Source organism: Siphateles boraxobius, unplaced genomic scaffold, assembly GCF_051911475.1.
Source record: "Siphateles boraxobius isolate OS27281-9 unplaced genomic scaffold, OSU_SipBor_1 25, whole genome shotgun sequence".
Lineage (NCBI taxonomy): Eukaryota > Metazoa > Chordata > Actinopteri > Cypriniformes > Leuciscidae > Siphateles > Siphateles boraxobius.
The window spans coordinates 26,022,593-26,166,771 of record NW_027508866.1 but is presented as its reverse complement, the minus strand read 5'-3'; the positions used below and the strand labels follow the sequence as shown (position 1 = coordinate 26,166,771).

Sequence of the window (144,179 nt, the reverse complement as noted above, 5' to 3'; positions counted from 1 at the left end):
TGCTTTTGACGTGATGCTCACATTTAGTGTAGGCAAATGTCAGCCGTTAAGCAACTGAATGCCAGTGTGATGTAAAACTGTTGGTCGATGTCTGTCTTGCTCTGGAGGCAAATGGTATATTCAAATGGAGTCGTATTTTTGAGCTTGATTATATAAATGCTTTGTTTATAATGACATTTTAAGCTCTGAAACTTGCAGGATGTTTTAATGGTACAAAGACCTCCTATATGTCAAAAGATCAAGGCAAATTTGATTTCTCATGTCATGACCCCTTTAAAAAAGAATCAGCACAAAAACCAAGCATGTCATTCATATGGTCAAAGACAGTATGCAAAATGGTCAGATAATACCAAATTTCTATTTTTGGTGGATAAAACTTACAGGTTTTTATTTATTTATCTATCTCTCTTTGGGGTCAAATTATAATGTATGTCATGACCCCTTTAATGTATTAATATTTGACTGTTAATCGTTCTCTTTTGGGGTGAATTGTAAGTGAAGTTGATTTTTCTTCTTTGCACAGATATTCCAGGGGAGTCATGTCTCCAGAACGCCATGTGCGGACCAGACTTTACTTCACCAGTGAGAGTCACGTACACTCACTGCTGTCTATCTTGCGTTACGGAGCCCTCTGTGATGTATGTCTTTAGTTATATCATCTTTCATATAAATATGTAATGTAAATATTCTGGCTATTTTTTTGCAATGCAATGCAAAATGTATTTCTGCTCAAAGGAATTGTTTTCGCTGTGTTCTCAGGAGGCCAAAGATGACCAGTGGAGGAGAGCCATGGATTACCTTAAAATAGTCAGTGAGCTGAACTACATGACACAGATAGTCATCATGCTCTATGAAGACCCAAACAAGGTACGAGAATGTCAGCGCACATGCAATACTTTCAAATGGTAGAAATCAGAAGTAAAATACTTAGAGACAGCTTTTGTTTTTCTGTGTTTTGATAACCAAGAAATGTATAGACTGATTTTTGTCATAATTCTGCACACGCAAGATCATATTTTGAGCACACAAAACTTATGTTACGCAAGACTTTTGACCAGATTTACAGCTTAAACCTTTTTTTAGCATTAAAAAAACTACTGTCGGGATTTACTAAAGACACGCAGTGAAAAATTTGCGCTGAAAAGGAGTGGACAGGGTTATTTTTGTGGCTGACCTTATTACATATGCATTTGTATGAGTTTCCCTTTCAGACGCAAAATATATGGGAGGAGAGTATTTAAATGAATCATGCTAGGTGATTTACTAAGGTTTGCGCTCGTCAATTTACTGGTGGTTGCTCTTGGTAGATTGTGTTGGGCATTATGGAAATGATCTGACTGCGTCTGTGTTTTTAATTTGCGAGTCGTTAGTAGATCACAAGCAGAATTTCCATTCCGTTCCCATCTGCGCTTGGGATTGAGCTCTCATGTAAATTTGCCCTATTTAGTAAACCCCCCCCCCTTATAACGTTTTATATATATCATTCTAACATATATATATCATTCTAATATATATATATATATAGACTCACCTAAAGGATTATTAGGAACACCTGTTCAGTTTATCATTAATGCAATTATCTAATCAACCAATCACATGGCAGTTGCTTCAATGCATTTAGGGGTGTGGTCCTGGTCAAGACAATCTCCTGAACTCCAAACTGAATGTCAGAATGGGAAAGAAAGGTGATTTAAGCAATTTTGAGCGTGGCATGGTTGTTGGTGCCAGACGGGCCGGTCTGAGTATTTCACAATCTGCTCAGTTACTGGGATTTTCACACACAACCATTTCTAGGGTTTACAAAGAATGGTGTGAAAAGGGAAAAACATCCAGTATGCGGCAGTCCTGTGGGCGAAAATGTTGATGCTAGAGGTCAGAGGAGAATGGGCCGACTGATTCAAGCTGATAGAAGAGCAACTTCAGAAATAACCACTCGTTACAACCGAGGTATGCAGCAAAGCATTTGTGAAGCCACAACACGCACAACCTTGAGGCGGATGGGCTACAACAGCAGTAGACCCCACCGGGTACCACTCATTTCCACCACAAATGGGAAAAAGAGAATACAATTTGCAAGAGCTCACCAAAATTGGACAGTTGAAGACTGGAAAAACGTTGCCTAGTCTGATGAGTCTCGATTTCTGTTGAGACATTCAGATGGTAGAGTCAGAATTTAGCGTAAACAGAATGAGAATGTGGATCTATCATGCCTTGCTACCACTGTGCAGACTGGTGGTGGTGGTGTAATGGTGTGGGGGATGTTTTCTTGGCACACTTTAGGCCCCTTAGTGCCAATTGGGCATCGTTTAAATGCCACAGCCTACCTGAGCATTGTTTCTGACCATGTCCATCCTCTGATGGCTACTTCCAGCAGGATAATGCACCATGTCACAAAGCTTGAATCATTTCAAATTGGTTTCTTGAACATGACAATGAGTTCACTGTACTAAAATGGCCCCCACAGTCACCAGATCTCAACCCAATAGAGCATCTTTGGGATGTGATGGAACGGGAGCTTCGTGCCCTGGATGTGCATCCCACAAATCTCCATCAACTGCAAGATGCTATCCTATCAATATGGGCCAAAGGACATTTCTAAAGAATGCTTTCAGCACCTTGTTGAATCAATGCCACGTAGAATTAAGGCAGTTCTGAAGGCGAAAGGGGGTCAAACACAGTATTAGTATGGTGTTCCTAATAATCCTTTAGGTGAGTGTATATATATTTAGGCATGTATGATCTACAAGGACCGACATGTGACCCTGTGTAATACTGTGTTAATGTGGGGTTTGGATTTGTAGGATCCTTCGTCAGAGGACCGTTTCCATGTGGAACTTCATTTCAGTCCAGGAGCTAAAGGCTGTGAAGAAGATAAAAACCTGCCATCTGGATTTGGATATAGACCAGCATCCAGAGAGGTTAGCTGAAACTGATGACTATTGTCTTGAGTGTTAGAAATCTTTTATTTTATTTCTATTCTGCGTATTTCCTCTTGCTGAGGTTGGAGAAAAATTGGTGATAAAAGAAACATTCCATCTCAATTGAGAGTTGCTATTGATGTACTGTTAAATGTGTTTATTTCTCAGTCTCTGTCCTCTGAGCTTGAATGCATTTAAATGTTTGATGTCTCTTTAGAATGAGGGCTCCAAGAAGAAATCCCATAATGACAGTGACGAGGAGGCCAGTGGTGCCAGACGGGACGAGCCGGATCGAGCCCTGATGATGTTCCGGCCCATGGTGTCAGATCCCATTTACATCCACCGCAAGTCCCCTCTTCCCCGCTCCAAAAAGATTGGCTCTGTGGAAGTAAGTTATTATATGTTGTCATTATAAAGAGTCTCTAAAAACTTTTCTTCTAGTAATCAAATCAAGTCATTTCCAATTTATCACTATTCTTCCATACATATGTATATTGTACATATATAGAAGCTTAGCTTTGACAGAGACAATTATTAATGCATGAGTTAAGGCTTATCTACACAGAGCTCGAACTTTTACTGCAAATTTAAGTGAAACAATCCATCTGAATGTAGTGCGACAAAGCACTTTGTTGTTTTTGTTTATATTTAGCATATTTAGCATATAAATACAGACAGAGTCTTGTCAAGGCCACGATTCATTCATAATTATGCATCATCAATGTACTATAGCACTGTAAAATGTCACATCCTGATGTTAAGGTAATGTAGATTTTAAACCCAGAAGAAAATTAACCATCATTCTCCTAAATTTGAAGTTAACAGATGCTAACATTTGTCTTCTATGATGTGCAACACAAAAATCTCTGTTATCTCAGAAAATGTCGTTAGCATTTTATGACCCTTTAATCAACGTTCTAAATTAATACACTGCCTTCATTGCAGCAAAGGCCTCACACACATACAGTCACTCAAACACCCAGAAAAATTCAGGAGCACAGAAACTTGTCAACACTTCCCTGCATCCTTTATCAGTAAATTAACTTATAGTAAAATAGCAACAGAAAAGCTACATTTTATTTCTCAGGAACTAGGTGGTGGTGTTGCTGTTTTCGAATTCAACTCATAGCTTCACTAGTGACTCAATTACCAAGTATGCTGGACTCAGCTATTTTAAAGTGCCCCTATTATGCTATTTTCTCCTACAATAGGTTTACAATGCATCTAAGGTAAAAAAACACTATCATTATCGATATGGTTCGATAAAGGATTCGGTCTCTCTAAACCCCTCCATTCCGAGAGCCTTGTCTGCTCTGATTGGTCACATGGCCCAGTCTGTTGTGATTCGTCGACCACTTACAACACGTGACAGAAACCAAAGTCCAGCTCTTCCTCAGCACTTGATACTCAGTGACGGTTTTACCGTATCAATCTCAAGTGCATCAAAGTGGGTTTGCTTTGGCAGCAGAAAACAGCATCTTCTCGACAACACAAACCAAACTCTTCCAGTCTCAGCTGCACATACAGTGTGTGAGGGTCAATGTAGATGCTGTTCGCCGGAAGCCATAGACTGGCATTATGCAAATGTGTTACAAACCTATGTAGCTCAAGCAGGAAGACTGGAATTACTGACGCAGACAGTTCAGAATCGCTTCTTTCTTTTAGGAGATCTTTACATTCACAAACAGCTATACATACACTAAATGGCAGGTAATATTTGAAAAAGCATAATAGGGGCACTTAAAATTACAATACCACTTAAAATGATTTTCTTTTACATTTGTTAACATTTTACAGTAATGTTTCATTTGTTACTATTAGTTAATGCATTAGCATTACATGAACTTACAATGAACAGTATATTCAGTAGTCAACATTTGAAGTGGAACAAAACCTTTCATCAAAGTTATACATGAATTTTGAACAATACCCGTTCTTGTCTTTGGACAACTCTAATGAACTTTTTTGATCCACTTCTAATGTTGACTACTGTATTTTACAGCAATATACAATATATCTTTCTTAATGTTAATTAAAAAATAAAGGGGTTTATTAACTAATGTAATAGATGGAACATTTGATTTTAAATATATATAATTATTGGAATTAATATTAATTGCATTCTGTTGATTTAGAAGAACTAACAGTTCTAACTGTAAGTTCATGTACACTAATATATTTAACTTTGGTTAACAAATGAGAAATTACTGATTGTAAACAGAAATGTTTATGCTTGTATTGTATACAAATTCAAACATTAAAAAGCATAAGCTTTTATATTTAGGTTTTTAAGATCGCAAGAAACAAACTCATTGTTTCCAAACTTTTGCCTTGTAGTGTATGTACTGTGCATATGGAATTATATTTATCTTACTTTTTTTCACATCGCTGTGAATTTCACATCATGCATTGATTTGGAAAAAGTGTGTGTGATTTTCATCAATTTCAACTACATCTCTCTTCACGTCAATGCACCTTTACATGTCCTTAATTTTAACGACTGTGCCAAAGTCTCCTTTTCATTTTCAGTTTCTTTCCATTGAATTTGGTTTTTATGAAACAGGTTGATGTTTTTGTATTTTGTTTTCATCAGTTCAGTTTATGTCATTTTAAAGCATATAAGCTGGCTCAAAATGAAAGTGAAGACTGTTGATATTCTAGAAATGGACTACAGCTTCATGTTAAAGGTACACTATGTAACGTTTTTTTGTTCAAAATGAGTTAATGCATCATCAAACCTTCTTCCAAAACGTGTTTTTGTCTTACCCTGATTCACTATGGTAAGCCTTTTATAATATTTATATTTTAGACTTGACAGGATGGTTTTCGCAGGATATTGTGCCTGTGCGTGTCTCATCATATCCGTAAATAGAGTAAAATTGTTCCGGCTGCTCATAATCATATTCATCCGCAGTCACAGGCATGCAGTTTTGTTATTTAACCGGTAGATGGCCAAAAGTTACAATAGTGTACCTTTAAGTATTGCATTATAGTCTAATATATAATTTCATGATATTTGTTATATGTCTAAGTTAGTCAGTGAGCTGCACTATGCAAATCAAAAGAATGGTGGTTGTTTTCTTTTTTTTAGCTCCACTATTTTAGCCCAAATGAAATTCCATCTGTATGTTTCTAAAACTAAATTTTTCCTTCTAATGTCCATCTCTTGCCACATTAATACACTAAATAACAAAATAATTTACAGCCCTTGCTTCTGTAAAAATATGATTTATTGCTATCATTATATCATGGTCCGTCTGAATAATCAATTATTTATTGCTATCATCATATCATGGTCTGTCTGAATACTCATGATTGTCTTGAAGTTGTTTAAACCGTTTTATGCACAGGTAGTTCCAGTCAGTTTAATCACCGTTCTATAAAGGTGCCACACACACACACACACACACACACACACACACACACAAAAATAAGTATTAAATACAGAAATGATCTAAATAGCCATTTTCTTGTTACATCGATTATTTCAGAGTAAGAGTCGTTTACATGAAAAAAAAATTAGACAAAAAGACATGACATATAGTTGAATCGCACATTCCCTTGTCTACAGAAAATAAACTTTTAAAGGACCATGTTGCAACTCTCAACCTCGTGTCATTGCAAACCCTATAAATTGTTTCTGTGGAACACGAAAGAGTATACATTGAAAATTGACACTTATTTTGTCCAAAAAAGGAAATTAAATCAAGAAAAGGAAAAATCCACCTAAAAGTGAAAATAGCCAATCTCTCTACCTCGTGTCGCTCTCATGCTGTTGCTTGTTGGATTTTTTGTGCAATGTGATGCAAATTATCCCATCTTGCCATACTGTCACACAATACTGTTTCAAGCATTCAGTTTTCAGTGAATAAAAACCAACTAGCAGCCTTGTTAGTGTGTATATAATACCATTGGTGGAAAAGCGTGTCCATGAATCTTTCATATTTCAATTCCAAGCTTTTCTCACCCACAAAATGTCTTTTTTGTTTTCTTTTTTAGTCCCCAATGCAGACAGACTTTTTCAAGACGCCTGCTGGCAAAGTATGAGCGCACATATAGCTGTTTGTCTGCTCTTGAGTAAAAAGCCTTCCTGTAGTGAATGTTGGTGGACACGTAGCCGGACTGTTGTTAACGTTGCATGACTGTGCTGTTTCTGCCCCCTGTCTCACTTTCAGGAAGAGAGCCCCCTGAGTGTGTCTAGCCCTGACTCTATAGGTACCTGGATTCATTACACCTGTGGTGTTGGTACTGGGCGTCGAAGACGCAGATCAGGGGACCAAATAACTTCCTCCCCAGTCTCCCCCAAATCACTGGCTTTCACATCCAGTATTTTTGGCTCATGGCAACAGGTTTTTACCAATTTAATTCATTCTTCACACCAACCACTAACATTCACACTCAAGATCTTGGTGGCGGTAAGCAAGGACACCTAATGAGCAGATGAATTAAAAGAGAGCACTTTTACCTCATTCGTCATGTGTTTTGTTGATTTTTATTGCACTGGTTTGTGTTCTGGAATATCAGCTTTTAACTTTTCAATTTGTATCAAGTATCTTTGTCTTGACAGTTTTAGTCTTCATCTTTGTCTTAAAGTGAAAGTTCACCCAAAAATGAAAATCCTGTCATCGATTACTCGCCCTCAAGTTGGTCCAAACTTGTATGAGTTTCTCTCTTCTGTTGAAAACAAAAGAACATATTTTGAAGAATGTTGACGATAGTCATTAACTTTCATAGTATTTATTTTCCTAATATGGAAGTCAATGGCTACCGTAAACATTCTTCAAAGTATCTTTTGTGTTCAACAGAAGACAGAAACTCATACAGGTTTGGAGCAACTTGAGGGTGAGTAAATGATGACAGGATTTTCATTTTTGGGTGAACTATCTCTTTAACAATGTTTTTTAAACATCGTATCTCAATTAATGTTTTCTTCAAATACACATAAACCATGTATTTGTTCTAATCGTATGAAAACTAACTTGTTTAATATTTCTCCATTGACCGTAATTGGTACTAAATTCTGTGATTCTTGATTTAGACGGCAAATCCATTCGTGATAAGACACCGATAACCCAGTCTTTGTTTTTTACAGCGTTGGTTTAAAGTCAACATGAAATCAAAATTGGCTAAAATTTTTATTTTCTTAAAATGTTCCTGATTTCATTGTTTATGAATCATCTGTGCATGTTATTCCGGGAAGAAAAAAAAATCACATATGCCACGCAGTCAAATAGTTTAGTCATTGTTTTTTGGTATTTTTATAGGTAGATCACAGGGGATTTTTGCCAATAGTTAATTGTTAATAAATAGTTAATGTAGTTTAGTGTTAGTGTAACTAAAGGTTATGGCAGTAATAGCAAAAAAAAGATGAAATATTACCGTTTTTCTTTGTCGAGATGCTCTCAGAGACAAACTTTTTTGGTACTTTATTGGCATCTCTGCCTTTTCTGCATGTGTTTTTCAGAGGTTCAGTAGTCCTACTGCAAACCCTCTTCAGATTTAAAGAGCCATGTTTCAACTTCCAGTCAATTCCTGATGCGTACACTCAAGTCTTTTTACTTGTTGAATATCCTCAAAAATGCATAATTTTAAGGATATAAAATGCCATTTCTGGTTGACTTTAAATGCTGTTTTAAATGTTTTTTTTGTTGTTTTTTTGTCAATTAGTTATGTATACTATCGTTGTATTTATTTATTTATTTATTTTGTTTGTGTGTGTGTGCGTGACTTGGATACTGATTGAATCAAACCGGAATATCATACCATGTAGAGGAAAAAAAAAATTGATTCATAGACTTTTTTGCTATGAAAAAAAAGTCTCTTTTGCTGCTGCTTCAAACCATAAACTAAAAATCTCATTCCAACCCTTCATTGATTAATTTTTCTCTCTGCACCAATCTACTCTCTTTATCCATGTTTAGCCCATAGTCAATCTCTTTTCGTTCATCTGCTCTGCTATTAGCTGTCCTTTGCACCCTGCTCCATCAGTGTCCAGTGAAAAGTTGACCTCTGGGCTGCTGCGGGATATGTGTCACTGATGTCATACATGCATAGGGTGGATTACGCCTGTCTCTCACCTCTTCCGGGACAGATTTTGCCTCTGCTTTGGCACCTTTCAATATTCATTGGTCACTGTTCTCACCCAGATCAACATTTCTCATTTCTTGTCCTTACAGTTCAGTAGGAAGCTTTATCAACATAATCAATTATATTTGTTTATGGTGGTTAACCATTTAGTGAACATCACAATTTTTATTATGTTTTACAAAAATAATTATAACCCATGTGTTATAATTATGCTTGTGTCTTTGTTTTATAAAATATAATGCTTTGTTTTGTCAGTTTTCCTGTCATTTTTACGCAACATTATAACAAAGTGGGAACCTCGGTCAAGTTTCTTAACACAGTAAAATGTTTTGAGGATAGTGGCACAGATTAACCCAAGTCTTCAACCAAATACAGTGACCCCAAAAAAAGAATCTGGACACACATAATATTTAGTCGCACATGTCACACTTAAAAATGTCTGAATGATATTATGTTAAATGAGAGAATGTCAAAGCAATTTGCAATCCATTGAAATTTTGTGAATGTGATTTTTAGTAGATACATCAATAGCAGAATTTGTTTTGCTGAAGAGTGTTATATTGTAACCAAAATCTTTCAGGTAAATTGAAATTGGTTTGATGTATGATATAAATACACAGATTTTATGTGTGCCTTAAGTGTATTTTTGGGGCCATTGAAAATCCTTTTAGTTGAGGACTGGCTTGATCTAGGCCTCATGTAAAGATAACTGCTGTTTTAGTGTCCAATAACCCTCTTCCTATTCCCCGGATAACCCTCTTTTACCCCAAAGTAGATTTCAAAGATTTGAAGTTTCCTTTGGTTTTGCATGAAATTGAAATGAACATTTTTAACAGAGAAAAATAACTGGGCTGTGACCGTCTTGTTCCCTGCTCTGTTGGGTTTTACATGGATGCAAATGCATATTTGTTTGAAATTGTGGTTTGTTCAGTTATACTCTACAAACTGTTGCCATGTTCGTCCTCATACCCTTCTGCATTCCTGATCTCATTTCCCGTTTCTGATATGGAATAGAGTCTGTGTGGCAATGCTTAACGCATGATCCATTTATTTTTCTTCATGCTGGGTCTTTTTTTTTTGTTCGGTATAGACCTGTGAACTCACATATTTACAGTGCTGCTTATTAATGTCTATCTGTAAATCGCCTTCATGAAGAAAGGATGAAGGTTGACTGTTGAGCAGTTATTGTTGACTGCTTGTGCTCTTTCAGGTTCTGTCGGAGAACAACAGCCACAGCAGACCGGCCAGACTTCACCCCGATCACAAGCTCACTCCTGGAATCGGTAAGATCACACTCAACACACTCCTAATCTTGATCTTATAAAGACAACAGACATGTCTTGTAATATCCTGAATGTTGTTGGATGTTCATTATGGAGGAACTCTGACACACTGTCCTGGTTTTCGATGTCCAAATAATATTTTGCCGTTCCATTTCTAATCTCTGTTGTGTGTGATGTTGATGTGGCTGCTCTCTCTTGATTCTTTAAACTTAACGACCAATTAATTTGGGTCTGAATTGGAAGTGAATGTGTAATACTCATAAAGATGTATGACCGCGCTCATAAAGATAATAAATGATATTCGCTTAAATACTGATACAGGCAAATTATCAGTGCTGGTACTACTCGACCTCAGTGCTGCATTTGACACTGTCGATCACAAAATACTTCTTGACAGGCTGGAAAACTGGGTCGGGCTTTCTGGGATAGTCCTAAAATGGTTCAGGTCATACTTAGGAGGCAGAGGTTATTATGTGAGTATAGGAGACCATAAGTCTGAGTGGACATCCATGACATGCGGAGTCCCTCAAGGCTCAATTCTTGCGCCACTCCTATTCAACCTGTACATGCTCCCAATGAGCCAAATAATGAGAAAGAACCAAATCGCTTACCATAGCTATGCAGACGACACACAGCTCTACTTATCCCTATCGCCTAACGATTACAGCCCCATTGACTCCCTTTGCCAATGCATTGATGAAGTAAACAATTGGATGTGCCAAAACTTTCTTCAGTTAAACAAAGACAAAACTGAAGTCATTGCGTATGGAAACAAAGATGAAGTTCTCAAGGTGAACGCATACCTTCAGTCTAGGGGTCAAACAACTAAAAATCAAGTCAGGAATCTGGGTGTGTCTCTGGAGTCAGACCTTAGTTTCAGTAGTCATGTCAAAGCAATAACTAAATCAGCATATTATCACCTGAAAAATATTGCAAGAATTAGATGCTTTGTTTCCAGTCAAGACTTAGAAAAACTTGTGCATGCTTTCGTCACCAGCAGGGTGGATTATTGTAATGGACTTCTCACTGGCCTTCCCAAAAAGACCATAAGACAGTTGCAGCTCATACAGAACGCTGCTGCTAGGATTCTGAGCAGAACCAGAAAATATGAACACATCACACCAGTCCTCAGGTCTTTACACTGGCTGCCAGTTACATTTAGGATTGATTTTAAAGTATTATTACTGGTATATAAATCATTCAATGGCCTAGGACCTCAATACATTGCAGATATGCTCAGTGAATATAAACCCAACAGATCACTCAGATCATTAGGATCACATCGGCTAGAAATACCAAGGGTTCACTCTAAGCATGGCGAGTCTGCTTTTAGCTACTATGCCAGCCGCAGCTGGAACCAGCTTCCAGAAGAGATCAGATGTGCTCCTACAGTAGTCACATTCAAATCCAGACTCAAAACACATCTGTTTAGCTGTGCATTTACTGAATGAGCACTGTGCCACTGTTCGTCCGACTGTTTGCACTGTATTTTATTTTATGTTTTAATTATTCTGATTTCTGTATTTTATCTTTTATTCTAAACTGTTTTAATTATTCTGATTTCTTTTGATTATTTTAATTTCTTCTATGTAAAGCACTTTGAATTACCATTGTGTATGAAATGTGCTATATAAATAAACTTGCCTTGCCTTGCCTTGCCTTGCCTAATACTGACAGTGAGCTTTACTCTGAAAAGATTTTTGCCACACAGCTGACTAATACAGTGCTGACTCTCATATATGCTTGTAATGTCCTTTGTGTGTTTGTAGGCCGTATATACACAAACCTCCATGCTTTGTATGGAAGCATATACTTTTGCCTTACTGGGTAATTATACTTCTTTAGTAAGGGTATGTAGATGTGTAGGTGACATGAAATAGTTTTGGATGTCCTACAGTGTGATATCACTCTTAGAAGAAAGGTTCTAAATAGAACCCTAGGGTTCTTGAATTTTATAGAACGCTTTATGCAAAAAAAAAAGGTTCTATATAAGGAGAAAATCTTAAATGATTGCATAATACTTTCATGTTTAACTTCTTGTGGTGTGGATGTGTTTATGAGTTGTTAAATTATTAAAATGTAATTAAATTGAAAAATGATTTTAAAAGAAGAACCTGACAGAACCCTTTTAGGTTCTATATACTGTAGAACCTTTTCTTCGATGAGTGATTTTTTTAAGAGTGGCTGGTTGCAACTGCTTAGACTAGTCTTACAAGTTGGTCATCTCATTTTTTCTTTCAAGATTTGTCATAACTTTAAGTCAGTAACATAAAAACTTAGATTAGTCTAATTTGAATCCGAAAAGTAAGACTAATTAGCCCTAACTAATTGCTAGTTGGTCAGACTAGTTTTTAACAGACAGTTTTACATACAATAACACAACTGGCCCCAGTATTGTAATACGTTTTTATTTATTTATTTTTAGATTTACATGCAGCTTTTTGAAACCATAATAGAGATGAATTGAATTTTGTATTAATTTCAGTTAATTCTTTTGTTACACTGCAGGACAGTTTATAACTATAGGGAAGACAAAAGTTTACAGGGCCTACGATGTGCACTTCGATTTATACTTTCATAGACATTTTAAACAAAAATTTTGATGTTGGCTTGGAGGAAAAATTAGCACTTGGACATTTTACCAAGAAAGAATGTGTTCTTCGTGTCAGCCCTCAAAATTTAGTGTAAATTCAACTGATTTTTTGAACAACTAAGAGCTTGTGTGATTTAGTTTGGTACTTTGCGATGTGACATCAATAGTTTTTTTGACTACTGTAAAAATGTGTGCACCCAAACAAAAGCAAAATGCATTCTGGTCATTCACAGCAAATTGTGTTCCATTAATACAGATTTGCCATAATGCAAAAAAAAACTATGAATAGTTAAAATGTAACTGATATAATCTTACACTCCTGGGGCCGCATTCACAAAGCATTTATATTCTGTATTCTCAAAAAATTTAAGAATGTTCTTGTCTTTTTTTTTCTTAAGATTTTTCTAGCTTTGAATTTCTTTCTTCTGCTGAACACAGAAGAAGATATTTTGTATAATGGCGGTAATCAAACAGTTATTGGACCCCATTGACTTCCATAGTCATTTTTCCCCACAACACTTTGGTTACCGACATTCTTCAAAATATTTTCTTTTGTGTTCAACAGAAGAAAGAAATTCATACAGGTTTAGAACAACATGAGGGCGAGTAAATGATCGAGTCTTCTACAAGGACTGCCACACCATCAGATAACACCAAGTCACAAGTCTGCTATTTTCTTCTTAACAAAATGTTTGATAATTGAAGATTTTTTCAAGAATCACTCGTAGAACCATTCTTACAAACTTCTTAGGGATTTCTTAACTACTTTAAGAAGATCTTTGTGAATCCAGCCCCTGAATTGGAGTGATGGAATGAATATATTAAGGATTATCATAGTGGTCTACAGTGGGTAATAATACTGTAATAGTTACAGCAGTTGTAGTAAAGACGGTGTAAGTCTATTACACATTTCATTTAGTCTTTTTCATTTAGTTATTGCTTGATATGTCACTTCATGTGACCCTAAAGCTAATGTCTTATTGTTCGGAAGAATGTTTTTATTATTTTTTCTCCCTAAAGTGGGGTTCTCTGAAGATAGTTTTACCTAACTTGGTTACAATTACAAAAGACATTACTGTCATTATGGGATGGTTTCAGTGAGGCTGCACTACTCATTCTGTGGCAAGAATCTGTTATAAATGCTGCATGCTGCATGCACTGCCAGGTGTCTCTGGGAACACCCGATTGCTGTATGTATCTTCTCTAACTCCATCAGGGTCACATTGTGCTGGCTTGTTTAGCACCATGGTGCTGGGCGGCTCCTCCAGCGCTCCTAACCTACAAGATTACGCTCACGCACACCGTAAAAAGCTGACCTCCTCTGGCTTCTTAGATGGTATGTGCAAACACGCACACACACCTTCTAATGGTGAATCCCCGTCCCTACTTTTAAGGAATCCAGGAGTCTTATCTGTGTTTTCAGTGGGAAACTACCGGATTTTATGTTGTTCTCATTGGAATAAGTCGTCCTTTTGTTGCTGTGTTGTGGTACAGATGCCCGTCTGCCCCGATTAGATTCATTTATGATGAGAAACCTACATTACAACAAACTCAGGATCTTTTGGGGAATCCTGCAACTCAAATGCTTTTGCAAGAAATGTATGCTATGAACTGTCCATAGCGTATGTTTCATTAAAAATCAGGTATAATAAGTTTATCGATAATATCGATAATCCTTGTAAAAAAACAGTTTCTTTTGTAAATCCTATGTGTCGCATATGTCTCGTCCTTGTTAACGCAAAGCTGTATGTTGAATTCATCTTGAGAGTCCGTCTCACCAGAATCTCTGCACTGTTAGCAAATAATGTTATTTATTAATTTACCTTAATGTAACTCATACTACTGTAACACACTGTAAACCCATCTGTTTTTCTGTAGTCGGTCCATACGACTTAATGTACGTACATCAAGAAAGTAATCTGCTTTCTTAGCTTTCCCTACAGTAGCTGCGCCACAGATTTACATGTAACTTAGATGATCATTATTTCTACTGCAAACAAGAATAGCAATAACACACATTTCATTAAACCCTTGTGCGTCACTATTAAAAGTTACTCTAAGGTCCTTAGAGGACAAAAATATCTGTCCAAAAAACTCATAAAAATGTGAAGCTTTGGAGCACAGACTTAAGTTTGGTCTCATTTTAAAGAAGTCAAGTCACCTTCATTTATACAGCGCTTTTAACAATATAGATTGTTTCAAAGCAGCTTTACAGTGATAATAGGAAATTAAAGTAACAGGCTTTACAGCACTTCTAGAATAAAGTTATTGTCCAGCTAAAGTTAGCTTTGATTGATTCACTTCCGTTACAAAGATCATTAGTTGTTAATGATCGGAGATCACTAATAGATCGTGTTAGGGCCGCTTACACGACACCGTTCTAACAGAAAACCGTTAATGCGCTCTGCCCCGCTCACTCGCACAACATCAGTGCCTGGTGGCTCGAGAACGCAAACCTTGAAATGGGTTCCAAGGTGCAAAAGCCTTGAAAATTTTTGAAAAAACTTCTCTGCGCAAACTTAAAAAACGCGATCCTGTGGAAACGCTGACGCGTGCACATGCGTATTATGTGTTTAGTCTATAGGTATGCGCGTTTGAATATATATGTGTACAGACGTTTATTCTTTCTTTACAAATTGACCTCAACAAGTTACTTGTCTGGCATTGAAAAATGTATAATACAGAATTTTTTATCACTTCCGTGTAGCCATGTGAACTGGAACTATTTTGACAACGTTTTATCTGTACAGAGGTAAAGGGAAGGGAAAGATGACCATTTGGAGATTGTTGAAGTAAAAAAAAAAGTAATTGAGTTTTTATTTATTTTGTGTACAATAGTGTGAAATAGATTTATGAAAGGAAATCAGGGTGAAAAATTAGAGATGCACCGATCAACCGGAATCAGCCGATTTTCCGCATGTTCGGCCCAGGGCGGTGACCGGCCGCTCAGTCTCATGTCTTTCCTGTTGAAAGCGGCACAGACAATAACATCAGTTACATGTTCTCGTTCTCTTCTTTCCGACGGTCAAGTGACACACACCCGCCTCCACTCATTCGCTCCGATTAAACACTGCTTGTATTTTCCATAATTTTACTAATTCCCGTAGGTTTCGCGTTCACACCAAAAGCGCACGCATTACTGATCAATATAAGTGGAGCGCACAAGCCGCCACTTAAACAGCTTGTAAGTCGCAAGTACCAAAATGAGTGGCTTATTGCACTTAAACGGTCAAATGCATACAAAGTTATGTCAAACAGCACGTTTTGCTGAGTATTCAGTTAAACACCGTCAGTTTTGGGACGTAGACAGATGAGAGAAAATGCAGGTAATGTAACAGTATATTGGATCTGTGCATAAACTCTTAAAGTGACAGCAGCCTAATAAGCCTGCTTCTGTCTGCCATGTTAATCAAAGAACAAAAGACAGAAAATCACTCTCTGCTCTCGACTGAATAACTTTTGTAACTTTAATTGTAAGCATTAATCTTAAATTAAATAATTATGTCATATCTCTCTTTATTCTATTGCATTTATTTGTGCTGTTGTTTGCAATTTGTTCTTATTTTATTATTGACTTGTCTTTTTTAATGAAAATAAAATTTTGCATTGAATAAAAGTAGATTTTTGTTTGTATATGCTGTCAATTATAGTTCTTTGAGAAAAAAAATCTGAATCTGCAAAACATTGGTTTCAGCAGGTCACGCTGACTAAAAATTTGGAAATTGGTATTGGCCAAGAAAATTGCAATCGGTGCATTTCTAATTAAAATGGCAATGAAAATACCGAAAATAAATTTCTGCAGAAATGTATGCACTTGGCATTAACTTGGGGGAAAAAAACTATTTAGAGAAAGACAAAAACGTCCTTAAGGATGCACAAGGTTTAGGTTTACAAAAAACCTACATATCTTAATATTACATAACTTAAGGTCTGTTCAAATACACCCTGTAGCTAAAATTTAACTGAATTAAGTAAACCCATTAAAATGAAAAAGGCTTGTAAGTAAACAGCCACTGTTATGATTTGCTAATGCTTCATCATTTTTCACTTTTAATGCTGAATGCTCATCTGTATACTGTATCAGTTTAGACAGCATCAGGCTTTATAATGGCTTCTTTCTGCTTTTGACGTGATGCTCACATTCAGTGTAGGCAAATGTCAGCTGTTAAGCGACTGAATGCCAGTGGGCGGGGCTTGTGGTGCGATGATGTAAACTATTGGTCGATATCTTGCTCTGGAGGCAGTCGTATGCAAAAGTATTTGCCTGTGTGACGTCACAGATCACCGATATCCAAAAGAGTCGTATTTTGAGCTTGATTAAATAAATGCTTTATTTATAATGTTGAGAACGATTTTAGCTCTGAAACTTGCAGGGTGTTTTAATGGTCAAAGACCTCTTACGTCAAAAAATCTTTGAAATTTGATTTCTCATGTCATGATCCCTTTAAATACACTGTGGTATTCTGGGTTTTGAGTATTTCCCCTTATCCTGCACACACACCTGCACCATAGTAGCCAAACCTTTTTTCTTTGTATACAGACATGACTAAAAAAAATCCTAGGAAATGTTGGAAGCTAGAAATTTCCCAGCAAACTGAACCCCACAGCTCTGAATTAAAATAATTCTTGCAGATTTACCATAGCGAGTTTGAGTAATGCAATAATGTGCTTTTCAACACAGATTTATATACAGATATTGTGTTAACTTCTAAAGAAATATTGAGCAAACAAATCCTGTATACCTTTTAGTTAGTTAACCTATTTTGGTAAAATGATTGATTCCTCATACAATTATATAGGATTATGGAATCTTGGTAATGGTTCTGTTAACATATCCAGCCTACTTGTAGTGTCTGTGCTGGAATAATAATAATATAACTGCTCAACCCAAGTTTTTAAGACCATCTATCATGCAACAAGTGACTTTTGACTTTGTAGCTATTATTTGAGGAGAAATATAACTCAACATATGTTTTGATGTCCTATTATGTTGTTTGTTTTCATATTTGATTCCCAAAAATGATTTTTAAATTTAAGATTCCATGGCTAATTTGTGTTGTGAAGCAAGAGCGTTTATAGATCATGAAGTTCATGTAGTAGCAGTGCTAAAGAAAGTGTAGCGTCCATCATAGAATTAACCCTAGAATGCATGACCCGTACAAAGAGATGGCATCCTGTTTTTATCTTTCAGTGCAATTAAATCATTGAAGAATTGGATTATGCACCAGTTTAAATGTTTCAGCAATGTTCAGTTGTCCTATATACCATAACCAAATTCAGTTCAATATAATTGCTTGTGACGAATGTGTATTTATGTGAAATTTTAATTTACCAGCAACATTTGCCAATTATTTTGCTGATCCTTGCAGACATGCAAGTAGACTGTTGTTTTTCTGAAACTAATAAGTTGAAGAACAGGTAAATGTGTGTAAATCTGAATAAGTGTAGTGGTTGTGTTGTAGTCTTGTGTCCATTTACTATAAGAAGGTTTGTGGAGATTTGTTTTATGGCCAGTAAACGACCGTGCTGAACCTTGAGAGTAAAGACGGGTGAAAAGAAGGTAGTTCATATAAAGAAATAAGCTTTGGACCAATGAGAAGTCCCGATACTGGGGTCGTCATGTTGCAGCCGTATCCAATGCCACTGGGTGTTTTTGTGTGCTAGTCCAAGATCCAATCGAAGAGTAATACTGAGCAGAAAATATATACTGAGTCACAATTCCATATGAAAAGCCTACGGGTATTTTTGAGACCCTTTACAAAGGCTTGGGGTAGTGATAGAAAAAAGCTATTTTATTTGAACAAAATATTCCCAAAAAGTGGCGTGTCTCTTGGAACAGCACTGCACATTTTTGAAATTCTCTCTTATCTGACACAGTCTATCTTCTGACTAGTTGATCATCTGAATGTCCAGTGCTGTGGCAATTCAACGACTGCTCTATCGTGTCCATGTAACCCCCTTTATGCATTCTAGGGTTAATATGGTGTGTTTGCTTGGACAGAAAGGAAACGAAGGTTTCATTTTGAAAGTGGAACGTTTTGTTGTTGTTGTTTTTTAATCACTATCCCTATGGCTTTCCAAACACTAAACACAAGCACGCCTCTGCTTTTCTTCTGCGTCTTTCCTGCATGACTCTTGCCTTCTTCAGCCTTTCTTTAACCCTCTTTCTGTTAGCTCTTATACATTTCAAGTACCTGTTTTTCTCTTTCTCAGAGGCTACACGTGGTTCTGCTGTTAAAAGATTTTCTATCTCATTTGCGCGACACCCAACCAATGGTATGTTTGCTTTTGTTAATTCCTAGTCACGTTTTCCCCTCACATTCAGTTTTTGATTTATTATTTATTCCTCTGGATATAGTTCCTCCTTCAAACCCCATGATAAGGGCACAGGGAATGTGACATTTTAAAGGACTAAAGATACTCATTCAACACCAGGCATCATGTATATATTTGATCAACAGCTTAGTCTCTGGACGGTGATCTCATTACATGGATTTAAAAAAAAAACGCTGTCATTTTGTTACATCATTTACATAAAGTACAATAAGATTAATGTATGGAATTGGGAATATTGTGCTGTAACCTATTTTTAATTATTTGCTTGTTTGTTTGTGGTTGAATGAACTAGTTCTTAGAAACTGATGAAATGCGTTGAGTTTTCAAGTGAAAAGGATTTGCTGCTCTTTGGCCTATATGAAGAATATTTATTTAATATAACACTTTATTTTAACCTGTTTAAATGTCTCTGCTTATTTTAGCTTGACTAAACATGTTTTCTGTGTTTTTTTCCAATTCCAAATTCTATAGCATAAATGAAACTATCATCCAAAAAGTGACATACACACACAAAAAAAATTCAACGATTGGCTCAGATGTAAAGGATTATTTAAAAAACATTGTGCATAATGCTGCATTGAAGTGTTTTATAAGTTGATAACATCCAAGATGATGCTTTTGGAAGTTTCGAGAATTGCCCATTTTTAGCATATCATTTTTATTGTTTGTTTTTTTCTTTTAATCTGCTTTTCTAAATGGGTCAGTGTTTTCCAGTATGTTCAGTGGTAAGTGTTAATCATACTTAATATACACATTCTATTCTGTCTAATTAGTGTTTGTTGTTTATTTTGGCTCTAGTTCCCACTCTTGTGTAGTAAGTACTCAGATCTAGTCTATAGACGTTTGTTTTTTACCCTTAGCACTTAGACCTGTCCTATAACTCAGAATTCTATTGTATTTTTATCTTTCTTTATGTACCCACAAGAAAATTAGCTTTTGGTTTAATCATTGCATTCGCAGAAGGAAAAGTAACACATATCGCATATGCTCCTCTGTATTTTTTTTAATAATTGACAAGACATACTCTCATCTTGCATTCTACCTATTCTAAGTAAATCACCTAATAACCTAATAATTTGAACATTGCCTAATAATAGTTTCCTTATATTGTTGTGTGATTGGCTCCTTCACTCATTCACTTCTTAAGATGCCTTTTTTTATTGTTAAAAGTTATTGATACTTTTTTTGTTTTTAAAAAAAGCAGTAAATCAATCTGTGTTAAGTGGGGACAGCACTTGTACTCTACATCTAATCAGTTCTATCATTAAATTCTAAAAAATTTAGTCCCATTTGAAGCCAATGTAAAATGCCAATGAAGGCACACTTGTCGCACATTCTATATGAATATATAAATGTTATGGTGCTTGGCAACCGTAAACAGTCTAATAAACTTGATTTCTTGACAGAAGAATTGGTTATTCTGAATTTTTTAATTTTGATAAATGTTACTATTTATAGAACATGTGTCTTCTAGAACCGTTTCTGCCATTGGATAAAAGCAATAAACCATGAGAGGCTGTGTGTTACAGTGGTTTTACCGTGGTTAATAACACCACCTATCTGTGGTATAACAACTGTAATGCATGGCCTCTGTTGCTTAATGCTTTTATTAAAAGACACCTGAAGTTTATATTCAGGCATCTTGTGCCAAATTGCATGACTTGAATAAATCAAATCATAATCATGTTGTTCCACTAGTTTAATTTGAGAAAAATAAATATTTGGACAAGGTAGGTCGATTTTCATTTCCGCTTCATAAAACCATGTGATGTTTTGGTAGATTGCAGGTATTGTGAGCTGTTCTTTGTGTGACCCATCCGCCTCCATCTTGCCCACCTCAAACTCACGTTTGACGGTGTTGTTGCTTGTCTTTTTTTTTTTTTTTTAGAGGAAATGGAACACCATATCTCTGCCATCTCTCCAAGATCTTAAGTTAGAGTTCATGCTATATGATTATTCTAGCTGACGATGTTTTCTAGCCTTTTTTTTTCAGATTCTAACGTTGTATACATTTCATTGAAGGTTTTGAGTTGTATTCCATGGTTCCTTCAATCTGTCCCTTGGAGACCCTCCATAATTCCCTGTCTCTGAAACAAGTGGATGACTTCCTCGCCTCCATAGCCATATCCAATGATCCAGTCCTGGAAATGTCGCCATCCTCGCCAGGTACGGTCGAAACAACATGGGCTGACTGCCACCGTGTCATGTTTACTGTACATTTGTTTGAACCAGTTTTTATTTGTGTTACCCTCAGCTCTGCCCACAAAGAAGGCTCCTTTGAACACTTACACTCCAGCAAAAGTTTTGCCCTGTCCATTCACACAATTCCTTGGCAAGAAGACATGCTCATCGGAGAAGAGTCCATCAGGCATGTTGGATTTACTGTATAGAAGCACTAATAAAAAATAACTACACAAAACCAGTAGAACTTAGCTTTGTATTTACAAAAGCTTCATATATAGTCAGGGCTCCAGACTAACACTAGCACCGGTGAGACTAAGTTCTACAGATGGAGGCAGCAGCACCTCATTTAGTAGCGCTGGAGGGTTTTTTTAAATCAAAGGTTATTTAATCATAAAACTACTTGTTTTGATATTAATAAGTGCAGTTACTAATAATATAGCATGTTTGTTTATTGGAAATTTGACAGTAAAGCACTGAACTGAATTAATATGCAGATAAAATCAACTTTTATTAACAACTGTAATGTGCAAAAATCTCCTTTTTATTGGGAAAATTTAAATATTCTACTATATTCTTATTAAAATGTCCCATTGTTCTTCTATAGTATCTTACTGAACTGACCGACAGCTTCAGTGGTTATAAAAGAAGCGCTCTTTACTTGCTCGTTTTCTGTGTAGTTCAGTCACAAATGGAAGAAAAGGGTTTTTTTTCATAAGAATATGTGTCTTCCTACGTTTTTCCATTTATTATTAGGGAGTGGAAATGACTAATAAGTCAAATAAGTGCTCCTCTGCCGCCATCTACTGGTTATTGTGAATTTCATGTCTTTAAAAAAAGTTTGTTTGCTAGGACGTCTTAGTTTACTTTTAATCAACTTTTAATTTTGCAAATCATCACATTAAAAATAAAACAAAAAATGGATAATATTTAGAGCTTTGAAGTGCTGGAAAAAGTTTAAAGTGCTTGAAAGTCCTTAAAGAGTGCTTGAAATTCACTCTTAAAAGGTTGTTTACAGTTCCTACATTAAAATCCATGTTAAATGTTGGTGATTTGTGGATTGAAAAGCCTTCTTTAACTTGTTCATTCATGGCACAATGTTACTCCTGGTTTCCACGTCAACACTGTTTGATCTGATATCTGTGGTTAATTAAAACAAAGAATTATGTGCTGAATTTGAATGCTTGCTACCTGATCTCGCAGTGCTGTTATTAATACTGCAGTGAGCGCTGTGTTGTAACACCCCCTTTTCTTTTTAGGTGTTAACCTGAGGGGGTTCAACAGGAATTCGACTGGTACTGAAAGATACACTTCACTCAACAAATATTCTTTTTTCTCTATTTTATTCCACACGTGCATATATATATATGATTGCCCCAACAAAAAACAATATACGGAAACAAGCAGTCTTTGTCTCAGTGTGAATGTGACAATATAATGAATGAAACTTATCGTCAATGTCCAGTCTTTAGATGAGTTTCACTGATGATGGAAGTTTACTGAGTGAACGTTCTCCCCATATTAGACATTCTCTGGTAGAACCATGCGGTTTCCCGCTACCAAACTGAACTGTCTTGTTCGTGGGATATCAGGTTTATATCTCGTAGCCACTGTGCCCTAGTGCTCCAAGCGGTATTGCACGTAACCCAGACCTCTTTTTAGGCAATAGCCAGAAAAGAATACAACAATAAAACCCAGGTAACGTTTAGACCGTTACAGTGTAGTGATGGTGTCGTGTGATGGAGATCTGTGATGGCCCTGATCTGAGCTGGACTGTTCTCTCTATTATTGCTCCGAGCTGATAAACGGTCCACGCTACGTACAGAAATGCGAGCTTTTATCACTTGGACAAGTGGTGTGGCACCAGTGCGACCTCTAACGAAATGAAATATAGTGAATAAATCTGAAAGATAATAAATCTTATGCAGTAAACTTAAACAAATAGAAAGTTCATAGAGAAGTCACTAAATTCACTGTTGAAAAAGTGTGAATCAGATTTGGAAAAACTCTCTCAAGACACTCCATTGTGCCCTGTTCCTTCTGTTTTTCACCTCTGTATATATTTATTTTCCTACAGATCAGGATGACTTTCCCGCCAGAAAACCCAGAGCAATTTCAGCAATTGTTCCAGAGCACAGTGCAAGTTGTGGCAAAACCTCCCAGCCAAGCTCAGAGAGCAAGCAGCTCAACCCTGCTCCACGCATCTCCATCACTCTGCCAACTGAATCTCAGGATTCCTCCTTTAAAACCCAACAACTGTCCGGTGTCCCATCCAGTGGCACACCAGCACATGAAGTCCCTGCTCTAGAAAATAAGAGTTCTACCAAAACCATGCCAGGCTTTTACACATGACATCAATCTGCAAACCACCACCTGGGAAATGTACATTACATCACAGTACACTCGCAAACCAGGACACAACTAAAGCAGATGACCACATGCCATGGACCTAGCGAACCAAAACAGGATTTTTGTTCAGACAGTTTAGATCAATTCTTAGAGCATGTTACAAGCCTGACTGTTACTTTTAGTGACAAGAATTAGTCATAATTAGCCGTACCTTCTTTTTATTTAAGGGAACATCTTACTGAATGTTTGCTACCAAAACAGTCCACTAAATGATATCACGTTGCAATTACAATCATATCGTAGGCTTATTTAGCTCTTCCATTCATCTTGAATGGTTTGGTAATGTGTTACATTTATCTTGTATATCTGAATGTCGAAATGTAAAAGCTTGCATAGAATTTACTTGTCATAGTATGACATGTTACTGCAGCTGGTTTTAATTCTTTTGGAATATTTAATGAATACAGAACATTCTGGGGCCTCATCAAATAAGGTTCTAAGTGATATTTCATGTTTAGAAACATTTTTAATGCATATATTTCATTACAATCAGAATGTGCAATTATTTCCCTCCACTATAATGGAAATCTGCCTTATGTTAATTACTTTTACATCAAATTGAAAGTAAACTAAATGTTGTGAATATTGGGAATAAACTTTGGCTGATGGTATTTTTAAGTTCATTGTGAAATCAGAACTACATTGCACATTTAAATCCTAGCAATGGTAGCCACCACCTAATTCTCTGGTTTTTACTTCGGGAAGGGGACGCATTTGTCAGAGTGTTCCAAACGAACGTGAATAACTTAACCCATTCACGAAGGGCCATTCCAAAGGTCTGTTAGCACAGGGAACATGCAATGGTCACTTCAAGGAAGTTACTTAATAATTTATGTTCATGTCCTGCCCTTCGGAGTGATTGGGCATAGGGATGCCCACTTTCAAAAGGAATTTGCCAAATTTACCAAAAGCAGCACAAAATTAATGTAACGTTGCAAACAAGCAGAGCCAATGATAATCAGGTGCAGGTAATCCACTAACATTGTAGGTGCAGCAAAATATAGAGTAAAAATAAAGTGGATTGGCAAACGAAATGTTCGGATAACATCTCACTCTGGCATTTCAAATAATGTATCATAAGGGAAGGAATATCTTTCCCTTCTATCACGCGCTCTCGGTTCTCTGCAGTTCCTCCTCCTGGCAGTGACTAGGGCAGCATGTCAAGTGCTAAATGGTTTATGCTTTTTTGGTGCGTTAAATAATGGTACAAATACCACTACATTGACTACTACCACAAACTTTTGTAAACCATGTTGCATGATTCGTTTAAATGCACTCCTCCCATAAATTTTGTGTCTGAAAGGGAAACACCTACAAATGCATATGCAATAAGGTCAGCCACAAAAATGACCCCGTACATGCCTTTTTAAAGCTAAATTTTCTCCCTGTGTCTTTAGTAAATCCTGACAGTATTTTTTAATGCCAAAAGAGGGTTTGCACTGGCACAAGCTGTTAGTAAATCTGGCCCTTGTATGTCTCCCTAATCAAACACACCTGATTCCAATCATAAGCTCAATAGTAAAGACTCCAAGGCCTGAAATGGGTGTCAAAGACATTCAAAATGTGCATTGTAAGGGGACTCCAGGAACAGGTTTGAGAAACACCGAAATAAATATTTTTCAACACCAAAATGTGTAGGACTTTTATTTCTGTATGTCTTATATTGGATTATGGAAGGTGGTTGTTGCATAGGCTACCCGAATGAAGTCTGACAATTGCAGAAAGGTTGAAAAGTAAGAGGGATTGGTGATGTTAGACAAAAAGGTGAAGCGGTTTCAGTTTACTTGTGTGGCGCCATAAAGTGAGATAAAACCTACTTTGGGGATTTAGGGATTTTGAAGATGTGTGGATTAAACGGACACTCTGACTTTAGCCTAGAGCTGGGCAACTCTGGCTCTGTTTAGCTTCAACCCAGATCAAACTCATCTGCTCGTAGCTTTCTAGTATTTAGCTTGTTTGAGTTTGATCAGGGTTGGAATTAAACACTACAGGAAGTGGATCTCGAGGGCCAGATTTTCCCACCCCTGTGTTAGTGAAAGTCCTAGAAAATGTAAACGCTTGCACGGATATCATATTTCTAGTTCGTTTACTTGACAAGGATGAATCAATAACAACGATACCAGCGTACTTAGTATGTACTTGAAGTATACTAGGGTGGGATTCATATGGTTACAATCTTTCAAAATAAACACAAAAAATATGTTTTTCTCATTATTCACACTTAGCATCACATATGCTTCTATTCAAGAAAAAATGTATTATTCAACAAAAGTTACAACATCCTCCCACCCGATGAACTAGGTTCATCTATAGGCTACCCAAGAAGTTGCACAGGTCTTATTAACACACCACCTGATGAAGTACAGACACTGCATGAATGTACCATACTATGGAAGTAAAATAATGGCTAATGTTTTTTAAACAGAAAAGCCTGTTGAATTGTACTACTTGGAAAAAAAATAGACAATGCATTAACCATGCTTGCATTTTTTTGGGAAGAAATTCAACATGGTTGAATATTTAAGCTGTGACTATTTCAATTCAAAATATTTCAAACATTTTCATTAAAAATTCAATTGTATTTTTAAACAGTTTGAATATTTTGGAAGTGAAATATGAAAAGTCCTTTCATATTTCACTTCCAAAATATTCAAACTGTTTAAAAATACAACCTATAATATTCAACAGGCAATTTTCGGTCCATTTTATTTCGCTTTGCAAATTCACTTCCACAAATACAGTGGTTCAAATTCGACAGTAAATTCAACGTTGACATCCAGGAAAAGCAGTAGATTACCGAGCATGCTCTCCATCTGCTGTTAGTCGACGTCACCAGCAGGGGGTGTAAGCGCGTGTTGTTGACGAAGACCGAGCAACACTTAGAGCAAGCCATTCATTCATAAAACTCATTTACATCAATTGAGGATGCATTAAGTTTTTGTGATGATTATCTGGGCCAGTATATATGTGGATAAGATGATAAAGACACAAAAGCTGTGTCTATGTTTAATTCAATAACTTTCCTTGTTACTTTCCCTGTGTAGCCTTAGCCTACATGTTATCAGCTTTCTCTACCATGAATGGGATTATTATCGGTTTCCGTCAATACCTCATCATACTCAAAGATTCCCCTTCCATCGGGACAAAACGCTTAACGTAGCTTAATGGACTAATACAGTGATAAAAGACCAAACTCGCACCTTATTGGGGATGTAGGCTGTACTATAGGCTACATGCAAGCAGATGGACTCAGAATATGAATTTGATTCGCAAAGTTTCATGCTGAGTGTTTCCCAGTGATATACTGACATATCAACTATTGATCAATTAATACTAACACTTTCTCTTCTCTTCTCTTCTCTTCTCTTCTCTTCTCTTCTCTTCTCTTCTCTTCTCTTCTCTTCTCTTCTCTTCTCTTCTCTTCTCCATAAGTAGGATATGCCTAGATGTACTGCATCAGACTAAACTGGGAAGGGTCATAGCACTTGCATATTGTTGTTCTATTGTTAGTTTAACTGTTAGTCCCTTTGGATAAAAGCATCTGCTAAATGACTTAATGTAAATGTAAATTTGGCTCGACATTGGCACATATTGGGACCGTCTCTAAAGTTGCATTCATCATTATAGCAAACGTTTCTAACTTCAATGGAGGGTTTTCACTACACGTCATCAATCCGGAAATCGGTCATTTTGGAGGCACTGAACGTAAACAATGCCACTGAACTGAACGGACATGCATATTTGGCTGATTATTGCTGCCAAAAAATGGTCGTGTTTTGGTCTGTATTAATTGGTCGCACCGGGAAAAAATATTTTGAGTTCTATAGACTGCAAAAAAAGTTAAAGAGAAGAGTGCAAAAAATGGATGAAAGAAGGCGTTTGTGGTTGAGAGAGGCACAGCATTAGCCACATGTGTAAATGAAGCGTTTTTCCACGCTCTTATCTGCGCCGGTTTTAAATTATGTTTCAAAAATAATCATTTTCTGCTTGTCCGACACTTTGCAACAACACAGCCTTATTTCGGCAGCGACTTTCAGCATGTTCCCTATAACAACGTATGACGTTTACATTTTACGTGGGGTGAGAAAGTCACATACCACGCGAAATCCGATCAGAGCGTTCAGACTAAATCGGATTTACTGATTTGTGATTTGAATAGGATTTCAAATCACATATGGATGTAGCTAGAAATGGATTTCATGTGCTTTTTATGGACTGACAATCTGAATGTAGCCTATGTTGGGATAATAAATAGAAGGACGAAACGCGGTAAGGGCTAAGCTAGCTCGTTCAGATCTTTACCACAAATTAACTTTAGTTCGTCAAAATTCCGTGTTCTTTCCTGCGTACTAAGTCCTTCTCTATATGATTTTGCTGCTTCCATGTGTTTTTTTCCGTAGTTTAGACTTCATAAATTAATGTAACAATGTGTTCAGTAGTACACATCCGAGTATCTCCAATATGGCCACACATCCGGGTAACTGACCAAATCGTGACATAGGTGCAAACCCTCTATAGCAAACTTCAATTTATTTGAATAAATATCAAAAATCTAAAAGGTGCGCATTATGCCTGACACCTACATGAACACTTTACAGTTGGCTTTATGACAAATTCATTCTCTTCAAATGCCATTGAAGTTAGAAACGTGCATTCCAAACTTTAGAGACTAAATGTGCGAATGTCCAATGTCAAGCCAACTTTATGCCAGTATATCACTGGGAAACGCTCAGCATTAAACTTTGCGCGTGAAGTTCATATTCTGAGTCCATCTGCTTGCCTGCGAGTTTGGTCTTTTAAATCACGTATTAGTCCATTAGACTACGTTAAGCGTTTTATACACTGAACAAAATCATAAACTCAACTCTTTTGTTTTTGCCCCCATTTTTTCATGAGCTGAACTCAAAGATCTAAGACTTTTCTATGTACACAAAAGGACTATTTCTCTCAAATATTGTACACAAATCTGTCTAAATCTGTGTTAGTGAGCACTTCTCCTTTGCCGAGATAATCCATCCACCTCACAGGTGTGGCATATCAAGATGCTGATTAGACAGCATGATTATTGCACAGGTGTGCCTTAGGCTGGCCAAAATAAAAGGCCACTCGAAAATCTACCACAGTGACTTTATATGGTGGTGCTTCAGTATATCACGTATTAGTCCATTAGGCTACGTTAAGCGTTTTATACACTGAACAAAATTATAAACTCAACACTTTTTTTTTTGCCCCCATTTTTTCATGAGCTGAACTCAAAGATCTAAGACTTTTTCTATGTACACAAAAGGACTATTTCTCTCAAATATTGTACACAAATCTGTCTAAATCTGTGTTAGTGAGCACTTCTCCTTTGCCGAGATAATCCATCCACCTCACAGGTGTGGCATATCAAGATGCTGATTAGACAGAATGATTATTGCACAGGTGTGCCTTAGGCTTGCCAAAATAAAAGGCCACTCTAAAATCTACCCCAGTGACTTTAAAGGGTGGTGCTTCAGTAACTCTGTCCCTTGGCAGAGGTTCAGTAGTTTGCTGAGCTGGTTTTGTAGTCAATCTTTTACAAACATGTCATTCTCCTACATTTTGTTCCACAAGCTGTTGGCCATGCAAAATCCAATATTTCTCTATAACCTTAAACAGTGTATCCCTTACAACTGAATGCATCATTCTATCATGATAACCTTGAACTAGATATTCTGAGTATCTTTGCTTTGTTCTCTGAAACTGAACTCGGACTGTTGTAATCATCCACAAACATTAATGAGTCAATTTTCATCTTAGAACGGTTTCAAATCCTTGATTTTAGAGTCTTTGTCAATCATTGGACCTATTTTGAGCAAATGTATTTCCTTATGAAACTCTTTTCCTGAGTTGCCTTTGCCCAATACATTTCAGCTGCAAGTAGTTCTTCTGAGTTCGCCAAGGATTTTAAATCTGGATCGGGCATTGCATTGGTTATGAACCTATTTATCCATGCAGTTATTCGCAACACAGTCTTCAACTGCTATATTTCGCTAAATCCAAAAGAGGTTCTGTTGGTGCAACACCACCAAACTGCACGGTGACCTGAAACTCAGACCTCAGTTCAGTGTTCATTTTAGCAACACAGTTTTCCTCGGGCTCTTCCGAGCGAGCTGAAACTGAAGAAGCCGGGCCAAACCACCAAAGTTTACTCATATCAGATCATCTGCACACTTTCCTCGAGCAGCTGAATCAGCTGGATTGTCTTTACCATTACAATGTGACCACGATTCAGGGTTTGTGAGATTCTGTATCACAGCCACTCTATCCACTTGCAAATTTGATTTTTCTACATCTTCAAGGGATAAAGCAGATTATGGCCTATGTCGTATGAAACGCAAGTATCAAACGCAAAACGCAAGTAACTTTGTGGGCGGATCTCATTGCTATTATACCGGCGGGGTAAATTACTCTTGCGCCCGACACAAATCAAAATCAAATGCTACATTACTCATAGGTGTGGTTTGGGCATAACGTGATATAAACCAATTAGAGCGCCATCACACATTCCCTTTAAAAGCAGGCGCGCTTGTTCCATGGTGGATTGCTATTATGATGGCGGATTTGCCAGACGCACGGCAGGAGCGGTTCACAGCCGAGGAGACCGACGTTCTCATCAGGGCCGTAAAAGACAGAGAAGTGACATTGTATGGGGATGGGAGAAACTCAAATTAGTTTCGGTTAAACAAGCTTATAATAATCGGGGTAAATGTGTAAGCTAGATTTATGCCTATTTTTTCACATCTTCATGGAAACCACAATGATTTCCCTTGTGTGGTAATATTTTTCCTTGTATTTATGTATGGTTTGCAAAAATGGTAACTGCTGCGTCTGTGTAAATGAGAGAAGCAAAGTGTATACGCGTTGTGCACACGCTACATTATGTCCAAGCATGCGCCCTTAAAATAGCATCTGAATAACGCGCCTCTGACTTTAGACTAGGTTTTTCCTGGTCTGTGGCGGAATTGTTTTCTGAAACTCCAAAAATAGCACCAGGGAACGTTTGTGCAGGAACACGCCGCCTCTTTTTGCTGAACCCCCCCCGGGAGCGCAAGTTCATTCCCTAATTTAGCGACGTGCGTCTGTGGAGGGAAAACTCCGCTGTGCGTCAGATGCAAAATAGGAATGATACATGCTTCGGTGTACAAAGTCAATTGCGCTGGGTGCAAGATAGGGCTTTATGTCCTGTTCTAGCTCTGATTAGAGCTCCCATTAACTCTAAACATGGTCAACTAAGCTTCTTCACTGGAGCAACTCTTGCCTTTGATCCTACAAAACTGAAACAAGGTACACTGACAAGAGAGCGCACGGCTCAAGCTCGCTTGAAACCACACGCTCACACAAAGACAAGACAATACAGGAGCGCCAGGACTCACAAAACCAATAATAAACTAGACCAATGTGACAAAACCCTGACAATTACAGTACCGTGCCTCTTTCTTTCTAGTATTTCCCAGTGCCAGAAGTTTAGAGATGGTAGCAATATGACAAGCACCCTGATAACAATGACAGTGTTGAAGATTGTAACAAACCTGTCTCCATACCGCGTGATGACCCTGATCTTCAACCAGATGGATAACTATTGTAAATGTTCCGATCCAATCTGATCTCTGACCTGTAATACTGCCTGAATCATAATCATACACTGTTCGTCCGTTGTCCAGAGTGGAACTGGCCCCCAACTGAGCCTGGGTTCTGCTCCGAAGCAGTAGTGTCATTGGTGTTAAGCACTGTGAAGCCAAAGGCTAAAGGAAAAACAACTGTGCTGCTTCAAACAGTTAAGGCATGGATAGAGGGTCCGGCAGGAAGGAAATTAGTACGTTGTTTTTTGGATTTTTGGATGGAGGCATTTAAAGAAGCTTTGTGCAAGAGAGGCTAGAGAAAACACTAGAATTACCAGTGCTGAAAAAAGAGAAGCTCCACAGTTTCGGAGCTGAGTGTCCTGTTACTACAGAACGCAACATCATGAAATTGACAGTTAAAAAGTGTATGAGAAGAATAGAAATTGCAGCAATAGGGACTCAAGTCTGTACTGCTGTTATGAAAGTTACTGGAGAACATGTGCAAACGAAGTTTGAAGGATTTGCAACTTGTGGATTTTTTTCTCTGAGGACACTAATGATTCTAAGTTTTCAGCATTAATAGGAGCATACTACTGGTGAGTGGTATCAGGTAGAGTCAAGAGATTAACCGAATCTCTTGTGCCCCTGTAAAATATGTTTGGATAGACTGTACAAGCACCAATTTCCACGTGAGAGTAACAGACACAACCAGCATGCAAATTTGTATGGAAGAAGATACACAGATTCCAAAACTCTTTGGGAAAACTGAACAAGACGGCTGAGAGTCCAGAAGAAATAAAGCCTTACATCATTTTAACCGGACAGTAACTTTTAAGGATGGTCGTTTTCAGGTTGATTTACCCTGGAAACCAAAAAAACCAGAACTACCAAACAACTTCAAGGTGGAGAAGCTGCAGAGAAACCTAAAAGCTGACATAACCTTTTACATGAAATACAGAGACGTAATACAAGACTACAGCAAGACATTTGTGAAGATGTTCCAGCCAAAAACTCACAAGCAGAGAAAAAACTCACGCGCAGAGAAAACAGATGCTGTTAAATACTATTTACCACATCATGTTGTGCTTAGAGATCGGATCTCAAGTGGACAGTGGTAATACAGGTGTAAACGGGGTCTAAAACGCTTTGAGCTTGTCCAGTTTTGACCACTTCCAGAGGTAGATGAAAACGCATTCGAAAGGATTGCTTGTGTTCTCTCACTCATGTGTTCGAATGTGTTCAGACAGCCACAAAAGACTGTCTAGTTTCCGACTACTGATCTAACGCATAAACATTATGGGAAGCGCTCTAGCTAGATGGGATTTAAACTTTGATGGCTGGAGACACAAGTTTGGTTTGAAGATGAAAAAACGTACCAAGCACAATGTTCTCTCACCATTCCTGATTTCTAACACACACTCACTGTGTCCGGCTGGTCTTCAGCTGTCAGAGCAGAAACTATCTGATCCTCTCTGTGTGTTTTTCCATCATCTCCGGGCGCATTCATATATGTAAATAGCACAAGATTATATTGTTTCCATTAGATTGAAAAATCTGAAAAAGCCCATACATTTACCCAACCATAGACCCTCCCCTCTAAGAATTCAGGACAGAAGTGGTTTAAAGTGGACTAAGGAGACGGATTAAAACACCAGGTGTAAACGGATGTGCAAGCAAAAGGGGTGCAATCTTGATAAGAATAAGAGCCTTCAGTGATGGAAAGTTGAAAGGAGATGGTTGTAAACTGTGGTCATGTCTCGTAAAGCAGCACCAGCCTGGTGTTTGTGCATCAGAAAAGATCAGTGTTGTTGAGACGTGGCAGCTCTGCTGAATGAGGTTAAATTAAATGTCGGACTATGTGCTTCATTACTCTGAAACAATTTTGGATTTACAGCTCAAAAATGGTGCAGTAATTATACATAATTTATAAATAATTATAATTAAATGGCTTTTAAATATAACACTTAAAATTTTCTAATTTTAGTTCCAGGTTTTCCTGATTCTTCTAAGAAAAATACTATTTAGTCTTTTCTTTGCAGTTTTAGTTAATTTTAAAAGCCAGTTGTATCTCATTTTGAATAACTTGAAGCCTTTTCAAAGCCGCTGAGTCCCCCTTCTGGGCCCGGGTCCCTGTTTGAGAACCACAGCTTTATATAAGAGCGTCCAAGCCTCAACACATCACGTGACTGGATTCTGAGCCCCAGTGGCTCGCCTCACGTGACTGGTGTCGTCACCACTCCTCTGACAGGGATCTCGCCTATGGTTCGCTCAAGCACAGGTGTGCAGTCTTTCTGAACAGGTTTGATTTTACACCATTTCCTTCATTACATTTCTTCACTGCTATGAATAGAGTGTTGTGTGTGAGCCGCGCTTAAGCCGCGGTTGTACACCGTTAAATCCCAGTGTTGCTGTTGTAAATCGCGAAATGGTGGCAGTGACACAGCCCAGAATAAAGATAGCGTATGGAGGACGGGTTTCTGCTGTACTGGATTTAGATATCACTCGATTTTCGGCGATAAAGGCGTTTTATGGTACATATGATGGCGTTTTTTTTTTGGTACATATGGAGTTCAGCGCAGTATTTGAGTCTCAGATAGATGTCGAGCATCATCATCTTCATCAGGAGAAACAGGATGATTCTGGCTGACTCCTCTACTAAACCCTCAACATTATCCTTTATCATCATAATTATTCCTTCTTTTACATCAACATTAGTCTACAGTGTTTTAAACTGGGCATATGATTTTTACCGAAATGTTTATATTTGATTACTATTTTTACAGTAAAGCGTTGGACTGGGTTTATTCATGATAATGTCTGGCATTAAAACAAACAAATTTTCCATTTTTTGTACTATACAAACCACTTCTGTTCTGTTTGAGCTCAGTGGAAGTGCAGGGCCTTTTGTTTAATGACTGAATAGTGGATATACTATTCACTATTTTAACACAGATTTCCTGTAAGATTTAGGAATGTCACAGTGAATAAACTAAACCTAGTTGCGTGGACTGAAGGCTAGGACTGATATTTTATATGTATGCTTAATATAGGCCTATATACATTCCCGAACTGGCATTTCAAAACTCTCTTTGTTTTTGATGGGACCTTCTGTCCTTATTTTATTCTAATGAACTGGGTTTGGCAATAAGATAATGTAGCCTAAATGTTAACTACAATTCAATGATGGCATTATCATTTCATATAATGTTTTGATGATTAGTAAGTGCGTAAATATGATCTTAAATCTTCTTTTATTAGCCTAAATTTTTCAGCTCACACTTTAGATTAGGGTACAAATATTCACTTTTAACTAGTTTTACTGCATATTGACAGTAAAATAAGGTAGTTGGGTAAGGGGAAGGGTTAAGTGATGTAGAATATGGTCATGCAGAATAAGGCATTAATATGTGCTTTATATGTACTAATAAATAGACAATATGCTATTAATATGCATGCTCCTCTTTTCATTCATTTATTTATAAAGAATATCTTAATACAACAGCATTTTGCCCAAAGTGCTGTACAAAGATAGAAATAAATAAAGCAGGTGATAAAGAAATAACACCAATTCAAAGTAAACAGAATTCAGTGTAGAATATGCCTCAGTACCCTGTAGAGTTAAAAGCCTGAGATAATGGATGAGTTTTTAACATTTTAATACTAGATATATTTGGAGCCTCTCTAACATGTAGGGGTAAAAGATAAGTTTTAATCTAGATTTAGGAACAGTTATAGCAGCTGAGAAGAGCACCTAACAGACCTCGTAGATGTGTGCTGTTTTTAAGGACTGCTAGAGAAGGTGGTGCCAACCCATTTAATGATTTTAAAACAAACAGGACAAGATTCAATTCGGAAACGTACTGGCAAGTTGCAACCAATAAAGATAGAATCGTTGTGTTTTTGCGTACCTACCTGTCGGCATCCTAGCGGCGGCATTTTGGACTACCTGCAAATGAGACAACAATGACTCTGACTCCTATATACAGATAATACAGATATATAGAATTACAATAATCAGGCCTTGAAAAAATAAAGGCATGAATGACCTTATCAGGGTCCTTAAAAGAGATAAATGTCTTGACTTTAAAATTATCATTTGGTCCAAATTTAATAATGTCTGTCTGTTTTGTTTTTGTTGAGTTTAAAAAAAGAAAAAGTTAAAGAAATACAGCCTTTAAAATAATTTAGACAGATTAAAAGTGAAGTTAGGGCATTCTTGTTATTCTGTTGCAATGGTAGATACATCTGTCTATCATGCTAATAAGCAGTTAGTCAATAATAAATATATATCTAATCTAAAGTGTTACCGATTTTTGTAAAATGTAAAAAAAAAGAAGAAAAGTATTCATCTCAAGTGAAAATAGGATGTTACACTATTCAGCCCAACCAAATGTAAAGTTTTTCTTATCTAAATAGCCTAAATCTCTTATCTAAACACTCATGAAGCTTAGTGGGCCCACTTGACAAAAAATAAGTAATATTAATAAACGCATCATTCATGCAGTCTTCTTGGTTAGATGCAATACAAAATACTGCTTTACAATACCAAGAATCAAAGAATACAAAAAACCCATATCAGGTTTTATTTTAATTTGAGTAATTAATCTCTTATAATAATAATAATAATAATAATAATAATAATAACAATTATTGTTGTTATTGTCATCATTATTATTTAATAAATACTTCTGAATAATACTGTACAAAGCAAATGAAGTTTCATCAGCATACCTTGCAAGGCATGAATCTGTATTTAGAACGAGCACTTTGATATTTGCATTATAAATGTCACATCCTCCGGTTGGATTGCCCTTGAGCTCTACCAAAGGGCACTCCTCCTACAAATACATTTCCCATAACCCATTTCCTGGACTCACTGTGGTTTGATTACTTCCACCTGCATGTCATTTGCTTGTTAACGTTGGCCTATATAAGCACTGTGTTTCCACACGCTTTTTGCGAAGTCTTGTTTGTGTTACACTGCATTTCTGAGTGCTTTCTCTAGTTTCTGATCTTCTTTCAATGGCCCAGTCAATGGCCCAGGCCCAGTCCCAAATGAGTGTTCCAGATGTAGCCCAAATAAACTGCACAGACCATAGGTAAAGTACCTCGGACGCTAACTTATCTGAGGCGATTTAATGCTAACTGTTGCAGTGCCACTGCCCACAAACATTGATGCTAAATAGTGCTAACTATGTGAAATAGTAGTGGAATGTCACTTACCGGAAAAAATGGAGCGAAGTACTCCTACAGTGTCGGTTAGTGCATTTTATAGAAGAGCAACCCATTTTATGTAAGATATTTCAATTCAAAGGTTCAGAAATGATACAGAGGTGGTATGATGTGTTGTATCAGACGTCAAAGTTCAGAAATTCCACTCGGCGGAGCCCGTTATCAGCTGTCAATCAAAGTTAACCACGCCCTTATTTGTCATACAATTTATATCTAAATATGGTCTAAAGTAACGAGTTAGAAAAAAATTCAACCCCCTCACAGTTGTCAGGCACTCGGAACCTATCGAAAAATACAATAAAAGTTCATGGGACTAACCTGTAAAAACATGAATTTATGCTGTGAAAACGGACATTTTAACATGGGGTCTATGGACATTTGCTCCCTTTTGGGACCTGCCCCTAGCGGATTTTCGATGTATTGCAGTTTTTCGCTCTTTCGGGTAGGCTTCATTTTTCAGATTAGAATGTTGGTTTAAACCTGTAAAATAAGCACTTTGCACTATTCACGCGTATTTTTACTGACTGTGTTCTGAGTCATATTTGAGGTGATATGTTACAGAGTGCATTATGTTCATGTTTAAACTGAGTGATATGGAATTGAATTCGAGTTACATTGATTTTGAATGCGTTAGTGATAGTCATATACAGCTTCTAATTAGATATTTTGCATTTGCTGTATGCAGATTGTTTTTTTTTTGTTGTGCATATTTTGCCACTGTTGAGAGAGAGAGATCCTACGGCGAGCCAGTAACCAGCGATTCAGTGACTCAGCGATCCTGGAGTGTGACTGTAACCAGTGGCCATCAACTCGCCAAGCTGGTGGACTGCATGTTTTTGGAAACATAATACAGATAAGATTTATGAGATCTCCAACGCTATCACACACTGCCCAGGTAGTGATTTAAAACAAGGCCCTTTATTCAACATACTACACAGGAACTGAATTGAAACTCAACTGAGTCGAACATTGAACTAATTGACTGGACTGATTTTTTCTTTTAACTGACTGACTATTTTGGGGAAATTTGTTATTGTTGTTTTCTATGTGTGTTTCACAATCCTTGTGGAATGTTAAAATAAACAGGACGCGTTGGACGAGGATTCGGTTAGAACTACAAACACGGAGGACGCGCGAGTCCGGCGGTTATGTAGAGAGGTTTAGATAAAGGGGTTAGAGTGATTCATTATCAGTATCTAACCTGACGAAAATGTATTTATTCAACGTTGTCTACATTATATTGCATCTGCAGCAGCATTGTGAACTTTTGTAAAGATATATTTAGCCATTATCTAAAATGCATCATTATATTCAAATTGCAAACACATGAGGAGAGTCTCCGCTTGAAAGACCCACGACTGGCAGATGAACTCTCTGAAACGGTAGGAAATCAAATTAGATTGAATGGAGGATTTTAACCGTGACAAGATGATTGACAGGACAGTTTAACGGTGACAGGATGCTGCACGCAACAGATCTGTCCGTAAAAGATGACGTGATAGTATGTCCCAAAGCTTGCCTACTCTTTTGCTACACATAGAAAGAAAAAACTCTTTTGCTACACACATTTGCTACATACATTTGTATGTATGTACTCTTAATGTAAGTATGTACTTTTTCTTCACAAAAAGAGTACATGCTTTTAGGTCGTTGTATAAGAAGGCGAATTGGGACTGAGCCCATGGTTCTGATCTTCTGCCTGGTTTCCTAGATTTCCCTGTTTGCCCTGTGTTTTGACCATTTTCCTCATATGTGGATTACGATTGTAGATCTAACCGTGTGTCAGAGCAGTATGCAACGATAAATACACTAGTAATGGGAAGTTCAGATCAATTTTCTGACTCTCTCGTTCGATCTGTTTATCGAGTCATTTCGTTTTTTAAGTGTCTTTAAATGTTCCCAAATTCCCGAACACGTTCCCAAATTCCCGAACACATCCACCAATTCAATCTTGGATGGTATTCTGAATTAAGAAATCATCATAATACAGCCAAAGATAATTTACAGGGAAAATAAATATTTACCTTCCAAATCTTTCATTCATTTGTCATGTGACAGATGCAATGAACGAATGATTTTAGTTCATCACTAAAATACACAAGTGCAGTTACTAATAATATATTACATATTTTGTTATGAAAATGCACATTCGGCAGTAAATCACTGAGCCTGAATTGGGATGTCGATGTTAATTTACTTATAATATAATTTTAATATATTAACATAGGAAAAAATTTAAATGCTCTGACAGTGTGATTTAATTGAGACTCGACCTTGATTCTACTATATTTGCTCATAATTTACTATTATTCTTCAATCACACTATTCATTTAAAGATAAAAACACAAACATAATAGTTGCTGCAATTAGATTTAGGTTCATTTGGCATAATATTTATTAAAATAATTCGAAAAAAATTATTTGAATATAAATCAATTTGAGGGGAAAAAATAACTTTATAAATAAACAGATTTGTACTTCAGACGACTGCAGAATTGTAGAAGCTTGTATTTAAAATTAAGAAGCTGTTGAACATCATAGAATGACAACTGTCCTGGCATAAACCCAGTTCATAAGCCTGTCATTTAGTTCAGTAAAGTCACAATTATTTCTGTAGCACTTTATACAGTACAATACAGATTATTTCAAAGCAGCTTCACAGTAATAAACTGGAAAACCAGTGTAGGAAAACAACAGTGATGTCATTGTCCAGCTCAGTTCAGTTCTCATACAACAGTGTAAGTCCAGTCAAATCAACAATATTGCCGAATATTAAGTGTCCTTAATAAGAAAGCCAGAGGTGACAATGGCAAGAACCCAAACTCTATCAGTGACAGAAATGGGAACCTTGGGAGAAACCAGGAACAGTTCTCATCTGGCCAAATGAACGAACGCAGTGAAATACAAATACAAATCACACTTTGTGTCTATTTTTATATTTTGTAGATTATAGTATCTGGTATAAAACATATGCCGAATAAATCTGCATGTCCTGCAGTCATGTCTGTCAGACTTTCGATCTGTAAGGACTTGATTGGTCCGGCTTGTGTTTCTGACCCACCGCAGCCTCCATCGTTCCCACAGAGACACAAAGTCCTCTTCAAATGTGTTTAAAATCTCGTTAGATATCTTTTGCCACGTCACTGGCGCATCATCATCATCATCGCCAGTAGAAATGCTGCATCATCTCAAACCAGTGGCTGAGGCCCAAAACCTTTCTTTTACAGCTTTTGGAGGCATTATTTCACGTCAGAGTGAGATCCATGTGCTGGATTCAAGTTCAGTTTCATTCTTCCTGATCCTATATTGTTTTCTTTTTTGTTAAAATTACAGTCAGCATTTGTAATTATTCTTCAATGTTTTAATATGAAGACCCAATCTCTGTGAGTCCTGTAGACTTCATAATATCTCTGCGTGTTCTGCCGCTACTGGATCACGGAACAGATGCAATTGCTTCTAATTTAATACTGGTAGAAGAGTAAAATTTTGTATTTGTTGATCAACATCTACATATGACTGTCACAATTGGTTTTTAGAGTACATTCACGTGGACACTGAACTCAATTTGAGCTCCATTTGCACATGGTTTGTCTTAAAGCATATTAAAAACACCACATAGACATATAAACAACATTAAAAGCTTGATTTTCATCACGGGGGACTTTAATACTGCACTAATATACGTGCTAGACAACATTACAAATATATAATTTTTTTCTTATATGTATACATGCATGTGTGTGTATTTATATATACAAAATAATTATACACATTGCACACACATATATTATGTAAACACAAACTTTTATTTTGGATGCGATTAATCGCGATTAATCTTTTGAATATATCTAGATCTAAATAGTTACAGAGGATCACTCATCTCGTATCATTTTACGATGTTATAAATCGTCATATTGTCTATCCCTAAAACTTGCTCTTTGTACAAAAGAGTAAAATGTTTTGTAAAACTGCTTTGAAACGTTATGACTAAAGGGTCGTTAACTCCAAGAACGATAACTATAACGATAACTATACGCCCACACCAACGAACGATAACGGTCTGTTTATTCTAAGCTCGCGCTGTAGTTTCAAAGTGTGTACAACATCATTAAACATGTCTTGCTGTTCTTGTTGCATTTAACCAGCAGATGTTTTGAGTGAAGCTAGTGTAATCAATCTAATAATCTAACAGTGAATTTAGCTGACGTAGTCAATATAGTGGAATAAAAACAACACCTAGTTTTTTTTACGGCAACTTCAAAGGAAGCAAGATAATGTTGTCGAAACGAGCGCTGGATACCTGAGGTAAAACTTCTCACCAGTTACTCAGAGGGTATGATTTTTTTTTGTTTTTTTGAAAAGGTGCTTGACTTGTCAAACAGTGCTGGATTTTTCTGGACTTCTGTGATTAGCTTCTCCACAATGTTTTCTGCCATTTTAAATGTGTGAGCCCTTAAATTAGAATGGATTCCGAATTAGAATGGATTGGCTGTCAGTGTTTTATCGTTCAACAACTGAAGAAAAAAAAAAATCGTTCCGAAAGTGATCCCAACGATATTGTTTCTCTATATCGTTATCGTTATAGCTGTGGTGTGAACTCTGCTATTTTTTAATATTGAGAGCAATTTATAGAACTATCTTTATCGTTATCTTTATGATTTACGTCCTTGGTGTGAACGGGCCTTAAAAGTACTAATTTTATTTGTAACAATATATATTAGGGCTGGGACAATAAATCGAGGCATCGCGAATAATGGATTGATTCCAATTTTTTCCGAATGCATCACGAATCGATTCTGTGCTTAGTTTTTAACAGCAGATGGCGCTCTAGGCTAGTTTTTAATAGCAGATGGCGCTCTAGGGCTAGGCTAGTTTTGCTCACGAAGGCTGATTCTGAGAATGTACTACTTGCACCTCAGAATACTTTTATGACATTAGATTAATGTCAAGCCCACTGCAAACACCCTTGTAATGTGCTTCAACCTTTTCCAACTTTATGAATGATTATATCATAGAAGGCTCAAGTGGTGTGTCTAAGGCAGTGGTTTTCAAACCGTGGGTCGCGAGAATAAAAAAATGGGTCGCCAGTGATTTTAAATTTAAAAAAAAATTTAATTCAGTTTTCTAATAATATTAATATTAATACTAATAGCTTTGATTAGAAGTACACTAAAAACCATTCAAATTCATGCAAAATAAATAATCCAGTGCTTATAAATATAGTGCTTATAAGCCCTAGGCAACACAAAACAAAAAACCTTGACGAAGCAACGAAACAAACTGAACTGAATGCTTCTCCTGACATGCGTGTTGCCCTCTCGTCCTGCGAACCGGCTTGGGACCAGATTATGCAGAATAAGCAGGCCCACCCTTCTCATTAATATTTATATTCACAAAACACGCACTCGTTCGCTCCATCCGCAAAACACACACACGTTTGCTCCATCGGCAGCAACACACAAACACTCGTCGTTTCTTCCGCAACACACTCTCGTTCGCTCCATTGGCAGCAACACACATTTCAGATCAATATATTTGTTTTCCTTAAAATTGTAATTAACACAAATTTTATTCTCATTTGAATTAGAAATATGTTTGCTTTTAAACTGTGTGTGATTTTGGTTGGGTGACAGTTGTAGGTTAAGTTTGACAAGAGTTTACAGTTTGTCAAAAGCACAATGTTGTGTTTTATTGCGAGTGTACACAAATATAAATAAACACTTTGCAGTTTGAATGATGTCCTGTATGAACAAAGTGACGGAATATGCTTTTGTTTCCAGTGCGCGCCTCACACACACAAATACAACATTCCAGGCTTGACATCGCAGCCTGTTCATTATAGCCAAAATAAAATATGATAATAAAATAGTCAACCTAATATAAAAATCACACTGCTCTATTTAAATAGTCAGTAGTACAATTCGTACCATTCAGCGTAAGCACCGCTCAACTGTGATGTTTCCAAGCACATTTTTGCGCATGTGAAAAGGATGATTTTTTTTTCCTGTCGATATTGCAACGTGAGTGAAGTTGCTACAAAGCCTATTATAAAGAATAGTTTACCATCAAATACATCGCGAATGTTGAAACTTTTAATTCTAATGAGAGTTACGTGAGCATAATGCCCCTTACTTTTACTTTCACTTTAAATTATTTTGTTTTGGCTTGTTTATAGTTATTTTTTTTTAAATTCTTGTTCTGTTCTGAATATTACTTTTAAAGAGTTTGTTGTGGAATATGTTTTGTGTATTTTTTAAGCATGCAGCAAACGATAGGCTATTAATTGTTTAAAATTCCTGTATGTAGGCCTATAGCTTGATCAAATTATTTCAGAATCGCCTTTTGCGTTGCAATCGCGTCAAGGATCAGCAAGTGCACGTGCATCATCAAAAGTGGTTAAAAAAAGTGCTGAGCTGATTTTTTTCTGCGCACAAGCCAATGGGTTGCGTCTAAAAAAAATAAAAAGGGTCACTCTTGAAAAAGTTTGAAAACCACTGGTCTAAGGCATTGGAAGCCAGCAGAGTACAGATGTTTCTAGAGCACACAGTGCCCTCTGCTGTTAAAAACTAAGCTCAGAATCGATTCGAGAGAGAATCGCGATGCATTCGGAAAATCTCAGAATCAATCTAGAATCATTTCTTAATTCACAATGCATCAATTTATTGTCCCAGCCCTTATATATATTATTTATTCCTCTCTGTTTCAGCCAGGTCATGTCACTGAAGATGGAAATGGATGCCAGTGGATCGTCCAGGGCACCCATATCCGTTCTGTCAGCCGCTGAGGTCAAAAGCACCCTGAAGCCCGAGCCCGACAAACCCCGCTGCTCCAGCACCCCCTGCTCCCCCATCAAAAGTACTGTCTCAGGATACCAAATCCTTCACATGAACTCCAACTATCTAGTGGGCTTTACCACTGGCGAGGAGCTTCTTAAATTAGCCCACAAGTGGTCTAGTCCTGATAGCAGCAACACAGAGGCCTTGCCCAGCCCCATCAAAAAGCCTGTGGATGTAAGTCTGCACCGAGCCTCGCGGATCTGCAAAGCCAAAAGCCGATACTACCAACCGTACGACATCCCAGCCATCAACGGGCGCCGGCGCCGGCGCATGCCCAGCTCAGGAGACGGCTGTCTGAAGTCTCTCGCCAGCGGGGAGCCCGGCAAGACCCCACACGGCCCGCTGCCCCTGTGTCTGCTGAAGGGCAAACGCGTTCACTCCAAGTCCCTGGACTACCTCAACCTGGACAAGATGAGCCTCAGGGAGCCGGCGGACACCGAGGTGCTGCAGTACCAGCTCCAGCACCTCAATCTGCGGGGCGAGCGCGTGTTCACACGCAACAAGACATGAGTCCTCAGACGCCCAGCACTAACACACTCAGTGTAGGGCTTGATTTTTACCACTCTCCCCCACTACGCCATCCATACACCACTGATCTTCTGTGTGTGAGGAAACTTTAAAGGAGTAGTTCATCCGAAAAGACTAGTCCTGTCATTATGTGCTCACCCTCATGCTCTTCCACACTGTTAGTTTCTGTTTTAATGGAACAAAAAAAGCTAATTTTATACAAGGATGGTTCTTGGTGACCATCCATTTGGATCGTGTGCTATATTCAAAGTGTGCTAAAGCCATATCGTAGATTTGTGCAGGGGAACAGGCACAAAATTTGTTACTGAAGCTCTGAAATTTCATCTGCATCCAGAAAAGAAAGACTTTGATTTCAGTCTGTCACACAAAACTATCAAGAGAGTTTGGTAGACTTGGAATATAGCAAAGTTATTGCATAGATTTGTAGCATAGATACTTATATGGTAGGACTGCACAACATTTGAAATAAAACCAAAATCACCATATGGTTTAGTGCGATTGTCAAACGCAAAGGCTGCAATTGAATCAAATAAATACTTGTGTTTCAGAGTGAAGCGTGGCACTGTGTTGCTTTACACGTGAGCAGCTCATGATCTGGTGTTTTCTGCATCTGCTCTGAGTTTGAGTCGCTTTCACGTGCGTTTGGGAAGCCAACCATCTTCACAAACCTGTAATGTGAAGCTGTTGACAACAAAAGAGAAGCTCCCAGCAGGTTTCTGCGGTTTTGCCAGAAAAAGCTTTTGAAGAAGACTTGAGACAGCCATAAATATTAATATTGGAATTTATGGCTAAAATGTGCAGTCCTACAAAAAAGTTCAGCAAACATGGAGATGTTTTTATAAATCACATTTTAAATCGCAATCTCTGTTGTTATCAGAAAAAACGCAATTACATATTTCATGAATTGAGCAGCCCTATTATCTGTGTTTTTATAGAACTAGTGTCACAGTGACAAAGTCATTGTGAACTGACTTCGTATGAAAATGAACTGCATTAACCCTTTCCCCCCTTTTTTCTTATCTCCTTTTTTTCAGTTTGGAAAGACATGAGGGTGAGTAAATAATGACATGAGAATGAATCCTTTATCCCCACAACGAATTATTGTAAAAGTGTGTTACAGGGCCATACATTCATTGCCATGGTGAGGTTTTTTAAGATTAGCAATAAATGGTGTGTCTTAATTCCTACTGTGTGTGTGTGTGTGTGTGTGTGTGTGTGTGTGTGTGTGTGTGTGTGTGTGTGTGTGTGTGTGTGTGTGTGTGTGTGTGTGTGTGTGTGTGTGTGTGTGTGTGTGTCTTTGGCAGGTCCTCACTTTCTGAGAGCCCTTTAAAGGCGGTTTGAGGATCAAGATCTGGTTTTAGTGATGATGTTATAATTAAGTTTAGGGTCAGGGTTCAGGTCAATTAATGTCCTCATAAACATAGATGTACGTGTGTGTGTGTCTGTGTGTGAGAGAAAGAGAAAAATTATACCTTTGTAAATTAAGTGTGAAAATGGCTGTACTGCAAAAATGCATTTAGTCATTTGTTCCCCCTCAACATCCAGTTGCACGTGTGTGTTATTCTGCTAACATTAGTAACTCATGTCAGGTGAGGATCTTGACTGTTACGCAATCCGGATGTTCTTTAAAACACACTCCGATAGGCTTAGTGCAGGAGAGGCTTTTCCTTGGAGAAGCCAAGCTAAAATTAGCATATAGAAACCATTAATGGCCTTTTCATTTCTTTAATCAATATTTTACAGGAGACTCACTGGATCATCTTACACTGAATACTATGTTATTTTCTGGAAGAAATGTTTGTTAATGAAGGTTGATAGTGCACATGGTAGATAACATTGCTATAAAACCAAAGTCCAGGGGGAACTTGATTAATAATTTTTGGTCAACAGACAATCTTTCACCGTTTCACGCGATAAGCACTGGTAACAGTTTATGGGATCTTATTTCTCCATTTTCACAACAATGATTAATGTGTATCCATTTGCTCTTTTGAGTTTTTTTTAAAAATCTTTATCATGACGAATGAAGATATATTAGTTCCAGACATCGGGATCATGTTTCTTTAGGATGTTTATTAGTTGTTTGATATTTTTCCTCCTTTATCTTTTTTCTTCTATATCTTTCTCCTGTGATTTTAATTAATGCATTGAACTGAATTGCTATAGATTTCACCCTTTTCAATATTACAGACTGTATTCTATAGTTTAGTTTAGTCTTTTAGGTCATCTATCTAATCCAGTTGAACTATCCTATTGTTTCACTGTTACATTCAGCTAACTGTCTGTGGAATATGCTCTAAAAAGCACCTTAGATTAATTCATTATATTATTATTAATTGTGATGTGTTGGTGATATTTTACTACAGTATTTCCAAAGGTTTTTTTATTTTCATAATGGTTTTAATTGAAGCCTAATTAATAGTTTTGTTGTATAGTTTTCATGTTAATGTGCTATGAATTCCTTGGACTACTGTTAAAAATTGATTTAGTGACATTACACTATTGGGACAGTGTAATTATTTATCTGCACAGCAACACATGTAGGCTACAATAATTAACATAATATGAAAAAGATCTATTTACAATATTGAAAAAAATATTAGGCTTCTTATAAGGTGAACTTTCAAGGAAATCGCTTTTAAAAACACCAATGATTCAGTTTTCCAGTTTTGTATTTGCATTTCTTTTGGGCAGCAGTCAGCCAGCTGTCAATCATCCCGTCTGAAGTGTTTTCTGCCTGACCCAGTCATGTCCAAAGTACCAAAAAGTGAGCGGTTTGTGTTTCTGCAGGCAGGCTCGTGACTGGCCGTCCTGCTGAGGCCTTTATCACGGACGATTGATAAGGTGTGTGTTCATACACTCCGTGATATATCAGAGCCAATGAGGGTAAACACTTCAGCTTGAAAACCTGTCATGAAAAAGTTAAAGGGTTGTATTCTCCTATTTTTTCAGATATGTAGGCTAATACTAATAATAATTTAAAGAAAGGCTCCTGCCTAGAGGGATACATCATAATTGATTTCAGCACTTGTAGATTTTAACCTGTTGATGAATAAAATGTGTCACTACTGGCTGCAGTGCCTTCAGTAAGAAAGTACATGATTTATCCAGAAGGCATGTCTTAGTTTATCTTAGAATACTTGAATGCACATGTAATATTGTTACGTTATCTTCTATTCTGAACATGTTCAATGCTTAAAATGTTCTTTTACCCTCTGCAATGTTTTTGTCTAAAGTTTGAGTTTTGTTTGATATTAATAAAACACCGTTCTTTGCATTATTTATTTCTTACATCGTGTTACCAGGGAAAGCATGATTGAAACATTTATACTTTGAATGCAATGCAAGTCACTTTGGATAAAAGTTTCCTGCCAAATGCATTCAAGCTACAATATGTAATTTTTGTCGCCGCTAGGGGTTAGATAACCTCTTACAATAACAAAGGCGTTGGTTGATGAAGCATTTATGTGTTTAGGCTTATATGCAGAATTATGGAACTTGTCGTCATGCTTAAAGGAGTGGTAAAATGCCCTTTTCACAAGATGTAAAATAAATCTCTGATGTCCCCAGAGAGTGTGTTTGTGTGTGTGTGTGAAGTTTTAGCACAAAATACCCCAAAGATATTTTTATATAGCTAAAGTTGTCACTTTTTGAGGGTTAGCAAAAACGCACCGTTTTTTGCTTGGCCCTTTAAATGCAAATGAGTTGCCTCAGAGGGCGGTGTTTCAAGAGCACTTCTGCGTTAGCAGATGCGATTACCTAACGCAGACACACTAATATGACAGAAACTGTTCTGCCTTTAATGTTAAAACAGAGTCAGACAAAGATGGAGAGACTCAAGAAGAAGTGACAACGTAGAATGCAACAGGACGTCTCTGAATGGTTAGTTGATGTATTTGTTGCTGATGTGGAGTTAACTATCTTCAATTAGCATATTCTGTCATGATAATCTATAAATCGCTCGTATAGGAACTGTTGTGAGATGCACACAGAGTGACTTTTTATTGTAAGTGAAAAGAAGGATTCTAAAGTTTGAGCTGACTCACAAATGTACTCTTATACAACAACTTTTCCTCTTCTCAACATGGACTGCGTGTTCCCGGGGGCGGGGTTTATGTACATTTTAGGGTTGCTGATGTCACTAACCCAGGAGGAATGTCCTGTAGTCTTTTTCTTTAAAAGCAAATATCTCCCTTTGCTTTGAACTTTGAGCATTGTAACTTTGCAGATGTTGTTTATGCTCAAACAGCAACATTTCACACTAGCTAAAGTTAGAAAAGTGAAATCGTGTTTTACCACCCCTTTAACTTAAGGATCTAATAATGTTTATGGATGAGTGAATACATTATTTTTTTTAATGTGGTGTGAAGCAGGGCGTGATTGCCAATGAGAGACAGGTATCAGCACCACACGCGAGTCCCGTGGATATAAAGGAATAAGGACATTCTACCGAACTAACGTTACCCGCAAGTGCTGAATTACTACTCACACAGGTCAGTTTATTAGACAAATGAAACTTGTGAGGAAACGCAGCGATGTTTCACTTGGTCTAACGTTACACTATCACACTAACTGCATTTGAGTGTGTTGAAAGTTATCATGTTATTCTTTCTATGTGTTAGTTTGTCTGAATGAGACTAGCAGTAGGTCAACATTGGAATAACATACTGATCATATTCTAACATTTCATCATGTTGAGCTATATAACATTGATTATTTTTATGTACATTTGCTCACCTGTCTAATAAAGTAGCAATAAAGAGGTTTGTCACGTACGTGGAGCTCTCATCATCTCGTAAAAGCCATGCTGATATTGATCCTCGTTTTAGTTCTCCTTTTATCCCAAAGTCTGCTTCCCATAATGTTTGAACGAACAACAACAGTGTGAGCTTGCCGCTAGATGTAATGCAGTTCTCTTTCGCCATGGTTACTATGGCAGTACAAGCAGAAATCGGGGATAACGTGGATATTACGTCATTGACAGGCGACAAGTGATGGAGGACCCATTATTTAAAATTGGAGTTTCTCTGAAATTAAAAATCTTTGGTAACTTTTGGGATATTTTAAGTACACAGCTGCAGGAAATATCACATGATTTTTGGATATTTTATAACAAAAAACTTACATATTGTAGCTTTAATAAGTGAGAACAGTGAAGCAGTGTTCTCTGAAATATTTTTTTCTTTTTTCCTTTTTTTTACATTTGGCCTTTTCGTATAATCCAGTCGTAGTCCAAGTGTAAATGTCCTTCAAGACAGACTTGACTCGAAAAAGTGTGCTTTATTTAGGCCAGTGGTTCTTGGGGCCCTCAGCATACTTCAAAGGGGTCTGCAGGATGACAGAAATGTAAAATGAATCATTATATTAGTATATTAACTGTTCTCAAAACATCTGGAAGGCTCCGTTCCAACACACCTGTATCTCTGTCATATTCCAGTAGCCCTTCACACCTCGGCTTGCTGGTTCCGGTGTATTTGGTTAGGGTACGCCTGTAGGAACACGCATGGCTACTGGTTTAGCAAAACTAAATGTATTTAGGCTAATGAAAAAGATGAACAAAAAAGGTTTTATCATCCTCAGCTGGAGGGTCAAGAAATCAAACTGAATTATATTGCAGTGATCAGAGAAAGTACTTGGAGGTTCATTAACTTCATTCATTATTGCATCGAGTTTATTAACATGGACACCTGTTTGTCTGAAGTCCTTGCCTCACACACTTGAGTGGCCATAGTTATTGAAAAGCCTCAGAAATAGTGAAAAATTAAGAAATTTTATGATCAGTGTTAGTTAAATTCATTCATTCGCATTTTCAGCCTACTGAAAATATATAATTAAATATATAGACAGGGTGTATTCCTCTAGTTATGGCTAACATGTTTTCAGACATACTGCCTGTATTGGATGTTGCATTTGGATATATAGGACATTATTACGGAGCCTCTAAACGTGGTGGTGGAAAAAATTTAGGATGGGAGAATTTATTTTTTTTATCTTTTGCGTTCCCTCACAAAGATATTTGCATTTCCAAAACCTGATGTGAGCTGGGACAGACACTTCCTGTTTAATGTCCCGCTGGCAGTACGTCAGAGATCCGTAAGTTAATGGAGTGTTTCAAAGAAATGCAGTCAGTGCTTAACTCAAGGAGTTCAGTGAAGTTGGCAATATATTCACATGGGCTATTCGAAGTTCCCGGATATCCGTGAGCTAAACGTTGTTAAAACACTAACAACACCTATTTATAATCAAAGTAACCACCAATGAGCTACAAACCAATTCGAAACTACAAACCCTCAAAACGAGCTTTATAATATAAATTTGTCTCTAAACAGCTGATTGAGCCGATTGTCCGAATAAGGTGCCATCTGCAAAGTGTAAATCCCAAAACAATAGGTTACTGGCGTAACCCCGGTTCTCTGAAACATTGAGTGGAGAGATCCACCTATGGGAAGGGCATCTGTACCTGACCTCTGCAGAAGATCCAATTGCACCAAGTCTGGCTAGACAAACAGAAGTGCGGAGCCAATGCCAGGTAAGGCCCCACCCCCTTACCTGAGGGCATATAACGCCTGCAAGCGCTGCTGTTCTCCAGTAAGTGTATTCGCTTCTCATGCGGCAAGCGGGTGTAACGACAGAGACAAATCAGACACAATTATTTGTTTTAGTTAACAAATAATATTTAAAACTCAATCTGGGATCTGTGGTTCCATCCCCCAACAAGGGCAAGAAGGATCTTTGGTTACCATGACTACGATCAGATAAGTTGGTTTTATTGGTGTTAAAAATGTGATCACGTGGTCCAGACAGAGAGGACAGAAACAGACTTTAAAACAAACTTTGCTGCATTAATCATAGACGAACAGATCTATAAATGAACATGCACCCCAGAAAATTGTGTGAATGATTTATTGTTTTGTGTAGTGTCTTTTAATTCTATTCATTTTTATTTTTGATACCGTGTATTTTATGATAGAACCAACGGTCAATGTAACCTCACCTATACCATGTTTGGTCTCTATAACTTGGTACTTTGAAGATTGAAATGACTGTGTACATGATACATCTATAACAACAACATTAGTATTACAAGAATCTTTTATAGTTTCTTCATCAGCAACCAATCCAGCTTCACATGCAAATAAGCACGCTTGAAACAAAGAGCCATAATCAAATTCTCCCGTTTGAAAACTCCACCTTTCTTATTGGTCGAGCCAACCCTGAGAGGTGGGACATTTCTCAGGCTTTAAATTGCCCCTCCACAAGCCCTTCCCTCTCTTAGTCCTCTCTTCCTCTGGCCTTCACTGCTGCTTCTTCGGGTTGATGTCTGTGGGGACCCCCCCACCAGGGCCCAGGCTGTAACCACAGCCTGCTATGACCCAACAGACTGAGACTGAATTGTCTTTAATCCAACTCAGAAGAAAACTGGAACTTTATCATCACTGAATGGGCAACCAACTCTTCCGACTTCTTTTTGGCCTTCTCTCGTACGTTCAGTTTGCTGTCCTGCGGGGCCGCAGCAGGCCCCAGACCCCTGGGCAGCAGGCCTTGACTCACAACCAGCCATGTGCTCATTCAGGAGAGAGTGGACTCTCTCAACCACAACAGAATCAAGGACAATCTCAGGAGTTTGGCACAATGTCTTCATTCAACGCAGAAGAAGTCCATCGCAACTCCCACCATTTGCTCTGCGTGTCCTCTCAGGGCCAGGGCCGGCAGGCCACAGTCTGCACTCCAGCCATGAGAACAGAGTCAAACTAACCATGCAAGTTTATCATACCTTCTTCATCCAACGGAGAAGAAAACGATTGTTTTCTTGATATGATCTTGATCCTGTTACATGCTCTAAGCGCTGTACATGCTAAGAAATAATTATTTTTCTGTGGCCATGAAAGATACCCTTTTCTTAGAATAAATGAATAATCAAAAGAGTTTGTTGGACAAACTGATTGATTGTTATATTAATTTAGCTACATCAAGTTAATCCAGTTAACTGACCCAAATATTAGTAATTATCATAACAAGTTATGAGTTATTATGAATATTTCACCTTTGAGCTAACTCGTTATATGGGGAAAAGCTGGTGGATCTCTCCACTCTATGTTTCAGAGAACCGGGGTTACACCAGTAACCTATTGTTACAAAACAGAATGTGCTACTGAGGTACTGGTGACATCCAGCCGATAGTAACGTACAAACGTATTTAGCTACATCAAGTTAATCCAGTTAACTGACCCAAATATTAGTAATTAATCAAAACAAGTTATGAGTTATTATTAATATTTCGCCTTTGAGCTAACTCGTTATATGGGGAAAAGCTGGTGGATCTCTCCACTCTATGTTTCAGAGAACCGGGGTTGACCCAGTAACCTATTGTTACAAAACAGAATGTGCTACTGAGGTACTGGTGAAATCCAGCCGATAGTAACGTACAAACGTATGGGGAGAAGCCCAGCTGACAGCAGAGCAAATATCATGCAGCGATACTCCCCTGAACAGCACCCAAGAGGCGGCTAAGCCCCTCGTGGAATGAGCTCTGATGTCCCCTGGGGGCTGCACTCCCTTCGATTCATATGCCAAAATGATAGCGTCCTCAAGCCAATGTGAGAGGCGTTGCTTAGACCCTTTATTTCACGTACCCATGAAATAAAGAGCTGGTCACTCTTCCGAAAAGAACTGGTCCTAGCCAAATATGTCTGTCAGGCTTGAACAGGACACAGGGCATTCAGCCTTTGATCTTCCCCAGAAGAAAATGGTGGAGGGTGAAAAGCAGACAGCTCTAACACCTCCGATGTGAACGCAGGGAAGCATTTTGGCATGAAGGTCGGATTAGGCTTAAGGAAAACCTTATCTCCACCAAGAGAGAATTTAGTGCACGAGGAATGGACTGAGAGTGCATGTAGCTCACTGACACATTTAGATGATGCCAAGGCCACAAGCAAAAGGCGTTCTTTATAGTATCAACCACCCGAGGGGGAAGCCCTAGTGCGTTTAGGTTCATCCTCTCATGGGCCAGGCCCAGAGAGCAACCCTGTCCAGGTGTGGGTGATAAATCTCCCTGTTCACTTGAGAGAGACACGCTCGCAGACTGAGTTCAACTCCAAGCCCAGGAAAATCACAGTCTGACTGGGTGTAAAATTGCTCTTGTTCACATTCACCCTGAACCCGAGAGATGTGATGTGTGTGAGGACACGGCAGGTGTCCTGCAACACTTTCTCCTTCGATTCGGCTATAATGAGCCAACCATCTATGTATGTCAAAATCCTCAGACCTTACATTCTCATGGGTGCTAAATCCACCTCCGCACACAGACAGAAACTCCTTGGGTTTAACGAGAGCCCAAATGGGAGAACTGTGAATTCGTAACATGTGCCTTGGTAGGCTAAACGAAGAAACTTCCTGTGTGGCGGATAAATGCTTATGTGGAAGAAAGCATCTTTCAGATCGACCGATGTGAACCAGTCGTTCCATTTTATGGCGTGGGCGAGTCATGAGTTAACATTCTGAAATTGTATTTTCTCAAATGTTTGTTCAAAACACGGAGGTCCAAGATAGGGCGGAGAGAGCCGTCCGTCTTTGGGACCAGAAAATCGTCGTCGGCAGCCGTCCGTCTCGGGAGACGATGGGGTAGCTCGGTGTGTCTATCTGCACCGCCGGGAATGGCTGTGCAGACCAATTCTAGAGTGGCAGTCCTTGCCGCACTGGGCGCAGGAGAAGGGGGATGGCTGGTCAGGCTGCTGTTGCCGCTGCTTCCGCCTAGCTCTCTTTGCCACGGCAGTGTCGTTTCGTGCCGCTTCTGCTTTGATTGTTGCCTGCCGGACTGCTTGTCGCCAAGCGGAGCGATCATCAGCCAGGCTCTCCCATGCGCTGGGGGCAATGCCGCATTGCTCCAAGTCCTTTTTGCAGACGTCTTTGAAGCGCAATTTGGGGCGCCCTGTGGTTCTGGTGCCTTCAGCCAGCTCGCCGTAGAGGAGGTCTTTGGGGATTCGGCCTGCGTCCATCCTCCTGACATGCCCAAGCCAACGCAGCCGTCTTTCGCTGAGCGTTGCATGCATACTGCTCATGTTGGCTCGTTCCAGCACCTCGGTTTTGGGGATCTTGTCCTGCCACTTGATATGCAGTATGCGACGCAGGAGTGTACTGAGCACGCAGGCTTGGTACACGCGCAGTCTGGTCGTCTCAGTGAGGCTGGAGTTGTTCCACACTCGCTGATTCAACTTGGCCATGACTGCGGCTGCCTTGGCGATTCTGCTGTTGATCTCAGAGTCGATGGATAGCGAGCTGGAGATCGTGGACCCAAGGTACGTGAAGTTCTCAACAACGTCCAGGCTGTACCCGTCGATGGCGGTGTTTGGAGGGGTCTCTGCTCCCTGTATCATGACGTTGGTCTTCTTCAGGCTGATGGTCAATCCAAACTCCTTGCAGGCGTGTGAGAGGAGGTTGACAAGCTGCTGAAGTCCGTCTGCCGTGTCTGAGGTCAAGGCTGCGTCATCAGCGAAGAGCATCTCACGGATGAGTACCCCTGTGACTTTGGTCTTGGCACGGAGACGGGCTATGTTGTAGAGCTTGCCGTCCGACCTGGTGCGGATGTAGACACCCTCGCTGCAGTCTTTGAAGGCGTATTGGAGGACCATGGAGAAGAAGATACCAAATAGTGTGGGCGCGAGGACGCAGCCTTGTTTCACTCCGCTGCTAACTGGGAAGGCTTCGGATGTTGCGCCGTTGTAGCATACTGTGCTGTGCATATTCTCGTGGAAGGACGTGACCACTGCAAGCAGGTGTGGGGGGCAACCAATCTTCTGCAGCAACCTGAAGAGTCCGCTTCTTCCCGGGAAGACGCGGGAGGCGAGGGTCTGCAGGCGGGGCAGAGCGACGCGGGCGAACACTTTGCCTACAATGCTGAGGAGGGAGATGCCCCGGTAGTTGTTGCAGTCACTACGGTCTCCCTTGTTCTTGTACAGGGTGACAATGTTAGCGTCTCGCATGTCCTGGGGGATGTAGCCCTGTTCCCAGCAGAGACAGAGGAGGTCGTGGAGTGGTTGTAGCAGGGCTGGTTTCCCGCTCTTTAGAACCTCTGGAGGGATTCCATCGCTCCCTGGCGCCTTCCTGCAGGCAAGGCAGTCGATAGCTTTGCTGAGCTCGTCCATGGTTGGTGGGGTATCTAGCTCCTCCATGTCTGGTAGGTCTGGGATGGCGTTGAGAGCCGTGTCAGTCACCACGTTCAGCGTCGCGTATAGCTCGAGGTAGTGCTCCGTCCATCGCTTCATCTGCTTTTCCTGGTCGGTGATGACCTCGCCCGTCTTGGACTTGAGGGGGGCGGTCTTGGAGGGGGTTGGGCCTGTTGCCTTCTTGATGCCCTCGTACATCCCTCTTGCGTTTCCTGTCTCGGCAGCTTTCTGTATGCTGCTGCAGAGGTTTAGCCAGTAGGTGTTGGCGCAGTGGCGGGCGGTCTGCTGGGCTTTATTCCTGGCAGTCCGGAGGGATTGTTGGGTACTAGGGCTTGGATTGGCCTTGTAGGCCAGAAGGGCTTTCCTCTTTGCCTCAGTCACGGGCTCCATTTCTTCCCAGTGGGCCTCGTACCAGTCGGCATTTTTCCGCTCCTTCTTCCCGTAGGCGGTGATGGCGGCGTTGTAAACCGCGTCGCGGAGGCGGGGCCACTTGGAGTCGATGGTGTCATCTGCTGACACTCCCTAGCTGAGGGCGTGTTCCAGCCTGCTGATGAACTGCTGGGTTTTCTCAGGATTGCTGGCGCAGCAGGCATTTATACGTGGGCGACCCTTCTTCTTGGAGTGGTGCAACCTTTTGGGTGTAGTGCGCACCTTGCTTGCTATGAGGGCGTGGTCCGTATCGCAGTCTGCACTGTGGTAACTGCGGGTGAGGAGGACGCAACCAATGTCCGCTCTTCTGGTGATGACTAGGTCAAGCTGGTGCCAGTGGCGGGATCGGGGGTGCCTCCATGACACCTGGTGGATCTCTTTACACTTGAAGAAGGTGTTGGTCACGCACAGGCCGTGGTGGCACAAGAGCTCGAGCAGTCTCTGGCCATTCTCGTTTATCTTCCCCCTCCCAAAGCTTCCGAGGCAGGTGGGCCAAGCCTTGTGGTCAGCTCCTACTCTTGCATTGAAGTCTCCTAAGAGGTAAAGGCCTTCAGTGCTGGGCCACCTGGATATCGCTTCATCTAGGGCCTGGTAGAACTCATCTTTTTCCTCGGCGGTGGAGCAGAGGGTTGGGGCGTACACGCTGAGAATGTTGACTGGGCCAGAAGACGTTGACAGCCGGAGGGTGAGTATCCTCTCTGTGCCTGCTGTGGGGAGCTCGGTGAAACTGACAAGTGTGTTCTTCACAGCGAAGCCAACACCATGTTGCCTGGGTTGGTCTGGGGACTTCCCCTGCCAGTAGAAAGTGTAGTTTGTTTCCCTGATGGTGCCGTTGTCAGCCAGCCGGGTCTCCTGTAGGGCGGCAATGTCGACGTTCAGTCGTGACAGTTCCCTGTCAATGACGGCCGTCTTCCTTGCGTCGTCGATCTGCAGAAGGTCTGCGGTTAGTCCTGGACACATGATCCTGACGTTCCAGCTAGCGAAACGAAGAGCTGGAGGCTTCTTTCTTGGTTCTTCCTTTGACTTGCCTGGTGCGAGTGTTTAGTGGCCCACTTTTCGAGAGATGCCTCTCTAATCCCCACGCACCCAGTGGGGCAGGTGAGCCATGGCGGGACGGCACCTTACTGGCTGGGGGCTGCCCAGCTTGAGGCGGCCGGTAGCTGTCCAATGAGGCGCGATGACATCTCCCACCGTCGAAGGGGACCCCTGGCGCTCGCTTCCTAAATAACAGGAATAAAATCCCTGGTTTATCAGATTGGGGGGCACCACCTGAATTGCACAACCTATTTTCTCTTTCAGAATTTGTGTGGCGCTCTCCTCCGTGTGTGAAGAGAGAACGCCATTGAAATGCAGGGGTTTCATAGCAAACTGCAGTCTGTAGCCCTGCATTATGGCTCGTGAACGCGGACTCGATGCCCCATCGGCCGAACATCAGGCAGTGTTCGAGGGTTTTCCCGCCGCGGAAGGAGTCGTTTTCCCCCTGGGCTTAGCAGAGGGTGGGTTGCTCTGTCGTGGCTGGGGTTTGTTACAGGGCCTTTCCTTACCCTGATGGAAATTATGTCCAGAGACAGGGGGGGTTAGGTAAACGCGCAGGGGTCGCCTGGCGTTTTGTAAGACCGGCTTAGGGGGAGCGAGCAGGCCGCTCTGGACTGCGTTGAGGTGCCTGGCGATGGATGGCTCGAAAGCAGGGGGATCACCAATGCCGATAGCCACCATATCCCTCACCTATAGACCCGCAAGAGCGTGTTTGAGATCGAGCGGGTCGCTCCAGTAATGCCTCATGTGCTTTGCTCACGCTGGGAGGACGGGGAAGAGCTGTTTCCTCGGACTGGGAGGGGGTCCCAGCACTAAATGTCCTAGAAATGTCCCATTATAATTGAGGTATTGCATATGATATTTGACTGAAATGCTTGTATTGTAATATTTTATGTTCTAATGATAAAACTTTATCACTGTATAATAAAGTGGTTTTCAGTTGTATAGCCTAACAATAAATGTAAATATGTTATTGGATTGTCATATTTTGAGTTTTGATATTTGGGATATGATCTTTTGGCTACTTTTGGGCTATTTTTGATGTTCCATCATTGGGCTAATTTTGTTGCACAGACCTGGCAACTATGCCACCCTTGACCGTGTTGATGGTGGAAAAATTAGTTGATTAGTGTCCATTCAAGTCAAAGCTAGTGACGGTATTGTAAAGGTGTCAAAATGTTATTTAGAATATTAATAGCTTTAGACAGATTTTTTGCGTTTTACCACCATTGGCAATGAGCACACCAAAGTAAACCTTTTCTAGTGGAAATTTCTTTCATCGAAACCTGGAATCTTTTCTCATCGTTTCAGAAAAGTGAATGAATTTCGATCGCTAACATTGATCAGTGTCTTTATTTCACTAGTGTTTGTTCAAAGCTTTTAAATAATTAGGGCTATGGTCTATACGGCCCCTCCTAAACCAAAGGATGATGGACACTCATAAGTGCACTTCTCCTGTTTCGCTACCACTATTATGAGGCAGAGAGATCGTATTTTATTATGTCTTAAGCTCAAATGGATAGCCTACCGGACAACTTTAAATCTGGTTTCCGACTTCATCTCAGATAATGAATGATAAAAACAAATAAGGCTAGAGGTCATAGATCTCATTGCTGCGTGCTGTTAGCCAAAATTATATTCTAAATTTTCATATAACTGAGCTCCCCCCCTCTCTCTCTGTCCCTCTCTCCTTCTCCTATTTATGGGTCATTGACAAATAAAGCTTCAAAATGTGTTTTTTTTTTCTTTTCAAAACTGATGTAATGCATGAGTCATGAACAATGTGTTTAAGTTTCAGTTGTTAAATAACATTTTTGACTGTTTTTTTATGTCAGGCGGTACATGGAATTAACTCACATCCTCAAAAATTTGAGTGTAACATGCAAAACTGTCCTATGAGCTGAACTCTGCAGGACAGCTGCCCTCCAGGACCGATCCCTGATCTATAAGACATATTTTTAGTGTTTCTATAATATACTGTAATTTGAAAATCTAATATCCATGTGTAAAAAATCTGTTTTTCATAAAAAGTACAATATTTGTGTAACAGGGTGGTTCAGATGTAATGGAAAGAATGAGGTGGGAACCAGCGAACATTCAACACTTTAATAATAAAATAAAACAAATACAAAAACAAAAGGATCCGCCAGCAGCCCCTCACGGACAACTGCTGGCTACACAAAAGAGAAATAAAACAACATAAAATCAGGCCTGTTCCTCTCTCGATCTTCAGGGTCGCCGCTTCTCTGTGAGAGATGCGAGACCAGTGCGTCTCACAGGTGTTATTTATTATCACTCACGCCACCGGCCTCGCGCCGTTCTCTCACGTCCCTCGGCCTCGTCCTGCTTGCCACATACCCCATCGCCCCTGGCAGGTCGGGGTGTCCACCCGAGACTGCGCACTACTCATTTTCTTTGATTTGTATCATTAGATACATCTGATTATTCTATTAAATTGAAGCCGAATACTTACATTTAAAAGTGTAATCTGGCAATTTCATCTCCGGCCTGCAATGAATTCTGGGGTTGGCAAGGCTGCGAAGGATCCTTCTGATGTATCCTGCATTCACGAGAAAAGAAGGATGCATTTGCAGGCTGCATATTGAAGGAGCCTTTGAAGGACCTTTGAACTGGGATGGCCTCTGTTGCGCTGCAGTGACGCAATCAACTATACTTTCTGCTTTAAACAGGTCTCGGTGCGTCCTTCAAAGGCTGCGTCGGCCGAGCACTTTGGAGGATGCGGCCTTCAAAGGATGCAGCCCCTGAATTATGCAGATATAGATGATGGAGGTGGAGAACCAGGCGGAGCTGAAGAGCCAATGAGACCGATGGATCAGGATACCAAGGCGGAGCTGGAGGGACGAGGGAGCAAGGTGGAGCCGTAAGGACGATGGTCCCAAGTGGAGCTGAGAGAGGGAGACAAGTCGACTACCTGAGGTGGAGTGATGGGCTCGGCAGCTGGAGGTGTAACCAGGGAATCTTCATGAAACGGCTTCTTCATGACAATGCAGACATTCAGGAGACACAAACTCCACCTGATCTTGTCAGACATTCAGGAGACACAAACTCCACCTGATCTTGTCAGACATTCAGGAGACACAAACTCCACCTGGTCTAGTCAGTCATTCAGGAGACACAAACTCCACCTGATCTCGTCTGACGTTCAGGAGAACATTCTTGCACAACATTCCTGTCCAAAAATTTAGTCCTTACCCAATGCATACCCCAAAACATAACCCTACCCATAACTTTTCCCTAAAATCAGAGGGAAATAATAAGTGAATAACACTGATGTTGAAGCACCTTACCCTGGTTCTAAGCCTAAACTTGACATAAACTGTAAACTTGTCCCTCAAATCTGATTGGTTGATCTGAAAGTTGTTCCAGGATCAACAAAGATGTTGATCCAGGAACATGTGGTACTTGGTGAAATCACGTTCACTGTAGGGGTAGCTAGTGTGCTTATCGTGCTTTGATATTCGTAACTAGCTGCCTCATTATGACAGGCTTATAAAACCCTTAGTAAAGGAAAGAAAACCTGTTCCGTCGTGATAAGGCACCTTGCCTCTAATTAATATCTGTTTCCTCATTCTGTTTTGGCCATTCATTGCAAAGATAATTCAGTGAGCATTAAGGTTTAAAAGGTAGGCTACTTTCAGTGAAAAAAATGCAAGGCTTTAGTTGCCTTTACTTCCTGAACCAATGAGAGCTAAATTGTTACATCAGTTACATTGAGTTATTTAGTAACATCACACATGCTGTCGCCTTTCTTTCGTTTCATTGCTTTGAACACGGTACAGGAACAACTCAAGCACATAATATAGTGCATTACAAAGTTAAAGATATTTATACCATAATTACAAAATAATAATGAAGGGCAAAGGCAGGGTAAACAAACAAGCAAACAAATAAAAAAAGAAAATACGAAGAGGGTACAATCATTTAAACAACAAATAATTAATAAATTACGTGGAGAAGAAATCTCACTGTTTTTTTTGTTATCAGTGATTCTGTTGTTCATATTTTTAATTTCTTACTTCTTTTTTGATTCTGCCGTTTTATTAATATTGAATACTAGATACACAGCAAGAGAGTTTAAAATAACTAAATAATTAAATAATATATAGACAGTATTTTCAAAGTTTCAATTTTCAGTTACCTTTAACTCTTTATCAAAAACAGTTGTATATATAGATTTTTTGTTATCAATACATTTAAAAGAGTAAATAAACAAAGAATTCGATCTTAAACTCCCCATGAAATCAAAATTGAATTGAAGTTTTTGGGCTTTTAGTATGAATATGTTAGTGTTATGTTAGTGCTCAAAAACAAAGACAAAATTCGCATTTAAAAGATATTAGCATCCAAAACTTGCAGTCTCTCAATATGGATCAATGATTTTGATGACATCACTCTGCTTCAGCTTCTCATCAGATTTTCTGTCCAATCAAATGCTCTCTAGAATCTGAAGCTCCGCCCCCAAATAGAAGCTGCGGCTGAAGTCGGTCACTTGTTCACACATTTACTATTTTCTACATAGTGAATGGCACATCAGGGGTGCCGCTAAGGGGGGGAAAGTTAGGACGATTCTAAGGGCCCACACACTTTTGGGGCCCCCAGAGATCGATTTTATTAATGGAATGGGTGGGGTAGGGGGCCCAACCTCATATTCTTTCATAGGACCCAACATTTCTAGCCGCGCCCCTGTGGCACATAGTGGGGTATAGTGAACCATTCAGACAGTGTAAATATGCTTTCTATCGGGGCGAAGGAAGTCTGGTTTCACGTTAGTGTCACGCGAACCGGCGCAGGTCCAGTCCAGAGACACGATACACAGAGCGGATCATGTGACCGAATCCCGCAGACCAGAAAACGTATTGGACCCATTTGAATTCTGCACATAATGTTGTATATTAAAGCGATATGGAGGACATTAGGAGGAGAGGAAACTGCGGCTTTACCGAGCTCAATGGCTCTGTCTGAGCTGTGATATAAACGCTATTAACGCTATTGGCTGTTCGATATGCCCCGCCCTGTCTTCTTGTTTCAGTCGAAATTACGTCAACACATTGAATAATGCTGTATGTTTCAAGGCACTTCTGTGGGTTTTTAAAACATCTGCTGCATCCAAGATCACATACTTCCCTATAGCAGGTTTAAAACAGTATGTGACAAAAGAAGTATATCTGAATTCCCAGTAGGCTACTCATAAAAGAGTAGGCAAAAACAAAAAGTCCCTGGATGACCTTCTTCCAGCGAGAGGACACTTTACTATCCCATGAGGCCACAGGAGAGGATTGTGAATGACCCTGAAGCATGTAAATCACTAGTAGATCACATGATAATGACCACATGGTGAATGTAGTACTGTGTTTATTCCAGATTAGATTCATAGCCTATAGCCTACAACATACTTTTTTAGCGGTCATGGATTAATTACATATTCAAAATAAGTATCTACTCAAGAGAGTATGCGATTTCAGATGCAGCCAAGGTTTAGAATTGCATATTTTGCTTTTATGTAGGCCTATATGGAATTTACTAAATACAATCATTAGATTCACCATTAGTGATGCATTTTTACTCAAAATAAATAAAAACATCTTTGCAAGTTATATCGACATGATGTCCAGATTTATGTTGAAAAATAATTAATCCTTCTAAAAGTTTTTTTTTTTTTTAAAGATGCAGCATTAGGCTATATTTTATCACATCTATAGCCTAGCCTACAAAATGAGCGACTTTCATTGATATCGGAAAATGTTGATGAAATGTAGGCTATTATACAGACAAATATGTGTATGAAGAATTTTTAAATGTAATTCTCGAATTTTGTTAGATACACAAAAACGTAAACTTTCCCCCATGTAATCTGAGAGAAACAAGCATCCATACGGATCTTTCATTATATAACACACGGTTCCGCGGGAGCTCGCCGCGGCCGGTGACGTCACAGACCGGGGTTTCTCTCTCTCTCTCTGTGCTCGAGAGCGCGTCATGGCGGAGAGAGACCGGCTTGTGTAGGATTTACAGCTGAAATATGCCTGCTATCCCGTCTGTTTCCCGGCTTATGGAATACACTAAAACTATTTAGCAGTTGATCCCAAGGCACTCTTGGCCGTGGAGGGGAAACCCAGAAACTCATCTCTCAGAGTAAAGTGTGTAAGAGTGTTTTTGTGGAGTTCTCAAGCGACAGCGGCAATCATCAGAAAGAGTCCGCGAGCAGCGCGCACACAGGCGGGCAGGTAACGCATCAAAACACCTTCAATATGACCTCACTTGTGTGCAGAACGTAATGGACGTAGACGAGAAACCGGTCGTGGTCCGGTATTCACCGGTAAATGCCCGTTTACTGCTCGGGATGCTGTGTTTGGGTGTTTTAAAGGCTAATGAAAACAAACCGAGCGGCGGATCAACAGAAACGCAGTGCGGGAATCAACAACAGCATGATGATCAGACAATATTACGCTGAAAACACCTCTATTTCAGTGCGAAGATCTGATCGTGAGACAAAACCCACGAGTTCAGTATCGCAACTGCTTGTTTTAAGGGCTAAAGACAAGCCAGCTGATTTTCTGAGCAGAATGTCCCATAAAATCAAACTCAAGTTGAACGAGGCTGCTCGTTTAGCTTAGCACGCGTAAGAATAGCTGGCTAAACAAACAAATAATGTTTAACTGAGAAAGATACGCTCTAAACGTGTTCTGGAGATTGTTATATTATTGTTCTTATTAATATTAGGTGTACACTGTATTCCAATAGCTTGCCTGGGTTAGCGACCGGTAGCTAAACCGCTAACACGCGCTTCTCGTTTAGCTTTAGCATGCTAAGCTAAGTTAGCTTTGCTACAACAGAAAGAGACTGATGAAAGATTTGAAATGTAGCGCCAATCCATGGCGACAAGTGGGGCAAACGACCAAAACATAGTCCCAAAATATGGATTTGTGATGTGAAACTTCTTATTAAGACTGTATAAACTTCATGACAACTGATATTTGTAAATGGCCTTGAACATAAAGGTGACCCAACAGTAATGCGCGACTGTGCCCGAGCATGGGGCTGCTTCAGGGGGCCGTATAGCGCAGGATAGTCCGCGGCTTTTTAGGCCTGAACCTTGGAGGCCTCTGCGGTCAACATCACACTCAGCACTTTCATTCATTAGGCAGTTCTTAGGATGTTGCTTTACTTAAAATAGAAACTTCTGTACGAGTCGTCTGTGGATTTTGCGTGTGGTTTATCACTAAAGTACGCATATTAACGATAAAAACAAAGTTCAGTGTTTTGAAGAGAGGAAGTAGAGAGGTAACCCTCTCTAAGAAGCAGTTGGTGTTATTGTTTGTTCCAGCAATATCATGACTACAATACCGAGGAATAAATAAATGCTGCACATTATATGCAAACAAATGTTGGGAGTTTTCTACATTCCTGCTACAGTGGTTATACTAGCAAGACTAATATTATACTAAGACGTTTCTATTTGTTACACTGTTTAACGTTTCTGAAAACTAGCTGTTAAATAGTTTCACCAGCAGAATTTTGTCCATCTCAGATTCTCAGACTGCTTCAGACTTGTCAGTAATGTTTACAGTCAAACATAAGTTAAGTCACTTTGACATGAACCTGTCATTTGTTTGAGCTTCTGTTGTAACTACAACTTTACTTTGTTCAGGTGAGCTGCTCTGAAGTGGCGCACGCACTGTACGGATCTCATCAGGGATTCATCTTTAATATTTGATTGAGATGGATGCACGCAGTGAGGATGAAAGTGTCAGCAACAGCAGCGGAGAGTCCAGGTAATCACAATACACGCCCTGTAAATGAAAATTGTCATTTGCTCGCATTCCCATTTTATTTTCTACAGTTAAAGAGTTTATTCATAATGTCCAGCTTCAGAAAAGACAGACTCTTGCAGTGAAGACCGCTTTATTGATTATTTGAGCCATTTACGTTTGATGTACAGCAGCAGCTAATCATCTGTTGTAGACGCTGTGTTTGACTGCAGACTTTCACATCAGAGCATTTCAACATCCTACTTGCTCAAACTGTTCATTCACACATAGCATCAAAATGAACCATTACATGTAACTGATTCCAAAAAGTACCATGGGTTGATTGGCATGCCAGACTACTTCAGTTATCAGTTATGCTTATGTTCCTCCACTCTTTCTCAATTAATAAACAACACCTGGTTCTCCAGACTTGTGCTTGTCAGTCATCCATGATTTCAGTTCTTTTAATCTGGAGTCAATGTTTTTCCTACTTCTGAAATTTGATAAAGGCTTAAATTATTACTGAATAACGAAGCTGCTCGTCTTATGAGATGACAATTTCCTGCCTGCATGATAAAAGTGCTGTTACTGTAAATAACATTTTAAAAGTAACATCAACATGACAGAAATTTCAGCATAGCTTTTGTAAAAAATATTTAGCAAAGTATTTACAAAAGTACCTAGTCCTCATTTCACCAGTAAACTACTTAAACCTGTTTTATTTTGCTGGATAATTAAAAATATTAATACTATTTACTAATGTAGATATTATTGACGTGCCGATATGTTTAATTGTACAAAAACCATAAAAGTTTGGAACGTGAGGAGGAATAAATTAGACATTTCTAATTTTGGGTGAAATTATGAATCCTAGTAATATTTTTCATGCCATGCATTTTTTATGATTAGACAATATGATATCACTTAATCTGCTCACACTTATTTATAGATAATAGTAATTAATTTAATAGTTAATAATCATGCAAAGCATAATGTGTATTGGAGGAATGAACTCATGTACACGTGTGTTTGTGTCTCAGTAATTCAGACGATGAGTCTGGGTCAGGATCGGGTTCTGGCTCGGGCTCGAGTTCAAGCAGTAGCAGTTCTAGCAGTAGCCAATCAGGGAGCAGTGACTCAGGAAGTGGCTCAGATTCTGCAAGCCAATCAGACTCGGACTCCGAGAAATCCAAGGAAAAGAACGATCAAGGCAACAAAATCAGCGGTGGAGCAGCGGTAAGCGTCATAAATCTTGTGTGAAGTTGTCAATGCTGATCAGATGCCTTAAAGTCCATGCAAAATCAAAATACTTGGGCGGATTAAAAATATACAGATTTCTTGATTTTATTCAATTCTCATTTTGTAGAGCTGATATCGATTCTTAAGGTGATGATACACAGGGCAACTTTTTGAGCAATGTTGCTGGGCAATCTTGCCGAGCGAATGTTGCTTGGGCACTTTCCCATTTAAAATGGGCAATACATTTATATCTGGATTATTTAGATTGGTCGTGGGCCCTGTGTCTCACCTGGTTGCCTGTTGATGGCAACATTGCCTAGCAATATTCCTCAAAAAGTTGACCTGTGTATCATCACCTTTAAATCCCAATAATCCATAATTTCATTGTATATTGTTTTCAGTTGATAAATAAACGGCTTTGTAGCGCACCTTTTATCCAAGTTCAGTTCAAGCGAAGCACACATGAACTGATCGGCGCTTTCATTTAACTACTAGTTACAACACAAAATAAAGATGAAAGAACATCAAAGGCATTTTGCTAAATATATACACTATATTGCATATTCATTATATATTTAATTAACCTGTTCTGCAATATTTTATGTATGAATAGCCTAAATCCATGTTTTTATGACAGCCACCATTTAAATGTTTATATTTCAAAATACGAGTAGAAACCTAATTATGGCATTAAAAATGTATAATAGCACTATTATTATAAAAACTTCCATGTTTAATTTAATTGTGAGTAGCTTAAAAATCTAATTTAACCTTTAATATTACTGTGATGTACCAACTGTGATTCCCCATATAGTTTACAGCATTAGTTGAGTTTTTTTTCCTCAAGAAAGTTTGCCATGTACTGTACCTGATGGGCCCCAATCAGCTGATATCGAATTCAATCAAATTTAAATCTAAGTATCTGTCAAAGTATCTGAATAATGTTTGGTCCCAAATGTTAATCAATTTCACTGGTAGTCCACTGTATGACGAATTTTGGGGTATAATATGTCAAAGTTTACTTTATTTTCCTATCCTCACTTATATAAATTAACTATAGTATCCTGCACCCAATAGAAAAAAAAATTATTCTGGTGTCTGAATAATTTTCGGTTTGACTACATTTTTGCAATCTACTTAAGTGTACTTTAAAATGAACATTCTCAATATTGCCCTATCATTCACAGCATTTGCATTTAGAGCATGTGTGATTCTTTAAAATGTTGCCACTGTACAGGGTTTTGGAACAGAACCTTACACACGTTTGACACTATCCCTGTTGTTTCACCTTGCTGTAGTTTTGGAAGTCCAACCCCAGCATCCTGACAGTGCAACGGTCCGCCATGATCCGGAAGCAGCAGCTCCAGCAACAGCAGCAGAACCAGCAGCAGAGCTCCTCAAACACCGGCTCAGACGAGGTACTGCATACTGACCTCCTCAAAATCATCACGCTTCTCCAAATCCCTCTCGTTTCTCACTTTTTCTTCTCTCATTACTGCAGGACTCTTCCAGTAGTGATGATTCAGATGATGACTCCAAGAGCAGGAGTAAAGGGTGAGTCGATGGAAGCCGTCTGTGTTAGTAAACATGAGGTTACAGTAGGGCTGGACGAATTTGGCTAAAATCATAATTGCGATTAATCGAACAAGTTACCTCGATTACGATTATTGAACGATTATTCAAAAGAAATTCTTTCTCATGTGTCACTGGCAAGGCTTATACTGTAAATATGTTCACGGTTATTTTTTTTAAATGAAAAAATGCATAATCCTATCTTTGATTCTAAAATAAGGAAACGCACAGATAGCTTTTAATGCTTACTTATTAAATTACTTACTTATGTTTCTTTGGTACAAGCGGCTCCTGTTGCTGAGTTGACTCAGTGTTTGACTGAGTTCCCTTTCACACAGAGATTCCGGAAAATACACGGATAAAGTGGCCCGGGATTTGACCTGGGTTCGTTTGACTTTGGTTCATTCACACTGCCAGTGATTTTCCGGAATCAAGAGAGTGCGTTCACACAGACACACATAACTCGCAAAGACACATGACATGTCCCAGCGGCATCTATAGTTTGCTTATGAGCTGCGATTTCTCTCGAGAAACCACGCTTGTGCATTTTTTTCACTGATTCGATCATAAACTAGCGCATTACGAACCGTTTCACGCTGGCAAACGATCCCGGCTTAGCGCCATCATTACGACACGGCATTCATTATGGCTTTTGTTCACACAGCGCGCGTTCCGGGACTGAACACGGCAATGTTAAATATGTCCCCAACCTGGCATCAATCCCGGGTCGTGTTTGCGTTCACACAGAAGGTGTTTGTTCTGGCAATTTCCCGGGATCAACGCGCTGTGTGAAAGGGGCTCATGTTGCTTCAATGTCGCAGACTGGACGGGGCGGAGTTACGTGACTACACACGCGCTAATATGTTTTAAGGGGAAAGTACATTAACACACAGTGGGCGGAAATATTAATAGGATTAAAAAACCGAAATAACCGACATGGTAAAATTACGTCGGTTATAGGCTCTGAATTTCGGTTTCGATTATTTTTCGATTAATCATCCAGCCCTAGGTTACCGCCTCACTCTGCATTTGGCTAACATTTACACTAGGGATGGGCATGATTAATCGACGATCGATTATTGATCATTAAGAATTTCGTCGATCACGTTAATTTGTTATCGATTATCATTAAACTAATGCTGCTGCGTTGCGTAGTGTGAGTGGAAAGTGAACGTGTTCCCCGGGCTGGTTGGTCAAGTTAGCGCGGAGGTACCTGTGCATCCCGGCAACGTCAGTCCCCTCAGAGCGGGTGTTTTCAGCGGCTGGACTGAAGCCTTGTTTACACTCGACGCGTCCGCACGAGCGCGAAGGTGAGCGCGGCAAAAATGACGTCATTGCGGTATTCGGTGTTTCACAGGCGAGCGCGTCGAGTATAAACGCCTCGTCTGTTTGGTGAGGCGCGCGCGCAGTCTGTGGAGACTCGCGCTGCAGAGCCAGGTGAAAGTGTAAACGAGGCTTGACGGTCAGGTTGCGGTCGCGTCTGACCTCAGATCATGTCATCAACATGCTTATCTTTCTCAACAAAAATCAGTAGACTGGTGTAGAAGTTGTATGTGAGTTACTAGTTATTTTTTATGAGGCTTTAAGTAGCCTAGCCGAATTTATTGTTACAGTAGGTAGGCTAATCTCTCTCACCCTCTTTCTCGACTCCGTTCTTGGATAGTTTTGAGTTACATTTTGACAAAACCTGTCAGATCTAAGTATTATTATGTTTTTGGTTAAGTTATTGTTTAACATGATTTTTTTATTATTTATTATGTTGGAACAAACGAAGGTCTCTGTTTAAGAACGCCAACTCGCAGCTGCAGGTTCCGTTGCTTCCGAGCACCGCAGCGCATATATATCTTCAAGTCTAGCCTAACCGAACGTCCAGTTTTACTGCCACAAGTTGATCATCTTGTAATAAAGATCCAATCGAGGAAAAACGCGCTGTATTTTTGTATTTTCATTGCATTTTTAATTTATTAAAAGTATATAATATAAAAATAAATAATGAATTTGAATATAAAAATATTAATGATTAATCGCTAGTCGATCGTTAATTCTCCCGACGATCGACTAAGAAAATTTAATCGAATGCCCATCCCTAATTTACACGGGTGTTGTGTGTGTGTAGGTCTGGATCGGACTCGGGATCGGGTTCAGGAAGTGGCTCATCAGACTCTTCAGCAGAGGAGGAAAGGCACAGTGACGAGTCGGTGTCTGACTATGAGCCCAGTCATAAAGTCAAGAGCAGAAAACCTTCAAACAAGTACAGTTTTCACCTTGATCTTGGTTTACTTTTGCTGTTTTATGTAGTGAGAAATCCTGTTTTCTGTGGATGCTTTAACAAAACTTCAACATTTGTTGCGTGCCTGCCATCCAATAATTAAGTTTTGTTATTTTGAAATGAAATGATGAGAGCATTTTTATTTTGAGGAATATAGTGACGTATAACAAACGCAATAAAGAAGCATTTGATTCGATCTTTACAACAAGGTAAATTCACCTTACTTTAACAACATAAAGCAATCAATTGCTCTAAACAGAGTAGGAAGAAGTCAGACTTACTTAGTCCCACCCCGGCCTGTTACAATTAAAAAGAAAAACAAAGGCTTCCTTAGTTGTTAACGTTGTCATAACTCTCAATTACATATTTCTATATATACATGAAAAAACACAAACATATCTTAATTACACACCATATATTACCGGAGGTAACAATTATAATAATACCAACAATGGTAATCAGAATACCTTCAAGGTAAGATAACACAGCCTATGAATACATCACCAGACGGTTAAGCCCCGCCCTCCTTGTACTGTGACAAGACCTTCTGTTTATAGAGTGCTTTAAACTGGTGAATGCTTTGACGTTGTTTGTGTATGAGCCCCAAACTATTCCATAGTTTAACCCCGCATACAGACACACAGAAATTCCTCCTGTTGGTTTTGACTGTTGGTATTGAAAAGTTCCCATAACTTCTCAAACTGTACAACTGCTCTCTCTGTGTGAATAACTTTTGTATGTTAGCAGGTAATAGGTTGTGAAATGCTTTAAATAAGAACTGTGGCATGTTGAATTTAACAAGGTCCTGTATTTTTAATTACTTTGATTTGAGAAAAGGTGGATTTGTTTGTTCAAGATATTCAGCCTTGTGTATGTTACGTATAGCCCTTTTTTGTAAGAAAAGGAGTTGACTATTGAGTTATTATAATTATTTCCCCATACTTCAACACATCAAGTTAAGTACGAAAGAATCAGGAAACAATACAGGGTATGGATTGTCTGGTAATCAAGGACATGTTTGGCTTTATTTATTATTGCAAGGCTTTTGGAGACTTTGGTTTTTATGTGTTTGATGTGAGGTTTCCAAATTTTCCAAGTCAAATTTTTATTTTAGAGACCTTTTCAATTTGTTCAAAATAACATCTATCTCAATCGTCTTTTTCCGGTTTTGTTTTATAATTACCAAATAATATGGCTTTAGTTTTGTTTATTTAGTTTTAAGTTTAAAGATAATTTATTGCTATACATCCATTTTTTTATATTCCTTAGTCGAATGTTCCTTCCTTGAAAATTGAGGAAGCAATGAAATTGGTCTATAATTGGTAAAATTATGTTTATTTCCATTTTTTGAATGGAAATTTTTGAATTTTAAAAAATTTAAATTGAAAAATTAAATTTTTTGAATTTCATTTTCATATTAAACAGTCTCTTCTTTCAAATTCTGTTGCCGATGTACAGTAATACGATGTCACAAATAATGAACATGCACAGTATTGTTATCAGGGGCACTTCAAATTAAAATAAAAAATGGAAGTGAGAAATTCATTTTAGCGCAACACTAAAATTCATTAAATGAACTCTAATATTAATAAAGTTATACAAAAAAACCCCCAGGTGCATCCTGAATTCTTGGTTTCGGCCCAGAATTTTCATTTTGTTGCTGCACTAATTTTATCTGTGGTATTTTTTTAAGTCATCCACTGTTTGGTGTCTTTTAAAGTGAAAATGAACCCTTTCTGTTAATACCTTCTGTAATATAACAACACCTTTGTGCTGATTCTCACAAAAATTTGTCTCAGCCTCATTTTGACACTGCACCATGTATAATAAGATTCATAATTCCAGTTACTACCTGCTGAATTTTGATTGGTTATCTCTCTCACCAAAGAGCATGGATGTCAAATTTCATGAATGACTGTTATAGTTTTAGAGTCATAATGGCTTGGTTTTATTCATTGGAAAAAAATCTCTGAACAGATGTATTTTTTTATTTGGTCAACATATAAAGCCTTGTGACTTGTGGCATGTCAAAATAATTTTGATTTTTGATTTTTCAAAGGTATAAGCCAATTAAATTTTTGGACGAGGCCCATAAGTAATTTATTTTAACACCAACCGAACCCACTTTAATTTAGTGTCTTTAGGCATATTGAGGGTGTTATTTGAAAGATATGAGCAAATATATTTTTGTGAGTTCACTTACACATTTCTTTAAAAAATAATTTTAGGCCAAATTTAATTTTGTTGAATGATGCAAGAGGGCACTATAACAAATGTTGACCTCAAAATACATGTATCCACAACTTCCACGGGATCCATGCTTCCAACCTTCGTTATTTTGTTCATGCTCTTTCACATATGCCTGGATCCTAATGATTGGTGCTTATGGCTATTTTATTGTTGAATTCTCTTTCAAGCAAACACTCTTTAACTGAACAGATCTCTGTTCATCTCTCAGGGCCACTGCCAGGAATGGGAGAAATAACAAAGCTCCGAAGAAGAAGCCCTCGCGCTCCTCCTCAGATGAAGACGACGATTATAAGAAAGCCCTGGCGGGGCCTCGGCGGCAGGCCACGGTCAACGTGAGCTACAAAGAAGATGAGGAACTGAAGACTGATTCTGATGACCTGGTGGAGGTGTGTGGAGAGGACGTGCCGCCACCAGAGGAGGACGAGTTTGAGACACTGGAGAGAGTCATGGAAATGAGGATAGGTCGGAAAGGAGGTAAGAACAATGGTCCCGAGAATTGAAATGATGTACTAGGGCTGTGCGATATAGCAAAAAAGGTCACAATATAATATTTCATATTGTTAAGTATCGATAATTATTGACCTTTTATATAACCTTTTTTTTAAAACACATTATTAAGGCAAACAACAAATTATATTAGTTTTAGCAGTCAAAAATAAAATGTAAACAAAAATTTCTTTGTCTCATTAAGATAAAGTGTTAAAGAAACTCTTGAACTTAAATAAAATGTTTATTTAATGTTGATGATCTGTGGACTTAAAGCCTATAACTAGTTCATTCATGGCACAAAGTTTCTCCTGGTTTCCACGTCAGCGCTGCTTGATCCTTTAATACCGGAGAAATTTGAATGCTTCTCACTAGATCTCGCAGTGATGTTATTACTTCAGTGGCGAATTCAAAAGCTTTCTTTACTGGATCTCTTGGCGTTGTGTAGAAACAGTGTCGCTTGATCAAGATCAGCTTGCGCTGCACTGACATTGATGGTCCAAACTGATAAACGGTCCGTGAAGCACAAAATGAGTAGTGCAGTGTCGTATTACGTTTGCCATTTGATGTTGGGCAATGCTGTGGTGGTCGCGCCAGTGCACGTATTTTAATGAAAATATTGAGCGCTATATCGAACATTATTTATATCATTACCGACAATGGTTTACCGTCAATAAATACCGATACTGTTTTATTGCCTAGCCCTATTCTGTACAAAAGTGTTCAGTTTGTTTGTGTATCCGCACAGGTTTCAGTGGGCAGGAATAGTTAGTCATCGCAGGTTCAGTGTTTCTCTCGGCACAAGTGAAAACATGACAACTAGAGGTGTAACAATATATCGTGTCACAATATATCGCAATACAAAAATGCAACAATATGTATCGTGGATGGTGACTATGTATATATTGTGTGGCCTGATAATGCCAAATGTCTGTTACCAATAAAAAATGGCCTATATTTTATGGCCTATATTTTAAATACAGTGGTCAACATTTGAAGTGGATCTAAACATTTCATCAAAGTTATACATGATATTTGAACAATACTGTTCCTGTCTTAGAACAACTTTTTTTGATCCCCTTTAAATGTTGACTACTGTATATCTAGTCAGTGACGGAGTCCAAGCATATTCGTCTGAAATAATGTTGTATTTTCAGCTTCAGAATCATCAATATTGTTATTCTGGTGTCTCTATTGTCCTGTGCTTTGGGTTTCCGGCACCAAGTCCAAGCCTATTCATTTACGCAAACAATGTAATACCAAATTTAGCATTTTAATCAACAGAAAAATTATTTTTTGTTAACCTTTTACCGTAGATCTTGCAGTATCACAATAATATTGTGTTGGGAGTTCAGTATCGTGATATGTATCGAATCGTGACATATTGTATCGTTACACCCCTAATGATAACACAATCAGCTCAGGAGGAAAGTTTAGAAGGAACTTTTTATAGTGACAACAATACTTTTGTTGAATGTTGTCTTGTTCCTTAACAGCAACGGGTGCCGTAACCACAGTGTATGCCGTAGAGGCAGATGGAGACCCCAACGCCAACTTCGACCCAAACAGACAGCCAGGAGAGGTGCAATACTTGATGAAATGGAAGAACTGGTCCCACATTCACAACACCTGGGAGACAGAGGAGACGCTCAAACAACAGAATGTCAAGGGCATGAAGAAACTGGACAACTTCAAGAAAAAAGAACAGGAGAAGAAGAAATGGTATGAATGCTTACCGAAACCTCTTTTCCTGTAGAGTAACGTGGCTTTAGATGTTCATTTTGTTCTCTTGCACTGCCGTCCACAGGCTCAAAGCGGCCTCGCCTGAAGATGTGGAGTACTTAAACTGCCAGCAGGAACTCATGGATGACTTGCATTCTCAGTATCAAATCGTGGAAAGAATCATTGGTAAGAGGACGCTGTCCCCATTTTCATTATTTTGATTAATTGTTCTGACTCACGAGTCAAGTCACCTTTATTTATATAGCGCTTTTTAAAATACAGATTGTTTCAAAGCAGCTTTACCATAATAAATGGAAAATAATGCAACAAAGTTTGTTTCTAGATGAAAATAGCGTCATAGTCCAGCTTAAGTAAGTTCTGTGATGGTTCATTTCTGTTGTATATAGCCACTCTGGAGAACACAGTGATGTCATCATCCAGTTCAGTTCTCATATACAGGTGAAACTCGAAAAATTTGAATATCGTGCAACAGTTCATGTATTTCAGTAGTTCAAATTAAAAGGTGAAACTAGGGCTGGGCGATAAAACGATAATTATCGCGATATAATTTTTCTCGATAAATGTTCGATAATGTTTATGCGCCAAAAGTGGAACGAAACTCATTTGAGCCACGCGGACCATTTATCCGCTTGTCTCAAAGTCCAAACGGCAGCGCAGCGCGAGCTCACTAGAGCAGACGCGTTTACTCTGATCGGCCTCGATTAGAGCTGCACGATTATGACAAAAAAATTATAATTGCCGATTATTCCCTTGAAATTGTAATTGCGATTATTAATTACGATTATTACAATTTACATTGAATATATATAGGCATATTATAATACATGTTTACACAAAAATTGTTAACATACACAAGTACTTTTCCCCTTTACTTAACATACACATAAATTGTAAGAATGACTCATATTAAAGACTAGAAAAACATTAGGACTATTCTAAAGCAATTAAATAGCAGTCCCAAACTAGTTTTTGTTAATACAATGTTGATATGAGCCACCACAGTCATTTAATAATATAAAAAATAACACAAAATGAAAATAAAGTGGCATTTTTGAAAGGACAGTTACCATGGTATATACACAATACTAACAAGAACTGTTAATGAAACAGCTCCTGGTGAATAGAATGAAAATCATACCTGCATGCAAATCCTCCTCAGCTAACACGTGATTTATTGGTATTTTACTTTTATTCCGTGACTTAATAATTTGCATTGTATCGACGTTCCATGCACGTAGTTTCTTTTGCACTTTATACAGTGAAGCGATACACAGCGCGCGCCGCCGCATTTGCGAGTGCAATTGAAGAGTGCGCGCTTCGAGCACAGTATAACGGCTGACAGGACAGTGAAGTCCGTTTTTCTGAGGTGAAAGACTTTTTATTTCAGCGTACACTTACGTCACTGCCTGGTATGTCATATTGTGCTGGGTTTTCTGAAGTAGTCGTGATTCGCCTCTCATAACATAATTGTGCTCTAAACACACACACGCAGAGTGGACTTTCTTTTGTAATCGCAGCTTTGAACGATTACGTAATCGTGGCATCCGTAATCGCAATTAGAAATTCGATTAATTGTGCAGCCCTAGCCTCGATCCCGAGATCCAGCGAGAAGCGCTTGAATTCAGCGAAGAACACAAATGTCTCAGTGATTTAAATCAGTTTAAAGGCAGATGAAACAGCGCTGACAAACAGGAGAAACACTGTGCGCAACGATACAGTCAGAATATGAAGTGATACTGAATCAATTTACCATGGGTTTTCTGTAATCTTAGCCTAGTAATATTAACTGCACCATGGAATTGTATTATATTATTAATGTAGACAATGTATTAAAGGGCTAATGTATTAATGTATTTAGGCTACTGTTTTTAATAAATACCATAGAAACCATAAAGTTACATTTTGCCATGATAGTGAGGTTCTATAGGCTATGCCTGGTTTTATCTGTGGTTATCGTGATCTAAATGCATGATACTGGATGACCAATGGTTAATTTTAATAAAACTCAAACAGTCAGAATATTTTTATATTTTTTTTAACAGATGTTACTGTTTGTTTTAATGAACATAAATTTAACATGGTAGTATTAGCTTGAGTTAGGATGCAGATTTACTGTCAACTCACTGTCAAATATGCATTTTGAGACAAAACATGTAATATTAATAGTGCAGCCTGCACTGCAAACTGTGCTGAAGATACGTGCCATCAAGTCAGGCAACACAAACCCGTTTCAAGACTTGAAACAATATCCCCTATTAGCACATGCAGAAACTAAGAAATATATTTTTCTATTCAGATATTTATTTTAAGGAAAAATGACAAATGTTTGAATGTTCTACCTCACATTTGTGAAATGTTCACCTGTTGGGCAAGTGTTTGTCATATGTTCTGACAATAAAGAGTAGTTTAAAACCACAATTAACGCTCTGTTTTCTACAACTTTCACTTAGGAGCAAATGTCTGCCTTTAAACTTGAAAGAAATAAAGATTTGACATTTATCGTGATAATTATCGATATCGACTAATATAAAAAAATTATCGTGATAATTTATTTTGCCCATATCGCCCAGCCCTAGGTGAAACTAATATATGTAGTATGTATATAGTATATATACTAAGTGACAATAAAGACTACTACTACTACTACTAACTATATACATATGCATGATTATACTTTTCAGAGGGCCGACATTTCGAGTTTCACCTGTAATGGTGTCAATGCAGGCAGATCAATAATATTGTTGAATATTAAGTGTCCCCAACAAAGAAAGCCAATGTCGACAGTCAAAACTCCATCAGGTGACAGAATGGAGAAAAGTAACGAGTGTTTATTTACTTTCATTGTTGCTTGAATCTTGCAGGACACTCGAATCAAAAGTCTGCTGCAGGTTATCCCGATTACCTTTGTAAATGGCAGGGGCTGCCGTACTCGGAGTGCAGTTGGGAAGACGGTGCTCTTATTTCTAGAAAGTTTCAAAAGTGCATAGATGAATACATGTGCCGAAACCAGAGCAAAACCATCCCCTTCAGAGACTGCAAGGTAACCGCAGTCAACACTGTGAACGCTCATCTGAGAAAGTCAATGAAACCGGGAGCTCTCCAACCAGTTGCCTGTTTGGTTTCTTTCAGGTTTTAAAACAGAGACCACGGTTTGTGCCCATGAAGAAGCAGCCTCTCTACATCGGTGGAGATGGCCTAGAGCTGCGGGACTATCAGCTGGACAGTCTAAACTGGATGGCCCATTCTTGGTGCAAGTATGCTAGTTTTGTTCATTCCTAGTAGACATAACCCCGGATTCAATTACTTTTCTTAATCACTTCTACTCGTCTGCTTTACCACTTCTACTCTTCTGCTTTCCCAGAGGAAACAGTTGTATCCTGGCAGATGAGATGGGTCTGGGAAAAACCATCCAGACCATCAGCTTCCTCAATTACATGTTCAACGATCACCAGCTTTACGGGCCCTTTCTTCTGGTGGTGCCTCTGTCGACCCTCACGTCCTGGCAGAGGGAGATCCAGCTCTGGGCTCCTCAGATGAATGTTGTGGTGTACCTGGGAGACATCAACAGCAGAAACATGGTATAATGTTAAAAAATGCAAGAGAGTGAGCAGATCCTAGATTTCTTGCACACAAGAAGTGTAACTCAAAGCTGAAGATTTTTCTGTCTTCTTTAGATCCGGACACATGAATGGATGCATCCGCAGACCAAGCGACTGAAGTTAAATATTCTGCTTACTACATATGAAATTCTGCTGAAGGATAAGGTACAGCTCGAGTCAAAGGACTAATTTACACTTTCACAATGAAATCTATATTTTGCATTAACTATTACACTAGTCCAAAACTAAGAAACTCGTCCAAAACTAAGAAACTCAAGAAAACATTGTGTATGTGCAATTCATTTGAAATACCCGATCTGTTGTTCCAATAGTCACATGATCCAGTACTGAATGATGCTAAGAAATAGGGCTTATATTTGTGACGTACTTGTAAAACAAAACATAGGAATATTTATTAAAAACGGTTGAATAAGTGTTTAATACAGTACTTTTACTGTTCTCAATTTTTTTTAAATACATTTCGTTACATTTATGCTTTGCCTGAAATTTAAAGGCTTTATTCCCCCCCCCCAATATATTAACAGATATGTTAAATGTTCACACAGAGATACTGTGCTAGGAAGGTTGCCAATAAATATAGAATTTTTTTAAAAAAAAATTTTTAAGTTACCGGGCTTGTGCTTTTCATCAGTAGGTGTCTATTATTAGGGCCCTACGATTTCTGTGTTCACGGAATCGCTGAATTGGCAAATTAACGCGGAATCTAGTGTTAATACGGAATTTCGGGGAACTTTACATATTTAGAATGAAATTATGTTTTTGTGTGGGAGAAGAACTATGTCTGGGGAAAATGCAGACCGGGGGAAGCAAATCTGGGCGACAAAACCCCTCCCGTCATTACAGCTGCTTCTCCCCCTTCAAAACAATGAAAGCATTGTGGCGTAATAATCTGTTTGGTTGTACAATGTATTACCTGAATGAAATGATATCGAATGTAGCGTCCTGTGGAATCATTCATTCACAGACAGCAGACGAAGATGTTCAACTAATAAAGATCTTCATCGCTGGCAAACATATGATAGATTTGCAGATTTGCTTTCACTAGACTGTAATGTAGATCCACGGCCACTTCATCCAACGCTCTTGATGTTCTTAAATATTCCTGTTACGACTCCAAGTCGAATGTGAATTGAAAGCGCTTCAGTGATTCAGTGCGTGCAGGAAACTGAACAGATCATTCAAACTGATTCGCGAACTGATTTAGACAGATCAGCCAACTTGTTTGATGAAGTCTTTGAACAGAATCGACTCAAAAGAGTGATTCATTTGTAAATTGAGCATCGCTCATCATGCCCATAAAAAAGATACAGCGCGCTTGGAATAAACTACGCATTTAACAACATGTTTGCATTAAAATAAAGTGCGCCATTTGCATCCCTGCATATAACAAGAATTGGGCCATGCAAATTACGAGAGTTTCAAGGGAGAAATAACAAAACGGGAAGGGGGCGGGAGATGGATGTGAAATTCGGGAGACTCCCGGGGAATACGGGAGACTCCCGGGGAATACAGGAGTGTTGACAGGTATTCAGTAAATGTGATATTTGTTACCTCAACACATTTAAGGTCATTCCTGTTTTATTTGTGTACATTTTAATCATCAACATTAAAAGCACACTTTTTTTACGACTAAAATAACTGTAAAGGGTTAAAAAAAAACGGAATTCCCCAAAATTAAAATGCACAAATTAAAACGGAAAAAATCGAATTTGGGAAAAAAAATAAAACGGATTTTATAGGGCCCTACATTATCATTTCATTAAATTTAACTTTTAAAAATATTAACAGAAAACACTAATCTGAAAGAATTTGTTTTGAGTGGTAACATCATCTAATATGATGTGAAATATAATAACACAATATATCGCGGACGATACCCAGTCCTTTTCTTTAATGACATGTGACTTATGACATGCGTTACCTTTGTAAATGAAAAGTATGGTGTATTTTAGCAGACCAGCATGCTCATTATTTTATTTTGCAGTCATTTTTAGGAAATGTCAGCTGGGCGTTCATTGGTGTCGACGAGGCCCATCGGCTGAAAAACGATGACTCTCTCCTCTACAAAACTATGATGGAGTTCAAGTCCAACCACAGGCTCCTGATCACTGGCACACCCCTCCAGAACTCACTCAAAGAGCTCTGGTCTCTGCTACACTTTATTATGCCTGACAAGTAGGTGTGCTCTTGTTTTATCAGTCTGCTCTTTTTGTTCAGTATGACTTTACTGTACCAGTGTTACTGTATGCAGCTGAGCTTTTCATGTGGTATTTTTGGCAGCTCTTGTATCTCTTTGTGGTTTATTCTTAAAGGCTGAGAGACGAGCTGAGCACATTCTTGTATTGGTTTAGTCCGATGTCACTGATGTAAGCTTGTATGTTGGTAGATTTCACTCGTGGGAGATGTTTGAAGAGGAGCATGGGAAGGGCAGAGACTCGGGCTATACCAGCCTTCATAAAGAGCTGGAGCCATTCTTGCTGCGCAGAGTGAAGAAAGATGTGGAGAAATCTTTGCCTGCCAAGGTGGAGCAGATCCTCAGGGTAGAGATGAGCGCTGTTCAGAAACAATACTACAAGTAAGAGACCCTGATGCACAAACATGAGCTTTGAAAAGATGGCATGGAATCAAATTGGGACCATATTTTACTGTAAACATGGTCTTGTTCATGAATCATTGTTGCATGTCATTTTATATTCTAACAGTTTTTTTTTCACACAAATATTCGAGAGAGAAAATTGATTTATCGATTAAATTGTTTGTTTAGGTGGATCTTGACGAGGAACTATAAAGCCCTGAGTAAAGGAACTAAAGGAAGCACGTCAGGCTTCCTCAACGTCATGATGGAGTTGAAGAAATGCTGTAACCACTGCTACCTCATTAAACCCCCTGACGAGAACGAGTTCTACAACAGACAAGAAGGCCTGCAGGTGGGTTTCATCTTTCAGAGGGGAAACACTAATTCATTAGTTGGACTGTACAACAAAACGTCCAAGACATGGTCCACGGTTATAAAAATATAAGTTTAATTACAAAAACTTTAACAAAGTTTAGTTACTTACAAAACCCCCAAAGTGACTTTTGCAGAAGAAAATCTTTTTTTTTGTGCTAAAACCAGAATGAATATGCTGATGTACTAGTTGTACTATACTATTGTATGTTTTTCCTGTACACGTAAACTTGCTTGTGTATTTGAATGTAGGGGTGTGCGATATCAAGATTTTTGATCATGGATGATTCAAATGTTTCCATGATCTGCTTTTAACAAAGATAAAATATTGAAAAAGATTTACATTTTTTGCCCACCCCTACTTGGGCCTAAATGGTCTGTCACTCTTTTTTTAAAATTTTTTTTATTTTGTTTAAAAATAGGGAAATTAGTTAGTTTGTCTGTACTGTAGGGGTGTAAATCGGAGCCTTAGTGACGATTCGATAAGATACCGATTTCTTAAGCCAACGATTAGATTATTTTCGATACTTCTGAATTTCCCGCTATTCGATTCGATACGATTCAATACTAGATATTTTTACATGATATCTATTAAGTTTCAAATAAATCAACAAAAAAACAAATAATTTGCCTTTTATTGAGAATACAGAAACCGTATTTGTGGCAAGCAGGACGAGGCCGAGGGACGTGAGAGAACGTTCATTAACATTCACGCCACCGGCCTCGCACCGTTCTCTCACGTCCCTCGGCCTCGTCTTGCTCGCCACAGTATTCTATTCACATAATGTATGTTACATTATAGCTGTCATTCTCTTTGCAAACGGTAACATCTCTTACCACATCACTGTTTTCACCTAAACAAACTCATCTCCACACCGGCGTGATGACTCCGACCCCTAGCCAGATGAACTGGATAAATATTGTGAAAGTTCTGATCCAATCTGACTTCTGACCTATTATGCCGCCTAAATCATAATCATACACTGTTCGTTTGTTGGCCAAAGGAGGACTGGCCCCCCGACTGAGCCTGGGTTCTCCCAAGGTTTTTTTTCTCCATTCTGTCACCTGATGGAGTTTTGGTTCCTTGCCACTGTCGCCTTTTTTTTCGCCTTCATTCGCCATTGGCTTTTGGCTTGCTTAGTTGGGGACATTTAACATTTAATTTTGAATTTAACAATACTATTACAACTTTACTTTCCTGTTATCTCTGTAAAGCTGCTTTGAAACAATTTGTATTGTAAAAGCGCTATATAAATAAAGGTGACTTGACTTGACTTTTCCTGAAGCCAAAATACTTCCACACCCATGACTTGACGCCAACTGGAGTGTAACATTTCACTTTCATTGCCAGCTCGCTCTGACAGTTCCATCACTCTTGAAAGTCAGACTCAACAATGTGTGTGAACATAGACTGTGAAACGTAAGTAACGTGTGAAGTAGAAGAAAATAATGAGGTTAGCGCCACCCGCAGCTTAGGAGTAGGTTGTACGCATGCGTCGGAGCTGATGCTTGTCAAATAGACACGCGAACAGACAGGTGGCAAAATAAACGCATTAATCGATACTCTTGCGGACGCATCGATGCATTGAATCGTCGGCTGTATAATTGATGGATCGATACGAATCGATTAATATTTTCACCCCTACTGTACTGCTCTCAGTCACTTGCAAAATGGTAAAACCAACATGATAAAATCGTGAAATGATTTATTTGCCATATCACCCACCCCTATTGAAAGAACGCCGCAACAGGGCAGTGGTTCCTTACTAGGGTCCTTTCAGCAGTGACTTCACACGGACTAAACTGATTTGTATTTTCTGCAGCACCTTATTCGCAGCAGTGGGAAGCTGATTCTTCTGGATAAACTGCTGGTTCGGCTGAAGGAACGAGGGCACCGTGTGCTCATCTTCTCCCAAATGGTTCGGATGCTGGACATCCTAGCGGAGTACCTGAAGTACCGGCAGTTCTTATTCCAGGTGATGGCACAACTCACTCACTCACTGCAGGTCATTCGGTTTTAACCGCAGTGTTTGTGGCTCAGGTGTGACTCATGAAAGCGTTTGTGTTTGCAGCGACTGGATGGTTCTATAAAGGGTGAGATGAGGAAGCAAGCGTTGGATCATTTTAATGCGGAGGGCTCTGAGGTATGTGTGAAATCACTGGTTATTAACGGTGTAAATATTTGTACGGGCATCGATTTACTTAAATACATTATGATTGCGATGTGCGTGAAGTCACAAAAATTTGGTCATGTTTTGATTTCATCCAATTCTGAAACAATTATTACGATATATAGGGCATTACACTCAAAGTCTGTCATAATGAGTCAACTGAGTCTTCATAATTTTTTAGTTGTATAAAAATTGTATAGTTGTTTTAAAAGTTGACCATGAATTTATGTCTGTATGCCTGTACATGTCTTTGTATGACCTTGTCTTTATGACTTTGCAGGATTTCTGCTTCTTGTTGTCGACGCGAGCGGGTGGTCTGGGCATTAATCTGGCCTCTGCGGATACGGTGGTCATTTTTGACTCCGACTGGAACCCCCAGAATGACCTGCAGGCCCAGGCCAGAGCGCACAGGATTGGGCAGAAAAAACAGGTCAACATTACCTCCACACATTTCATTACATGCTGTACATTAGTTATGTTGCGTATGCTGGTTTTTGTTGTTTTTATATTGATTAGTGCAGGAAAAAGAGAATAAAATCGAAAGGGATATTCAACAGGCTATGCTGTAACCGTTGTAGCTATGCAGAGTTTACGGCGTATGTCTGAAAATAGTAAAATTCTGTGGTAAAACATTTAAATTTCATATTGCTGCTGGTTGTCAAATTGCAGTTTAAAGGGCAAACTATGGTTATTTTGTCAATTGCGGAGGCCTAATAGCGATAAAGTTTCAGTGGAATTATTATTTTTGTGTGTATTAGTACGGATTAGTCTATACTAGTGAACATGCACAGTATTGTTATCATGGACACTTTGAAATACAGTAAATAATTCTAGATGCCTTGTTACGAATTTACTATATGTATGCTACTTAAAACAAAATGTGTAAAAATCATTGTTATATGATAAGAGTAATATCAGTGCCATGATATTACCGTTATAAAAACTTTAGCAATTATTGTGAAAAAAAAATTTGGTTCAATCGCATGCCTAGTATACGTTTATTCTTTATGACTTGGTCTTGTCCACTACTATAATGTCTTCTATTAAATCTCTTTCAGGTGAATATATACCGTCTGGTGACAAAGGGCTCAGTTGAGGAGGAGATTATTGAGAGAGCTAAGAAGAAAATGGTGTTGGACCACCTGGTTATTCAGAGGATGGACACCACGGGGAAGACGGTCCTCCATACGGGTGCTGCTCCTTCCAGGTACAGCTACAAATATATAAGGACTAAATAGCAAAATAATTGAATGTAAATATGTATGTGTAGGGCCTGCCATTAAACTGTTATGTGCTTGTTGGTCATTCACTTGTCAGGGCATTGTCGTTTTTACTTATTACTTCCTAACCATATTAAATGTCATCTTTCATGTCAAGTTCTTACATTTTATTAATTAATTCCATTAGAATAAGATACTATAGGGCTGCTACCAATCAAAGGAAATCAGTATCAACAAAATCCATCTTTTCACTGCAGAGGAAACACAGAAGCTGCATCTGAAGTGACATTTAGATGCGTTTACACAGACCGTTTAATGAAGCTCAGTGGTAGCATGAATGCATTTATTCTACAAAATTCAAACTGCACGAATAATGTTATGAGCTTAATCTTTTAAAAAATTTTTTGGAAATGTTGGAAAAATAACTAAACTGCCAGTAGTTGGTGCCATATTAATGAGTGATTCATTGAGTCAATCATTCAACCAATTTCATTCAAACGGCTGATTCATTGAATTGAGCGAGTGAGTGACTGGCTGTATCTGAAATCACATACTTCCCTAATATATAGTAGGTGAAAAACAGTATGTGACCAGAAGTATGTCTGAATTCACAGTACTCATAAAAGAGTAGGAGAAAGTCCCCGGATGAACTTCTACCTCCGTCGAGATTCTGATTCTGCACATGATGGATGCTTTACTATCCCATGAGGCCACAGGATAGGATTTGTGAATGACATTGAAGTGTCACAACTGACGCTGTTAGGTTACATAATAATAACAACATGGTGAATTTAGTACATCCATATTACATGCTATATAAAATACACTTTTTTTTTTTTTAAGGTTGAAAAGTAATTATTCAAAATAAGTACCTACTCGGAGTATGCGATTCGGGATGCAGCCACTGGCTTTATGAATGGATCATTGAATCATTGACTCACTGTGTCTGCAGTTGTTCACCTGTGGCTTTGTTAGAAACTAGTTTAGTTGGTGAAAATGGTCAATATTGTATCTAAAATGTAAGTCACTTAAATATTACCTACTTGTTTATTGAACTGTATAAAATCAGTCACATTTGCAATCATGTCGGCATTAGGGAAAATGGCACTCTTGGTCGTGTGTTGCTTGACTGTATCAGATGTTGTAATAAATATACTTTTTGTTTTTTACTGTAGTATGTAAAGCTTCTGTGTTTCTTTGTGCTGGTGTCCTCATCTGTTTTGATTTCTCTCCGAGAGTTTATCACACAGACAGGCTGTCTCTCCACTGGCACGGCCTTGTGCCAATTGATTATCCATCATCAGTCAACGTTTACACTGAATGTTATCAAATCAGCATCATTGCTCATGACATGCATTTGAAACAACCATCTTCCCAAATTTGTCCTGAGAATCCTTTATCAAAAATCGCTTTTAGGTTTCACTGCGGTTTTCCTCTATGGTTTAACCGTTTAAGAAAAGAACTTAAGACTGCCATTGATTATTAGGATTGATTGTACTGTTCTGTAAAAATAAATGTTTTTATTATTACTTATATATATGCTTTATATAGAAAGTACTCAATTAAAGAAAAGCTTGAATAATCAATTGTTTTAATTGTTATATTAGTGTATTATCAAAATAATCGTCATTTGTTTGGGATCAGCAGGATTTTCCAAAGATTTTGTTCAAGGCTGCATTTATTTTGATCAAACAACAGGAAAACAACAGTAATATTGTGAAATATTATTACAAATTAAAATTACTGTTTTCTATTTGAATATATTATATAAAATGTATTTTATTCCTGTGATCAAAGCTGAATTTATCATCAGTTTTAAACAGTTGTACAATTTATTTTCAGGATTCTTTGATGAATAGAAAGTTCAAAAGAACAGCATTTATCTGAAATGGGAATCTTGTGTAACACTACCAATCAAAAGTTTCGGGTCAATATGATTTAATTTTTTTTAGGAAATATAAAAGAAAAAAATGATTGAATACTTTTGCTGAATAAAAGTGACAGTAACCCACTTACAATGTTACAAAATATTCTATTTTGAATAAATGCTGTTCTTTTGAACTTTCTATTTATCAAAGAATCCTAAATTGTACGTAACTGTTTTCAACATTGATATTAAATGTTTCATCATATTAGAATGATTTCTGAAGGATCATGTGACACTGAAGACTGGAGTAATGATGCTGAAAATTCAGCTTTGATCACAGGAATAAATTACATTTTATTATATATTCACATAGAAAATAGTAATATTGGGAAATAATAATTTTGAATGGCTGTTTTTATATTTTTAATCAAATAAATTCGGAGAGCAGAAGAGACTTCTTTTAAGAACATTAAAAAAATCTTACCGATCCCAAACTTTGAACGGTGGTGTTTATTCTTTGTGGAAATTCTGGTGTGTGTGTATGTGTAGATTAATGGCATTATTATTGTCTGATTCCTTTGCAGTTCCACTCCATTCAACAAGGAGGAGCTGTCGGCCATCCTGAAGTTTGGTGCGGAAGAACTTTTCAAAGAGCAGGAAGGAGAGGAGCAGGAACCCCAGGTCTGTGTAGCACAGAGATGCTCTTCAGCATGTGAAAAATATCTATTGTGATGTTTTTAACCGCAGATGCACCAAGTCATTGTGTGCATTAGAAACACACAGACACATAAAACCCTTGAAACTTCTATAACATAATCTTCTATAAAGGTTGAAGCTAATTAAAAGGCCAACCATGGGCTTGGTTGCACAGGATTATGTGCTGTGAGAAATGTGTGCTTTGCTTGATGTTACGCTTAAAATGTGTGGTCTCTCACCCGCCGGTATTCAGTGTTTTCCGAAGGCATCATTTATGCCATTTGTAATGCAGCAGGTTGAAATATTCAATACACGAAACTCACTTTCTGACAGACGGCTGCTTTTTTAGATGCACTTTGTTGATGCACATTTAAAGTCTGTAAATGAATTATAACGAAAAAGTAGATTAAGAATCGTTTTGTAATCGGATCGTGAGGTGCCTAAAGATTCCCATCCCTAGCATGAACGTGGGCTTCTGTGCAGAAGCTGATGCTTGATGTTGTTTGTTGATCCTGTAGGAGATGGACATTGATGAAATCCTGAAGAGAGCAGAGACCAGAGAGAACGATCCTGGACCATCGACTGTAGGAGAAGAGCTCCTCTCACAATTCAAGGTGTGCGATTTAAACATACTGCAAATAGTTCTTCAGCCCGTGTGCTGAACCTTCTCTGTAACACCATTAACACGGCTTACTCCATCTTGCAGGTGGCAAATTTCTCCATGATGGAGGAGGAGGAGATTGACATGGACACGGAGAGGAATGTTAAGAACTGGGATGACATTATCCCAGAGGAACAGCGGCGGAGACTTGAGGAAGAGGAGAGACAAAAAGAGCTGGCCGAGATCTATTTACTGCCCCGCATGAGGAAATGTGCTAAACAGGTTAGTCAATCGAACTCGGCTTAATGCTGGGAGAACACAATCGTCTATGTGTTTGATGACTTTAGAAGATTAAATGCTTGGGTTACATCATGAGTTGTATACATAAATTGAGCAGTGTTGATGAAGGATAAAAGAAAAATGACATCTAGCAACATACGCCTGCAGTTATTTGTACTTTCTCTTCATGTACTTGTTTGTTTTGCAATGACAGGCCAACTTTAATGGAAACGAGGGCAGACGGAGCCGGAACAGACGATACTCTGGTTCAGACAGCGACTCGGTCTCCGACAGAAAGAGGCCCAAGAAACGAGGAAGACCTCGAACTATTCCAAGAGAGAACATTAAAGGTTTCACTGATGCTGAGATACGCAGGTAAAGCCGCTGATGCTCCGTTTGTCAAGTTCAGCACTATATAAGCAGATTGATTTCTTGCTAATGATAGTGTATATTACAATATAGAGAATTTTTGCTGGAATCAGTGAAAATCCACAAGATTTTTTGTGAATCTTGTGGAAATGTGTATTACTGGATAATGCTGTGAGGTTTCTTAATTGTTTTTCTCCACAAATTTTTTTTTTCTTTACAAAGAAAATTACAAACAAGCTGAAAATGATAGTTATATTTTACTCCTGAAAGTCAAGCATATTAGATTTTTTTTTTTTATTATTAATCCAATAAATAGTTAATAATGTAGTTTGAAATTACTTTATTTTATGTGACTAATGTTTTTTGTTTCCCACACAGATTTATCAAAAGTTACAAAAAATTTGGTGGGCCTTTAGAAAGGTAAGTACCTTTTTTTTGTTTTTTTTTCCGCTTCATATGTTAGCGGTTGGGCCTCTCTCATTGATGTGTATCACAGGCTGGATGCTATCGCTCGGGATGCTGAGTTGGTGGATAAATCTGAGAATGATCTGCGGCGGTTGGCAGAGACCGTACACAACGGATGTTTGAGAACGTTACGGGAGAACCCCTGTGGACCTGAACGAACCTCAGGCAAGAGCATCAGAAAACCACCTTCACTGATCACTAACGTGTCTGTGTAAACCATGAAATTCTGGGTTCTTTGTCACCTTTTTCACACCTGATGAGTTTGCATTTGGGAGAGTTAGTTAACATTTTGGATGTTGTAAAAGAGTAAGACAATAGTCAATAAATTTGCCAATTAAATTTGGTTCATATCAGGAGGTAGACGAGGGAAGGTAAAGGGACCCACCTTCAGGATCTCAGGGGTTCAAGTCAATGCTAAGCTGGTGATCTCTCATGAGGAGGAGCTGGCACCATTACACAAGGCCATTCCTTCTGACCCGGAGGAGAGGAAGAGGTAAGAGGCAAAAAACTGTCACAACCAGGCTAGGGTTATATGGTTATAATGTCATATGATTTTTACGAGTCTGCTCAATGAAAAACCCCCTCAGAAAACCTGCTGATTATTGTAGTTATCATAAAGTGTGACACTATATTCCTCATATTTGGTTTGAATAGAGTTCAGCTGCCAGCGTTGTTTTGAATTATGTCATGAAAGGTGCAGTAATCGATTTCTGGGAAACACTGTTGATATTTGAAATTGTCTCCCAAACAAACACACCCTTCACTTCATTGTCCTGCCCACAAAATAACAAACACGCTATGCAACACAGACAACGACTAAGAGCTGGTGTATCAGGAAGCTCACAAGTATGGTTGAACCAGTTGTGAAATGGCAAAAAAACAAAAAAACAATAGCTGCGTTTCCACCGAAGGAACTTTCCCCAGGAACTAGGGACTTTGGCCTGGTACTCGGTGCGTTTCCAACACTGGAACCAGGGTCTAAATGAAGCTCCGGATAAATATTTCCCCCTCAGAAAGTTCTTTCTTGCGAGATGGTACTTTTTCAAAGTTCAGGAACTTTCTGGGGTGGGACTTGGGCGCTGAACATGCTGATTGGTTGTTCATGCAGCATATTGATTTATTGACTTCATTACAGCATTTTATTTCAACCACCATTTTTTAAAGTCTATTGCGGTGCGTGAAGTAAGAGTTGTTTGCTATTCGAATCAACAATGGAGTTTAAAAAATACGACTGATGGACTGCTGATGAGGTTCAGGCTTTATTAAGCTTAAATTCAGTGGATGAAATTCAGCGGGAGCTGTAAAGAAGCACGCAGTCCTACGTTACCGGACTATTTGCCTAATCTTCACGATACTTTAGACCACGGTGGAAACACAGACAGGTCTGGGGGGAAAAAGTTCCTGGGACAAATTGTTCCAGGTATTTTGGTTGAAACGTGGCTATTGTTACTCGTGTATCTGGCAGAAACAAAGCAATCTCAGCATCCATGTTCAGGCCCTCCCGCTTTCCGAAAGATTTCCGAAATGAACGCGGGTCCTAAAGTTCTTGACTGATTGTAACGCTTTTTTTCCCAATTATATTCCTCTGGACTTTTCCAAAGCCATCTCTCTTTTTACAGTCTTTCCACAAATGTTCACTCTCTTCCTCTTTCTCTCTCCTCCCCCATCATGAGTGGACGTGCCCCCTACTGTTGATTGGCTAAGAGTGTTTTCTATTCACACAACCAGCACTATTTACAAACACAATGTGTTTTTCACCAAATTGTTTTGTTTTTACATTTTCAACAGCATTTCTCAGAAATCGCTAAGTTAGTTTTAAAAGTAGCTGTTTATAAGAGACCCTGCTTTCTGTTCCTTTGGGTGCTTTGTGAGGGCAGAAGAGTTGCTTGTTAGACAATATGTTAATCTTTTTTTCCTAATATGTAAAGGTATATTATCCCATGCCACTCAAAGGCAGCTCATTTTGACATTGAGTGGGGTAAAGAGGACGACTCCAGTCTGCTTATTGGGATCTATGAGTACGGATATGGCAGCTGGGAGATGATCAAGATGGACCCAGACCTTAACCTCACACATAAGGTACAGAAACAGTTTTGACCACCATGCCCTCTTATACTGTTGTTCTTGTTGTTTTAGTGATTATGTATGACACCCATCAAATGATAACTTGTTACAAAACTTGTTGCAGCTCCTTCCAGATGATCCTGACAAGAAGCCACAGGCCAAACAGCTGCAGACACGAGCTGACTACCTCATCAAATTACTGAGCAAAGATCTCGCCAAGAAGGAAGCACAGAAACAGGCCGGCACTGTAAGTCACGCAGATTTAACACAATCTACACATACTACAAAATATCATTTGGTTCACTTAAAGCAGATTGGTATTCTGTAAAGCGGCACAAGCTTCAGAGCTCAATATCAATCTCTCAGTCTTTGTTCACAATTAACATGCATTCGGTTCAAAACAGACACTGATATTTATTTTGCTCTATAGGCAAATTCACGTAAGAGAAAACCACGAGGCAAGAAGAATAAAGCTTTAAAACCGAAGATGGATGATGTGACGAACAGTCTGTCCTCTGCGCCGCCATCGGATAAGAGCTCTGAGGAAGAGGATGAGAAAGAGGAAGAGGAGAAGGTTTGTGTTGAGCTGGTATACCATGTGAGGATTGATGTCGTTTTGACCTGCTGTGCCATGATGCACATGTCTGATGTAACAGGCTGTCATTGTTGATTGTGTATGGGTGCAGAGCACATTAATATGGAAATCAGCTTGTATGTGGTTTCACAAACAACTGTGTGCAACTGTGCGTACAGTAAAACAGCCCATTGAAGACAGCCTGAACTTATATCTTTAATCCACTAGCATCACTAAAGATGGTTATGCTAATAACTGTAAGCTTTGGTGTTTCTACCAACTAGATTTTCAGACATTTTTTTGAAAAACCTACCATCTCAGACTCTTATTGCAAACTCTTCTCCACCAGGGGGCCACAAGTGAAGTGGCTTAAAACTATTTTTATGGTGAACGGCTATGAGTCAGGATTCAAATTCTGGTCACCCGAAGCACAATTGCTCTACATTTCCAAGCACTGCTCATGAGGCCATTAACTCCAAACATGACAAAAGAGTTTAAATAAGCTAAAACGGCTGAACCTAGCAAGCTATATCAGTTATTGAGATTATTTTTTGTTTAGGTGCCAGGATGACTCGCAAAACCTGGATATATTATGTAATTTTTGAAAAAGTGAGGTTTCTAGACCTGGAAAAGTCATAAACATCGTAGACTCATGGAAATTTTTATAATACACATTTTAATTGTATTTAATTGAGAAATTGTGTTTGACTTAATTGTAAAAGCATTATCCCATAATCACAAACAAGTAGGAAAGTTGTAAATTCATTGAACCTTGAAGAACATTCTATAGAATGTCATTATTTTGATTTTAATGTAATATAATTTTTAAAATTACATTTCATTTATTGTAATATATTGACAAAAAATTTGAAAACAAGCAACTTTTGTATTGAACAAGCTGGGGCCTTGGATTGAAAAATGTTGAACCATTTTAATTTTCATTGGATCTTCATCAAGCTTGAAATAGATTTTCCAAACCATGCTGGCTTAAGGTTACTGAACTTTTAACATCCTTCTGCATACCCTTCTCTCTAGAGCCCGACCGATATGGATTTTTGGGGGCCGATGCCGATACCGATATTAGGGAGTAAAAAAAGCCCGATACCGATATATCGGCCGATATTATTTATGTGTATATTATAATACAGTAGCAATATTATTTATGTGTATTATAGTACAGTATACCAGTCAAAAGTTTGGACACTTTCCTATTGGTGTGTACAAACTTTTGATGGGTACTTTACACAGTAGCTATAAACAGAATAAATATATTTTATAAACACGTTTTGCAATGATCACTCAAATGTGGTAATCAAACACTTGTGTGACACAGATATGTAATGGAGGCAGGGGGAATGATAGAATGCGAATTATAACCAAACTAGTTTGCATTGCATGTTATATTATATTATATTCTAAATACTGTTGCATAATCTTCACTAACGACGACTTTGTCTTTTAATTTAGTCATAACTTGTATCAATAAATATATAAAAAGTGTCACTGACAAAACCTTATTATCTTCTATTTTTACTCTTAATTCCTCTAATCTCTACCAGTGGAGGAAGAACTCAGATCTTTCTTTTTACTAAAGTAAAATGAATAATATCATAATGAAAACGTTTTTAATTACATATGTACAGTACTTTTATACTATTTTAAATAATTAGTAAGCAAAATGTACTAAACGTGAAACTAGGCTACTCTTAATGCAAAATGGCCCTATATAAAGTGTTATAATTATATACATTTTTGGAAAATTGCTTGATGTTGTAACGTAGCGTTATCAGGCAGAATGAGCTTTAACACTGTGTCTACACCGGACGCGGCCGTTACTGCTCGCGTCGCAACAGCTGTTTACCCTAGACAAAGCAGAATCAGTTTACTGTCGGAGATCGCTCGTGCCACGCATTTTAATCAATGTTTCATCAACCAATTGCCTTAATAAATAAGAAGAAGGCCTAAATATAGCAGACAATATAATCAGGACTTCTCATCTGCGCGCTTGCAATAGTCACAAGCTCACACAATACGTGACAGAGGCTTGTAGCAGAGAAATCAATTCTGTGAATTACACTGCGCAAATCACAAGTAGGCTACTACCCACCGGATGAAGAAGGGTTGGCTCTCAGTCTCCACAGGCTACATAAAATATTCATTTTATTTTATTTTATTTTATTTTTCGTGTTTGCATTTATGAGGAAAAAACAATGTTACAGACGCGACAGTTCAGCACTACGGACGTGAGCGCTCTGAAAGTGGCACTAATGCTTTGAAACTTTCACATAGACATCAAACAGAAAGCACAAAACCTTTCGTTTCAAAGTGAATTTCGTTTTGTATTAATTGTATATTAATTTTAATCGATGTTTCATCAGCCATTTGCCTGGATTTAATTTATAAGAAGTAAATTTAGCAGACGATAGATAATCTCGACACGGAGGCGCCTGCGGGTGAACTGGAGCTCGTCTCATGAACCGAAACTCAGCGTATAGACCTGAGAATTGAAATATATCTATATTGAAATGTCTACTTTTAAACAGAACAATTCAAAACGAAAGACAGACAGACTCATGTAATCGTATGAAATGTGCATTTCTCTCTGGCGCGCACTCACTGAAGATCGCGAGTCAGCATCGTCAACTTCATCTTTGGCTGACACTGACTGAAAACACTTGTTAATTAATAAACAATTAAAATGTCTCCTTGCTATATTTGTTGTATTCATAATCATTATTTTTCCCAGTTCTTGTGACAGCTTTTAGGTGCTTTATTGGCAGCGCCACCCTTACATGAATCACCGTACCCGCATTTTTTAAAATATTCATTTATCGGCCATTATAAATGCCGATACCGATAGTTAGGAAAATGCCTAAAATCGGCCGATAATATCGGCCCGCCGATATATCGGTCGGGCTCTACTTCTCTCCCATATAGACAATATCACAAAAATTTAAAAAAAAATTCTGTCCACACTGTCTATATTTGTTTTTCATGTGCTGAGAACCCACTTTCACAAGGTGCACTGTTGAGAAGGGCAGTAATGCCTTTACAGCGTGATTTTCCCAAGGCTGGATAATCTGCACGGGTGTTATACAGAAATCTGGCAGGGACTTTACTGGATGATGCGCAATATAGTGTAAATGAGGTCTGATGCATCCTACTGTAAGACATTTCATAAAGCTATAGGAACAAAATCGGCCTTTGGCAAAAAGAGGTGGAGACTGGAGACATTATAAATGATGCCCATATCTCTACTTCCTGCTCTTTCACAGATTCATCAGTGTGCTACTTATTCTGAACATTTAACAACAAAAAATCCAAATTGTCCATATTTACTTGGATAATTAAATGTCCTCCAACCTGTTGTGCAGAATGACTTTCTCTGTCTCTTAAACAACTGTTCTAATGACATAACCAATCTTGGAAAAGCATTATTTGCAACAGTATATTCTGTTCCTTTTGGAAATGCATCACATTCTGGAAGTTAAATGCATTACCAGTACTAATGTGTTTTCTGTCGTCTTACAGGAAACTGCTCCAGTGAAGCCGCCCAACAGAAGAGCACGTGTCTCAGAGCGGGCAGTAAATGAGGAGGAAGAGGAGGAGGAGGAAGAGGATGAGGAAGAGTCCGACGAGGACGAGTTTGAGGATAAAGAGCCAGTTGAGAAGGACGTAACCGAGAAAGTGGTTAAAAAGGAGATCAAGAAGGAGAAAAAAGAGGAGGGCCGTGACAGCAAAGAGAGGGAACCAAAAGAGAAGGAGATAAAGCCTGAACCTGTGCAGAGAGAGGAAGAGACTCCTGCAGAGAAGGTCACAACTCTAACACATCTCTTAACTACGGCTTTATTTTAAAACTTAGCGAGCTGCCTACCTTGAAAAAATTTTTGGAAGTCAAAGGCCCATTCAAAGTCCAGTTATAGACAACTTTTATTTATTTATTTTGATGGCATATCCTTTTTATACGCCTCTTTTATCTCACTCATTCAAATGCACGTGGTCTCTATATAGTTACTCATCCCAGTGTTATTCTGTGACAGTTCTGGCTTATAATCATCTCTGTTAATGTTTTATAGACCGTGATATTTATAATCTTTTCATGTCAATTGGTGAGGAGACTTGAATCTGACCGTTGACAGATTTTATTAAGAACAGGCCAAAATAGTTTCTCCGCTAGTGGGCCTTCAGCAGCCACATGCCAGTGATTTCCAAAAAACGCTGTTTTCATGCAGCTCGCTAGGTTTTAAGACATCATGTGTCATTTTTATCTTTGTATCCAACTATAGTATTGGTCCAACATGTGCATGAATTACTCAACCAGCGTTTGACTGTGTTCTCAGGCTGTAGAGGTGAAAGCAGAAGTGCGGGAGAAGAAGGCCGACACCCCCGTGCACACGCCCACTGGAGGAGATGCCATTCATCTGTCTGAGGAGTCTGAAGAACTGGACCAGAAAACCTTCAGTGTGGTGAGTTTGAAGAACTGGGGAGCCATGCACCTGATCCAAACCTTTCCTCAGGAAATCCAAAGCCACATCACAAACACTAGCTGCTTTTACTTGGGCCCTAATAATCAAATTGCATTCGGACCAGTAGCACAGTGGGAATAAAGGCATATGTGATCACGTCAATTGGAATGAATTAGTCAAATCCAATTGGAATGAATTAGTCAAATCCAATTGAAATTTCCTTAGGATTGTAAGGGGTAAGGGGATTGTCACGACACTGTAATTTCCAACTTCGATACGATATCTTGAAAAATATCGATATTCGATACCAGGAGGAAAAATATAGCCCAAATAAATACATTAAATAAAATAGAATAAAAAGATATTTAAAATAAACACAGCTTTAAGCTTTTCAGGTTGGTCTAACAGTATTCAGGTAAGAAATGAAAGTGAAAATGATTTAGTCTTATTCTGCATTTGATTAGATTAATCATTAAATACAGGCTAAAGTACTTACAATTAAAGTTACAAAAGTTATTCAGTCAAGAGCAACGAGTGATTTTCTCTTTGGTCTTTGATTAACAGGACAAACAGCAGCAGGTTTATTAGGCTGCTGTCACTTTAAGAGCTTATGCACAGATCCAATATAATTGTTTACATTCCAAAACTGACCAAATTTACCCGAATACTCGGCAAGACGTACAATTTTACATAATTTTGTATGTATTTGACCGTTTTGCGCGCAATAAGTCATGAAAAAATGGTACTCGGGCTGTTTGAGAGGCGGCTTTATGTGCGCGGCACTTGTATAGGTCAATGAGGCATGCATACAAGCATTATTCAACCGGAACGAATGAGACAAGTGAGGGAGGGGAGGCAATGTGTTTCAAACTGCCAATTCGGCGTTGGGGAGAAGAGGTAGTGAGCGATAACGTGCAGCTGGTTTCGGTGTATCCATAGACATCGAAGTATCAATATTTTTGACAACACTAGCAAAGGGTGGTTTAAACCTTTAATCCATTTGATAGAAAATGTACACACTTGGTCTGATTGAAACCCGAAACTGGAGCATTCTGTACATGAGCAATGACGTAGAAATGGCTAAACCAGGGGTGCACAATAACTGATGCGCATGCGTGGCAAAAATAAACAATACGCACCGGAAAACGTGGAGGGAAGCACTTTTGAGTACTAACATTTCTGGGGACAGGGACACGTTCACTTACTTGAGTAGGATTTATCTCCATCCCTGGTAAGATAGCATCACAAGTGTGTTCATTAATTATTAGTGGTTGCCTCATATCAATTGATGTGTATGGACCCGCGGTTCAGCAGTTAATCCAGGAGTCACATGCGTGCCAAGTTTAACCAGCATAGAGTCAGTCAGTCACCTTTATTTATATAGCGCTTTTTACAATGCAGATTGTTTCAAAGCAGCTTTACAGAGATAACAGGAAAATAATGTTAGAGTCAAAGTTTACTGTTACGACGTCTGTGCTTTCGGTCTTAGACAACAGCAGGAATATTATGCTGCTATCACCATGTCATTAATGTTTAAAAAAAAAAAAAAACAGTAGGATAAGTGTGCCGTGTAAAGTGTGAGTACCAAGCAGCATCTCCAGCTGCTCCCTTGAGGACCAGAAAAGTTACGTGCACCCTTGATAATAATGTATGATGCATGGAACAACTGTTGTTGAATATAGTGTCATAAATTTGTCTATATAATTTTCTCCTACTCACTGCATGCAAATTGTGCGCAAGATAACGTTTTGCTTTGGCTCTCATACAGAGTTCACACACTCGTTCACAATGAACTGCACTAACAAAGCAATCACTCCACAGTTTGTTTTAATCCAACCAAACCTGCCAAGTGTGAACACACCCTAATAAGGGTGGATATAGAAACTGCTCACCTTTAGGCAAAATTTCCTGTTTGTTTGTCCAGTCGGCGAAACTCTAGGTTTAGAACAGAAGCTGATGCCTCATTTTGTGAGTGATACTGATGTAGATGATTGTACTGTACTGAAGTGTCTGTGTTTTTGTCAGTGTAAGGAGCGCATGAGGCCCGTGAAGGCAGCACTGAAGCAGCTGGACCGTCCAGAGAAGGGTCTGTCTGAACGAGAGCAGCTGGAACACACACGACAATGCCTGATCAAAATAGGAGATCACATCACCGAGTGTCTGAGAGAATACACCAACCCCGAACAGATCAAACAGTGGAGGAAGTACGGTCATTTATCATGAGCCTAGTAGAGCTGTACGATCAATCGTTAAAAGATGGCGAACTCGTTTCAAACAACCACTTGATCTTATTCCTAAATGAGAACGATTCGGCTCTATTAAACCTTTGACAAGTACGATTGCGCTGAGCAAGAGAGCAGTTGGTTATGAACAGTATAGGTATGAAACAGTTTGTCTTTTCAACACAGCATCATTATTTCTTAAAAACCTGAGACCCTTGTCTCTCTGTAGGCAAGGTTTTTACACCATATATTGTAGAATTAAAACACTTTATACCCAAATGTCAAAATATTTACTCTAATCAATGAATAGTATTAATAAAGCCCCAGTCTTACAGATCATTAACTAAAAAAAGTTGTTTTAAGGTTTAGTTTAAGAGATTCATTCAAAAACACTGATTCATCCAGTAATGAAACAAGTGAAGTATTTATGAGTGAGTCATTGAATCATTTATTCAAGCACTTTACAAATATATACATGTATATCTATCTTTTAAATAGACCGCAGCAATTAACAGTTGTTTATTCAGAATCGTGGGAGAATCATGAAATATTTTAAACCAACAAAAAAATTGTGATTTTTAATTGATCCAGAATCGTGCAGCTCTAATTCATAGTATATAAATGAAAATCACTTTGAGTTTATCAATATCTTGATTGTTCCCATATTCCAGAAATCTGTGGATATTTGTTTCGAAATTCACTGAATTTGATGCCAGGAAACTGCATAAACTGTATAAGCACGCCATTAAGAAAAGACAGGAAAATGCTCAGGTATGGACACAACATTGTTGAAAATACTGTTGTGTTTGAATGTTTTTTGCTGAATTAGTTTTGTATGCTGTATTGCTTTAATAAATGATGTCATTATCTTTGGGATCTTTTGATTGAACTTGATGCTTGTTTAATTTCAGGCAGTGGAACAGAACACTAGCACTGTAAATACACAAAGCTTTAAACACGCAGGTATGTCTGCTCTCTGGTGTCTCTATTTATTTGACAATTAATATAAACAATCTTTTTAATCGGATGTGTCACTACTTCTTTTACATAACTTTAATGGCATCACATTTCTGTGAATGCGTGTAACATTGCGTGGCGTTGTGTTGTAGATGTAGAGCGGATAAAGGAGTCGCAGCAGGACGACAGCAGCAGAGACAGCTACAGCTCTGACAGACATCACTCGTCTCGCTACCATGAACACAGCAAAGAGCGCCACCCTGCAGACCTGTACCGGAAGAGCTCGGACTCCCGCAAGAGACCCTACTCCTCCTTCAGCAACGGCAAAGACCACCGTGAGCGCGACAGGGACCGAGACCAGTACGCAGACCGAGGAGAGAGACAGGACAGCAGGTCAGGAAACAAGCGGGTTTTTTTGCTTACCCTCACAGTCATTGTTTGCAAATGTACCTTTTTCCATTGTGTGAACAGGGTGATTTATAAGAAAGCATGTATATCATGGCCACAACTGAAGAATCCCATGACTTAATCTGTTCCTTCATTTTTGGTACATCTTAAAATGGGGTCAAATTAAAAGGATGGAACTAATTAGTTCAATGTGGCTGTGATTTACTCAAGGGTACATACCCCACACAGTTAATCTGGAGTACCTATAGAGTAGTATTCCATCCTTCATACCTCAGAAGAGTATTTAGGCTTATCAGATTTTTAAAAGACAGTTACAGCTGTACCGATTCTTTCCGAATACAGTCGAGCTCCTGTAGGTGAGCCGTGGGCGGAGCTAAAGAGTCACGCACAATGCATCATTTGCATTATCCCTGGATAACTTATGATTCACTATTCGTTTGTTTACATTATATGCACTTATGAGACGATTGCCAACAAAACACAGACATTTGATACAGTTTTAATTACTGCCTGGGGTTCTGACTCATGATCGTGATCTTTTATCGTTGGGACCGCTCCATCTTTCAGTTACAAACGATCTGCAAATCCAGCATCGAACTGAGCCTGGTTTACAAAAAATCCATCACCGAAATGCCAGGAACAAACAAACACATTTGCACAACTCCATTGCTGCCCCGGAAAAACAAACTGCATCCACTGTTCCCTTAATTGTTCAGGGAAGCTGAACAAGGTTATCTTTCCCTCACAACCAAAAACTCACTGATTTTGTGGTCTAAAAACAAAATCACAGCGCTGCAGACTGCTTCTGTAACCCGAACGAAGCACGTTGATGGGCGTTGCGCTTGCTATTGCTCTGGTTCCACGTGCTCATACAAGGAATTCCTCCCTTTATGGCGTCATACAGGGCCGTACTCGAAAAAAAACTTTCCGACACTTGAAGACGAATCCTGAAGGAGTGGATTTGGCACAGAAATACTCAGTCCAACTTGTTTTTTGAAACTTTGTTCATCTTTAGCATGAGAATCGACTCAGACTATCAAATAATTCAGAATGCATGAAATCACATTAGACATCCCCTTTAAAACTATCAAATATTTTAGTTGACAATGGGGAGGCCTTGAAGTGAAAAATCCACTGTTGTAGATGGTTGGTAATAGCGGTTGTCCGATATATCACCGACGCCTAAACTTGCCGTTTATTTAATTATCGGCTTGGCTGATATGAACCATTTATTTTGACAGTGCTTTTACAGATTAATTTTTTCATATTTATTTTCAAATTATTTCTAATTTAGTCATATACAGGTATGATGTATTTCTAATATCTTTATATTAGTGTGAGAATTTCTATTTTTGTGGCATCAGTAAAAGGGCTTGGATGTGTCGTCATCATCATCATGCTGATATGGTAATGCGTGTGTCCATGTCTGGTTCTGTAGATACTACAGCGACAGCAAGCACCGGAAGCTGGACGAGCACCGCTCCAGCCGAGAGCACCGACCCGAGAGCAACTCCAAGGACCGAACGCACTCCGACCACCGGTTCCACTCTGAGCACCGGCCCGGCTCCGACTACACGCATCACAAATCCTCCCGGGAATACCGCTACCACTCGGACTGGCAGACAGAGCACCGGAGCGGCCCACGCTCGCCCCGGGACCAGCGCTCGCCCTTTGAGTACTCGTCCGACCACAAGAGCACACCCGAACAGGTCTGGAGCAGCCGCAAGACATAGCGCAACGTTATCCACACAACGTTCCTGATCAGCCATAGAGACACACACACACACACACACAGGAAATGCCTTAGGGGACTGATGGCCGCTGGGACTCTGGGAGTGCCGCCCTTTCCTACTCACCTCGGAGGAAACACAGATTTACACTTATTTTTGTATTTAAGAGTTGGCTGCATTCTTTCGTAGGTGCTGCAGAGTAATTTTTTTTAATTATTATTTTTATAAATTGACTACTTTCCTTTTGTTTTTGTTTTACTTTGAAACAGACGAATCCACGTTTCACTCTCGCGTGCGACACTGGATCCCAACACACACCCGTAAATGAACGCAGCTTATTTAAGTGTTGAGTGAAAGGACGCTACATCGGCGTGTCGTCTTTATCAAGGGTTTCTGTTCTGAAGGACTGGGGTTCACCTTCCAAAGTACCTCGTTTACAGTGTTTTGTGACCATTTTGCCAATTTTTATCTGTAATTTTTCTTTCCATCATGCTTGAATTATTTAAATCTGTCTCAGCTGTAAAATAATCTAGACTTTTTTTTAGTGCGCATCAAATAATGTCACTTTTCACATTGTACTACTGTAAATTATTGTATAAAGTAAATCAAATGGGCTTTTCTCAGGCTGGTATTTTTTTAACTATTTCCCCATCGACTCAGGCTATTTTCTCTCCTTTTTTTTTGACGTTTTTAAATCTCAGTAGTTTGAATTATGAAATGGGATAAATATTCCATGTGTATACATTCTGTAGGAACGTTTTGTTTGTTGATCTCTTTAGTTTATCTCTATTTGTAAGTGAATTAGCCTCACTTTATAATGGCATCATGTCATAAAATACAAACTCTGTAATAAAAAAAAAGGACCTGAAAGGGTCGATCATAGCTAGAGGCACTTATGAGCTCTCATTAGAACATTTCCATGATAATCTTTCCTCTTGTTTTCTATAAATGTTGGCAATAATGTACTCTTTTCTATGCAGCCCGAGTGTTTTTCTGCTGACTGGCCCGAGTAAGTCAGAATGCTGTTACAGGACATGCTGATGTATATAAATCTTTTTCTATATTTCAAATCCAAATTTACACTGAAAATGCATGGATTTTTAAAGTTATTGTTTTATATAATTGTTTATAAAGTCATTAAACTCAAATCACTGTTTTCACCTGTAATCTGGCTTTAATGTAATTTAGTGTGATTTCTAGTAGTTCTCATGCAGTCATTTTTCAAAATAGTTTTGGGAAGATACAAGGTTGACCTTGTATTCATCCATGCCAACAAATACAGACTTTTTAAAATGGGTTGGTTTTTGGATAAACTTTTTGGCCTGGGGCTGGTTGCATAAACTGTTAAGACTAGTTTTACAAGTTAGTTTTTTTATTTTTTTATTTTAAGACTGTTCATAACTTTTGAAGTATGTTACATAAAAACACAATTTGACTCATTTAATACCTAAAAGTAAGACTGATTACTGACACTGATTATAAGATAACTAACTGCTAGTTGGTCATTTGAATTCTTAAAGATAGTCCTAACAATGTCTATATGCAACTGGCCCCTGGTTTCACAGACAGGGTTTAGATTAAAGGTGCTCTAAGCGATGTCAGGTGACATCACTTCTTGTTGACGTTTAAAGTATTGTCAAACAAAACAAAGGCTAGCTAGACCCTCCCTCCTCCTCATCCACGCACTAACCCCCCAAACCCTTCTTATCGGTTATTGGCTGGAACAGTTTAGGTTTCGTGGTGCGGGTAAGCCCAGTTTGCTTTTGTTGCCGTTTGTGGAGCCTGGGGTGTCTGCAGAGACCGTGTTTTTTACAGTGTGTTCAGGGGACAGGCAGCTAGCAGATAGTGAGGAGATGTTTGTTGTATGTGACAAATGTTTTTGCCTAAAAAACGCGTGACATCGCTTTGAGCACCTTAAGTCTTAGTTCAATTAGGACATTTGAGTATCTTTTATAAATGTGTCTTAGAAAAACACATCACTGATGTGCATCTTGAGACAAAAATAGCACTGACATTTTAAGATATCTCAGTGCAAATTGCTTTCAGTTAAAACAGCTCAAACATTAATTTTAGTAGTCTGTGAAACCAGGAGTAACTGTTCATATTTGTGAGGTTTGGCATCAGCAGCAACTAGAGTAAACTCTTATGTGTTGCTCGTCACCTCAACATGATGCATTTGTAATTCCAGGAATTTTAGTAGAATCCATCTAATCAGATTAGATTTGGGCTGCGTCTGAAATCACACTCTCGAGTAGGTACTTATTTAGAATAAATACTTTGAGAGTACTAAAAAAAAAAGTATGTTCCATATAGTATGAATGTAATTTGGATGCACTACACTCACCATGTGACCTACCTTGTCTGTGGCCTCATTGTATAGTAAAGTGTCCATCGAATCAGAATCTCGCCAGAAGTAGGTAATCCGGGGACTTTTTCCCTACTCTTATGAGTACTGTGAGTTCAGACATCTTTTGTAACATACTGTATGTGTGATTTGAGACGCAGCCCTGGTTTGTCAGTGATGTATTGCGTCATTCATCATTCACTCCTTTGACCCTGAACTGGGCCGTTTGATGCATGTGACCTACAGTGAACAGATTGAAGTTCTCACTTTAATACTCGAGTACTCTCTCCTCCCCTCCTTACACTGGTTGTGTGCCTAGAGATGTTGTGCTGCTCAGTGAAGACTCTGCTGATAACACCGATTTACACTCACAAACCAAAATCCACGGCATCCTGCTAAAGGAAGAAAAAGAAATGAAGCAGCATACGTCACAATCAATTGTGGATTTCAATGGTTTAATTGATGTCAAATGCATGATTCATATGTTTAGAGTTCCACTGATATCCTCAGAATAGACATTTTCTACAAACAAAAAATCTTATCACACACAAATACATCTTAGAATGAATATGTTAAATAAGATGCAAGATAAACCATTAGATGCCTATTAATAGAAGCTAAAGACGTGTCTACAGGAAAGATAAGGATGTTTACTGAGACTGAAGCATTGCGGGGGGAGCGTCACTGGACTTCTGTAACATAATTTATGATAAATGCCTTAGCTGCTTAAACATAACCATCTTAACTTGGGATTGTCAGCTCCGGGGCTGTCTGATGTCATCTAATATGTCTACCACAGTATAAAGACAGTAACAATAATCAGCCAACTTCCAGTTTTCAAAAATTAAAAATAAGCATATAAAGGCAACATTTATTCAGGCATGTGTCGTCCTGTAGGATAAGAAGCAGTTGAAATGGCGGTGGCTTTTAGAAGTTCTTTTTCTCCTCAAAAATAAGGTTGGCAGTGGCTTTCTTGGCTGCGTGACAAAAAAAGAGAAGAAGATGGGATTACCAATCAGTGCATAACTGCTTTTACAGATCATTAAGAAAACTAATGACATGACAGTCATTCTAAAAAAGCATGCAGAGTTTGGACATACTGTATCAATCAAATCATTGATGAAACCATACGTTAGGGAAGATCCTTTATGATAATTTTATCTCTGATTGCTATTCCTCAAATCAGAAACAAACTTTAACTGGCAAAAGACATGAAATGCATTTGGTTTTCACCTTCTTCTTTAAACTTGTCCGCAGCATCTGATGCTTTATCCTTGACGTCTTTCATCACACTGTCAATATTGGCTTCGTTCTTTAAGAAGAAGGGGAGAATGATTTTTGTATAGAGCAGAACAGATCCGTTGGATGGAGTGGGAGCCATGCACCAAACCAAGAAGACACACTAGAGAGACCAGAACAAGAACAATTACATTATACTCTCCACATCAGAAAACACAAACACTACGCTCCTTAATAAGACTTCTGTCTACTTCAGTCCATTCACACAGACGTTTTTGTACCTGAATACGGTTCTTTGATGATATCAAGCACACAGCTAAACACGTTTGGACTGTATCACCGTGCCTTATATCATTGAAACTGGAGTCAAAACTTATTAAAATCAGGTTGAATTGTTATTCAGCTGGTCATGAGTCATGAATAGCTATTGTCACGATTCAATATTATTGCGATACTCCAAGACATATGATAAAAGTTTCACAAAATTAAATGTACTGTTGATTAAAATGCTAAATTTGATATTACATTGTGTGTGTAAATGAATAGGCTTGGACTTGGTGCTGGAAACGCAAAGCACAGGACAATAGAGACACCAGAATAACAATATTCGTGATTCTGGAGCTGAAAATATAGAATTATTTTAGATGAATATGCTTGCACTCTGTCACTGACTAGATATATTTAGAATAATGTAGTTTACTTTTTACTAACAACAGACATTTGGCATTATCAGGACCCACATTATTACATATGCATTATTATACATTATATTCAACGTTATATACAGTATAGTAGTTTAATGTCGTGCTGACACTAAAACTCTGAAATTAGAAAGTTTTCCTCACACAGTAATTTTGCGTGAACCATACATATTGTCACTGTCCATGATGCACATTGTTCCATTTTTGTATTGCAATATATTGTGACACAATATTTTGTCACACTCCTACTAGCTAATGTGATATTTTCAGTACATCTAAATATTTCAATCTGAAGATGTACAACAAGTTCGCCCATAACAATCAGAGGCATAAAAAAAACATATGCCAAAGCAATAATATCAATGATGATCAAAAACTAAGCACAACTTTCCCAGGACTATTATTAGTCATTCTCGCCAAAACTAGGAATAGGAAAAGATAAAAATAGGTTAATAGGAAGATTCTGACAGATTTGTATTGGGGTGGAGCTGAATAGTGATCGTAAACTCACACCGTCTGACACCAAATACCAGTTCACACACTTCCTTTCCTCTTATAACTTCAGGATGATTTATTCTCTTATTATAACTTCTATAACCTTTGCACCATTTGGTCTAGAAACAAAACACTTTTTTGCATCTTCAGTGTACTTTTAAATCAGTTAAAATTTGATCAATAAAAACGGCCATTGAACTCCATCTTGCTATTTGTTGTGCAGGAGTGTGTCCTTTGTGATCGGCAGGTTGAGCTTGTGTTCAGTGTTTTAACATGAGTCAAAGAGATCTCTCTCTCAGCGTCTCTTCATACTGACCACAACTACTCCACTGGTCTTCTGTGTTCATGAGACTCAAGAAAAATGCCACATGAAATTCACTTTTTTGTGTACTAGGACCCCATTGAAAATGATATGATGCGTCTCAAGGGGTTTATCCAAAAGAATCAAATTTGTTACAAATTCAACGCCTAGAAACCCCAGAAAAGCATCCGCTTGCTTACTTTACTGAGTCGAATATCACTAATATTCACCTTAAAGAAGAAAAACATGGGCTGTATGTCATGTCGAGTTCTTCTTCTTGATTTCTCTCATTTTTTCTGTGCGAGACGGAGTGAACTGTGGCGCTTTTAGAGTCTCATGAACACACAAAACCCCAACGGCCAAGGTCAAGATTTTTCATTAAATAACATTAAATCTCAGTTTGTTTTTCACCCAACCCTATCGTAAAACCCCAGAACACTTGCATCGCATCAGATCATTCTGTGATACTTTTGTGTCTTCTTTAAAGCGTGATGCGGGTCACTATTCACTGCCTCAGGGTTCGTACAGATACTGTAAAATCAAATTCAAGGACTTTCCAGGCACTACTTTTTTCGTTTTCAAGGACAACAATCAGAGATCTTACTTATTCAAGTATATGTTACAGCTTTCGGTGTATCATTGTTTGATAATTATATGAGCAACATCACACTCATTGCCAAGTGAAGTGGCTCTATATCAATATCAGATGGGTCTAAAAAGATTGTTTTATCAATAAATTTATACATTATTTTCTAATATAGCCGATTGTCTTCCAGTAATTCAATCACCTTTTCAGAAATATGTCTGTTTTCAAGGGTTTTCCAAGACTTTAATTTCAAAAAGTCAAACTTTTGAAAAAAGAGATTTAAAAAAAAATCTCGTTTTGCGGTCCAAAAATGAAAGCATGGCATTAGAACAACACCAGGGTGAGTAAATGATGACTTGATTTTCATTGTAGGGTGATGATCCCTTTAAGTAAGAATAGTAAATAGGTGAAATATAGTAAAATATGTGTTTGTAGAAATATGGCTCAAGTACGAATTACGCTCATTTTTTATTAATTGTAAACTTCTGCGGTAAGCTTACTGTAATCAAGAAATTAAAGTTGGAATGAAATCAAAGACATCAAATATGGCAACTAATCCCAAAAGCTATGGAGACACCTGTAATAAACCGAAATCAAACACTTACATGACATGAATACAACATGTTCTCATAAAAAAATAAAAAAAAAGATTTGTAGCGAACAACAACATCATGTGCTGTCCAATACCTTTCCCAAAAAGTAGAAGGGGAACCAGGAGAGGAAGATGTCGGCGAAGAACTCAGCGACGCTGAACACACCATACACCACCCAGTAGGTCAGCCATTTGGTGTCGTCATCTTTAGTGGCGCTCTCGATGGCTTTGATTCTGCAGACACATCAACAGTCACACACACAAACGGACAAGAGCGCCTCAAGCGGCTTTTCATTTACTGATGTTAGATAACAGGCAGAAGAGAAGGGATCTGAGCGTTTACAGCATCAGACGCCTAGTTTCTGTCTTGGGTTTGAGAGAAGACCAGTCAAACTCATAACTGGTATTTTAACCCTGTAAAGCCTGACATGAAATAATAGTCTGTTTTTTTATTTTTATTGACAAAAAAGAACTCAAGTTTATTATCAAATTTGACACATCAGGCATTTATGGCTCATATAGTATGATAGCGTGAGAATATGCAGCTTGAGGAAGAAAAAAAATATTCAGAGGAACAAACTGAGTAAAAATATGCAATTTAGTGCAGATGGTGTTCAAAAAGATGAAATTCTGATGCTTGTAATGATGAGATCTTAATAACAGTATAACAGAATACTGACATAAAAGCATATAAATATCAATCACTATATCTGCCAATAATACTGTATGTCTTAGTAAGATGATTTTTCAATGCTTAGTCAAAGCTCTGTAGTTTTAAAACATTTAATGAAATGTAATACAATGATGACTGAGATGAACAAATAAACCTTCATCAAAAGCCTGATGATCATATTTGAGACTCATGCTTTTACTATAAAGTGATAATCAAGTAAACCAAAGTTGCTTCGGTCCAGTAAACTTTCATTTTGAAATATTACTTAATTTAAAAGTTATTATTGCGTTTACTTTATAAAATTAGGTCAGATGTGACAGCAGAAAGACACGTGAAGCACGGGGTGAAGGAGGACGTTTGTACAATTATACTGGAAGACTTTTACTAGCTGCAAGAGTCTAAACTACCATTCAGATGACAGAAGGAATGTAGTAGATTGAGTAAAACAGGCTTTTCAGCAAAGGTTAGAGTTGTGCATGTGGAATATGTTAAAGAGGCTTCATTGAGGTTAGGAGATGAACTGAGCAGAACTGAGAGTCACGAGGCCTTCTGTGGTCTAGCTTGCTCAAAGCTGAACTGCTTTTCAATGATCAAACAACATTATAAATTTATACTCATTTTCATAATCCTGTTTAGAAATACATTCATAAATAACATAGTGTTTAATGGATTGAAATTTCTAATCTTTGAAATGTGTACTTTCTTGAATCTGCACTGAATGCTACTGTTTTTAAGTGTGCCCTGAAAGGCATTTTGTATAGGGTCCCATAAAATCACTTTTATTTTTTTCCCCTCAAATTCAGTTTTATTTCTTCCAAATATTTCCCCCCATTTAAATTTTTTGGACTCCATTTTAATGGTTTTCTTACATTTTAGTAATCAGAAAGCATGTATAATTAATTGAAATCATGAAACTTATACAATGAAACAATTTATTAAAAGGTAAACAAATGACATGTTTAGGCCCCTATTAAATATGTTTTTCTCAAATTCAATTTTATTTTATACCAAATTCTGTGTTTTCTGGATTACATTTTAATGGTTTAATAAAAATTTAGTAATCAAAAAGCGTGTCTAATTAATTGAATTGATAGAAAAACATTTTTTACTTTTATTTTTCATTTCTATTATTTTTTTTATTTGTCTGGCAATCAAAACGAAGGCATAAAAACATTAACTTAATTGATATTTTAATAAGCTGAAATACAACCTTTTTTGCCAAAGTGCTGTAAACAGAGCTTTACTGTTAAAATTAAAACATGGAATAAAAACTGAGATTTTTACTTATCAAGTTAATAATAATTTATTATTAGTTTTAGTGTTAGTATTATTAAATTACTAAGTAGCTAAATTCTACTGTACAGCAGTAATATATTTCTGTAATATAATTCAGTAAAATATATCGGTCACAAACGGCAGCCACTGACTTCCATAGTAGGGAAAAATAGACAATGGAGTAAATGGGTCCATCGACTGTTTGATTACCAACAGTCTTTAAAATATCTTATTTTGTGTTCAACAGAAGAGAGAAACTCATACAGCTTTGCGACAACATGAGGGTGAGTAAATGATGATAGAATTTTCATTTTTAGGTGAACTATCCCTTTAACATAAAATTTGACATTGTGAGAAATGTAGGCCTAATAAGTAATATCTTCTGCCTACTCCTTTTTGGTCACTGTATTATTATTATTATATATTAGTGTTTGACTTATTTAATTAATTAAGCATGACTACGGATGTACCTAAAGATAAATCACAGTTGTAATCATAAATTCGACGATAAACATAAGGTTTTGAAGGAAATGTACATGTATTGCCGTGCACACTTCCTGCTGCGGATGACGTCAGCGTTCCGTAACCGCGACGTCGATGACGCAACCAGCCGCGGCGTGACGCCAGAATGAACAAACAGAAAGATAAATTGCGGTTTTAACTCACGATATATACGCAGGATAGACGAATCCAATGAGATTACAAAGAAGAGAAGCGCCGTATCCGATTACCAGATAAACTGCAAGGAGCGCGATGACAGCTGCAAGACAAAAGACAACATCAGCCTACTATCACCTCTGATCCATTACATAAAACCCTATTCTTGGTTAAACATAACATCAGTAAAGCTACAGAGTAAACCGTTGAAGCGGTTGTTTTTCTCCTGATCTGACGTGTCCGACATGACACATGTGTTCCTGGTTAATGCTCACCATAAGCGATGTAGGACCTGTTCACGCCAGTCCTCGCCTCTATCTTCGACAGCACGTCCGTCATGACATTCTTCTCCTTGAGGAACTTGTCGAAACGCTCTTTTAGCCCGAACGCCATGATTTGTCTGGATTGGTGATTGTTTAATTATAGTACGAACAGCAGCTCAACTCCTGCTGTTCTCAGTTCAGTGTGTGACTTGCACGCCGAGCTTGTGACGTCACGACGGCACTTCCGCGACCACACCCTTCAAATAACGGTGTAAAATGACAGTTGTAAGAAAGGAAGAAAGCCTTGTAAATGTAAAATTGAATGAGTATTACACAGAAAATATATGTAGAGATATATTCAGAATGGCGTTTACTGCACGAAAGGGGAGGTCGAATACATAAAAGATATCCTTTTCACAATTTAGCCAGGTGTTTATCTAAATATATAGCGTAACGTTAGCATGATTATTTATTATTTACTTATTTATTTCGAGCAATATAATAGCACATACCAGGGCAATAAAGAAGCATTTTTGATTAAATAATACGACAATTTAAGTCTCCAGACTTTAACAACTTAAATCCATAAATTGCTCGAAACGGAGTGGGCAGAAGTCAGACAAAGATCTCTTTATTGCTCGATGAACTTCTTCCGTGATTGGCTTCTTGATTATGTCAATCATGTTGTAGAGTGACTGTGATTGGTCAGGAGTTTTCGTTCACGCGCTTCTGATCCCGCCTCTTGACTGCAAGAGTTGTTCATGAATTTGTATTTTTAGCTAGTTAGCATGTTAGCATCAGTGTCGTCGTTACAAATTCACAGCACTTCTTGCCCTTTTATGGGTAGTGTTTAAATAGTACAGAACCATGTTATTTAGCCACATATTATAAATGTGAAGCACGCAAGTGTAGTGCCTTTGCGCTGTTTTTAACGCACTAGTTTTGCTTGTTCGGGATGTTTTTACCCTTAACATGGAGACAAAAAGATGGGAGATTCCTAACGGCTTACTGGATGACCTTTGCAGGTAAACCGAGAGCTTATATTCACACCATACGGTGTGTTTTAAAGTACATGTACGTTTAATATGGACTTATAGCAGTTTGAGCGGTCGAATAGCAGTCTTTTTTGGTAGCGGTCATCTAACTTAATGGACTCAGCTGTTTGATTGTGATAAAGGCTGTGTTGCAAAAGCTTTTAAACTCCTGTGGTAAGCAGTGTTCGGGGTGTCGTAGGCACCCCCGTCCCAAGTGCAGTTTTATCCGTCGAGTGTGTGTGAGTCTGCTGCAGCTATATTTGTGTTTCGCGTGCGCGCTCCAGTCAGCTTTGGGCGCGTGTCAGGTCAGCGGTGTTTTGACACCAAATGCGAGTTAACAACAGTTTCTAAAGTCTGATGACGAGGATACTTATAGTTAGTTATTGTTGCTGATATTTTCTAAAGATTTGAACTAAATGGTCAATTGACTGACTACGTAGAACTTAGAAATTCTCTGGTAGAACTACTTCCGTGTTCGGTTCTATTTGGTACAATAACAGCAAACAAACAAAAACTTGGTTGAACCGCGTTTCCGGAAACGACATTCAAAATATATTAATTATTCATTAATATTAATAATTATTATGATTATTATTGATATGATTCATTGTGTAGTCTCATCAATCAGGTCTTCCCTCTGTTTTGTTGTCAATTGATCACGTGCTAGTGAAAGGTGGATCATGAGAGTGCAGATTAGTATTACTTTTTAAAGTCGGCATGAAACGGAGGTTGCGATTGTACCTATATCGTGACGTATATCCTTTTTGAACAGGAACACATGTAGGGCAGGGCTTGTGGTGAATTGATTGGATGGTTGTGGTTTGCAGTTGGTGGAGACCAATAAACCCAGTAAACACATCATCAGAGAACAGAAGTGATGTTGCTGTGAGAAGTTTTTAAAGGAATAGTTAACTTAAAAATTAAAATTATGCCTTCATTTACTCAACCCTCAAAGTTGTTTCAAACGTGTATTTTTTTCTTTTGTTGATCACAAAAGTAGAAATTTTGAAGAGTATGGGTAACCAAACAGGCCCAGTACCCCATTGACTTCCATAGTATTTTTTTTCCTACAATGGAGTACATTAATGTGGTTACCCATATTTTTCTAAATATCTTCTTTTATGTTCAGTAGAAGAAAGAAATGTATACAGGCTTGGAACAACTTGACGGTGAGTAAATGATGACACCATTTAAATTTTTAAGTGAACTATTCCTTTAATGCTGCTTTCATGTGCTGTCGGAAATTTCCTACTTCCCACTTCTGAAGTCGACATTACGAGTTTTTTGTTATTGGAAAGAACAGGAATCATGGAGGACACCAGGTTTATTCTTGCCTATTTTTGGGTAAATCTTATAAAAACCAAAATTATATTTAGTGTCCCATTAATTGACATTGACAACAACATAAATATCTCAATTCCTGGAGAGCCACAGTTTTGCAGAATTTAGCTCCAACTCACACCTCCAAGGAAGTTTCTAGTAATCCTGAAGACCTTAATTAGCTGGATCAGGTGTGTTTGATTGAGGTTGGAAAGTGTGCAAAGTGTGGCTTTCCAGGAATTGAGTTTGAGACCACTGATCTAGATAGACCAGGCCCGTCCAACATGAAAACTGAAGTATCAACATTAGCCCCGGTAGATACGACTTAAAAGGGCGTTCGTGTCCAAATTTTAACTAGGAAACTCATATGTACAGTAATTCCAATCACACGTGAAGGCACCATAAGATTCAAGATGAGCATATGAGTAAAAATGAGTGCATAGATATGTGCATAATAAATGCTATGGTATTCCATAAAAATGTTGATTTTAACTTTTAAGGTTATCTTAGCTTTAGATCTGCTAGTTCTTCAAAAAAGTATCATGCCATATTATTTAAAACTGGAAGTATGTCACAAAGCTCAGTGCCAGACAAGTAGTCCATTGTATTGAACATATTTCATCATTAAATATGCTGTCGACTCATGATGTGGGCTTAATTTTTTTCAGTATTTTCAGTGTGTGTGATGATTTTGTTTTGTGTCTTGTAGTCGCTTCATTCTTCACATCCCCAGCGAGGAGAGGGACAATGCCATCAGAGTCTGCTTCCAGATCGAGCTTGCCCATTGGTTTTACCTGGACTTCTGTATGCAGAATTCACCAGGATTACCTCAGTGTGGGATAAGAGACTTTGCCAAGGCTGATATCCTAAAGAGATCTTTGTTCCTATTATTGAAAACATACTAGGGGCAGGTAGAGTACTGAGTTTGTCTGTTTTGAGTCTTAGAAAAGGGGTAGGCCAGATTTTGTGCGCTGCAGGAAGACTGAACATTCATTAACACACAGATTAAGGGCCTGTTCACAACAAGGATGATAACTACATAATAATTGTTCTAATACCATGAGAATAGGGAAGTCCACAGCACAGCTATAAGCATAACCACAGAGAGGAGTGATATCAGTTAAATAATTTTATGAGATAAAAAAAAAACATTGACAGCCAATCAGAATCCACGTCCAAAACCCAGTCAATCGGCTAATTTAAAGTAGCAGATGACAAAACTGCGGTGCGCTCTTAGAATAAACAGATCATTTTCATGCGTTGGTGTTGATGCAAATATATATTTTTTGTTATCGTTCTTTATATTAATCGTTCTTAGTGTGATTAGGACTTAAACGCACAGTTTTCTGAAGTCTTTTTTTTAACTGTGGTGCAGGTGCCTTTTTGATTAAAAGTAAAGTATTATTATCAGGCATCAGAAAAACTTGAAACATGCTGAGTATTATTGATAGCATTCAGTGGGGGTGAATTGTTGTTTGATCTAACTTGTGTGATGAAATAATTGCTCACACTAAACCGCATGAGCTGATTGAACACAGAGTGGCTTATTGCACGTTTCTTTGAGCAGAATACCACACTGGAGATCCACAAATCCCAACACACAAATACATGTGTAGCTCATGTAAAAGCAGCAGAAGTTGACCTAGAGTGCTTCACAATCCAGAAAAACAAAGCAAACCGATGATAGAGCACACATGATCTTGTAGCTGGTCTAAGTCCCCTGACATAAATAGTGATAATAGCTGAAATATTAAATGTTAGGGATGAATATTTGTAGAGGTGGATCAAAAGAAAATGTCACCTGAGATTTGGAGCCAAATTACAGGGGTTTAAAAACAACTTCAGAAAGATGGCAGCGTCATTGCTTTATTTTTACATGGAGATTGGTTGTTAAATGTGTTTAACTCTGCAATCTTTGTAGCCTATTTGCCAACGTTGACCGTTCAAAAATACGTTTAAAAAGGTACGTTATATACATGTATTTTGATAGAGGGAAACCAGATACATTTCTAGTTTCAACATTAGTTCTTTAAAAGAAAAAAAGTCTCAGCTGTATGCAAAGTGACCTACATTTAGTTGACCCCTGAAAATGTGTACAATCGACCAGTTAACTCATGGAGCCGCATTAATATCTCTATCTCTGGGACTTAACTATATTGGGCCTTTGAAATGAAGATACCTAAAGATAAGTTTACCAAAACAAAAGAATCTGAAAGGATATTAAGATATCTCTAAAACTTCATGAGTTACAGGCATGCAAACTTCAGGCAAAAAAACAAGAAGTGCTTTTTCCCATTTTTAAACTGTCACTGTTGGCATATAATGAAACAAAGATTGCTTAAGTCAACAGATTTAACTAATAGACCTACCAATCTCTGTGTAAAAATAAATAATGATGCTGCTGCCATCTTTTATAAAGTCATTTTTACACCCCTGTAATTTGTCACATAAATCTCAGGTGAAAATTGTGATTTTGATCCCCTCAGCAAAATAGTCGATTACTCAGTAAATATACATTCATGACATTTAATATTCGGCTTTCATCACTATTTATGTTTGTTTTTCTTGAAAATGACCATGCCTACAATAGAAATTAAATGTTTGTTTTCTACATTGTGCAAAGTCCATGACCAGGGCTCAGAAATGAGGATTTGCATTGTACATGATCTATACTATAATAGCGACAGGCATTATTATTCCTTGTGAACTTGAAAATGTTTTTCTGTGACAATTGGTTGTGAATTTTTCTTGTCAGCTAGTTGAAACATTGGTTATGGTTTATCAATCCGATTCCAGAATCTAATAATCGATTATGATGACTATAATAATACCCAGTGTGTTGCAGAGTAATTGGTACATTGACAGCCAATCAGAATCCACTTCCAGAACCTAGTGAATGGACTCATTTAAAGTGGCAGGCAATGAAAGTCATTGGCGTCTAAAAGCAGTCACTTTCTTTCAGGCAAGTCCTTTCACTTGGCGGCCATCTTTGAAATGCCTCTCGGACAGCTGTTTCAGTCATGCAACTCTCATCTCTCTGAATGGGGAAACATCTAATTTTCCAAAGCTGTTTATCAAGCTTATGGTTAAGTTTCATATTTGAAATCACCAATGAAATCTGACATCAACTGTTATGAAGATTCTCAAATCATGACAAAAACTGCCTTTTCAGGGATGAAGTGCAACGAGCAATATGGCGGATCAAGTCCCGTCTTCTAAAAAAAAAAAAGAGACAATCTGCAATATAGTGCATTAGCACCCGCCCCCTTTTTCAGTGGTGCTGATATATATCTATTTTATTCAAATATTATTATAATATTAAAATGAACATGAAATGCATATCGAATGTTTTTGTGGGTTGTTTCTCTCTGTGTGTCTCCTTAACATTATGATCACTTTTTAATCACTGTCCATTCCTGCTGCCCCACGGAGAGGATGTTCAGAAGGTTTTAGAGCAGTGGAAAGAGTATAAGATGGGTGTGCCGACATTTGGTGCCATTATTCTCGATGAAACGCTTGACCATGTAAGTACACAGCTGCTAGAAGCATCATCATCTATGCTATGTGATTTTGAAAGAGGGTTGCGACGACCTTGTGTATTTATAAGAGTGCTTATTGAAGCTTTATTTGTACCTGAAGGTGTTAATGGTCCAGGGTTATCTAGCCAAGTCTGGCTGGGGTTTTCCTAAAGGGAAAGTCAATGAAGACGAGGCTTTCCATGACTGTGCTGTGAGAGAAGTATGTCTTATTCTTGGCTGTGAAAATACAAAATGTTGGTCTGATACATTTAGAGATGTCATTGTTGTTCTGTTTTCTCTGCAGGTTTTAGAGGAGACGGGCTTTGATATCCGAGATCGTATATGCAAAAAGACATATATCGAGCAGAGAATTTTAGATCAATTGGCCCGATTGTACATTATCCCGGGAGTTCCTAAAGACACCAAGTTTAACCCTAAGACCAGAAAAGAAATAAGGGTGTATATACATTTGGATGCTTTTGTTTTGCCTGAATAATACAAGCACATGTGTGTGTTTGTACAACGCATCCATTAAATTTCTCTTCTCTTTTGATTTCTGATAGAACATTGAATGGTTCCCAGTGGATAAACTGCCTTGCCACAGGAACGATATGACTCCTAAATCCAAGCTTGGACTGGCTCCTAACAAGTTTTTTATGGCTATTCCGTTTATGAGGTACATTTTCTACTTTTGCATCATTAATGAGCATCTGAAGTGGACCATAGGGGTGCTGTTGTACATTTGAAGGTGTAACTGAGGTGTGATGTGCTGATTTGCAGGCAGCTCAGAGAGTGGATTGCCAAACACAAAGGAGAGTCGACGAGCAGCGATGAGGAATTTGCGTCCAATGGAAGCACACCATGCAAACCATTCCGGTGCGATGATTCTTGCTATAGAAGGCTTTCGCCATCATGATTTCATGCCTGTAAAAGATTTTATATTTTGCATAAAGAGCTACTAGTGCAATTATTAGTGGCTGTGCATTTAAAGAGGGACACAATCGTCAAATAAGAGACAGAAACCTATTTATAGCTATTTCACTTATTTATTTGTCAAATATCTGTTAGATAACCTAGTGCTGCTGCGCTCATTATCTGGGGTGAATAGTTGATCAGAAAGCCTACTGGCTTCATATGAAAATAATCAACTATAAAATATGTATTATCAGTGTTGCTGTTGGGTGTAGTTAATTACTGTACTTTAATTACCTTTCCCTTGAAAAAGTAAAGTAAGAGCTTCAGCTTTTCTGTAGTTATTTCTGATGTAATTGCATTAAATATAGATTATAGAACAATTCTACATATAACAATAGTGTATTTAACATCTAAATTTAACATCTAATGTTAAAATGTATGTTATTAATTTAAACTTCTGTCTTTAAATACTTTAGTCAGTTTAAGAATAATTTATGCAATTTTGTATTTTATATATTTTTAAACGAGCAATTTCATGTCTATCCTTGTATGTTTAACCATGGGTTGAAATGGGACTTAGAAAGTGATTAGTAATAAGTAATGCAATACTTTTTTAGAGAAAGTAATAAGTACAGTAATCTAATTACACTGTTGAATATGTAATTAGTACTGTAGCTAGTAATTAATTACTTTTTTAGAGTAACTTACACAACACTGATTATGATATAAAATTGAACTACATCAGCAAAAACCAAGTATATAATTTTCTGTGGAGTTATGGACTTATTGAGCTGGACGATGACATCACTGTTTTCTGCAGAACTGCTTTATAGCTGAGTTGAACTCATTTCATAATTGATTAACTTTACACAATAACTGAACTGAATCAACACTGAACTGACTTCAGCTGATCAATGACACTGTTGTCTTTTTAAAGCTGCTTTACAGCTGAATTGAACTCTGTTTGCATCATTATTTTCCCCTTTATCCCTGTGAAGCTGCTTTGAAACAGTCTGTATTTAATAAAGCTCTATAGAAATAAAGGTGGCTTGACTTATGTTACCGCATGCTTTTAAATGTGCAGTCAGATGACTGTTGAAATGATGACATGCACTAATTTTTGTTGTCGCTCCTCAGCTCAAAGCCCAGAAAATCTCAGATGTTGGTGGAAGCATCTCCAGTATCGGGTGACAGCTGGGCAAAGCAGAAACAACAGAAAACTGTTGGACAAACCTCACAGAGTGAGGTTGTAGACATGCTTAAACCCAAGGTAGGTGTTCACATCATAAAATAATTAATGTACATAAATAAAGATGCTATTATAGGTAGGTGTGAAGAGTATAACCAACTTGTCTAGCACAGAGAAAATAAAGCTTATATAGACAGTTACATGTCAGTTTGCAAGGACACAATTCTGATCTTATTCACAGTTTATTGCACTTTTAATTACCCTTTTTTATATCAAGCACATCACGCTCTTTATTTTCTCATTCATCCATGTTTTTTATCCCTCAGATGAGTCTGTAACTAAGCATTTCTGCCCAAATATATTTACACACCGTGATAAAGCAAACAATGCTGCAAAATGAGTGCATTAGCGGCCGCCTGCTTTTTCAGCGGGGCTAGTTCCAGAAGTATTTTTTTTTCCCATTAGGATTTAAAAAAGTTTTCGTTAAAGCGTTATAAGCCACGAACCAAGCCAACCAGCTACGATCTGAATCAAAACACTGCAAACCTTGATTTGAAAGCATTTGAAAGGTGACTTGAAGCAAAAAAGTTCATAAAAACCGCACAAAATACAAAGGTGCAATTTGAGCTGCACATGTTTTATTGACTGTATTTTTCTTTGAAGTGATTCCAATCATATTTCAAGCAACATCATGGCGCATCTGATGTATCTCAGCTGAAGAAAACAATACATTATTTATCGACTTAAATATATCTGCCTAATTTTCTTATAATTAGAAATGAACATATATCGGCCGATACTGATATGATGGGTATTGTATTGTGCATCCGTAGTTTATAAGTTTTGTTGTGGTGACATTTTATTTTGTTGTGGTGAAATGTATTGTATCTCATGGGCCTATGCAGTTTATAGTAATATTAATTTTTTGGAAGACATTTTCTGTATAAACATTTCTTTACAGCTCAGATAAACTGCTCTATTTCACAATTTGTGCCCTAATACTATATGTTCTGTGTCAGACTCAGATGCTGACAGCAGCACAGACATTATCAGTTTGTTTATTTTTGCTGATGCAGTGATTGGTTCTGGTATTTCATTGCAGAATAATGTGAAAGGCAATGGCAAGAAACACCAAGAGTCTCCAACCCTGAAGAAACGAGCTAATGGTGTCAGTCCGCAGCAGGTGAGTTCCTCCATGTTGCTACACATACTATTTCTGAACATTACAGTAATCTTAATCTGTATTGTGTAACAATATATTGTCTTGTAGAAAGATGACAAGAAACTTCAGCCAAGACGACTGCAGGATAACTTTGACACAGGTATTTAAATAAGACTTTTAAAACAGTGATGCAATAGGGATTAGAATTGGGGTCTTGTTATATTGCTAAATCAATTGAATTGCATTTCATCACAAGCAAAATCCTCACACATATCCAATATGTGATTAGAATTTACGCAGATTTTGTAATACATGAGAGTAAAGGAGCGGCCACGTTTACCATCGGCAGGTGAAATCCAGGCATTTCAGTAGAAAGATTTCCCTAATGCAGATTTCACAAAGGCTTGTAGTTGGTCAATCGGATTCGCCCTGTTGACAAGCAGAAAGATGCTTGGTCTGAAAGTGACTTCTGTGTGAGCTGGCTCTCATACATCACTACACTAATGACAGTGGTCTTTTTGACTAGAAATTTTGCTAATGTGATGCTCCTTTAGTTCATTCATCAAATAGTATATTTACTGCATGAATTAAAAAAGTTGTGTTAATCTGAATGTCGAACATCTACAATTGTTTTCCCAGATGCAGCTGCTGATGTCTATGGCTATAATGGACAGGCAGACTTGTGTTGTGAAGAATATGAATACATCCTCTCCTCACGCTCCTTTCTCAGCTTCAAATTCGACAGGGAGGCCATCATGAAATCCTGCTTTGAGTCCTGAAGTTCTGTCTCTGGTTTTTAAAAGATTTGATGCAGAAGATTTTGCTTTGGATCTGCTTTCCTGTGAAACCTGTTATTGGATAGGCATTGTGTGTTGGACCAAGATTAAAGATATATAAAAATATTCTTTTTACACACACTAATGTCAGTTCCTATTAATCTGGATCTGGAATGCTGTTAGCTTGAGTTCTTTGTAGACTTGATATTTTATGCTAAAACTTGTGCCCAATCATTAGGGCATCAAACATTTTGTCCCTAAAGAGGATGTTCTTGGTAAACTTGCTCTTAGTGATCTGTTATGTAACTGTTTTTTCTAAAACGCATATCAATAATTTGGTTGAGAGCCCCTTAAGTACATATTGTACTCTTGTTTCACTGTGAACAATTTTTACAATAATAATCAGTCCAGCTGTGTGTTGAATTTCTATGGCTGAAGTCATCTCAGTATTCATTGTTTGCTGTTTTTGCTATGTTTTTCTTACGACCCTGCAATTATAAGAAGCTTTTCAGAAAGCATGCTTTTAGAACGTCACGTGACTGCTACTGTACAGATAGTGTTGACGTTTCTTCTAGTACAAAAGCAGTAAAAACCATTCAAGCACTATATACTTTATCAAGTCCAGTCAGCAAATGTCTGCTTGGCTTGACATTGATGCGTATTTCATTTTGCTTTTTGATAAATCAAATTTCATCCATGTTTCCAATGTTTTTTTCCTTAGTTTAGTTTTCTGTGCCATGGAGCTTTTTTTCTGTTCTTGTATATTTTTATTATGCTTCAACTTCTTCCCAGTTTCCCCGCCCTTCATTTTTACGATACAATATTAACATTTTCTCTATGAAATGGCACTGAAAATTGTAGTAAGTCACTTTATGGAACATGATTTGCTTAACCACATCATCCATGGTTTGTATTGTGGGTTTTTTTTTCCTTCTTATTTTTTGGTAAATAAAGACACTTTCTTAAAGAGTGATGGTCTGTTTTTAACTTTTACACATTCAGAAAAATATTTATTTTTCAGAGTGAAGCTAGGATTATTTTGTCAGGAATATTATTTCTGTCTAAATATGTCTTTTCTAAAAATATTTATTAGTATAGTGCAGTATTTTACACCGTGTACTGTTTATCATGAGATATAACAAGTTATCAAATATTTACACCTTGCATCATAGATATTTTTTTCCACTGGGAAACTTGAACGTGCTGCGTAACACGAAAATTAACCTCATTGGTTCTTGCTGAAGCTCAAACATGCTGCTTAACACAAGAGTGAACCTCATTGGTTCTTGAGAGCTCAGATGTGCTGCGTAACACAATAATAACCTCATTGGTTCATGCTGGAGCTCAAACGTGCTATGTAACACAAGATTAACCTAATTGGTTCTTGCTGAAGCTCAAACATGATGCGTGACACAAGATTAACCTCATTGGTTCTTGCTGAAGCTCAAACATGCTGTGTAACACAAGAATTAACCTCATTGGTTCTTGCTGAAGCTCAAACATGCTACGTAACACAAGATTACCCTCATTGGTTCTTGCGGAAGCTCAAACGTGCTGTGTAACACACAAGAATGAACCTCATTAGTCCTTGCTGAAGCTCAACCATGCTGCGTAACACAAGATTAACCTCATTAGTTCTTGCTGAAGCTCAAACATGCTACGTAACACAAGATTACCCTCATTGGTTCTTGCGGAAGCTCAAACGTGCTGTGTAACACACAAGAATGAACCTCATTAGTCCTTGCTGAAGCTCAAACGTGCTGCGTAAAACAAAAATGAACCTCATTGGTTCTTGCTGAAGCTCAAACATGCTACGTAACAAGATTAACCTCATTAGTTCTTGCTGAAGCTCAAACATTCTGCGTAAAACAAAAATGAACCTCATTGGTTCTTGCTGAAGCTCAAACATGCTACGTAACACAAGATTAACCTCATTAGTTCTTGCTGAAGCTCAAACATTCTGCGTAAAACAAAAATGAACCTCATTGGTTCTTGCTGAAGCTCAAACATGCTACGTAACACAAGATTAACCTCATTGGTTCTTGCTGAAGCTCAAACATGCTGCGTAACACAAGATTAACCTCATTGGTTCTTGCTGAAGCTCAAACATGATGCGTGACACAAGATTAACCTCATTGGTTCTTGCTGAAGCTCAAACATGCTGCGTAACATGAGAATTAACCTAATTGGTTCTCTTGGAAGCTCAAATGTGCTGCGTAACACAAGAATTAACCTCATTGGTTCTTGCTGAAGCTCAAACATGCCGCTTAACACGACAATGAACCTCATTGGTTCTTGCTAAAGCTTAAACGTGCCGCTTAACATGAAAATTAACCTCATTGGTTCTTGTGGAAGCTCAAACGTGCTGCTTAACACAAGAAGAAACCTCATTGGTCCTTGCTGAAGCTCAAAGTTGCTGCATAACACGAGAATGAACTTGGTTGGTTGTCGAGAAACTTCAAACGTGCTGCGTAATACGAGAATGAACCTCACTGGTTTTTGTGGAAGCTCAAATATGCCATGTAACACACAAGAATTAAACTCAGAGGTTCTTGCTGAAGCTCAAACGTGCCACGTAACGCAACAATGAACCTCATTGGTTCTCTTGGAAGCTCAAACGTGCCGCGTAACACGACATTGAACATCATTGGTTCTTGTGGAAGCTCAAATGTGCTGCATAACACAAGATTATCCTGATTGGTTCTTGCTGAAGCTCAAACATGCTGCCTAACAGGAGAATGAACCTCTTTGGTTCTTGCTGAAGCTCAAACGTGCTGCATAAAACGAGAATTAACCTTTTTGGTTCTTGTGGAAGCTCAGACGTGCTGTGTAACACATGAGAATGAACCTCATTGGTTCTTGCTGAAGCTCAAACGTGCTGCATAAAACGAGAATGAACCTGGCTAGTTCTTGAGAAAGCTCAAACGTGCTGCATAACACGAGAATTAACCTTTTTGGTTCTTGTGGAAGCTCAGACGTGCTGTGTAACACATGAGAACGAACCTCATTGGTTCTTGCTGAAGCTCCAACGTGCCACATAACACGAGAAAGGACCCTTTTTGGTTCTTTTGGAAGCTCAGACGTGCTGCGTAACACATGAGAACGAACCTCATTGGTTCTTGCTGAAGCTCCAACGTGCCACATAACAAGAGAAAGAAACCTTTTTGGCTCTTTTGGAAGCTGAAACGTGCTGTGTAACACATGAGAATGAACGTCATTGGTTCTTGCTGAAGCTCAAACGTGCTGCTTAACACGATAATGAACCTCGTTTTTTCTTGTGGAAGCTCAAACGTCCTGCGTAACACGAGAATGAACCTCACTGGTTCTTTTGGAAGCTCAAACGTGTTGCGAAACACACAAGAATTAACCTCATTGGTTCTTGCTTAAGCTCAAACATGTCGCATAACATGACAATGAACATCATTGGTTCGTGTGGAAGCTCAAACGTGCCGCGTAACAGGAGAATGAACCTCATTGCTTCTTGATGAAACTCAAAATTGCTGCATAACACGAAAATTAACCTGGTTGGTTCTTGAGAAAGCTCAAACATGCTGCGTAACACAAGAATGAACCTCATTGGTTCTTGCTGAAGCTCAAACGTGCCGCGTAACAGGAGAATGAACCTCATTGCTTCTTGCTGAAACTCAAAATTGCTGCATAACACGAAAATGAACCTGGTTGGTTCTTGAGAAAGCTCAAACAGGCTGCGTAACACAAGAATGAACCTCATTGGTTCTTGCTGAAGCTCAAACGTGCCGCGTAACGCAACAATGAACCTCATTGGTTCTCGTGGAAGCTCAAACGCGCCGCGTAACACGACAATGAACATCATTGGTTCTTGTGGAAGCTCAAATATGCTGCATAACATAAGATTAACCTGATTGGTTCTTCCTGAAGCTCAAACATGTTGCATAACAGGAGAATAAACCTCATTGGTTCTTGCTGAAGGTCAAATGTTCTGCGTAACACGAGAATGAACCTGGTAGGTTCTTGAGAAAGCTCAAACGTGCTGCATAACACGAGAATTAACCTGTTTGGTTCTTGTGGAAGCTCAAAAACGTGCTGCGTAACACTGAGAATGGACCTCATTGGTTCTTGCTGAAGCTCAAAATTGCTGCATAACACGAAAATGAACCTGGTTGGTTCTTGAGAAAGCTCAAACATGCTGCGTAACACAAGAATGAACCTCATTGGTTCTTGCTGAAGCTCAAACGTGCCGCGTAACGCAACAATGAACCTCATTGGTTCTCGTGGAAGCTCAAACATGCCACGTAACACGACAATGAACATCATTGGTTCTTGTGGAAGCTCAAATATGCTGCATAACATAAGATTAACCTGATTGTTTCTTGCTGAAGCTCAAACATGTTGCATAACAGGAGAATAAACCTCATTGGTTCTTGCTGAAGGTCAAATGTTCTGCGTAACACGAGAATGAACCTGGTAGGTTCTTGAGAAAGCTCAAACGTGCTGCATAACACGAGAATTAACCTGTTTGGTCCTTGAGAAAGCTCAAACATGCTGCGTAACACGATAATAAACCTCATTGGTTCTTGCTGAAGGTCAAATGTTCAGCGTAACACGAGAATGAACCTGGTAGGTTCTTGAGAAAGCTCAAACGTGCTGCATAACACGAGAATTAACCTGTTTGGTCCTTGAGAAAGCTCAAACATGCTGCGTAACACGAGAATGAACCTCATTGGTTCTTGCTGAAGCTCAAACGTGCCGCGTAACGCAACAATGAACCTCATTGGTTCTTGTGGAAGCTCAAATATGCTGCATAACACAAGATTAACCTGATTGGCTCTTGCTGAAGCTCAAACATGTTGCGTAACAGGAGAAAATGAACCTCATTGGTTATTGCTGAAGGTCAAACGTTCTGCGTAACACGAGAATGAACCTGGTTGGTTCTTGAGAAAGCTCAAACGTGCTGCATAACACATGAAAATGAACCTCATTGGTTCTTGCTGAAGCTCAAACGTGCTGCGTAACACAAGAATTAACCTCATTCGTTCTTGTGGAAGCTCAAACGTCCTGCGTAACACGAGAATGAACCTCATTGGTTCTTTTGGAAGCTCAAACGTGTTGCGTAACACAAGAATTAACCTAATTGGTTCTTGCTTAAGCTCAAACATGCCGCATAACACGACAATGAACACCATTGGTTCTTGTGGAAGCTCAAACGTGCTGTGTAACACAACAATGAACATCATTGGTTCTTGCTGAGGCTCAAACATGCTGCGTAACAGGAGAATGAACCTCATTGGTTCTTGCAGAAACTCAAAATTGCTGCATAACACGAAAATGAACCTGGTTGGTTCTTGAGAAAGCTCAAACATGCTGCGTAACACGAGAATTAACCTCATTGGTTTTTGTGGAAGCTCAAACGTGCCGCGTAACACAACAATGAACCTCATTGGTTCTCGTGGAAGCTCAAACGTGCCGCGTACCATGACAATGAACATCTTTGGTTCTTGTGGAAGCTCAAATATGCTGCATGACACAAGATTAATCTGATTGGTTCTTGCTGAAGCTCAAACATGCTGCGTAACAGGAGAATGAACCTCTTTGGTTCTTGTTGAAGCTCATACGTGCTGCATAACAAGAGAATTAACCTGTTTGGTTCTTGCTGAAGCTCAAACGTCCTGCGTAACACAACAATGAAACTCATTAGTTCTCGTGAAAGCTCAAATGTGCTGCGTAACACGACAATAAACATCATTGGTTCTTGTGGAAGTTCAAATGTGCTGCATAACACAAAATTAACCTCATTGGTTCTTGAGAAAGCTCAAACATGCTGCGTAACACATGAGAATGAACCTCATTGGTTCTTGTGGAAGCTCAAATGTGCGGCTGTAAGCTCGATCGGCTCAATGCAGGTCTTCCGATCAGCGGGTGAAGGTCTCTGCGTGTTACTGTCTTTCCTTTTTCGCAACATTCAAGTTTAAATAGAATACATTTTCTCATTTGTATCAACTCGTTATTTCATCCGACTCCATAAATGAAAAAGGTTTTAATGATATCTGGGCATCATTAAAAGTGAACGAATATTTAATTATTCTTTTTTAACTCTTTAATTATGTTTTACCCGCTCAGATTAGGAAGCTATGCCATTCAGAGGTCCTCGCGTCTTTCGCGGGTCTCACGCTCACAATCTCGCCAGTTTCGGTCACCAAACAGAGGTAATTGGCTAATATCTTAGGCGGTCAGATTCACCCTTACACAATCAAAGATACTTTTACATAGCCCCCTTGAATTTGCATACACTTGAATTTAAGGTAACGTTTACTCCAGGCAGAGGTATGGCCACTACTATATATAAGTTAACCAACTTTATTTGTCTTAGAATAGCTTTGGATTGGCCATCCCGTGGTTTACCATGCACACTTCTCTAAAGTAACATTAAATTATAATTTAATGAAAATAACTCGTCTCTGCAAAAGAAGTACACTTGAATTAGTGCCAAATATTAGTCGTCACTAATCTTAATCTGACGCAAACCTGCAGGAACATACGAATCCAGTTAATCTACTTGGGAGAACAATTTCAGAATCAGTCAGAATAAAATCAAATGTTTACAACTTATTGACCAGGTAACAGAACAATAATTCAAAATCCAATTCATCAATCAAATATATTAACAACAATTCGGAAATCGAGCAATTCAAGAAATGTTTACCTGGCAACGAAAAACTACACACAGCGATCATGTGGGAAGTCTACCTACAGACTCCCCGGACCTTTTTGCCCATTTTCCTTATAAACCCAGATAATTCAATTTTCTTACCAAATGGAGGTTTCTGTCATTATAATTAGATTTTGGTCCCCTAGTGAGGGGCTCACAACTGTGAGATAAGAATGGAGGATCTGGGGGAGGGAACACCTTTAAGGGACACATCACTTTTCTCATATTTTATAAGTTATTTTACCTTTTCATTATGGTTGGGAGAATGCGACCATTTTACCAGGCGCACTGAGACACTTTAAATGATACCAAACATGTATAGTTACTCTTTTTGTACACACTTAACATTTTGTGGGATTTCAGTGAGTTTCAGGTGAGGAGGAGAAGGGGGAGATTGTCAAAGTGAGGTGTGAATTGTAAGCTGCACTGTGTGCTGCGTTTCGGATGTTGCTGTTACATAATTATGCAAGGGAGTGTTCAAATGTTAATACTCAGGAGAATCTTTTGCTCCCTCGAGGGGTAGCCCAGACTTTCTGGCAGCCGCCTTACACTGCACAACACAAGATTAACCTGACTGGTTCTTGCTGAAGCTAAAACGTGCTGCGTAACAGGAGAATGAACCTCATTGGTTCTTGCTGAAGCTCAAATATGCTGCATAACACGAGAATGAACCTCATTAGTTCTTGTGGAACCTCATACGTGCTGCGTAACACAAGAATTAACCTCATTGGTTCTTGCTGAAACTTAAACTTGCTACGTAACACGAGAATGAACCTCATTGGTTCTTGCTGAAACTCAAACGTGCTGCTTAACACAATAATTAACCTCATAGGTTCTTGTGGAAGCTCAACCGTGTTGCGTAACACAAGATTAACCTCATTGGTTATTGCTGAAGCTCAACAGTGCTGCGTAACACAAGGTTAACCTCACTGGTTCTTGCTAAAGCTCAAAAGTGCTGCGTAACACAAGATTAACCTCATTGGTTCTTGCTGAAGCTCAAAAGTGCTGCGTAACACGAGAATGAACCTTATTGGTTCTTGCTGAAGCTCAAACGGCTGCGTAACACGAGAATGAACCTCATTGATTCTTGCTAAAGCTCAAATTTGCTGCGTAACATGAGAATGAACCTCACTGGTTCTTTCAGAAGCTCAAATATGCTGCATAACTTAAGAATGAGCCTCATTGGTTCTTGCTTAAGCTTAAACGGGCTACGTAACACGAGAATGAACCTCATTGGTTCATGCTTAAGCTCAAACGTGCTGCTTAACACGAGAATGAACCTCATTGGTTCTTGCTAAAGCTCAAACGTGCTGCGTAACACGAGAATTAACCTCATTGGTTCTTGATGAAGCTCAAACGTTCTGCGTAACACGAGAATGAACCAAATTGGTTCTTGCTGAAGCTCAAACGTGCTGTGTAACACGAGAATTAACCTCAAACGTGCTGTGTAACACGAGCATGAACCTCAATGTTTCTTGTGGAAGCTCAAACGTACTGCGTAAGACAAGATTAACCTCATTGGTTATTGCTGGAGCTCAGCTGTAGCTTGTAAGCTGCCTTTATCTACCTGGCGTGTGAACTGTGGGTTGTCAGTTCGTCACTCTTGTTTGTTCTCTCACCTAGTTCCTGTGTCAGAGTTCCTTGCGGAGTTATTTCCTGCTCCCCGTCTGTGCTTCCTTGCAGTACGGAGATCGCCTTGAGTTCTCATCAACCAGCCATTTGGTCTGTGTTCAAAGCTGTGTGGATTCCTGTCACTGCCTTCACTTATTGGATTGTATATTCAGGTCGCACGCCAGGAAACTGTGGCGTTTCGAGTTTGTGCCGCTGGTCTTAATAAACTGTTTACTTGCAATTGGATCTTCGACTCTGTTTCCTGACACAAATGTGCTGTGTAACTCGAGAATGAACCTCATTGGTTCTTAAAGAAGCTCAAAATGAACCTCATTGGTTCTTGCTGGTTCTAACATGAGAATGAACCTCATAGGTTCTTGCTGAAGCTCAAACATGCTGTGTAACATGAGAATTAACCTAAATGATTCTTGCTGAAGCTCGAACGCGCTGCGTAACACGAGAATGAACATCATTCGTTCTTATAGAAGCTCAAAAGTGATGCATAAGACAAGAATGAACCTCACTGGTTCTTGCTGAAGCTCAAACGTGCTGCGTAACATGAGAATTAAACCTCAATGGTTCTTAAAGAAGATCAAAAGTGCTGCGTAAGACAAGAATGAACCTCATTGGTTCTTGCTGGTTCTAACATGAAAATGAACCTCATTGGTTCTTGCTGAAGCTCAAACGTGCTGTGTAACATAAGAATTAACCTCAATGGTTCTTGCTGAAGCTCAAAGGCGGAGCGTAACATGAGAATGAACCTCATTGGTTCTTGTGGAAGCTCAAATGTGCTGCGTAACACAAGATTAAACTCATTGGTTCTTGCTGAAGCTCAAACGTAATGCGTAACAGGAGAATGAACCTCATTGGTTCTTGCTGAAGCTGAAACGTGTTGCATAACACGAGAATGAACCTGGTTGGTTCTTGAGAAAGCTCAAATGTGCTGCGAAACATGAGAATGAACCTCACTGGTTCTTTCAGAAGCTCAAATGTTCTGCATAACGTGAGAATGAACCTCATTGGTTCTTGCTTAAGCTCAAACGTACTGCGTAACACGGGAATGAACCTCGTTGGTTGTCGCTGAAGCTCAAACGTGCTGCGTAACACGAGAATGCACCTCATTCGTTCTTGCTAAAGCTCAAACGTGCTGTGTAACACGAGAATGAACCTCATTGGTTCTTGCTGAAGCTAAAAAATGTGCTGTGTGATACAAGAATGAACCTCGTTGGTTCTCGCTGAAGCTCAAACGTGCTGTGTAACACGAGAATGAACCTCATTGGTTCTTGCTGAAGCTCAAACGTGCTAAGTAACACGAGAATAAACCTCGTTGGTTCTTACAGAAGCTCAAAAGTGATGCATAAGACAAAAATAAACCTCATTGGTTCTTGCTGAAGCTCAAATGTGCTGCGTAACACGAGGATAAACCTCATTGGTTCTTACAGAAGTTCAAACGTGCTGTGTTACATGAGAATGAACCTCATTAGTTCTTGCTATAGCTGAAACGTGCTGCGGAACACGAGAATGAACCTCTTTGGTTCTTGCTAAAGCTCAAATATGCTGCGTAATACGGGAATAAACCTCATTGTTTCTTGTTGAAGCTCAAACATGCTGCGTAACACGCGAATGAACCTCATTCATTCTTGCTGAAGCTCAAACGTGCTGTTTAACACAAGAATGAACCTCATTGGTTCTTGCTAAAGTTCAAATGTGTTGCGTAACACGAGAATGAACCTCACTGGTTCTTGCTGAAACTTTTGATAGAAATTGTGGCGAGGGGGGTGTGGTTCATTGAGGTCTGCAAGGGGAGAGAGGCAGGAGACGAGTGGTGTGTAGGTCAAGTGCAAATGACAAACACCTGTGTATGTTTCAGTAATTTACATGGAGAGACAGGATAAAAGCCACCAGAAAATGGATACAGTGTGAGAGAGAGACTTTACTGGGACTGGGATTGACAACGGAGGACCTAAGTGCTGGAGTGAAATAATTGATTTATTGTTATTAGCGCAGAGCATAATCTTTTGTTTGTGATTTCTTGGAACTACTTTAATAAAACGCAGTCAGCGAACGCAGTCAGATAAAACGAGTCTCAGTCAGCTGACCCAGTCTTCTTCAGTCCTCACATGCATTCATGATGACTGAAGTCATCACAGAAATATTTCAAGTCATAGGTATTTTCAACATTAAATGTGCAGAGAAATGCAGACTAAGGATGTTTAGGTCAAAGACCATATACCTGTATACTTGCCCAAAAAGTGCTTAACAGAACTAACAGTCATATGATTAGCTTAGATCATCACAAACCAATCACCATAACAAATCACAGTGAAGAAGACTTGAGTGACATTGATTTTTACTAAACTGTATGATTTAAATCTACATGTACGTACAGCATGTGCCAATGTACATGAATCCCAATTTCATCATATAAAGTGATTGTCTCTTCAGAAATTTTGGACTAAACTGCTCAATTCATATGGATTAGTTTTGCGATCTGTTTATTAACTTTTTGAAGTGTAAAAGTTGTCGTTGCATAGCTGTCAATGGAGGGACAGAAAGCTCTCAGATTTCATCAAAAATATCCTCATCTGCGTTCTGAAGATGAAGGAAAGTCTTACGGGTTTGGAATGACATGAGGGTGAGTAATTATTCAGTTTTGGAAGAACTAACCCTTTAAATGATTTTCTAAAGTGTTGTTTTAGCTTGTATCTGAATGCTTATTGAACTTTTTAACATGTTGATATTAAATTTCTAAATGTAGAATAAACAAAAAAGGAAGTATATTTCATAATTGTATGTAATGCCATCCTTTCACTAAGTACAATCAGTGTAAGATCAGGTGTTAGAAGTAATCAGTATCTTCACCAATCCAATTGGCAACTGACTGTGCTCAAAAATAAAAGAGAAAGGGAAAACAATAGAAAAATAGCAGGGACTCGTAACACAATTGTGACACCTGTACATTACTGACATTTTTTTCATTCAGCAAGTCTAAAGGCAATTTGAAATGTTGATGATTTATCATTGAATCTAATATATCAAAGATGCACTCCATCCATCCATCCCCCAAACCACATGTGCTTGAGTCTGTCCCAGCACCCTGGGACGAATGCAGGGAATCAGCCTGGATGGACAATCATCACAGAGGCTGTCAACATATTTAAACTTGAAACCAGAGTGGTGCCATTACTGATTACTTCTAACACCTGATGACTCTTACTATTTAAGAGCTGCTGGTGGCCTTGCCTTGGCCTGCCCCAGGAAACCTGTTGTTGGGGGTTTTAGTGCTTTTTTTTCTTTTCTTTTGTGAAGGATGGTGAGTTGTTGTTTGTCTAGTTAAATTATAATACAGATAAAGCATAGGTAAGTAAGTTGTCAAGTCACCTTTATTTATATAGCGCTTTTTACAATACAGATTGTTTCAAAGCAGTTTACAGAGATAACAGGAAAATAATGTTGTAATAATATTGTTAAATACAAAATGAAATGTCCCCAACTAAGCAAGCCAAAAGCCAATGGCAACAAAGGCCAAAAGGCAACATTGGGAAGGAACCAAAACTCCATCAGGTGACAGAATGAAGAAAAAAACCTTGGGAGAACCCAGGCTCAGTCAGGGGACCAGCCCTCCTTTGGCCAATGAACGAACGGTGTATGATTATGATTCAGGTAGCATTAAAGGTCAGAATTCAGATGGGATCAGAACTTTCACAATATTTATCCAGTTCATCTGGTTGGGGATGGAGTCATCACGCCGGTGTGGAGACGAGTTTGTTGTTAGGCCTTCACAGTGTTGATGAGGCTGGCACTTCAGGGATGCGTTGTCGTCATGTCCATGCGCTGGTCCTTCATCAGATCTGGATATGGCCTGGTTTGCAGTAAACCTCGGGATAAACAGACTAATAAACAGACTAATATTAGCGTAGACGCCATCCTTCTTATGATGTACAAAGTACATCAGGGATTTATGGGAAGTGTTCCCAATTCCAGTTGATATAATCTATGCAGCCTAACATTGAATTATAGAAGTCTATAATGTGTTATGTGTGTGCTATGCCAAAGAAATGTGTTTTTAGTCTAGATTTGAACTGACAGACTGTGTCTGCTTCCCGGACCATGTTAGGAAGATTGTTCCAAAGTTTTGGAGCTAAATAGGAAAAGGATCTACCGCCAGCAGTCGATTTTGATATTCTAGGTATTATCAACTGGCCAGAATTTTGAGATTGCAATAGACGTGAAGGACTATAATGCATTAAGAGCTCGCTCAAGTACAGGGGAGCTAAACCATTTAGTGCTTTGTAAGTAATCAGCAACATTTTAAAATGTATACAATGTTTAATATGTTCAACCAATGCAGTGTTGACAGAACCGGGCTAAAATGGTCATACTTCCTGGTTCTGGTAAGAACTCTAGCCGCTGCATTTTGGACCAACTGTAGTTTATGTATTAAACGTGGAGGGCAACCACCCAATAGAGCATTACAATAATCTAGCCTTGATTTCATGAACGCATGAACCAATTGTTCTGCATTTTTCATTGAGAGCATATGATGTAATTTAGATATATTTTTAAGATGAAAAAATGCAGTTTTACTGATACAAGACACGTTACTTTCAAATGAAAGATTGATATCAAATCGCAGAGGACACTCAACTCTTCAAGAAACAAAACCAGCTTCTCATGCTCCCCTTATGGTAGTGGAGCTGCAAGCAAAGAGTGAAGATTACAGTGGGGGGTTCATATGCCGGCACAGGTCCCGCAGATACCACCCCCTGTTAGACCTGGAAAAACTTCAATCACTTAAAGGGGTACCTAATCTTGAGTACCTATACAGTAGTATTGCATCCTTTATATCTCCAAAAAGTGTTTAGTTGTATTATATTTATAAAAGAAAGATAGGCTGTACCGAGTCTTTCCGGAAAAAAACGAGCGGGTGTGGGCGGAGCTAAATAATCACGAGCGCGCGAAGCTTTTGCGTTGAGAGTGTCTGGAAACTGTGACATCCCAAAACAAACCATGGCTAACAATCAGATTCAGCCATACATTTTTGATCCCGAATCAGATCCCGTGAGATGGGCAGTGAAATGGGGGGAAAACACATGGTCTCGAGAGTTTTTTTAAAGTAGAAATGATTTGAACTTGAGCGCAGTGTTTTAAAAACACCATGTCATGCGCGAGTTTACAACATTTGTGTGTGTTTACTCGTTGTTTATGAAGACATGATTTGGTTTTACAATAAACAAACAGACACCTACAGTGGCCAGCTAAACAAATGTATTTATACACACACACCGCAAGCTCCATGATAGATAGTTAACAACACACAGACATTTGAAGTCGTTTTACCGCCTGCGGTTCCAACGCACGACCGTGAACCTTTATCGTTGGGACTGCTCCATCCTTAAGCATTAGACGATCTGCAAAAGCCGAGCACAGCGCTTTGATGGGCTGCTACAGGTGCGCGCGGGCCCTTCCGGGAGAAGTGCACTTAGGACCCGTATAAGGAAATTGCGGCGCATCTGACGTCACACACGCCCATACTCGAAAAAAACTTTACGAAACTTGTGACAAACCGGAATGAGTATTTGTGACACAGAAATACTCCATCAAACGTACAACTTAATTTTTGAAACTTTGTCCATGTTTAGCATGGGAATCCAACTCTTTAAAAGTGTAAAAAACTCACTATGCATGAAATAGCATCCCCCCCCCCCCCCCCCCCTTTTAATTCCTAGCACTGTTCTTATTTTATTACTAACTGTTTGCTTGTATTCAATAATGTTATACATGATATTCTTTCACGGTATATGGACCCCATAAAGTACCCTTGGCCACCCCACGTATAAAAGTCCACCACTAGATCCCGCCCCAATTTGCGTACCTGAACGCCATTGTGATGTAACGAGTTATTCCAATTTCTTAATTTTCCAATACTTCAGTATTTCTATGAGAAAGGGGTTTCCCCATAGTGCCAGGGAACAGAGATGAAGAATCAACAGGAGATGATTCTTTTGTGCTTGTTATTTTTCTCACGTGTTAGGAAAGTTCAACTCTGTTGGAGTTGTAGTTTAGATTAATTAACTCACCAGTCATTTAAGCTTTGTATATGTTTATATATTCCTTGTATTTCTTTGTTGCTTTTTGCTTCAAATAATTATTATTTTTTTGCCCTGTCCATTGTAACTTGTTTTTAATTTTTCTGAACGGCTTTTTATCTTAGTCCCTAATCTGGGTTGTAACATTAGAAAATACACTTTGTGGTGTTGAACACTTCTGGAGAACTGCAACTCGGATATTATATAAATATTAAGATCTTGGGAATAATCCTCCAGCCACTGATTCATGGCAGAACGTTCTGACACAAAGCTGTGATCCTTAAACATCTTAAACATAAAAAAAATGAAGTGATAGTTTCAATTAATTTGGGTTAATGACTGTTTGAATTGTAATACCACATTCCAACTCATTAGACTTAATTGTTTGTCAGCGGAAATCTTCGTCCTCATGGAATTTCATTTGTAATTTACATGACAGAAGTTACTCATTAAAATTTCTCTCAGAAGAGCTTTTATAAAGAGGATTACAATGCAGGTTGTGCTTTGTAACAGCTTCATATCCATTCTCATAATAAAAAATATTATTTTGCTTCATATATTGCACTTAATGGCAAATGAGAATGGGTCATCCTGTAAAAGATAGAAAGAAGTGAATGATAAATAGTTAAGCACACCAAAAGTACTTATTTCATATATTTCTGTTGAACATGAGCATTTTGAGCTGCAAGCTAAAGTTAAGGCTGTTTATTAAGAAATCTCCATCCAATAAATTACCATCCATCCATCCATTCTCCAAACAGCCTGTCAGGTCACTGGAGTCCTTCTTGCTGTGAGGTGACATGTGATTGTTTCCCACTGAGCCATCAGATAGAAATACAAACAAAAACACTTGCCAAAGTTATATCCAGTCTTTCAGTTCGTAATGAACAAGTAAAGCCTGGTAACTTCCTCAGAAAGGAAATGTATACAGACACAAATCCACCCACAGAAATTACATTGACAATATAAAACAAAAAGTTTATCTGCCTATGGGTCAATGACATGACGTGCATATTTTTGTGTCCAAGTGCATTATTTCCTTTTAAAATTATTTGAAAACTTCATGACATGTATCACTTTATTTTATAAAACAAATTTAGTTTGAAATAATTTTCACTACATTCAAATAATTGTAACGATGACTGACTCGGTTGAGTAGTTGAATCCATATGCAGTGTTTTATTAAACACAGTAACAACTCGATTGCGCAGTCCCAGGGGTGATGATGGGATATTAACAGGTTTGTTAGTCACAAGACTCTCAATGCTTGTGGTTACACAGGGGAGTTGTAGCTTGAGTTTGAGGCAATGATAATAACAATGTGGAGACCATTGTGTGAGCTCCTTGGAATTCCAAGAAATATGTTGATCGTGAATAGTTAGCGATGGGCGTTACTGATACAAGGAGATCTGCGTGGAATAGGCGTATTTCAGTCAGGACCAATATCGTCAAATACGATTGACACTTAGCATACATTTTGGATTGGCGATATGGTTCCATTCTGAGCGAGAACTCTCTGCGCATCCATGCAGCCTAGCATGGATAATAGCAGGGAGAGCAGCAATAACCCCCCTTAGGGTAAACGGAACAGAACCAACATGAATGCATGCAATATCGTTCAAGATTTTAAAGTACAACATAATTCGAGAATTTATTCTGATTCAAGGGGAAAACCAAATCCTGACTGACGAGAGGAGCTGGGGATGGAGGAGGGTAATTGACTCCTGAGAAATGCGATAGCTGCTGATAATACTGAAGGACCTTATATATGTATACACTGATAGGCGTCGTATTCCTATCGTTCAATGGTTCTCAACCTCTTCTGCAGGGACCCCCTGACAGGACATGTTTTTGTTTTCACCCTGAAATGGCACACCGGATTCAATTAGTCAGCTACACATTAAGCCTTTGAGCCTTTAATTAATTGAATCAGGTGTGCCATTTCAGGGTTAAAACAAAAACATGTCCTGTCAGGGGGTCCCTGCAGGAGAGGTTGAGAACCACTGCGGTAGACATGGATCAGCTGAGAGTCAGCTAATGCGAGCTTGACTAACGTGACCTGCCTGAACTAACGCGATGCTTGATCTTGACCATAACAGGAACAGTTTGATGAGTACATAATTCCCACTCCAATAGGTTGATTATTAATGCCAGTTATATTAAGAGGTGATATGCAAAGGATGACAGGGATATTGAGTTCATGGACCAGTTCATGATGGATTAAATTTACTGCAGAGCCAGAGTCAACAAGCGCTGGAACACATTGAAAAGAATTAGCATAGGTAAGTGTGAGGAGAAGAGTAAAACACTTGGTCAAAATCTTGGTAAAAGATGTACTCACTTTAGTCTGGGTGGGTTTGTTAGAGCATGAACGACACTGATTACCTGGTTGGCCACAATAGAAGCATAGGCGGTTAACTCAACATTGTTAGCGTTCCTCCACAGACACTTTGGTGAATCCGATCAGCATGGGAACAGCTGGTTCTTGATATTTGTAGCTGGGGGGAAAGTTGAGCTTGTTAACAAACTTTTTGGGTTATTGTGTAGAAGATTAAGTTCTTGGGGCAGACCTGACCTGTTGAAAAGAGATGGTATTCATCCCTCCTTGGATGGTGCCACTCTTCTCTCTAGTAATATAGCACATAGTCTTAGAGCTCATTGAAAATAAGATCAAGATTGATAATGAGCTCAAGATTGATAATATTAGAAAGAAAATTATAACTATGCAACCGTCTACTACAGTATTGCATCAGGCAGTGCATTGTAGTCTTCCTGGGGGGAAATTACATTCATTCATTGCTATAGGAGAGGAAGAATTGTGTAAACTCGTTAAATCATCTAAATGAACAACATGTATGTTAGACCCTATATCGACTAAGCTCTTGAAAAAGATGCTTCCAGAGGTCATGGATTCATCTTTGTCATTAGGATACATACCAAAAACTTTTAAGCTGGCTATTACTAAACCGCTTGTTAAAAAACGCAACTTGATTCAATAGATTAGTCAATTACAAGCCAATCTCGAATCTACCTTTTCTGTCAAAGATACTAAAAAAGGCAGTATCCTCACAACTATGTTCCTTTTAAAAAAGAAATGGTATCGGCAAGGATTTCCAGTCAGGATTTAGACCATATCATAGTACTGAGACAGCTCTCATTGGAGTCACAAATGATTTGCTCTTTTCATCCGATCGTGGTTGTATCTCTCTAGTGTTACTCAATCTTAGCGCTGTATTTTGACACTATCGACCACAACATTCTCTTGAATAGACTCAAAAATTATGTTGGCATTAGTGGAATTGCATTAGCATGGTTCATATAACACTTATCTGACCATATCAGTTTGTAGCAGTAAACGAAGAGATGTCATATCAATCACAAGTTCAGTATGGCGTACCACAAGGCTCAGTACAAGGACCGTTGCTGTTCACTCTGTACATGCTACCCTTAGGAGATATCATTAGGAAGCATGAAATCAGTTTTAACACGATGACAACGCAATCCTGAAGTGTCAACTATTCACTCCCCTGTGAAGGCCTCCTTCCCTTTACCTCTGTACAGATAAAACGTTGTAGGGATAATTCCAGTTCACGTGGCTACACGGAAGCGATAAAAAAATTCTGTAATATACATTTTTCAAGGCTTGTACCTTGGAACCTATTTCATGGTTTGCGTTCTCGAGCCACCAGGCACTGTTTTGTGTGAATGAGCGGCCGGATCGCATTAAGGGTTTTCTGTTAGAACGGTGTCTTGCTAGTGCCCCCTAAGTTAATAACTACTGATCGTTGCAATGGAAGTGAATCAATCAAAAATAACTTTTAGCTGGACAATAACTTTATTATAGAGCTGCTGTAAAGCCAAAACAATCTCTGTTACTTTAATTTCCTATTATCACTGTAAAGCCTCTTTGAAACAATCTATATTGTTAAAAGCGCTATATAAATAAAGGTGACTTGACTTGACTGTTATGCTGATGATACTCAGCTCTACATTTCTTCACGCTCTGACGAAACTTACCAATTCACAAAATTAACAGAATGCATAGTTTATATAAAAAACTGGATGACTAGTAATTTCCTACTACTCAATTCTGGGAAAAAACCTGAGATTCAAATTTTTGGACAAAAAACCTCCACATGTAATAACCAAGAATACTGTCTAACACTTGATGGCTGCTCTGTCAAACAAACTTTGTCGTCGGTTAGAAACCTGGGTGTGCTCTTTGATACCAATCTTTCATTTGAAAGTCACGTGTCTGTAAAAAAGCATTCTTCCATCTTCCAAAAATATATTTAAATTCTGTCATATACTTTTAATGAAAAATGCGGAACAGATAGTTAATGCGTTCATGTTCTCAAGGCTAGATTATTGTAATGCTATTATGGGTGGTTGCCCTGCACATTTAATAAACAAACTACAGCTGGTACAAAACGCAACAGCTTCCAGTTCTTACCAGAACCAGGAAGTAATAAAACCTGATGTACTTGTTACATCATTAGAAGAATTGCATCTACGCTAATATTAGTCTCTCTGTTTATCCCAAGCTTTACCGTAGTCGCCCGGATCCAGATCTGATGGACATGCACCTGGACACGACGACAAAGCAGCCCTGAAGTGTCAACTAGTCGCTCCCCTGAGAAGGCCTCCTTCCCTTCCCTTTACCTCTGTACAGATAAAACGTTAACAAAATGATTCCAGTTCGCATGGATCCGTGGAAACAACAAAAAATTCTGTATTATATAGGCCAGATGTAATTTGGCAAATGTCACTTTGTAAAGAAAGACTACACGCCTGTGCACATAATGGTCTATAATCACATGCACATACATACCTATAGGCCTACTCTAAACATAAATAATATGCATATGCATGCCGTCACCGTTTTCACAGATTCACGTTTTTGAAGTTTACACAGAGATTACAACGTTTTCAATTTTTCAAAACTTGCACCTTGGAACCTATTTCAAAGTTTGCGTTCTCGAGCCACCCAACACCATTCTCGTGTAAATGAACGGCCAGAACATATTTAAAATTTTCTGTTTTCAGTTAAAACGGTGTTGTGTAAGCGGCCCCTAAATTAAAGCTGCTGTAAAACCAAAACAATCTCTGTTCCATTTATTTCCTATTATCACTGTAAAGCTGTGCTACCTTACTTTTTAGCCACTTTATGCCGCTATGGTACAAAACTCGACGGCATAATCAGCTGCTGGGCGATTTCCTTGGCGTAACTGTAGCAACTGCAACAAAACATCTCTCCCTCCCGCAGGATATTCAAAAACTTATAGTATTTGCTTAGAGAAATAATCAAATGATGTTCTCAATCGCTCTTCCACACAGCTGACGCCCAATCGAAAGCCAGTTAACAGTGACATCATGACTGAACATATAGTTGAATCTCTAAGAAAGGATTCAGGCTAGTTATCAAATTAGATGGTGCACTGATGCAAAAAAACTCTGCATTTTTCAACTGTGTCATTTGTCAGGGTGGGTAACGTTATACCACAATGCAACACGATTGCATCGCCAGTAGTGGGCACTCGTGCAACGTAAGCAATGACGCACATCCGAGTGAACGAGATGGATGGAAGTTAGCGAGTGAAGGGCATGTCAATTTTGGACTGGAACGCAGCACAGGGCGCCCCCCCCCCCCCCCCCCCCCCCCCCCCCCCCCCCCACACCTATTGATGTTATACGGTGCGAGGACGCGCCTTTGGGAGAGGGCGCACTGTTATATTTTGGTCCTGTTTTTTCCCCTCTAATATATTTGGTTCAGTCCTGTTTCCTAGTTTTCCCCCTCCTCGTTATTCCTCAGTTGTAAAATCTGTCTGTAATCGTCATCATGTCATTCACCTTTTCTCCTTCATTCCTTGTCCTTTCTCGTTTTTGAATTGTGTGTACTGTGATTCCTACGTTCTGTTAAATTAAATTCCTGTTTCCTGTATTCCTCGTCTCCTCGTGCTTCCTACACGACACGTACCGTAACACGTATCAAGTAAAAAAAATGGCCACATTTTATAGGTGTCTTTAACTACTATGTACTTAGACAAAAAATGTGAAATGTAAAACAATGCTATTGCTGCTACTGAGGAGGGATGCAGGTAAGGTTAAGACAGGATTGGTGGTGTGGGTCGGTTTAGGGGTTGGTTAATGGATTTAGGGAAGGGGTCAACAGTGTGTCATTACAGAAATTAATTACAGATGTAATATGCAGACTTTTTAAAAATATAAGTAAAATTAACTAGAACATGTATGTACACAATAAATCCATGCAATACGTGCAAATGATTAATTTAAAGGTAACACTTTATTTTGATGGTCCCATTTGAACATTCCTTTTTTAACTATAAGTAACTTACTACATGCCAACTATCTCTCATTAGAGTATTAGTAGACTGTCTGCTTAATGTCTGCTAACACTTTATTGTGATGGTCCTCTAACAGACAATCTACTAAGTAACTTTTCAAATACATGTAAACTTATTCTAACCCGGTTATTTATACTCTAACACTCTGAGAACAACATACAGCAGATTGTGATTCATATCATGCAGAAGTATATGCCATAAGTCTGCCAATCCTGTGAGAAATTATTGCACCAGCTGTATAAGATAATGGATCACATCCCAAAGTTGCTGTGGGTCATAATGCACTGAAGATGGACAAAAGCAGTTTTTTCAGTCATTTGTCTCACACAGTGGCGGCTCCAGAGATTTTCTGTTGCAGGTGCTATGGGTTCCTCGCGAGCTCTAGATGCCGCCGGGAGATTTGAACTAATTTGCGGCCATCAGTGAGCGGCTATCAATATAAGGGAGACTTGGGATGTCTGCAAACGTTCGCCGGGCGCTGCGTCCATTGGCCAAAGAAGATCGCCAGTTTGGGATGTTTTTTAGACCAAATATATATTTTTAAATTATTATTATAAAAATTACAGACATTTCTTGGGGGTGCTGAGCGGGTGCTATGGCTATTTTAGGGGAGCTAACGTTACAGCACCACCACCACCTAGCTCCCCGTCGCCACCACTCACAACACCCAAGATTAGTCTTTCTGACGTTGCTCAGTCATGAATTTGATCACAATGGATATTTTCTTCATGAAGTATGTGAACATTAGTAGCCATTTATCCTGATGTAATTTTACTCTCTTGATCAAGCTGAAAGGCACTTGCCTGAAGGAATGCATTTGTGTGGTTCAACCCCTGTTTCCTTTAGTCCCTATTAACATGTAACAAGAACCTGTTACAATGTAAAATATTAATCTTATATAACCCCATTCCTAGGCAAAATGTTCTGTTCTGTGCTCCTCCAGTGTTTTGGACACTGAGTGCTGCTTTTACATAGTTTGTGCTGTTTGATAATCGTATGAAACTTCGCAAACTAACAGCAGTAGTAGGCCTAATGAAAAGATTTATTTTGAACTCTGTCATGGAAACTAGCATGTATAAACCGTAATTAAACAATTTAATAATCAAGTAAAAATGAGTTTGTACCTGTATGATATTACGCTGTACACTCATTGGACCAGCGGTTTGGAAAATGGATGAATGGATGATTCAGCTGTGCGTGCGACTCTCACAGTGCGTTGTGGGTATTCTCTAGCCGTCGAGTCCACACCTGAGTTGTAGTCTACACTCGTTATTGTGGTGCATTGTGGGATTGAATGATTGCACTAGATAATGTCCACTATGGTTTAGGACAACACTACAAATGGCTGTCCCCTCAAATATTGCCCTATTTAAGGGTGTAGGGGCGATTTCAGACACAGCCCTGGTCCTGGAGTCTCTCCTAACGAGCTGATGAATTGAATCTGTTGTGTTTGATTATTAAGAGTTGTTGTTCCTCCAGGAACAAGGTTGGGAAAGGTTGCTCTATGACGTTGTAAAAACACCCTTTTGGAAGCTGTATTTGTAAGAGTGTGTATGTTATTTCTGTGTATGCAGTGATTCATCCTCTCTCTCATGGGTCAGCTCTGTCTTTCTGGCAGTCAATCAATCTTCTGTGCTTTGCTGAGTTTTGACTCCTGCCTGCGCAGAGGTTCACAGTTTGATTTGCTCGCTTTAGATTCACATGTTAACCGGTCTGTCCACCCTCTGTGGTTGCTATTTTAGACTGTTTGACTTTCCCTTTGGGATTACTCCTCGATTCACTCTTTTTTGTCCGTTTTTGCCTATCCTGCAAATCCCCGTCAGAATCGAGACTGAGGTCTTGATGTGTCGTGCTACAATTTTAGTTTTTCCTGCAAAAACGTCAATCAAGCCTGATATCTTATTTGATATAATCTGTCCTCATGACATATTTAAGAACGGCTTCCCTCCATAGGGTGTTTTCACTCCTATTTGAGGACTTTAAGCGGTCTCTGCCAAAATTGTCAGTTCCCCAAATGATGTTAGACCCTGTGTGACCAGGACGAGGCCGAGGGACTTGAGAGAACGGCGTGAGGCCGGTGGTGTGAGTGATAATGAACGTCACCTGTGAGACACACCGGTCTCACATCTCTCACGGAGGAGCGGAAGCATAAAAGGAGGAACGACGACGCTGAAGATCGAGAGAGGAATAGGCCTGATTTTATGTTGTGTTTTGTTTCTGTTTTGTTTCAGTCGTCCGCGAGGGGCTGCTGGCGGACACTTTTGTTTTTGTTTTATTTTATGATTAAAATTGTGTAAATGTTCTCCGGTTCCCGCCTGCTTCTTCTCATAACATCTGAACCCCATTACAGACCCCCTAAAGCCTTCTACAAACTGTTTGATTTCAGCAATTCTATAAGATAATTACCACACACTGTACAACTTGGGTATGACATGTATGTAGACTTTACGATGACACCTAATTGACTTCTAGGCTACGACGCAAGTTAGTATAGAAGAACAAATCGTCATCAGCATGAGCTAGTGGTAAACAAATAGAGCAAGGTGAATTTTTCTTTGGCAACTGTGGTTTTTGTGTGCTGAAAAAAATATGTTGTACAAGAAGATCTCTGCGGCCAGCTAAACAAGATTTTCTTCCTTATTTAAATCCCACATTTAAATCCCACATGCCGGTATTCCTTTAGCTCTTTTAGCCTCCATGGTATTTAAGTTTTAGCGCCATGTAGCGTTGATCAATACACCATTTCATGTTGCATTTTTATTGGCTAGTCAGTAGACTTAGGTTGTTGCAACAAATACACTGATCATGATAAATCTCTGACACTGCCAGAATATAATCGCAGGCTATCTTTGGTCGTAAGACCGTGACAAAGACCATCTTTGAACCTCTCTCACTGTACGATGTAGGATCTTTCGTCTGGGATGTTCCAAAATCGTACAGTATACTGGGCATAAAAGGACCCAAAAATTTAAAGCTGTCTGAGTTCAGTTTGTCTATGGGTCCATTTATGATTCAAATGAGCTTTGTTATGGCAGAAGTCCATTAAGGTTTGCCATTAATTGCTGCCATCTTCTGTCGTTTTTTAAAAAAAAACATTTTTTTTACAATGCCTTGTTGATTTGGTAATATTTGGAGAGGGTTGCATTAAACTATCCTCAACATATAAGATGATCAAAGTTCTTTTGATTTAAAAAAAAAATTGAAGTGTGGGGGTGATTTGTAGCTTCTAAATTTAAAGTGTACTATTGTGACACCACACTTAAAGTGGAAAACAAATGAGTCTTGAGTAAGGATTCAGCGCCTTTACTGTTTAGTCATGACACATTTGTGCTCCTTTATTTGATGTTGGAACACACATTTCTCAACCCTGGTCCTAATCAAACACACCTGATTCAACTCATCAGTTCTTCACTAGAGTCTGAAAGACCTGAGCTGGGTGTGTCTGATGAGGAAACATTCAAGTTCCTTCTTTTTGGTTTCCCAACGCATTGAACAAGGCATCACTCACTCTTTTTGATGTCGCCAAATCTTTTAAACTGATGACTAATAAAAAAGTGCATGTTTGGTTGGAAACCAGTAAACTTTTCCAGAAAAAAAAATCACATCCTTGTTGACCATTCTTATACCCTTACTGGTAAAAGATTACCATTCTTGAAAAAAAAGTTTTTATTGTAGACAAACGCATATTGTATTTATAGACAAATCCCCTTCAACTATAACAATTATAACAATTGTATATTGGTAGATAATTCTAAATGCTTTCTGTCCTTTCTTTAATTTCCTTTCAACACAA

General features: G+C 38.6%; 5 protein-coding genes across 26 annotated transcripts in view; 4 read left to right on the top strand and 1 right to left on the bottom strand.

The window, feature by feature from the left end:
• Window positions 1-24,418, top strand: part of ppip5k2 (diphosphoinositol pentakisphosphate kinase 2) — a 56,413-nt gene extending 31,995 nt beyond the window's left edge. For 2 of the 19 annotated variants that reach the window (XM_077243351.1, XM_077243352.1), the window contains 11 exons: window positions 524-638; window positions 760-867; window positions 2,802-2,918; window positions 3,136-3,306; window positions 7,094-7,267; window positions 10,216-10,288; window positions 19,095-19,157; window positions 21,240-21,383; window positions 21,472-21,585; window positions 22,658-22,693; window positions 23,476-24,418. In XM_077243351.1, coding sequence (XP_077099466.1) covers window positions 524-638; window positions 760-867; window positions 2,802-2,918; window positions 3,136-3,306; window positions 7,094-7,267; window positions 10,216-10,288; window positions 19,095-19,157; window positions 21,240-21,383; window positions 21,472-21,585; window positions 22,658-22,693; window positions 23,476-23,750 — 1,390 coding nt within the window. In that variant the 3' untranslated portion in view covers window positions 23,751-24,418. Of the gene's footprint in view, window positions 1-523; window positions 639-759; window positions 868-2,801; window positions 2,919-3,135; window positions 3,307-6,917; window positions 6,960-7,093; window positions 7,268-10,215; window positions 10,289-14,097; window positions 14,218-19,094; window positions 19,158-19,921; window positions 19,943-21,239; window positions 21,384-21,471; window positions 21,586-22,657; window positions 22,694-23,475 lie in introns of all 19 variants that reach the window. The other 17 variants (XM_077243354.1, XM_077243355.1, XM_077243362.1 and 14 more) reach the window with 13 other exon arrangements.
• Window positions 24,419-33,606: 9,188 nt separating this feature from the next.
• On the top strand, window positions 33,607-47,263 carry macir (macrophage immunometabolism regulator). 3 transcript variants are annotated; one of them, XM_077243343.1, is made up of 2 exons: window positions 33,607-33,689; window positions 43,329-47,263. In XM_077243343.1, the coding sequence occupies exon 2, from the start codon at window positions 43,336-43,338 to the stop codon at window positions 43,966-43,968; it is 633 nt and encodes a 210-aa protein (XP_077099458.1). In that variant the 5' UTR covers window positions 33,607-33,689; window positions 43,329-43,335; the 3' UTR covers window positions 43,969-47,263. The 3 variants fall into 3 exon arrangements, with proteins under 3 accessions (XP_077099458.1, XP_077099459.1, XP_077099460.1); XM_077243344.1 differs by having other exon boundaries at window positions 33,620-33,668; XM_077243345.1 differs by lacking the exon at window positions 33,607-33,689 and adding an exon at window positions 37,308-37,517.
• Window positions 47,264-62,546: 15,283 nt separating this feature from the next.
• Window positions 62,547-101,763, top strand: chd1 (chromodomain helicase DNA binding protein 1). 2 transcript variants are annotated; one of them, XM_077243339.1, is made up of 38 exons: window positions 62,547-62,857; window positions 64,282-64,405; window positions 65,422-65,617; window positions 66,919-67,038; window positions 67,122-67,174; window positions 69,309-69,443; window positions 71,920-72,185; window positions 73,694-73,919; window positions 74,005-74,105; window positions 76,802-76,980; window positions 77,070-77,194; window positions 77,302-77,518; window positions 77,615-77,704; window positions 79,545-79,735; window positions 79,947-80,135; window positions 80,325-80,487; window positions 82,331-82,483; window positions 82,580-82,651; window positions 82,959-83,108; window positions 83,737-83,885; window positions 86,350-86,446; window positions 86,980-87,075; window positions 87,168-87,344; window positions 87,556-87,716; window positions 88,089-88,130; window positions 88,207-88,340; window positions 88,530-88,668; window positions 90,104-90,254; window positions 90,364-90,486; window positions 90,670-90,813; window positions 94,345-94,626; window positions 95,154-95,279; window positions 97,305-97,483; window positions 98,173-98,272; window positions 98,413-98,464; window positions 98,611-98,851; window positions 100,305-100,575; window positions 100,866-101,763. In XM_077243339.1, the coding sequence occupies exons 2-38, from the start codon at window positions 64,353-64,355 to the stop codon at window positions 100,944-100,946; spliced, it is 5,424 nt and encodes a 1,807-aa protein (XP_077099454.1). In that variant the 5' UTR covers window positions 62,547-62,857; window positions 64,282-64,352; the 3' UTR covers window positions 100,947-101,763. The 2 variants fall into 2 exon arrangements, with proteins under 2 accessions (XP_077099454.1, XP_077099455.1); XM_077243340.1 differs by lacking the exon at window positions 100,866-101,763 and having other exon boundaries at window positions 100,305-100,742.
• A 1,615-nt stretch (window positions 101,764-103,378) lies between these two features.
• Window positions 103,379-110,099, bottom strand: reep5 (receptor accessory protein 5). The gene is made up of 5 exons (XM_077243342.1): window positions 109,735-110,099; window positions 109,469-109,562; window positions 106,950-107,088; window positions 104,174-104,342; window positions 103,379-103,917 (listed from the first exon to the last, which is right to left on the bottom strand). The coding sequence occupies exons 1-5, from the start codon at window positions 109,850-109,852 to the stop codon at window positions 103,868-103,870; spliced, it is 570 nt and encodes a 189-aa protein (XP_077099457.1). The 5' UTR covers window positions 109,853-110,099; the 3' UTR covers window positions 103,379-103,867.
• A 313-nt stretch (window positions 110,100-110,412) lies between these two features.
• On the top strand, window positions 110,413-120,603 carry dcp2 (decapping mRNA 2). Its single transcript, XM_077243341.1, has 11 exons — window positions 110,413-110,747; window positions 112,786-112,937; window positions 115,473-115,600; window positions 115,716-115,814; window positions 115,899-116,051; window positions 116,158-116,270; window positions 116,375-116,470; window positions 117,647-117,779; window positions 118,801-118,881; window positions 118,969-119,020; window positions 119,500-120,603. Exons 1-11 carry the CDS (start codon window positions 110,695-110,697, stop codon window positions 119,637-119,639), a joined length of 1,200 nt encoding a protein of 399 aa, XP_077099456.1. The 5' UTR covers window positions 110,413-110,694; the 3' UTR covers window positions 119,640-120,603.
• Window positions 120,604-144,179: the final 23,576 nt, after the last annotated feature.

What these genes read in the sequence shown, in the direction of transcription:
- chd1 (XM_077243339.1), top strand. Translation starts at nt 64,353, where the DNA reads ATGGATGCACGCAGTGAGGATGAAAGTGTCAGCAACAGCAGCGGAGAG. An exon ending in AACAGCAGCGGAGAGTCCAG is followed by an intron (nt 64,406 to 65,421) that starts GTAATCACAATA and finishes TTTGTGTCTCAG; the next exon opens with TAATTCAGACGATGAGTCTG. An exon ending in ATGGCCCATTCTTGGTGCAA is followed by an intron (nt 77,195 to 77,301) that starts GTATGCTAGTTT and finishes CTGCTTTCCCAG; the next exon opens with AGGAAACAGTTGTATCCTGG.
- dcp2 (XM_077243341.1), top strand. Translation starts at nt 110,695, where the DNA reads ATGGAGACAAAAAGATGGGAGATTCCTAACGGCTTACTGGATGACCTT. An exon ending in TCGATGAAACGCTTGACCAT is followed by an intron (nt 115,601 to 115,715) that starts GTAAGTACACAG and finishes TTGTACCTGAAG; the next exon opens with GTGTTAATGGTCCAGGGTTA. An exon ending in TAGACATGCTTAAACCCAAG is followed by an intron (nt 117,780 to 118,800) that starts GTAGGTGTTCAC and finishes ATTTCATTGCAG; the next exon opens with AATAATGTGAAAGGCAATGG.
- reep5 (XM_077243342.1), bottom strand. Translation starts at nt 109,852, where the DNA reads ATGGCGTTCGGGCTAAAAGAGCGTTTCGACAAGTTCCTCAAGGAGAAG. An exon ending in CCTTCTACTTTTTGGGAAAG is followed by an intron (nt 104,343 to 106,949) that starts GTATTGGACAGC and finishes TGGTCTCTCTAG; the next exon opens with TGTGTCTTCTTGGTTTGGTG. An exon ending in GGACAAGTTTAAAGAAGAAG is followed by an intron (nt 103,918 to 104,173) that starts GTGAAAACCAAA and finishes TTTGTCACGCAG; the next exon opens with CCAAGAAAGCCACTGCCAAC.
- macir (XM_077243343.1), top strand. Translation starts at nt 43,336, where the DNA reads ATGTCACTGAAGATGGAAATGGATGCCAGTGGATCGTCCAGGGCACCC.